A 144,179-nucleotide genomic window follows, 5' to 3' on the forward strand; every position below is an offset into this window, starting at 1 on the left:
GCTTCTGTGCACAGACGGCAAGGCCATCCTACCTGGGATGCCTTCTGGACGCGTCCAGACGCGTCCTAGACTCTTCTGGATGCTCCGGTCGCATCCCAGTCGCGTCTAGAAGCTTCCAGTCGCATCTGAGATGCTGCTGGTCGCTCCAGATGCATCCTGAATGCGTCCGGACACCCGTCCAGTGTCTCGGTCCTAGACCGAGACTCTAATAGGTTCTCTCGAGCGCGTCCCAGACGCGTCAGGGATGTCCGAGACGCTCCTGTCTCGGAATCCTATTCCGTCTCGGAATCCTATTCCGTCTCGGAATCCTATTCCGTCTCGGAATCCTATTCCGTCTCGGACTGGGATATCCCAGACGCGTCTTCCACGCGCTGGGACGTCCGAGACCCGAGAGTCTCGGACTCCTAGTCCGTGTTGGACTGGGATATCCCAGACGCGTCTTAGACGCTCTGGGACGTCCGAGACCCGAGAATCTCGGACTCCTAGTCCAGCTCGGACTAGGATTCCCGGTCCTTCACGGACTGGGATTTCCAGTCCGTGTCCCTGTCCGAGACGTGCTGGTCCGGCCCGGACGCGTCCTGTCCGGTCCGGCCATCTGGGTTTCCAAACTTTTTGGAAATCCAACCATTCCAACTGATTTTCTTTTTGTTTTTCTTTGTTCCAGCTGCTGTTAGGTACTGTTTTTGATCAATTCATCATCCAATCTTCATGGTTTTGATGATTTCTATCAAAATTCTAATACCCTAAAGCTTGTTTATGAAAACTCTTTTCATAAAACTATGTTTCTAGTGTTTCTAGGTCATGAATCTCATTCAAAACCCTAATTTGATCTAATCAAACTATGCTTGAATCTCTATTCAAACATCAAAAACACTAGTATCTAGTTGTTCAAGTATGAATCTAATTCGTCTAGTCAAAGATAGTTCATGCAAACGGCTCGTGATGCCACTGATGGGGATTGTACTAGGGTATCTCATACACCTAATTGTCTAGTGTTGGTAGCGGAACCTCAAACATCATATGTTTAACACTAGTTTCCAGGATCTATACATGAACATACCAATGAACTAGATTGAAAAGATGATTACCTCTTAATCGCTTTCCCACGAACTAAATCCCGACCAGTATTCGGAAGATAAGAGCTCCAAGTGTAGTTCCTCTACTTGAGATACCGAGTAATGACTTGAACTCCCTCCTTTCTGTCAGCTAAGACCTTCTTGAAGGTTGAGATGAAGAACTCCTCCTTCTTGACTAGATACTTGAGAAAACTCCTTTTCTCTCTCTCTCTCTCTGAGATGTATATTCTGAAACTCTTTCGGAGACTCAGAAAAGATCACACCAACTTGATCTGTCTTTAGGTTGTATAATTAGGTATATATATAGAAATCCCTAGAAGAGGTATTAGACTCAAACTAGGATTCCATAAACCTAATTATTAGGCAACACCCAAAATACCCTCCATTGGGTCACTTAAGGTGGCCGGCCAACATAGCCCTTTATGGGCTTCCTTGACCGGCCCACTTAGGGCCTAGCCGGCCATCACATGGCCGGCCCTATTGCCTAGGTCGGCCATCACATGGCCGGCCTCCCTAAAGCCATTCCAGGCCTCCCTTTTGGGTCCGGACATATTTATCTCTTCGGACTTCTCCGAATCTTTCAGGACTTACCAATAATGGATCCAATCCACTTATTTGCCATTATCCATCTAGTCAATTCTCTCCGTTCAAATCACTACTCTGTTGTGTAACCCTTGTAGGATCCGGTTTATGTTAGCCGCGAATCAACTCTTGATTCGACGATCGTAGTTGGCTTCTAGCTAAGCATTACGACCCCTAATTGGACCGGACTAATGATCTTCCGAGTAAGGTCATTAAGACCCTATTAGCCAAATTGTACGCATTGCATCCTTGGTCGAAGGACACTCCTTCGGAAGGATACCATTCCTTCAGACTTTAGGCATTATATCCTTCGTTAGGATCCTAAGTATTTAAGTAACTTGGACTTCAACAGTCTCGAAGGAGGAAACATCTCTTAGAGAATCTATCAACTCGGCAAGATATCTGTCGAGTATCCCAAAATAGAGGAACTCATTAATATCTAAGGTACGAGATAAACTCAGAAGGAAACACTAAATCTCCTAACTACCGAAGAGTAGTCTTAATCCTAAACAGTGGATCTCAACCGCTTCATCCACACCGTCTACCAAAAGTAGGTCCAAAATAACTTATAAAAGCTAACCAAATCACCTCGAAGAAGGTACATTCACTAAGAACTCCAAAGTTCAATCAATATTCAATCTTTTAACTACAAAGGGCAATCTGACTGTTTTGAACGTCAGAGAGGTTTTCAAACTCTTTGTAGGTTCTTCCCCCAGATTTTCAGGAACATGAATCAAAGTAGAAGATTCATCAATCGAACGAGATCCAGCATCACGATCTCACGATTCTGACTGATTTTGGGATTGACAAATTTTGGCATCAGTAAAGAGATTTTCGAAGGCCAGCGCTTTGGGGAAAGCTAAATAGTTTCCGGGGTGTGAAATTTTAAAGGGAATATGTAGAATTTTAGAAATTTTTCGGGAAAATAAATTTTAAGGGGAAATAAAAAAAACACTCCACCTCACCTCACTCTCTCTCCACCTCACCTCTGTCTTCTCCGATTGCCGGAAAATTTTCCGGCCGGCGACCATGAAAAAAAAAAAATTTTCATTTTCTCTCTCTCTCTCTAGAAACTCCGGCGAAGGGGTTTCCCTTCGCCGGAGTTCCGGTCTGTTCTTCAACAGACAGTCCGGTCTGTTGAAGAACAGGCCAGTTCCGGTCTGTTCTTCAACAGACCGGAACTCCGGCGAAGGGAAACCCCTTCGTCGGAGTTTCTAGAGAGAGAGAGTGAGTGAAATTTTTTTTTTTCATGGTTGCCGGCCGGAAAATTTTCTGGCAATCGAAGAAGACAGAGGTGAGGTGGAGAGAGAGTGAGGTGAGGTGGAGAGAGAGAGATGAGGTGGAGAAGTATTTTGCTTTCCCCCTAAATAAAATTGTCAAACAAAATTGACCAATTTTTGACCAAGTCTTCACACCCCGGAAACTATTTAGTTTTCCCCAAAGCGTTGGCCTTTTCGAAAAACAACTCAAGAATCTTAGATATCTAAAAATTTAGATAGTTTAATAGTTTCATGTTTTGGGTTAGTGGAGAACTAATATTTGAGTTATTTATTTTTTAGCCTCTACTTTGTGACCAGCTTCCTTTTTGACCCCATGTTTTTTGTAAATTCAAATTTGCCCTTCCTTTTGTTAACACCGTCAGTTAACTTTAATAGTTAATTTTTTGTTTTCATAATTTCCCTTCTTATAGAAGTAAGTTTATAAATTCAAAATTGACCCTCTTTTTTATTTGGATTAATTCCCGAAATTTTTTAACTTATTCAGAACAAAGTAGTGGGCCAAAATATAATTCACTTAAAAAAAATTAAACACACCTTCTCTCCATCTCTCTTCTATTTCATTACTTCTCTCTTCCTTACATTCTCTCGCCACCTCATCATCTTCTCTGGTGAAGGTCACCGACTGGCAAAATTTTCGGCGACCTTCAAAATCTCTCTCTTCTTTCTTCTTCTTCTTCTTCTTCTTATCTCTCCCTCTCTCTCTTTCTCTCTCTTTCTCTCTCTCTCTCTCTCTCTCTCTCTCTCTCTCTCTTTCCACTCTACTCTCTTTGTCTCTATACCTCCGGGGAAGGGGAAAAGCCCCTTCGCTGGAACAACCAGATCTTCAGACTGTGATCTGGTTTCAACAACCAGATCTTCAGACTGTGATCTGGTTTCAACAACCAGATCTCGGTATGGTTATAAAGCAGACCGCCATTGGGTTTAACCAATCAGATCACGGTGCTCTGAGAGAGTAACCAGTTGAATCTATACTAATGTTAAGTATTTGTCTCTCTAAATGCAATTTTTTTAGTGAGAGTAGAATCATTTGATGGAGAAGATGAAAGGTATTTAGGTATTAGAGGAATCCATTAAAATAGGGCCTTGATGATCATGATTCTGAAGATGACCCACCTTGTTGATTATGTGGTATTTGGGTATAAGTAGCATGATCTGATTGATAATTAACAATTGAGTTAGATCCAAATACTGAAACGGAAGATGATTGTTGATCACATAATAATCTTGTACTACTAGTATTGGACCAATTACTTGATCCATAATTTCCAACATCATCAGCAAAAGTAGTTGAACAAGGTGATGATGAAGATGACGATGTTGATAATCCGTTCATATTCCTTGATGAATTACACCGGAAATTCCACTCTTAAATTCTTCTGCCATGCCCACCACCACATAATTCTCTCTCTTATTTCAAAAACTTTCTTTCTCTTGTTCTTGATATATGCTTTCTCTCTCTAGTTCTGAGTCTGCCTATTAGTTAGATTACAATGGAACCGAAGGTGTTCCGACTTCGAAAGGATCTTGGCTGAAAGAAATGTACCTAAAATTGAATGTTTCTCGATTATTGGGCTAGGTCGCCGAAAAACAAATTTACAGGTCGCCGAAAATTTGGTCGACCGGCTCACCTTCGCTGAAGAAGATGAAGAGGTGGCAAGAAATGATGTGGATTTTAATATTTTATTTCTTGGAAGTTGTTATTTCGAATTTGATTAGGTTTAGGAAACCCTAATGCTATATAAAGGGAATCCAGTAGTTGTTTAACTCATACATTTTTTTATTCAGTTTATCGATAAAAATCCACATTTAGTTCAATCTTGTTTGTTTTGGTTCTATAAGTCATAAATGAAGATCTAAAGATTTTTTCTGATTTTTCCGCTGCGTCAGTTGGCATCAAGAGCAAGGTTTCTCCTGACTAAATAGCAGAAGGCAAGGCTAGAAACACAACCTTCGACGGTGATTGGGATATCAATGTTGAATGGTTAACAATTGACATAATGAATCAACAAATAGACCTACTCCAGGTGATGTTAAAAAACCATCTAAATATCAATGCAAATCTTAGAAAACCAACCATTAACAGGGAACGTGTTGAAAGTTTTGCCACATCCAACTTAGAGCATCTCCAATGCAACACTCAATCTTAGAAACTCTGAGTGCCACCTAGGATTTTTAGAGTTTTTTCTTAAAACTCATCTCCAATGCAACACTCTATTTGGATCTCTAAGATGACGTGTCGAGGGTGGAATAGAGATATCTCAAGAGGACACTCTATTTTTAGAGTGTCCTTTTGAGATATCTCTAATTGTCCAACTCATCAATATTTGATTTTCAACCAATAGAAATCGAGTCTTCTATATTTTCTGAAATAACTAATTATTTATTGACAAAAATAACTATGCCATATAAGTAAATAAGATAAGTTTAGAGTTTTGCATTGGAGACAAAAAAATAATTGAGGATCTCTATTAAGGCCACCTAGGAGTGAGAATCTCAATTGGAACTTGACACATATGATGAATGGAGATTTTTATGAGTTTTGCATTGGAGATGCTCTTATTAATGGATACATTACCAGAGAACGTGTTGATGGATTCACCCAAAAGACTACAACGCCATTATTTGGTGAATTTAATATATAAACATGAAATTCCATGTTCTGCCCTCACATGGCAGGTGTAATTGCACTATTGAAGGGGATACATCTAAAATGGAAATCAACAGTTATTCAGTCAACCACAATGACGACAATGGATACTTTAGAGTCTTAGATGACATTCTCAGGGGTGGCCCAATGTCGGGGCGTGCAGCGCCCCCACAAACCATAAGCTGAAACAAATTGAAGTTCAATTTATTTCAAATAGAGATAAAATTTAATTAAAAGATAAAGACTGCCAATAAATAGTCACAGAAGAAGTGTTAGTTTCGTGGAGTCCACCTAAAAGAAAAGGGTTCAATTTCCCACCATGAAATTAGTTTTTTTTTTTAATTCTATACAAGAAAATTCTTTTGTGCCACTTGCCGTTTAATTGCTTAAAGTTTGGTCATTTATTTTTCTCTTTTGATCCAAATTTTCAAATTAGTTCATCTTTATTTTATTTTATTTTATTTATAAACTTGATTTTGATTCAGTTTTACTAAAATTACATTTTAACTTTGTTCTAGCCATTTTTTCCTATATTATTTTTTTCGAATATTGATTACAAAAGTCATCAAAGGCATTGATACATCTAAGTGATGTGATAACTGTCGCATTACTAATGGTCTAAAACCCGATGAAATTAATGGCCTAAAGGCAACGTAAACTACTTTATATATACTAGATATAACCCGTGCCTCTGGCACGGGACAATTCCTTTAGCGAAAAAAGACTATCATTAAGGTTATGTTGTTGATGACAAATCACCACTATCAAGTTTGCCCCTTCTGCATAGAAATTCTGTCATGCACGTTACAGATAGTTGAAGATAAAACTAAACTTAAAAAACCTGAAATCAGAATTAGAATGACAATTAAATTTACAATCAAAGTCGTCCTGTATAGTCCTTTGTATTCTTTTTCCCTTTTATTAATTAAAAGTTTCAAAAAAAAAAACAAGTAAAATAAAAAATTGTTGGAGGACATGCAATTTAGAAAAAAAAAATAGATGGAGGAAGATGAGTTCTTGATTTTCTGACATTGAAAATAAAATTGACACCTGAATAGAAAAAAAAAAATCTTCTCTTTCTAATTCTCTATCATTGAAAAGACATAACTAAATGAAACTCTTGCAAAGCAAGCAATGGATGGATCATTACAAAAGAAGTTAGATTCGAATTACAAGTCTGAAAAGAAACTGGTTAGGGATTAGGATGGGAAGATAATTACGTTAATGGTGAAGTAACGGAAAAGTTAAGGTTAGAGACAACTTAGTTATAATTAGTAACGAGGGGTGAGGGTGTCTCCTGGTTTGGATTAGCCGGTGGGGTAAACTAAAAGGCTCAATTTAAAAATGTAGAATTAAGCTTTTAACTTTAACCTTATTTTTTTACTTAATTTGTTTTAAACTAATTTAACTTGTAATTTTACATTTCAAAAACAATAAAGTTAAAAACAATTCTACCCCTACAAAATGAACTATGATCATTCTCACATTATGGATGCAGATTTTGTTGAGAAAGGAAAATGGATATGTACTGCACTTGATCAGAAAATGGATATAAAATTAACAATTTTGAAGATAAATGTAGAAACAAATTTTTTTAACCTGAAGTATACATTCAATCTAGTCTTTCTTTAGTTCTTTCTTTTGTTACACTTTATAAGAAACACCATTTCTGCCCCTTAATGTTTTTTATAGAGATTAAACTCAAACAAAGCATGAGAAGGAAAGCAGAAGGAAACGTATAAAGCTCCACACGTAGATGAAATAGATAGCTGAAATCATTTTGAAAGAAACAATATTGAAATCAAATTTACGAGAAATATGGATGTTCAAAAATAAAATATGGTAATGTTAAAGTCAAATACATACCCAAGTCAGATATAAATGATTGTCTATAAGATCTGATCTTTATGCAAACAAAAAATGACTTCATCTTTAATTAAACAAAGTATCATAATGAAAACAACATTACACATGGTAGCTAATAGGGTACTGATAAGAACCTAAATCCTTCTCTAGGCCAGCCAAAGATAAATGTAATACTAATATTGAGTCCTAGTTGAAGTCTAATTAGGAATCCTAGTTAGAGTCTAATTTGTCTGGTTGTAGCCTATATATATGGCTGAGTTCATAGTAGTTATGAATATGAATATGAATATTGAAGTTATTAATAAAGTTTTCTATTAGTATTACGTTTATCTTTGGCTGGCCTAGAGAAGAACTTGAAGGTTCTTATCAGGTACCATGTCAGAAATATATGTCTAAGACATAAAAGAACATAGGACACAACTAAGAGGAGTAGTTCAACAAAATAAAAACTAAGAGGACTGTAAATGTGTAATGTATAAGTATCGATAGTTGTCTCAAAAAAAAAAAAGTATTGATAGCTGCTAAAGTTGTGCATGTATTGATAGTTGCTACAGTTGTGGAGATGTTGTTTGTTATTGGAACTTACAGAGTTTCTCCTTCCATGTACATTTAAGACCTATCTTTGATCACATTAGTTTGCAGGAAGATAGCAAATCGAGAGTAAATGCTATAACCCTGAGTCGGACATAGATTGAGAAGAAGCAATGTTTAATACTCCTATATATATTTAAGAAGATTTAATCGTATTACAGTGTATTGCTTCTTTTATTCCGAAAAAAAATTTGGATGTCTCCACATGTGATGCAATTCTACATATTGCTTCTCTCATTCTCAAACAAAATTTGGATATCTACACATGTGATACAATTTCACATCAAAATTGTACGTTTTGGGGGTTTTGGCAATGTTACTGAGAAAACCTGAATAAGGAAGATGAGGATCTTCAACTTCACCTGAGTTATCACCATCATCTACCACCAGCCACCACCTTTTCTTCCATCTTATTTTCCATCGCACGTGCTTCTTCCTTCCGACCACCATTCTCCTCTTTGCTACAGACAGGTGAAGAGAGACGCATGGCCACTTCTGAGTGAAAGAAGTTATAGTAGCTCCCGTATAGTTGATTTCGCACTTTCTACACCCAGTATGAAGCATTGTCAATCATGGTTGATATCAGGAGACAAAACATTTAGAATAACCAAGTGCCTATAACCCATTGGGAAAAACATAAAACATCAACTTACTGAAACGATAAAAAATAAAAAATAGCATAACGATTAAAATATATTTATTTGACCACATACATAAAATGATTTTGTCAATTATATAACACCAATGATCTTGAAGAAAAAGTGGAATAGGACAAAGACAGAAATTGAGAAACTCATGACTAGTTAGCTGGTGCCTCTCCTATGGAAACAACCTCATCTAGAACTTATGGAATTACCATCTCATGAGGATATGAGGAGTGATGCACTATTCGTGCTGCTACTCTAGGAGTGAACTTAACATGTGAATTGGGTTGTAGAAATACATATTGAAGCAACAAATAGAACAAATAAAAACTAAGTTAAACTCCTTAAACATGAGGTTGTAATTATGTAATAAGATTTTAAAGATTTAAGAATTTGTATGAACACCCATCTAGTGAGTGAAGGAGTTGAAGGAGATGTCCTTCGACCAAGGTGACAATGCGAACAATTTGTCGGATAGGATAATTGATGTGGAAGATCATCAAGTCCGATTGATTTAGGGATCGTAGAGTTGTAGCTAGAGACCAACTACGATCGTCGAATTACGAAGTAATTCGCGGCTAACTTCGATCGGATCCTACAACGGGTTACACATAAGAGTGACAAATTGATCTAGGATATGACTAGTGGGAGTGAGATATAATCATGGGAGTGTCCCATAAACATATCTCATAGGCCTAAAAAGGAATTAGGCAAAGATAGTACAAAAAGGCCAAAAACAGGGTTTTTGGGCCTAGACCGGTTCGGGTTCTTCTAGGACTCGGATTGGGCTGAATTTTGGAGGGTTAGTTGCTGATATAATCTGCCAATTTTCGTGGTGTTTTAACACCTCCTCCTTAGGGAATTGAGAAAATATCAATAATTGCTATTTTCGACTATTTCCCTAAATCTTATTCTAAAGGGTGTTTTGGGAAACCTAAAAGGAGGTGGATTCTTTTTAGGGTTCTATATAAACACTCTTAGGGCAGAGAATAAGGTGTGGAATTTCTCTCTAAGCTTTCTTACTCTACCACATCAAGTAGAGAGGAGAAAGTGAGCTAATTCCCATTAACTATCTATCTAGTCAAGAAGAAAGATGTTCTTCTTCCAACCACCATTGGTGTGCCAGCTATAAAACAAGGTGGGAGATCAAATTGATTGCTCGTGTCCCAAGTAGAGGAGCTACACTTGAAGCTCTTGATCTTCTCATAAGCAATTGGAAAGGTTCGAGGGAAAAGCGATTAAGGTAATCTACTATCTCCATTAGTTTAATTACTAGTTTTGCATGATGATCTTGGGGATACTAGTGTTAGACATTAGATGTCGTTATCCGCTATAAACACTAGTATAAGGGTTTAAATCCCTACAGTGGCGTCAGAGCCTCTTGCAATGAACTAGTTTTTGCTAAGAATCGAACTAGTTCATATTAGATATGATTGATAGTTTGATAAATTGAGTTTATAAAAGTATTTTAAAAGTGTTTTAAAATTATTTAAACTCACAATTTGATATTATTGAATGGGATTCAATGGATATCAAATTGAGAATCAAATTGATGATTAAAAGTGTTTTAAAAAACTCAATTTGATTGAATTTCAAACTAATCCATTCAAACTAATCCATGCTTGATTAAGTTGATAGTTATGTTTAAAAAGGTTTTAAACATAAAATTTGATTAATTTTGAATTGGATTCAAAGATTTTTCAAATTGATTTCAAAATTGTTATTTGAAAAGTTTCAAAAACCTAGATTTTGATCCAAAATTGGTTTGATTAAGAGTTGTTTTTAAGTTTTGAAAACTTTTGAAAAACAAAAATTTGGAATTTTAGAAGTGTTCTAAAGGGAGTTATTTTGAGTTTAGGAAACTCCCAAAACAAATTTGAAAATTTTTAAAAGTTTCTAAAAGTTTTGAAAAATTTTAGAAGTGTTCTAAAAAGAATTTCAAAATTTTAGAAAAGCTTTAAAATTGGAAAATAGCAACTTAGAGTTGCATAAGAAAAAAAAAAAAAAAAAAAGGTGGAAACTTGAAGTTTTAGAAACTTCAAGGTTGCTGTCCAGGTCAGGCCAGGACGCGTCCAAGGCCGCGACCAGGACGCGTCCCACTACTATGGTCGCGTCTTCCAGACGCGACCAGTAGCTATACCAGGACGCGTCTGGGACGCGTCCAGTAGCTACCACCAGACGCGTCTTGGAGACGCGTCTGAGGTTCTGGGTGTCTCGGACTAGTCCGAGACACCTAGTGTTGGTCCGGTCCAGCACCAAACGCGTCTAGGACGCGTCCGGTGCATGGACTAGCGTCCTGGCTCCGGCCAGGACGAGACTAGGCCTTAATAGGCCTCGGCCAGGACATGCTGGCCCTATGGGCCGTGCTATGTCCGGACCTTGTCCGAGCCCTTTTGTGGGCTTGGGCCGGGACTTGTCTAGGACTTGTCCCGGGCTTTTTCGAGGCTTTTCGGACCACAAAAAGGGACCATCAATCGAGTGTGAGTTTTTGCCAAAATTTCTTCCGATTTCAACCAAATAATTCCAAAATCGATCCGGGCCATCCAGAAGGCCAAAACGGATTTCTCTTTAAATTGATTTATGAAATCATTAAGAATCGAACCACTATTTTTTCCGAAATTGACCCGGGCTTTAAGAACCCGAAACGGAGTTTTTCTTAAAGATGATTTTAGAAATCATAAAAGATAAAACCGGAACGCACCATTAGTTGAATTTTTCGAATTTAGACTTAAGGTCCGTAATGTGACATGTGATGTCAACAAAAGTATCTCCCAAGATAATCATGCATATATAATTCTTAGCCTTGATATATTATATGATTGCATGTGATGTGAATGCGGGAAACTAGTATGGCCATAGATTTATTTCTTTATTCTTGTTTTAAGCACGGATGGGTGCATGCTTTGTAATTAATTTTAATTTCAAGTTTATACGATCTGCGAATCGTTAGAGTCTTGTAATTAGAGTTTAGGGTCTATGAGTCCATTGAAGAAACTCGAGGATGAAATCCAAAGGCGAGTGGGAGAAATCAATGGAGGTTCAAAGATGGCGATCTAAGACGAAACGAAAGGCGAAACAAGAAGAAAACCAAAGGAGATTAGATCTTCTAGGTTAGGGGCGATACTAGGATCCATGTCTGCTTGATTTACTTTCTCGCGCGCATTTACTTGCTTATTTACGCTTTATGTCGTGGACGTTAGTTAGGCTAAATAGTTCACTATAATAAACGCCAGACTAGCGTAAAAGTCCCCAAAACGTAATCTTGAGTAATCGCCTATCCAGATTAAGACACTCGTTGCGCCCTTGTTCGAGGAAGGTGGGTCGGCCTTCGCAGAGTACCTCCTCTACCTTGGGACAATACGGGTAGGTCTATAGAAGAGGCCTACACGTCTAAATGGTTCTACTCAACGAGATCAGCAAGAGAGTCTTGGATACTCGAGGCAAAAGGATAGATTAGTCATTCATTAATGAAATCTATCAACCAAGAATCATAAGGTATGATCAGTGAAGTAGTTCACTCACCCGGAACGACGAAGTCAAAGGGTAGGGCCTTCGTCTGCTTTACTCCGAAGAACTGGGGTTTTGGAATCACTTATTTAATAGGGGACGTTTTTTATTGAATAATGTGGGAAAACTAAGTTTTTCAAAAACGATAACGAGTTTTAAAACTTTGCCATTTCTTTTATGTAGTTCAAAGATGACAAAAGATATTTTCAACTTCCGCTCACTTCTCGACAAGGAGAAGCTAAATGAGCACAACTTCCTTGACTGGGAGAGGAACCTAGGAATAGTTCTCAGGATGGAAGGAAAGCAACATGTACTAGAAACTCCAATTCCTGTATTGGATGATAATTCGACTAAAGAAGAGATAGATGAAGGAAGGAGTGTGCGGAAAAAGGCAGAGCCTGTAACTTGCTTAATGCTAGCAACCATGGAACCGACTCTGCAAGAGCAGTTCATAGACATGGATGCTTACTCCATGATGCGACAACTTCGGGAAATGTTCCAGAAACAGTCGAGATTGGAGAGGTTTGAAACCTCTAAAGCAATTATGGACATGCGCCTTGAAAAGGGAAAACCAGTTGGGCCTCATGTTCGTCAAATGATCAGGCTCATGGGCAAGCTGGCTAAACTAGGTTTCCCTTATAGCCAACAGACGGCTACCGACACTATCCTTCACTCCCTCCATAGTGGTTTTAATCAGTTTAAGATGAACTACAACATGAATGGATGGGATAAAATGTTGGAGGAACTTCATTCTATGCTTCTAACAGCCGAAAAGGACGTCGCTATAGTGGAGACTAAGAAGGACGTTCTTATGGTACAAAAGGACAAAGGGTTCAAGAAAGGTGGAAAACAGAAGAAGAAAACCGCGTCAAAAGGAAAAGGCAAACGAGTTGCCAAACCTAAAGACAAAGGTCCTCCTCCTGACACCAAATGTTTCTACTGTGATGGCAAGGGCCACTGGAAAGGAAACTGCCCTAAGTTCTTGGAGGACAAAAAGAATGGAACAGTGGCTTCCAATTCAGGTATAAACAGTTAACTTATCAAATACTGTAAAATTCCCAAACTTTGGTATATGATACCTAAAATTGCCCTATCATTGTGAATGTGCAGGCGCAGTTGGGAACTGAGTATTTGGCTAAGGAAGACAAGATCCAAGAGGGAGCAGAAGCCTCGACTGCTAAGGATGCTGAAAGGGATCGAAGTCTACTTTAGGCACTATTCTAGATTAATAGTTTTTCTAGTTTATAACATCATCTCTGTACTAAGTATTACGGAGAATCAATAAAGAACTTTATTTCTAAATTGGGATGTTAATAAGTGCTAGATTTAGCAAACTATACCAAAAGATTCTAAACTTGGTCAAAAACCTATAAGATAGGTTCATCCCAATCAGAAAGGGATGAGGACAACAGGACCACTATAACCAAAACATGAATCAAACTGACAAGAAAGAAAGTCTTGAGTCAGAAACAGAGATTCATCTTCAAACGTACTTCTAACCTATCCATAAGGATTAAGATGAAGAACACGAATCAAACTCTATCCCCCAAAATCCATTAGTCTAGACATAGATTCTCACAAAACTACCAAAATTCCGTCTAAAGCTAAATTTGTAAAAAGAGTTACTAAACTAGCTAATATCTGACGCAATTTCTTTTTGAAAGAAATTTGGGCTTCTTCCACAACCAATCAAGAGAACAAAGTGTTTGTTGCTTATGATAGTATTCTTCTAATAATTAGCACACCTAGTAGTCTGGGAGAAAAACACTAATTTTTACAAGAATAAGTGGGAGAAAAGTACAAGTCAGTTTAATTTGGTCATGAGAAGAATCATGAAGAGTCATGAAGAACAATCATGAAACTTGTACAAGACGATTAAATTCGACCAAGAGCAACAAACTGCGGCTCCTCGGAAAAGGAAAGGTTAAAGATATGATCTTATAAACCCACCGCATAAAAGCGAATGTCATTCGCCGGAGAACTCTCAAAACAAGTGAAAGTGTCTCTAAAGGAATATCTCAAAGTAGTTGAGAAAATTCCAAATTGTTGTTCAAAAGCCCTGAAAGGTCAAATCTCAAAGACTCAGAAAATAAAGGTTATTTCTGAAAAGATAAAAGACCAGTGCAGAAACGGAAACTGACTCTAGTTTTCGCCAGAAGCCAAAATCATCATGAAATCCATATCTCGTCAAGACATGAAGCTTGATAATTTAAGTCAGCGGAAGACCTAAATTGGTTTTCCAAATTAGAAAACTGAGAAGGATGGAAACATTCATGTTTCCCGAAACTAGACAAGAAGAATAAGATTCTTCCAATCAAGTTATGTCCATAGGCATGCTTCAGAAATCCATCGACGGATTAAAAGCACGCAAGAGTTAGAATCTTCGATTCAAAAGGCAATCAGAGAAATTTGATTCCTGGAGAATGAAGAAAAATCTTGAATCGTGAGTTTCAAGAAGGTAAGTGGGAGAAACAAACCTTCCGGGTCTGTATGCTGAGTACATACAAAAGATTGAGTACGACATAAGATGTTGTGTAACAGTAAACACACTGACTCAATAAAAGGACCACACACAAGGATGAAATGCCATTTTGGGCATCTGAAGATCTATAAGCATAGATCAAAAGGATGATAGGATTAGAGAGACTCAGTACGCTGAGATGCTTGAGATCCGAAACAGAAAATCTAAGACTCGGAAAGTCTAAAAGAATTTCGACCCAAAACTCATGACTAAGAGCGTTGCTAAATCGGAGTTTTAAAAGACACCGATGTAGCAAACAAGCATTAGAGGGAGATTTATGTTCGAAAACATAAAGTCAATCATATTGGATATGATTAGCATTTGAATATCCAAATTCGGATTTGAAAACCGAAACACTACATAGAAACATCCTAGAAGGCTAAAGGATGAAGTAGTACAAAAGTTGAACGTGTCATCTTAGCAAACTTCCAGACATGGAAGGAAAGTAGGCTAAAAGTGTTTTAAGCCGGGAACTGTTGCAAATACTACATAAAGAATTAAAAGCCTTAACTCTAGTAAAAGTTACTAGGAATTATCAAGGTTGAAGATAACGGTCTTCAAATTAATTGATAATTAGCAAAGTTTAAACGGATTACATCCGTAGTCAAACTAAACTGTCACCTAAGACAAAGTATGAGAGTCATACACGAGTCTAAGGCATGAGGTATAATTTTAAACCTCGACAAGTAAAACTGAGTGGGTAAAAAGAGTTTTACGGAAGAGGCTCAGATTTACAACTCTCGTTATCAGAAATAATAGAGTTATTTCACAAGTCGTCTAAATTTGGTTTAGTGTTTAAACGACAGTCCATTGATGATAAAACATTCCGAATAGGTTTGTCAGATACGTGATCTGATGAATGAAACCCTATTAAGTGAACTTGGAATATTTATTATCGAATCCCTGGTCCAGGTCATTGCATGGACAACAATGACTCACGAAGACTAGCACGGGAGTCGATGGGATAGCGCAGTTTCATGGGCAATAGGAATAGTATATTCTATTCGACTACGTGGGTGTGTAAAAGGTTTATACACTGGATAACCCTCAAATGAGAAGTACATCACTCGTGATGAACGTCAATACTTCTCATAAAGACAATTGGAGAGATTCCTCAAAACATGAGTGCTCCACTCATCTTATGAAAGGAATGTCCGACTTTTGTTCCGTCAAACGCCGCGCCGTAAAAGGAGGTTATAAAGACGGATACTGGGAAGGACAGGATAGACATGAAGTTAAGTGGGAGCGCAAGAATGGATTGTGTCACCCTAATCACATTAGGTACAAAGTGTCTCAAGGCCACTTGATGAGTAGCAACTGAAAATGCGTGGCCGCGCTCAAACGAATTAAAAGTTAATCGTTTGTCTTTTACAGTTGTACTCGGATATCAAGAAAGTCTGAATGACGTGACGTATCAGATGGGATACTAAATTGACACGGGAATCGAGGCATTGCACTTGTTCTAAGTCCAAGTATGAGTCTGAAGGAGATGTCCTTCGACCAAGGTGACAATGCGAACAATTTGTCGGATAGGATAATTGATGTGGAAGATCATCAAGTCCGATTGATTTAGGGATCGTAGAGTTGTAGCTAGAGACCAACTACGATCGTCGAATTACGAAGTAATTCGCGGCTAACTTCGATCGGATCCTACAACGGGTTACACATAAGAGTGACAAATTGATCTAGGATATGACTAGTGGGAGTGAGATATAATCATGGGAGTGTCCCATAAACATATCTCATAGGCCTAAAAAGGAATTAGGCAAAGATAGTACAAAAAGGCCAAAAACAGGGTTTTTGGGCCTAGACCGGTTCGGGTACTTCTAGGACTCGGATTGGGCTGAATTTTGAGGGTTAGTTGCTGATATAATAAACATTATATCTGCCAATTTTCGTGGTGTTTGGACACCTCCTCCTTAGGGAATTGAGAAAATATCAATAGTTGCTATTTTCGACTATTTCCCTAAATCTTATTCTAAAGGGTGTTTTGGGAAACCTAAAAGGAGGTGGATTCTTATTAGGGTTCTATATAAACACTCTTAGGGCAGAGAATAAGGTGTGGAATTTCTCTCTAAGCTTTCTTACTCTACCACATCAAGTAGAGAGGAGAAAGTGAGCTAATTCCCATTAACTATCTATCTAGTCAAGAAGAAAGATGTTCTTCTTCCAACCACCATTGGTGTGCTAGCTATATGTTATAACTGAAAGTCGCGGAAGCTATCGAACCTATCCTAGAAATTGATCCGATTATGAAGATTAATTGAAAAGCTAAGCCAAAATCAAATATGCGAGCAGAATTTAACGAGGTTCGGCTTTAAAGCCTACGTCCTCGGGCGAACAAGAAATCTTTATTGAAGGATAGATGAAGACGACTCACACAACCCGCAAGTTCGTCCCAAGATGGTACCGTATAGTAATAACCTTCTATACTAAATCTTCGACGACCGAGAAATTTAACACCGTTCAAAACTATGAACAAAAAATTTCTCTCTCACTTGCTCTCTCTCTTTAGCTCTCTCTAAAGAAGAGTTGTTGTTGCTTGTGTTGGTGTGTTGATTACAAAGCACTCAACCCCTATTTATATATATTATAAGCCAAAAAATTGGAAACTGTCTGTTGAGCCAAAAAATTGGAAACCATCCCAATTTGGAAACTGCCTATTGCTGCCTCTTAAACCTCCTCTTCAATTTTTAGAAACTGCCTCTTACAATAACCGCTTACCTGACATGTGTCTCCACCAAAGCACAAACCCGTATCAACAGTACCCTTCAAGTATCTCAAGACCCACTTCACAGCTTCCCAATGTGTCTTCCCCGGGTTTGCCATAAACCTGCTAACCACACTGACCGCCTGTGAAATATCTGGACGAGTACACACCATAGCGTACATCAAACTGCCAACTGCACTAGCATACGGTACACGATCCATATGATCCTTCTCCACCGTAGTAGTGGGAGATTGTTTTCCCGAGAGCCTGAAGTGTGGTGCCAAAGGTGTTGACACCGCCTTCGCATTCTGCATCCCGAATCGAGAAACTACTCGTTCGATGTAACCTTTTTGATTCAAGTACAGTTTCTTACTTGACCGCTCTCTCTTAATCTCCATTCCCAGTATCTTCTTTGCAGCGCCCATGTCTTTCATCTCAAACTCTTGACTGAGTTGAGATTTCAACTTATTTATCTCCACCATGCTTCGAGAAGCAATAAGCATGTCATCCACATACAAAAGGAGATAAATAAAGTCACCTTCGCGAAGCTTCTTGATGTATACACAACAATCATAGTCACTTCTGCGAAAACCATGCTTTAGCATGAAAAAATCAAATCGTTTGTACCATTGGCGAGGGGATTGTTTCAATCCGTAAAGAGACTTCCTCAAACGACATACTTGATTTTCTTTACCCTCAACCTTGTATCCCTCAGGTTGAGCCATATAAATTTCTTCTTCCAAATCACCGTGCAAGAAGGCGGTTTTAACATCGAGTTGTTCCAGCTCAAGATCACTGTGAGCAACAATACTCAATAGCACCCGAATAGAAGTATGTTTCACGACCGGTGAGAAGATCTCATTGTAGTCGACCCCTTCTTTCTGTGCATAACCCTTGGCCACTAGTCTTGCCTTATACCTTGTACCCTTGATTTCGGAAGAATCCTCTTTCTTCTTGTACACCCATTTACAACCAATAACAGACTTACCTTCGGGCAATGGGACAACCTCCCATGTCTGGTTCTTGTGAAGAGACTCCATCTCTTCTTGCATAGCAACCAACCAACTCTCTCTTTCCTCCGCGGTAATAGCTTGTTTGAAGGTGACCGGCTCGTCGTCTTCCACCGAGAGTGCATATTCAACCAGATTTGCCTGCCCGTAATGCCTAAGAGGTTTGTCTGACCCTAACCTCTGTACCGGCTTATATAACCGTTTCGGCCTAGTGTGTACCGAAACATCCTGCTGTTGTTGTTGTAAAACTTGTGTACCTTCCCCTTGAACCTCCTCATGATCGGGTTCATCAATTTCCTCATCCTGAGTATTATCCTGATGCTCCACCTGATCATGATTCCTAGAAACCCGTTGGTCTTCGGCTTCTACTTCCACTACTTGAACTTTAGTAGACCCAACATCACCACAACTAGGCACCGTAGCTTTCGCCATAGCTACAATAGATGACTCATCAAACACCACATCTCTGCTGATTACAAACTTCTTGTCTTCCGTACACCATAGCCGATAACCCTTGACTCCTGTAGCATATCCTAAGAAAATTGCCTTCTTTGCTCTATTGTCAAGTTTGTTACCTTTACCATGGTAATAGGCCGTACAACCGAAAACCCTAAGTCTCCCGTAATCTGCATGTTCACCTGACCACACCTCGTAAGGTATACCGCCATCTAAAGAAGAATGTGGAGACCTGTTCACAATATAACAAGCTGTAGCAACAGATTCTGCCCACCATTCTACGCCTAATCCCGAATTGGAGCGCATACATCTAGCATTCTTAAGTAGTGTACGGTTCAATCTCTCTGCGACTCCATTCTGCTGAGGTGTGTTTACTACTGTCTAGTGCCTCACAATGCCTTCCTGATTACAAAACTCCTTGAATGCCCCATCCGTGTACTCGGTCCCATTATCCGACCTTAACGTCTTCAGCTTTCGACCAGTTTTGTTCTCAACCATTGCTTTCCACACCAGGAATGTTTTGAATACCTCATTCTTATGCTTCAGAAAATAAAGCCAGACAAATCTCGAATGATCATCAACGAATGTAACAAAATACCTGGAACCACCCTTGGAAGGTAACTTTGCCGGTCCCCATACATCGGTATGTACGTAGTCTAATACCTCTTTGCTCCTGTGCTTGCTTGAAGAGAACGTCACCCTGTGTGCCTTCCCGAACACACAATGCTCACAAAACTCCATGCAAGGCTTCTTCATGTCCTTCAACAAGCCTTTCCCGCACATCAGAGATAGACCCTTTTCTGACATATGCCCAAGGCGCATATGCCAAAGCCTCGTACTAGCCATTGGATCCCTTCCACTGATTCCTACTGCTACATCTCCAGTAATTGTTGTCCCCAAAAGTTTGTACAAATTACCGTAACGAGTACCTCTCATTACCACCAAAGAACCCTTAACGACTTTTATGAAACCATTCTCTATAATTATCTTACAGCCGTTCCGCTCCAACACACCAAGGGAAATTAGATTTTTCCGCAAATCGGGTATGTGTCTTACGTCCGTCAATGTTCTCACCATTCCATCGTGCATCTTGATACGTATTGTTCCGAGTCCCACAGTTTTACATATACTATCATCACCCAGTATAACTGTACCACCATCTATACTCCTATAGGTAGTAAACAACTCCCTATTTGGACACATATGGTGTGACGCCCCTGAATCAAGCATCCACTTATCGAAGATTTTCTCAGACACCTCTGTCACCGAGAAACATTCATCCGCCTCTTCTGACACATATCCCGCCTCTTGCATCTCTTGTTTCTCCTTGTAGCCTTCGTTCTTTTGCTTCAACTTTCTCTTTGGACAAGCCGCTTTAAAGTGGCCAAGCTCACCACAACTAAAGCACGTTTTCTTGAAAGAGCCTCTAGATTTCCCGCCCTTTCCCTTTCCCCTTTCATTACTCCTCCCCCTCGTTACAAACAACCCTTGTGCTTGTTCTTTGTCTACTCCACCCGACGCCATACTGCTAATAGCAACCTTACGAAGGTCATCCGCTAATAGCGAATTTCTCGTCTCTTCCATGCTTAGACTATCACCAACAAGCATCAAAGTTTGAACAAGGTTCTCATAGGATTTAGGCAATGAAAGTAACAATATGAGGGCTTGGTCCTCATCCTCAACCTTAACATCAATATCCTTCAAATCTGAGATAATCCTGTCAAACCTATTCACATATTCCTGAATAGAAGAACCCTCTTCCATTCTACATGTGAATAATTTGGATTTTAAGTAGACCCGATTCGTTAAAGTTTTCGTCATGAAACTGCTTTCTAGCTTTAACCACACACCCGCCGCCGTTGTTTCTCCGTCTACTAGGAACGCCACGTCCCTCTCAAGACACAACATAGTGGTAGCCCGTGCTTCGAGATCTAACTCCTCCCAATCCTCATCTGACATATCTCCTGGTTTCTTTCCCGTCAACGTCTTGTGTAATTTCTGCGAGATTAACAGATTCTTCATCTGCATCCGCCAATAAGAAAAATCGTTTTTCCCATTGAACTTCTCTATCTCATATTTCCCTGATTTGACCGTACCACTTCTCGATCCCATCTTCTCTTCGTTCAATCTCAACAAGGCTCTGGTACCAATTGTTCTAACTGAAAGTCGCGGAAGCTATCGAACCTATCCTAGAAATTGATCCGATTATGAAGATTAATTGAAAAGCTAAGCCAAAATCAAATATGCGAGCAGAATTTAACGAGGTTCGGCTTTAAAGCCTACGTCCTCGGGCGAACAAGAAATCTTTATTGAAGGATAGATGAAGACGACTCACACAACCCGCAAGTTCGTCCCAAGATGGTACCGTATAGTAATAACCTTCTATACTAAATCTTCGACGACCGAGAAATTTAACACCGCTCAAAACTATGAACAAAAAATTTCTCTCTCACTTGCTCTCTCTCTTTAGCTCTCTCTAAAGAAGAGTTGTTGTTGCTTGTGTTGGTGTGTTGATTACAAAGCACTCAACCCCTATTTATATATATTATAAGCCAAAAAATTGGAAACTGCCTATTGAGCCAAAAAATTGGAAACCATCCCAATTTGGAAACTGCCTATTGCTGCCTCTTAAACCTCCTCTTCAATTTTTAGAAACTGCCTCTTACACTATACAACAAGGTGGGAGATCAAATTGATTGCTCGTGTCCCAAGTAGAGGAGCTACACTTGAAGCTCTTGATCTTCTCATAAGCAATTGGAAAGGTTCGAGGAAAAAGCGATTAAGGTAATCTACTATCTCCATTAGTTTAATTACTAATTTTGCATGATGATCTTGGGGATACTAGTGTTAGACATTAGATGTCGTTATCCGCTATAAACACTAGTATAAGGGTTTAAATCCCTACAGTGAGAACACTGACATCGAGAGTCATCGTCTTCATTGCTGAAGTAGGAATAGTACTAAGATGGAAATATCTTATGTAGTTTTTTGGAGCACCCATCCATTGTCTCACATTCTTTTTCAGCGTAAGTTACGACATTAAACATTGATTTAATTTCTTTACATATTTCAGAAATAGAAACTAAATCATTAAACATTATAGCATAATAAATAGTTATTACACTTTCTACTTTTGATATCAATATCAATATAAACTCACACGGTTATATGCTTTCACTTTTTATTTCAATATAGTTATACTTTTGATATCAATATCAATATTATTACACTTTCTATTTCAGAGTGAAAGAAGTCGTTTGCACAAAGTACAAGAATAGATATCGGTTAATTCACATGGTTATAGCTGAGTCATAGCAGTCCATTGACATCAAGTTGAAGATTCAACTTTAAGAATTAGGACTTTCATATGAGGAAAAGACCATTTCAAGACCAAACAACGATAAATTTTTGACTTACTGAAATGAAGAAAGTCCTTTTCAAGACTTACAACCTCAAGAAGTTTAAATCCATTTGTGTCCCCCATGGACGTCACTGATAACTTTAACTCATTTGAATAACCTTGTCTAAGATGATAGAAACGATACCCGATGTAAGATAACCGGACAATAGTTAAAAATATAACTTAAAAGAGGAAAAAATCCATTTAAAGATATCGTGTTTGCTGAACTTACATCTTTTCCTTTCCCCCCGTTTCCCCTCTTTGTACATGGCTTTTTCGAAGGAGACAAAAAATCTGCTACAAAAAAATCCAATTTATGAACAAATTGGAACATTATTCAAGTCATTTCTCCCAACACAAAGGAAACAGATCTGTTCCTCACGAACAGAACGGAGGTCTTAAAAAAAAAAAAAAAAAAAAAATTTCTCAGAGAGAGAGAGAGAGGAGAGAGAAATTTTTTCTTTTTTTTAATGTTTGAAGGTCGCCGGCAGGAAAATTGACCGGCCGGCGACCTTCGCCGGTGAAGATGATGAGGTGAGGTGGAGATTTTTTATTTTTTCCCCTAACAATTTACAAAATAAAATTGTCAAACAAAATTACCAATTTTTGACCAAGTCTTCACACCCCGGAAACTATTTAGCTTTCCCCAAAGCGCTGGCCTTGTTTGTTATAACTAAAAGAGCCCCATTTATACACCACGCTACCCCACTTTCTATGGGTTCGGATCATGTTAATCCAAACAAGTCCATCAATCATATTTACAGCGCCGAAGATTATGTTAATTTTCTTTGTTCCTTTAGTTACACTGCCAAACAAATCCAAACGGTTAGAGTGTCTTACTGTTGCAATGTTTCAAACTCGTCTTCAGATCTCAACTATCCATCTTCCATTGCCTTCTTGATGTAGATTGTTGCGGAAGCGTAAAAGTAATGGAATCCACCATTGTTAATAAACTAAACTAACGAAATAAAACGGAATAAATAACGATAAGCGATAAACTTGATTAATAACTTGAATAATAATAAATTTGGTTGATAATATTCTCTGATCTGAATAACAAGGACAGACCTGACTTCCTTTTATAGGAACTTAGAAACTTCTAGATATACTCAAATTAGGATTCCTAAATATCAAAGATACTCAAACATAGAAACTTCTAAACATAGACTTAGTAGGAAATACTAAAACATGGAAACTCCTAAACTCTAACCCTAATGGGCTCGGCCACGAGGCCCTCTAACTAGTTCTGTCGTGAGGCCCGTCTTGATGGTCTCCATCATACTCCCTGACCGAGAACGAACTTGCCCTCAAGTGAGACTCAACAATGCAATCCTTAATTCCCACTTTGAGCGAACGGTGCATTGGGGTCGAAGGACACCCACTTGGACGAAATCACTAGCTTCAATCTCATAGTGCAAAGAATCTTGCAAAAATAAATGTAGGAAAGAAACTTCCAACAAATTGCAACATCTCCAGTCATCTTTTAATTTGATGAAGAAAACCACAAACACCACATAATACTTTATGGAAAAATCAACCTTGAATTTCTTCACTTGAACGATCTTCCCACGTTCATCTTCGTGTTGCTTATAAACCAAACTCGAATATGGCTTAATCAAATCTAAACTAGAATGAACTGACCTTTTCAAGCTAAAAGAGGATAATTCACTTTGTTCTTCTTTTTCCTCCGTCATTGAGAAAATTTTATTCTTTTTGTCAAGAACTTCTTCTTCAATACCATCGAACACGATGACCGAAATAACATTCGAGAACTGTCTACTGGATTCAATCTTTGTCTCCACATATGAAAAATATTCATCTAAAGGAAGAAAAACATACCTAAAGATGTTTTTCAATGTAGTCCAATCGTCGACGAATTTTTTCCCTTGATTAATGAGTCTCCATTGCATTGCATTGAATTGTTCATAGATTCTTTCGGACATATGTTGTTCAATGAGAAAAACCTTATCTTCATCATGGATATCTTGGTTTATGAACCAATCTTCCATATGTTGAATCCAAAAATTTATATGATATTGAGCGTCAAATAGAGGAATTTTAGAAACGGTATTAATTTTTTCTTCATATTTTCGATCAACATAAAATTGTTTTGAATCTCGAAAGGGATCCCAATCTAAACGTGGAAAAAATTTCCAGCATTCAAGGAGAGATGTATCCATGAAAAAAATTTCATCTTTTGTTCCCATATTTTTCAAGCTCTGAATACCAGCTGATGTAAGATTGTTGCGGAAGCGTAAAAGTAATGGAATCCACCATTGTAAATAAACTAAACTAACGAAATAAAATTGAATAAATAACGATAAGCGATAAACTTGGTTAATAACTTGAATAATAATAAACTTGGTTGATAATATTCTCTGATCTGAATAACAAGGACAGACCTGATTTCCTTTTATAGGAACTTAGAAACTTCTAGATAGACTCAAATTAGGATTCCTAAATATCAAAGATACTCAAACATAGAAACTTCTAAACATAGACTTAGTAGGAAATACTAAAACATGGAAACTCCTAAACTCTAACCCTAATGGGTTCGACCACGAGACCCTCTAACTAGTTCTGTCGTGAGGCCCGCCTTGATGGTCTCCATCACTTCTTCAATGTGAATGACTCTCCTTCTCATATTGAACTTACAAGAATTTCATAGGAAGGCGACTAATGTGGGGGATGGAATGTTCAACTTATACAGCTAAGTTGACATCCATAAACGGATTTTAGGTAACCGTGATTCCAAATATTCAAGGAGATGTTTGAAAAGAAATTTTTTTGAGTTGCAACGGAAGGACCATAGTTGATGAAACAAAAAAGTAGTTCATGGGTCACTTAGCTGGGTCGAAGACGGGAGAGTTACGTGAACAAAGGATTTTGATAAAATTCTTGACTTGCTGACTCACTTTCCCTCCAAGACAATATATTTCAAAATTTAACTACGATCTGGACGGATCTTTTATCTGATTGACTCAACAAGGATGCAAACATTTTCCAAAATCAATATGTACAAATAATGATATCCATAAACATTACCTTATCAAAAGATTCCTAAATATATGATTTTAGCTCAAAACCTTAATTTTGTTGTTCTTGAATTTCATATTATGGAAACCGGAAATCACAGTGATTCTTGTCATAAATTATAATCTGCTATTTCTTGTATTATAAAATTTTTTGCTTAAAATCTTATAATATGATCTTACAAATCTACAATTTATTAATGACGGTAGGCCAAATACCTGTATAAATAATGGCATATATCGACATTTGAGATTCCATCATTTCCCTACTAGAAAAACAGGTTCCAATTAAAAAAAAAATGTCCTCTTTCCGTTGCCTTGACCTCCCTCTTGAATGTGATGGAGGTACATATTATCTCTCTTCCTTTCTCTCTCTCTTTGTATGTATGTATGTATGTATGTTTGTATATATATATATATGTCCAATTCATATGTGAATCTGAACAAACTGAAATATGATTTTGCAGGAAAGTTAAATTGGCCAGAGCTGGTAGGGAAAAAACAAGATTATGCAATAGCTACAATTCGTAAAGACCATCCAAACATATTTGTGTTGATAGTGAGACCTGGAATGGGTGTGGAGACATATTACTGTTGCAACCGCGTCCAACTGGTAGTCGATGCAGCTGGAACTGTTATTCGCATCCCAATTGTCGGATGAGCTAACCTTGTAATACGCTTCTTTTTTTATTAAGTATAAAATAAATATTTTTCTCGAAGAAAAAAGTAAGTGATCGAGATGAACTAATCATGTGAACTGGCAAATTCATTGCCTGAGATAATTTTTCTTACAGTAGTAGTTTGTCTTTTGTTGAACTTGAGATTCACATGTTTATCTAATAGAAGTACAAATCTAGACATGAGACATCTAGTGATCTACTAGACATTCACATCCTTTCTTTTTTTTTTCAGCATTCCGGCATAAAGTTATTGTAGTTTTGAAAGAGGAAATTTTTTTCAACTTCTTGGATATATAATTATTTATCATATGGTAATAATGCTTGAAAGTATCCATTTATCGATACTTAAAATAATGTCCTTTTCAACAAAAAAAAAAAAGTAATACTTAAATGATATCCTCTAAAATTTGCTTAAAAATTGTACAATTTTTTGGCTTTGTTTCTTTAGAAATCTTTCACCGTCACAAAGCTGCAGTGGTGTAGCCAAGAATATGGAGATTTCATGCGAAATTTTAATCTTGGACCCTCCTCCATTTAACACACGTTATGACAAATTAACAATTAAACATAATTTTAGATGTAAATAAATAATGAATAAAATATATGAAGTCAAAAATTGTTAAGAGAAGAGTACCTCTTTGCGATGGAGAATTTGTAAATTGAGTAAGAAACTTGTCTATACCCAATTTCAATTTTTGATGATTAGAAGTAGAAATTTGGAGAGGAAAAAAATGAACAATTGAAACTAAGATGAGTCTCAAATGAAAATGAGACAATGAGTAGGATATATATATATATATATATATATATATATATATATATATATATATATTATATTCACTGTTATAAACCAATAAACAAATGGGGGTCCTGGGTAAAGTGGAGGTCCAGTGCGACAACACCAGATGCACCCCTTTACCCACACCCCTGCGGAGTTGTTCCCGGTTGTGACTGAAGATGATGTAGAATGCAGCGGAAATAAAGAAGACGATAAAATAAACGAAGAACGATAAAAGAAAGATTAAATAACTCTAAAACTGATAAACTTTATTAAATTCAAGGGGATTTTCTCTTCAACATAAAATAAAAGACAGACTGGACCTCCTTTTATAGGATAACATACTTTCCTAGATAGACTCAAACTAGACTTTCCTAAATAATTAAAAGACTGCAACTTCCTAAATAGATAAACTCAAATCTGGACTATTCCAATTATTGGAAATACTAAACCAATATAATTCCTAAACCTAGATTCTCTATGAATCATACTAAATTTGGGACTTCCTAAATCTACTTCTCATGGTCGGACGGCCTATGGGGCCGGTTTGGCCATGACACACGTATCCACGACGGGTGCCCCTGCATCAGCATCCCCTTCTCCCAAGAGGTTCGTCCCAAACCGTTTCTGAAGAGAAGCTAATTCTTCCGATCCTTCGTCAATAGGCAATAGCGTTACAATCATCTTGTTCCATAGAAATTCATAAACATTCAAACGACCCTGGTAAGTAGCGCCCACATCTGATTGCCATGGGCGACCTAAGATGATGTGGCAGAAATCCATATCCGTAACATCACAAGAAACTGCAGACAAGTAGGAAGAACCAATAGAAAGAGTAATGGTACACATGCGATCAACTCGTGTTGTAGAACCGAATTGTATCCATGCGGTTTTATATGGTTGAGGTTTAGGATGTGTCGGAATACCCAAGTAATTGACAAGTTTGGAAGAAATATGATTCTCTACACAACCATTGTCAATAACAATATTACACACTTTGTTCATTACCGTACCACGTGTAACGAACAAGTTCTTTCGTTGCGATTCTTCCTTTTTGAAAGGCGTAAAAAGAACTTTCCGATAACTAACATTGCTCTATCTCGATTGTCAGGAGTAAGGCGGACATGTTCGATTTGTTCCTCGTCGTCCAACAAATCCTCGATATTGATCGAACCATCATATGAGGGTACATCCATTCGAATTCGGTATGATGTATTAGGTTGTTGACAATCGTTGTTGGTGGAGGGATGATTGTCGAATTCGGGTTGCGGGTTGTGGTGTCCGATGGTGGACCGTGGGTGGCGAGAATTGGTTCGGTTATAGGGCAAGTGTTGCTCTCGGGTATGGGTAAGGGAAAGGTCGAATTCTCGGTTGGTTGGTCGGATGATTGGGTGGTCTGGTTCTTGGTGGCGTTTGGTAGGGTTGTATTCGGTTTGGTTGTTATAGTTGGGTTCGGCTTCTCGGATACGTGTTGGGTTTAGGTTTTCTTGGTTTCGTATGGGGTTTGGGTTTACGAATGAAGGTGTTACATTGGGTTGGGTGAACGGTAGGTTATCGGTGTGGTGGGTTTGATAGTTGGTAGGATGGTGGTTCTCGGTTTGGTGGTATGGGTGGTACGGGTATTGGGTACGAGGGTCTATGTACGGTGGAGTACGCCGTGAGGGACCGATATTCTGTGATTTGGGTTGTGGTGTACTGTTTCGAGTTAAAGGAACGGAGTGGCTGTTGGTTGGGTTATGTTGGTCGGGTGGTGTCGAGTGGTGGTGTTGTTCGGGTAAGAAATAGGGGTCGGGTTTTTATCGGTGTGTACCGACGGTTTGAGGGTCTGAATCGGTGAAGGAGAACGATGGTGGTGTTGGGGTGTAGGTAGTGATTGTTGGCTGGTTTGTCTAGGAGGGGTACGTTATTGGTTTTACCGAAGTATAGTTTGTGGTGAACGGTGGTGATGTAATGGAGCAAGCGTTACCTAGGGTTTGACTGAATGGAGGTGTGTGGGGTTCGGTGTGAGGACCGAGAGGGGAAAACCTGGTAGGGTTTGAAGTGGTGATGATAGTTGGTGGAGGGTTGGTTACGGTGGTCGGTTGGTATGAAGTCGTAGAAGGTGATTTATTCTTGCACATATCTTCGATTTGCTTTTAAAGGTTGTTGACGGAGTCAGTGATTTGATCAAAGCTTCGATCAATATGCTCAAATTTTTCGGCGTTTTCTTTTTTGTAGTCACCGAATTCTTCTTCTAACTTCTTTACCGACGACATTCCTTCCTTAATGTTGTCCCATTCGGACGAAAAAGTTGGAGGTTGCTCCTTTGTTGGTGTAGCGGGAATGGTAGTGTTAACCATTGTAACGAAAAAAAATTGGCTCTGAATACCACTTGATGTAGAACGCTGCGGAAATAAACAAGATGATAAAATAAATGAAGAATGATAAAAGAAAGATTAAAATAACTCTAAAACTGATAAAACTTTATTAAACTCAAGGGGATTTTCTCTTCAACATAAAATAAAAGACAGAATGGACCTCCTTTTATAGGATAACATACTTTCGTAGATAGACTCAAACTAGACTTTCCTAAATAATTAAAAGACTGCAACTTCCTAAATAGATAAACTCAAATCTGGACTATTCCAATTATTGGAAATACTAAAACAATATAATTCCTAAACCTAGATTCTCTATGAATCATACTAAATTTGGGACTTCCTAAATCTACTTCTCATGGCCGGACGGCCTATGCGGGCGGTTTGGCCATGACACACGTATCCACGCCGGGTGCCCCTGCATCAGAAAATGACATAACTTTCTTCCTAATTGATTGGGACTGAAAATGATGTCGGGCGTAACAGACGTCAAATACAATTAAACATGACAAGTGTTCCGCTGACAGCAACCCCTTCGTCTTAGGCGAAAGGAATGCCCACGTCTTTACTTAGAATTCGAAAACAGAAATCTCGACTCTAGAAATTGTAAAAGGAATGTTAACAATGATAAAGTTATGGAATCATATCTACACTTACGACAATGTTATTAATGGTTTTAGCGCAAATCTTTCTCCTTGGGAGTTGGAAGCACTTAAGAAGTCACCTGGTTTCATCTCTATGATTCCAGATCGATCTATCACCCTTCACACAACTCATACTGCAGAGTTTCTGCAGCTAAATCCCACATCTGGAGCATGGCCAGCTTCGAAATTTGGCAAAGATTTATAATTGGGATAATTGATACTGGAATTTGGCCTGAAAGTGAAAGCTTCCAAGATGATGGAATGGAAAAAGTTCCATCAAGGAAGAAAGTGAAATGCATCAGAGGAAAACAGTTCAATTCTTCTATGTACAATAAGAAACTCATTGGATCTCGATACTTTAACAAGCGTTTAATTAGCAATGTTCGCCCACGCCCGAGAATCCCTATTAATTCGACTCGTGATACCAATGGTCATGGAACTCATTTATCATCGGTAGCTGCTGGGGACTATGTTGAAGGTGCATCCTACATGGGCTATGGAAATGGGACGGCAGAAGGTATGGCTCCGTGGGCCCATTTAGCCATTTACAAGGTCTCTTAGGACCGAGCAGGAGCTTACACATCTGATATTATTGCTGCCATTGGCCAGGCAATTGAAGATGGTGTAGATATTTTTCATTATCTCTTGGTTATCTTTTTAGGGGAGTTCCTATTTATGAAGACCCAATTGCCATAGCCTCTTTCGCAGCAATGGAGAAAGGAGTTTTCTTTGCGACTTCTGCAGGAAATGTTGGTGGTGAGTATGAGAAAGGTAAGTTACATGATGGCGGTGAGTATTGGAGCGTTGAAAATTGTTATAACTAAAAGTCGCGGAAGCTATCGAACCTATCCTAGAAATTGATCCGACTACGAAAATTAATCGAAAAGCTAAGCCAAAATCTTAATATGCGAACAGAATTAACGAGGTTCAGCTTTAAAGCCTACGTCCTCGGGCGAACAAGAAATCTTTATTGAAGGATAGATGAAGACGACTCGCACAACCCGCAAGTTTGTCCCAAGATGGTATCGTAAAGAAATTAACCTTCTATACTAAATCTTCAACGACCGAAAAATTTAACACCCCTCAAAAACTATGAACAAAATTCCTCTCTCACTTGCTCTCTCTCTCTAGCTCTCTAAAGAAGAGTTGTTGTTGAGTAGTTGTGTTGATGATGGTTAGTGGTGGCACTCAAACCCCTATTTATAAATTATTAGAAACCATTACAAACCGCCAATGGTACAAACCGCCAATGGTACAAACCGCCTCCTTTCACAATTTGAAACCATTACAAACCGCCAATGTGAAACCGCCAATTTATGCCATCCTAAACTTTCAAACCGCCTACATGAAGTTTGGAAACTGTCTCTCACAATTCTCCACCTCGTACACAATTTGATACACTTCAAATTTTAGACGAACACCAGGATACTTCTTGTAAGATATATCTGTTTTTTGTAACTTCATCCGACTGCACCATATACCCATGGCTAGGGGTGGAAATCGGGCGGGCTCGGTCGGGCTCGGGCTACCAAGTGCCGGGCTCGGGAGGATCGGGCTCGGATAAGCCGAGCCCGAGGTAGTGAGTCGGGCGGATCGGGCCGGGCGAATCAATGACTTGAAGTGCCCGTAGCCCGTCCGAGCCCGGCTACCCGAACGGGTTTCAACGGGCTCGGGTCGGGCGGGCTCGGGTTTTAAAGAACTAAAAAATATAAAATAAATAAACAATAATTTAAATAAAAAACAATAATTTAATTAAAAAAACAATAATTAATTAAAATACCAAGCATTTTATATATGATTATAATATTATATCTTAAACAAAATTACATAATAAAAAACAATAATTTAATTAAAAAAACAATAATTAATTAAAATACCAAGCATTTTATATATGATTATAATATTATATCTTAAACAAAATTACATAATCATGAAGTTACATTTCCCTCCTTCATAAACAAAAAGTACAAAAGGTCCAAAATATAAATAAAAAGTTACATTTCCCTCCTTCATTAATCGAGCAATTGAACTTGAGACAAGCTAGGACTAGGAGTTGGTTCGGGAAACCCGTCGTTTAACGGATCAAACTCCTTCAAAGTAACATTAAGCTCATGTTTCCACCAATCCTTAAGACAAACACAACACTCCAACATTTCCGAAGTTAGGCTACTCCGATAATCCCCCAAAATTCTTTTACGTAAAGAGAAAGCCGACTCGGAAGCAACAGTCGAAACCGGGACAGCAAGAACATCACGTGCTATTCGAGACAAAATCGGATACCTCTTCTCGTTCTCACTCCACCAACCCAAAACATCGAACTTTTCAATATTATCGACCGCAGGATCTGGCTCAGACTCATATCTAGATATTTCTTCGGAAGCGGTAGCTATAGGGTCCTTTCGGACTCTCTTAATACTTCTCCAAAAAGCACCACGCCTAGACGATCCATCGGGCTCACTCTCGAGTTGATCAACAATAGACGACGAAGAAACGGATGTAGGCACACTCAAATCAGCCGTATACTCTTTAAATAATTCACGTAACTTGCCGATCATGGTGATAGATTGCTCAGTAGAACACTTGATAACATGAGATGAACTATCGAAACAGTTCTCAAGTTCGGTTAAAAGCATATCAAACTTTCATTTTGATCCTTGGATCTAAAATACATGCAATACCAAACAATACGGGAGTTCCAACGATGTTTTACATCCAACTGCAATTTTTTAGGAGAATAATTCTTTGATTCACAATGCGTTCGAAATTGTGCATTTCGAGTCTCCGATGCAGAGATATATTCAAGACAACCTTTCAGCCGTGTAAACATTTCTTTAAACTGGGGAACTTTAAAACCATCCTGAACAACTACGTTCAAGATATGACAGCAACATCGAACGTGAAATAATTCGCCTCTCAATGGTAAATGAGGCATTAACTCGATTAAACGAAAAGCAGACACAGTATTTGCACTAGCATTATCCATTGACAAGGAAAATACTTTGCCAGATATCATCCAATCATTAGTTAACTTATCATACAAAACATTGGCAATGTGTTCCCCAGTATGACACTTGTCCAACAGAATGTAAGAGATGATTCTCTTTTGGACACACCAAATTTCATCAATGTAATGCGTTGTTATGCACATGTAACTAAGCCTCTGGTTCGAAGACCAGATATCAGAAGTAAGAGCAGTTCGACCAGGAGCACTAAGTAAAGCATTTCTAAGTGCATCTTTTTCTTCCTTAAAGTATTTAAGGATATCATTTCTAACTGTGCCCCTGGAAAATGACTTGAACCCAGGATGGAAGGAATCAGTAATATAAAAATGAAAGAAAGGGTCCTCCACAAATTGCATCGGCAACTCGCGAAGGATTAAAAGCTTGATCGTGTTTTTGCGAGCTCTCGCTTGACTAAACTGAAATGAACCCATATTTCCATTATTTGGATCTTGTACCAACTTTGATTGAGATAAGTCGATTTTTAGTTTGGCAGCACACTTAAAGGTGTGTCTCTTGAAATGAGTTGTCCCATTAGAAGATTTTGAATTTCGAGAAACACCACAAAAGTTGCATTTGGCCATCTTAATGATCTTGCTTTCATTTTTAGGATCAGGAGCATCATGAAAGGAATAAAAGTCCCAAACCTTAGAAGTTCTATCTCTCGAACAGGTTGATTTTCCAGTCGGCACATCTACTTCGCCTGCGGGAGAACCATTAGGAGCAGATACACCAGGAACAGGAGGATCAGCAGTACCAGCAGGTTGATTTACCGCCCTTTCCCTTTCTTCTTTCTTCTTTCATTACTCTTCCCCCTCGTTGCAAACAACCCTTGTGCTTGATCCTTGTCTACTCCACCCGACGTCATACCGCTAGTAGCAACCTTACGATGATCATCCGCTAATAACGAATTTCTCGTCTCTTCCATGCTTAGACTATCACCAACAAGCATCAATGTTTGAACGAAATTGCTTTCTAGCTTTAACCACACACTCACCGCCGTTGTTTCTCCGTCTACTAGGAACGCCACGTCCCTCTCAAGACACAACATAATGGTTGCCCGTGCTTCGAGATCTAACTCTTCCCAATCCTCATCTAACATATCTCCTGGTTTCTTTTCCGTCAACGGTTTGTGTAATTTCTGCGAGATTAGTAGATTCTTCATCTGCATCCGCCAATAAGAAAAATTGTTTTTCCCATTGAACTTCTCTATCTCATATTTCTCTTATTTGACCGTACCACTTCTCGATCCCATCTTCTCTTCGTTCAATCTCAACAAGGCTCTGATACCAATTGTTGGTACTAAAAGTCGCAGAAGCTATCGAACCTATCCTAGAATTTGATCCGATTATGAAAATTAATAAAAAACTTAAGCCACAATCTAAATATGCGAACAGAATTAACGAGGTTCGGCCTAAAGCCTACGTCCTCGGGCGAACAAGAAATCTTTATTAAAGGATAGATGAAGACGACTCACATAACCCGCAAGTTCGTCCCAAGATGGTACCGTATAGGAATTAACCTTCTATACTAGATCTTCGACGACCGAGAAATTAAACACCGCTCAAAACTATGAACAAAATTTCTCTCTTACTTGCTCACTCTCTCTAGCTCTCTCTAAAAAAGAGTTGTTGTGTTTGTTGTTGATGTTGTTACAAAGAACTCAACCCCCTATTTATATATATTATAAGCCGACCTAAACCAACCAATTTAGAGACCAACCAATTTGAAACTCGCCAAATTGAAAAACCGCCCTTCTCAATTTGAATTTCCAAAACTGCCTCATCTTGATTTTCAAACCGCCTACAGCCTTGCCTTAAACCGCCAAAGTGAAACCATCCTAATCCGCCTCTTACAAAATTCTATTCATCCCTCCATTTTGGTCCCTCCCCCAGCCCTTCGCTGATGTGGCGACATATCACTTGATGTGGAGCAATTGGAGAGAGAATGGTGAGAAAATATACTCCAGTGATATGTCGCCACATCAGCGGAGGACTGGAGGAGAGACCAAAATGGAAGGATGAATAGAATTTTTGATTCCTTATATAGTTTACAACTAAAAGCTGATGTTACGTGATGCAGATTGTTGCGTCAATTTAGCAGTATAGTTTACACCACTTCGATCCTACAAAACAAGACTTAGATACCAAAAGCAACCAAGAAATATTAGAATTAAAAAATTTTCTGTTTTGCAAGCGATATGCTCTTACATTATCCAATAAGCTACTCTTCTCTTGACCCCTCCTATACCAATTAGTCTAAAGGGGTGATTGTTTTCTTCTGACTTTTCTATTTTGAAGTCTGTAAACTAATTAGTGGAACAGTCTACATCTTCTAAACCACCACCATGACCCCCGTTGTAACCGTCTTCTTCATTTTGTCTCTCATCTCCCTCTGTATTATTTACATCTTTTTCACAGTATTTTTTCTCCACTCTCTTCCTCTTGTCTCACACGAAAGACTTCAGACGACATAGTACTTCTATTATCATCGACAGAAAATGGAGGAGAGAGAGTGAGAAGAGAGAAAAAGAGTTAAAAAAAACGTATGTAAAAGTAAGAATAAACTTTAAAGGTAGGGAAATATTATTTTGCCTGACAGTAAATGCCCTGAATGGTGCGAGAAGATAAAATTGCTAGTGTCATGTGACAATTTTGTCTTCTTGGATTATTTCTGGACATGCATTGTCTGACGAAGTAGTGCTATTGTTAAAGATAATATGTAGATTAGTATGATTTCGATTGATCTAGGCATGTGGAAGGGTAAATATGCAGGTCTGAAAATGTTATTTGGTCTGAAAATGTTATTTGGTCTGAAAATATGCAGGTCTTCTTGGATTATTTCTGGATAATATGCAGGTGTCTAAATAAAATAAAATAAAATGTTATTTGGTCTGAAAATGAGACCAACCACAGTCCCAGAACTGATGTTGGCAGTTCCCATTGATCTAGGCATGTGGATGGGTAAATATCAGGACCAATAAGAGCCAACCACATCCGCTTTCGGGATGTGGTTGGACCCGTTTACGGAGCAAATAGCATTTCTCATTAGAAAAGAAAGTGACTGCCAGTTGTCCCTGTGACATAGAGCTCTATGCCATTATAGCAACGACCTCCTGTAATAACTCTATTTCCTTTTGTGGTAAAAAGTAGTTCACTCTCTACTATTTTCTGTTTGTTCTCTCTCGTCTCTTCTTGTTCTTCCTGTCTCTCTTGTTCTCCATGATGGAGGTCTTCCAATAGAATCACTCTTGTCGTCACGGAAACGGTTTTGTGTTAGCTTCTTGTTTCGCTGCTACACGAACTATTAGGGTAATCATTCGCACAATGGCGTGATTTTATATTTTCTTTATGTTAGCTCTTAAACCTCAGTTTCCCGTACCACAGTGAGAGTAAAGCTAGGGCTTCGAGAAAATGATGGAGGAACAAGGAGATTTTCTTGCATAATTTTACTTCTTTGTTGTCTGAGTTCATCTGATGTAGATTGTTGCGGAAGCGTAAAAGTAATGGAATCCACCATTGTTAATAAACTAAACTAACGAAATAAAACTGATAGAATAACGATAAACAATAAACTTGATTAATAATAAACTTGGTTGATAATATTCTCTGATCTGAATAACAAGGACAAACCTGACTTCCTTTTATAGGAACTTAGAAACTTCTAGATAGACTCAAATTAGGATTCCCAAATATCAAAGATACTCAAACATGGAAACTTCTAAACCTAGATTTAGTAGGAAATACTAAAACATGGAAACTCCTAAACTCTAACCCTAATGGACTCGGCCATGAGGCCCTCTAACTAGTTCAGCCGTGAGGCCCATCTTGATGGTCTCCATCATACTCCCCCTCTGTGGAACAACTTGTCCCCAAGTTGGTGTCGTCATATATTGGTTCATCCGGATAAAACGGGTAGTTATTAGCGATGTGGAAGGTAACTTTGGCGACGATTTTGAAGGCAATGTTCCCACTTTGCGCGAAATTTGCCAAAAATTCGGAGAAGACAAATATAGACCAATTCACTAACTAGAATCTGAAATCCCTGATGTGAAATATCCCGCAAAATCAATTGCAGGAAACAAACTTCTAACAAATTTCTACATCTCCCGTCATCTAGTAATTCAATGAAGAGGATCATAATACCCACATTATTCTCTCTCAAAAATTCAAGTATGTATTTTGTCATCCTATCGAGGCTTCGACCAACGAGTGAAGAATAAAGAATGTTGATCGTGCCATCTTCCCATTGTAAAATTTGCCACTTAACAATCTTCATGAAAGAGTGAAGTAACATGAACAAGTATGAAGAGAGGCTTATTGTAGCAATTCCCACAAGTTCTTCACCAAGAGACGAAATAACAAATAAAGGAACATAACCTTCAGGATCCTTTAGTATATGCTTCAATATGGTATGACTTGCAAATAAACTCATATCGCTGAATTGATGTTCCACCTGTTTGACTATCTCTAATTGAAGATCATCACTGAGTAAATTTTTCAATGAAATTGGAATTGTAAGAGTAGAATATGAAATCAATTGAACTGAATTTTGTTCCTTAGTGTTAAACCGATCAGACCCACTACTAGTACCAATATACTGTAAGTTTGGGTAACCTGAATTTGGAATTTGGATCCGTGTTCTTGGAACAAATTCAACGGAATTCACGTTTAATGTAGAAGAAAGATTGGTTTTACTATTACTACTGTTTATCTTCTTTTCTTCTACTAGTTCTGACATCTCACTTTCTCTCCCACTTTTATTCATTGTCATAATAACCTTCTCTGCTACAAGAGAAGAATAGTGAAACCCAACACCAAATTGACCAATCACACTAACATCTGCTCCTACCTCTAATGGCTCCATGAATTCCTTTGTTTCAGATCTCTCAATCTTTCTCAAATTGTTCATCAAATCGACTGTCGTCAATCCGATTCCATTATCAATACGGTTTGGTCGGTTTGTAGCTCTTATAACAATTACATGGGCATGAGACTTTAAACCCTCCGTAAGTGTCAAGAGTTGAGAAATAATTTCAAGAATAGAGATATTATAAGGAATTTGTCTAACAGATTTTGCATATGTAGAATCCAGTTTAGATCCAGGAGCAGCTGATCCGAAAGTAACTTTACCGCCTTTAATGTTGGCAATATTAACAAACCCTAGATGTCCTTGTTCATCACCAGTAGTTAGACAAAAAGTTGTTGATAAAGAAGTACCTTCATAGATAGCATGAAGTTGTTCACTGTCATAACAATCAAGAATAACATGAAGACTCAAAGCGTTTTTTATTACTGAAAGTGGATGATTTGATGCTAAACTTGATATAGCTGAGTGTGATAGCACCAAACACGTAATTGTTTTACTACTGTTGACTTCCTCTGCAAGTTTTGTTCTGCCAATGTCATCTGTACTGACAAAACCGAGACTCTTACCTTGAACCACATGAAAGTGACCAAGTTCTCGGAGAAATAGGAAGATGGAAGATGAACACATGGTTGTCATTCTTGGAGTGGAAGTGAGCAATTCGTCTTCCCCATTCATTGAATAACTTGTATTTTTGTTACCAAGGATCTCTTCTCCAACAATATTGTTCATGGTGGTCGAAGGAATTTTGTGATTCGAAACAACTAATTCTTCTCCCTGGATTATATACGGAGCAAATAATTTGTCTGAGCTTTTGTTATTCATCTCATTGAACTTTTCTTTCTCCGTCATTGAAAAACTAGTATTTGTTTTATCAAGAAAATCTCTTTCAACAGTATCGACCATAGTAGTCGAAAGAATTTCGGATAATTCACTTTGTTCTTCTTTTTCCTCAATCATTGAGAAAATTTTGTTTTTTTTTTGTCAAGAACTTCTTCTTCAATACCATCGAACACGATGACCGAAGTAACATTAGAGAACTGTCTACTTGATTCAATCTTTGTCTCCACATATGAAAAATATTCATCTAAAGGAAGAAAAACATACCTGAAGATGCTTTTCAATGTAGTCCAATCGTCTACGAATTTTTTTCCTTGATTAATGAGACTCCATTGCATTGCATTGAATTGTTCGTAGATTCTTTCGGACAAATGTTGTTCGATGAGAAAAACCTTATTTTCGTCATGGATATCTTGGTTTATGAACCAATCTTCCATATGTTGAATCCAAAAATTTATATGATATTGACCGTCGAATAGAGGAATTTTAGAAACGGTATTAATTTTTTCTGGATATTTTCGATCAACATAAAATTGTTTTGAATCTCGAAAGGGATCCCAATCTAAACGTGGAAAAATTTTCCAACACTCAAGGAGAGATGTATCCATGAAAAAAATTTCATCTTTTGTTCCCAGATTTTTAAAGCTCTGAATACCAGCTGATGTAGATTGTTGCGGAAGCGTAAAAGTAATGGAATCCACCATTGTTAATAAACTAAACTAACGAAATAAAACTGATAGAATAACGATAAACAATAAACTTGATTAATAATAAACTTGGTTGATAATATTCTCTGATCTGAATAACAAGGACAAACCTGACTTCCTTTTATAGGAACTTAGAAACTTCTAGATAGACTCAAATTAGGATTCCTAAATATAAAAGATACTCAAACATGGAAACTTCTAAACCTAGACTTAGTAGGAAATACTAAAACATGGAAACTCCTAAACTCTAACCCTAATGGACTCGGCCATGAGGCCCTCTAACTAGTTCAGCCGTGAGGCCCATCTTGATGGTCTCCATCACTGATCTCTGATATTTACTGGCTGAGTATGTATGTTTCTCATCATCTCTCTCTGAAATTCATTTTCTTCCTTGGTTCTGTTTCTTGTGATTAGTTGTCTACCATTTCCTTGCATCCCCTTCTTGGGTTTTCTACTTGCAAAACCCTTTACTATTTCATTGTTTCTCTGCTACTCTGTTTCTTATTCATCCATGGATTTTAGTAGTCAAACTATTCTGATGTTAATCTGTTTCTTGTTCATCACATTCTTACATTCAACCTCCACCTCAACCAACTTACAGACATATATCATTCACATGGACTTATCGGCCATGCCGAAAGCCTTTTCTAGTCATCATAGTTGGTATGCCTCAACATTATCTTCTGCTTCCCAACACTACTCTGAGACTAGGAGTAGTCTTATTTATACTTATATTAATGTTGTCCATGGCTTTAGTGCCAGTCTTTCTTCTTCTGAGTTAGAAACACTAAAGAAATCACATGGTTTTGTTTCTTCGTTTCCGGATAATCGTGTTATGACCCATACAACCCATTCTTCTCGATTCCTTCATCTTAACTCTGTGTCCGGTGCATGGCCGGCTTCAAATTATGGCAAAGATGTAATAATTGGTGTGGTTGATACGGGGGTTTGGCCTGAGAGTCGAAGTTATAGAGATGATGGGATGACTAAAGTTCCATCGAGATGGAAAGGAGAATGTGTTAATGGAGTGCAATTCAATTCTTCAATGTGCAACAAGAAACTAATCGGAGCTCGGTTCTTCAACAAAGGTCTAATTAGCAATGAACCAAATTTGACGATCTCAATGAATTCGCCACGTGATATTGAAGGACATGGGACCCATACTTCATCTACGGCTGCTGGAAATTATGTCAAAGGGGCATCGTACTTTGGCTACGCCAACGGAACAGCAAGAGGGATGGCTCCGCAGGCACGTTTGGCCATCTACAAGGCCATTTGGGAGGGTGCTGTTGGTGGTTATACATCTGATATCCTAGCTGCAATGGACCAAGCAATTGAGGATGGGGTTGATGTCCTTTCCCTATCAATTGGCTCGTCTGGGGTTCCTCTGTATGAGGATGGAATTGCAATAGGTTCCTTTGCAGCAATGGAGAATGGTATATTTGTAGCAACATGCGCAGGAAATCGTGGTCCTTCATATGGAACTGTAGCTAATGAAATACCTTGGGTTCTAACCGTTGCTGCGGGTACAATTGATCGTGAATTCATTGGACTTGTTAGTCTAAGCAATGGAGCCTCATTTTATGGTTCATCCCTTTCCCCTTTTAACAATTCATCCTTGACCCAAGTTCCTCTGGTGTTCATGAACACATGCAACAGTAGGAAAGTTCTCAGGAATGTTGTTGGCTTCAAGATAGTAGTTTGTTTAGGCACTGGTGATTCGATTGATTTACAAGTCAGTAATGTTCGGAGTGCAAATGTCACTGGAGGTATCTTTATATTGAACAGACCTCAAGACCTCTACTTCCGGACCTCGTTTCCAGCTGTTTTGGTAAGTCTGAGTGATGGCAAATCTATCTTGGACTTCATTAAGATGAGTTCTGATCCAAGAGCAAGTTTAAAATTCGGATTGACTCATGTTGGTAGAAGAAAAGGTAATCCCGCACCAAGAGTAGACTATTATAGTTCCAGAGGACCATCTTCAAGTTGTCCAAGTATCTTGAAGCCTGATATTATGGCTCCTGGAACCTTAATTCTAGCAGCATGGCCTAAAGCTACTCCAGTAAGCGGATCGGGTCCGCCATTATTTAGTGACTTTGAATTATCAATAGGAACTTCGATGTCTTGCCCTCACGTAGCAGGTGTAGCTGCACTATTGAAGGGGATACATCCAAAATGGAGTTCAGCAGCAATCCGGTCGGCCATAATGACGACAGCGGACACCTTAGATGACACTCTCAGCCCAATCAAAGATATCGGAGATAATAACCGACCTGCTACGCCACTTTTTATGGGTTCGGGTCATGTAAATCCAAACAAAGCCATCGATCCTGGGCTCATTTACGATGCAAATGCTGAGGATTATGTTAATTTTCTCTGTTCATTGAACTACACCGCCAAGCAAATCCAAACGATTACAAGGTCTTACAGTTGCAATGGTTTAAAACCGTCTACAGATCTCAACTACCCATCTTTCATTGTCTTCTTCAATGTGAATGACTCGTCTTCTCATACTAAACTTGTACAAGAATTTCACAGGACGGTGACTAATGTTGGGGATGGAATGTCAACTTATAGAGCTAAGTTGACAACCATGAACGGATTTGATGTAACCGTAATTCCAGACACACTAGTTTTCAAGGAGAAGTTTGAAAAGAAAAGTTTCAGAGTTGCTATTGGAGGACCAAAGTTGATGAAACAAGAAGTAGTTCGTGGTTCACTTAGTTGGGTTAAAAATGGTGGTAAATATGTTGTAACAAGTCCTATTGTAGCTACAAGACTCGTAGCACTTCCTGTGTCTGTTTAATTGGCTTTCTTCTTCCTTGTTGATGTAGCTCTGATGAATTGACATAAATATGAATTAATTGCAAATTGATTAGGAAAAGTTGAAGACGTAGCTCACATTTGGTCCCTTATATATATATAAGATTTCTCGTTGCAGTATCATGAATTCATACTGAAACTTTCTTTTCTATATATCAGAGTTTTTCGTCATCAGTTGATGATAGTGAAATTGAATGAACAGGTTCTGCAACATTTAAGGTTGATATGCCAAACCAGTATCCAAATAATGACATCCATAAACCTTACCTTACCAAAAGATTCCTAAATAATATGATTCTAGCTCAAAAACTTAGTTTGGTTGTTCTTGAATTTCGTAGTATGGAAACCCGAAAATTTCACTGATTCTACTTTCATAAGTGGTCATACTGTGGATATTCTCAAAGTATAGATTTTTTTTTGTTTAGAATCTGATTATATTATCTAATCTACAATTTATAGATGATGAAATTTGATTATATGTGAATATGAAAAGAATGAAATTTGATTTTGCAGGAAAGTTAAATTTCTCTCTAAGCTTTCTTACTCTACCACATCAAGTAGAGAGGAGAAAGTGGGCTAATTCCCAACTATCTATCTAATCAAAGGAGTTCTTCATCCAACCACCATTTGTGTGCTAGCTAACAACAAGGTGGGAGATCAAGTTGATTGCTCGTGTCCCAAGTAGAGGAGCTACGTTTGAAGCTCTTCGTCTTCTCAAAAGCGATTGGAAAGTGATGCAGGGGCACCCGGCGTGTGGAGACTTTTTCCATGACCGAACCCGGTCATAGGCATCCGGCCATAGAGAGTAGTTTTAGGAAGTCCAAATTTTAGTATGATTATTAGAAAATTTAGGTTTAGGAAATTATGTTATTTTAGTATTTCCAATAATTGGAAAGGTCCAAATTTGAGTCTAGTTATTTAGGCAGTTGCAGTATTTTAATTATTTAGAAAAGTCTAATTCAAGTCTATTTAGGAAAGTCCAGAATCCTATAAAAGGATATCTAGTTTGTCCATTATTCTCAGATTGAGAGAAAAACCCCTTTCAAGTTTTAATAAAGTTGAGTATTTAGAGTTATTTAATCTTTATTTTTATCATTCTTATTTAGTTTATTCATCTCTTTTAATTCCGCTGCGTTTCTACATCAAGTGGTATCCAGAGCCATAATTTTTTTTTTCTTCACTTTTATCACCATGGTTAATACTACTATCACCGCTACACCAACTAAGGAGAAAACACCAACCTTTTCATCCGAATGGGACAACATTAAAGAGGGGGTATCTGCAGGTAGAAAGTTGGAAGAAGGTTTCAATGAGTACAAGAAGGAAACAACAGAAAAATTCGATAAAATCGATCAACGATTCGATCAACTCAACGACTCCATCAACATCATCTCCAAACAAGTCGAAGGTATGTGTAAAAACCAAACTCCACCTCCCACCACTATCACACCTCAACAACCTTCACAACTACCGACTACCACCAACACCACCCGATTTCCACCTCTCAGTTTTCCTCCCGAGCCCACGACACCACTTTTCGGTCACACCATTAGCAACCCCCCTCCGGTTATCACACCACCCTTCATCACATCTTATTCACAAAACACACCTTTCCAAACACCTACGTACCCCTCCTATACCCACACGTCAACACCACCATCGTTCTCCTTCCCCGAGCCAATTACAACACCACATCGACCACCACACGAAACTCACTTCTCAGCCGACCACCATCTCCTCACCAACTCCCAAACCAACAACCGAAACATTACCAACCAACCCCAACCAATCGCCCCTTTAGGAACCATTACAACCTACCAAGACCCCCGTCTTCTTTACCCGTATACCCGATACACTCCAAACCCTATCAACCAAACCGAAACCCACTCACAATATCAACCTCATCACACCCACCATAACCTCCAAACCGAACCACGATTGTAGCGCCCCAAATCTCAAATCTCAAGCCGCCTTGAAATCGAAGATTTGAGACCTTCAAACTGGATCCACGAGCGACGCCTACCATGAATGCACAATCAATACCTGAAAAACGAAATAGCTGGGTTAAAACCCAACTGCAATAGATTTCCTCAAACCTAAGTCTCGGGTAGGCAAGCTCAATCCCCAATCAAGGAAGTATTTCATTCATATTCATTATTGGCGTTATCTGCAATTTAACGTGACAACTAACATAATACAACGAAATTTACCACACGCATGTAGAAATTAGTAATTTTTGTTCTTGGTTATTAGGCTTTCAACGTCCTCGTATTCTAATCCAATATTAACTCTCGTGATAATAATCTTTATCTTTTTTCAATAGGTATAAAAAGATCACACTATTCACCAAGATAGACCTTTATAGAACCCTAACTTGACGATTAAGTCAACAAAACATTATGCCAAAGACACAATCATCCAACTCTCGTCGAATGATATGACAAGTTGGTGTCCACATTGTATGAGAGTGTGGTCCACAAGGTCATCCATTGTGTTAGCGCCGACCCCATACGCTCCATACCTAGATCACATCCGGTAGAGAGGGCCGAACCAACCACATAAACTCATACAACCCTCCATCAACTCCATCATCACACACATAATAACATCATACAACAAACATAAGTCGAATGAGAGTGTGGCCCACAAGGTCATCCATTGTGTTAGCGCCGACCCCATACGCTCCATACCTACATCACCTTCGGTAGAGAGGGTCGAACCAACCACATAAACTCATTCAACCCTCCATCACATCCATCGCATCACACACATAATAGCATCACACCACAAACATTGACTCTAATAAAGAATTACAAACAAGTTTACCAAACCATTCAAGCCAACAACACATGGCAAGTCAAAATGGATGATGCTCATAATAGATCCTCACGTGGATCACCACCTCAAACAAACAAATAACAATAATAGTTAACGAATATAGACTCACCAATATAAGGTATCATATGCCTAGGAAGTACATTGCTTACAGAATAGAAACCATGTGAATTATCTTAATCAATTCGCTCATTAGAGATTATATCGACACCTAGTACAAAAACTATTATAACTTCTCACTCGGAACTTCAATTAACTCACCGTTTGAACCACTAGAAAGTAGACAAACAGACCTTTCCAACCATATAAGATACACACCGAGATTCATTACCAATCATAACCAGATCTAATTTTAATCTACACCGAAATACAGTAGAGACTGCTGTGACACCTCGTACGAAAACTATTATAACTCTTCGCTCGAAACTCCAATTAACTAACCGTTTGAACCAATAGAAAATAGACAAACAGACCTTTCCAACCATATAAAATGCACACCGAGATTCATTACCAATCAATGCCAGATCTAATTTTAATCTAGACCCGAAATACAATAGGGACTGCTGTGACACCTCGTACGAAAACTATTATAACTCCTCACTCGGAACTCCAATTAACTCACCGTTTGAACCACTAGAAAGTAGACAAACATACCTTTCCAACCATATAAGATAGACACCTAGATTCGTTACCAATCAATCCAGATCTAATTTTGAAGTTAGATCAAAACATTGTCCTATATAGATATTTGTTTGGAATTCAAGATAGAACTAATATCTAAATCATTTAATCATTCTTTATAGAACTTATGTGATTAACAATACTAAACCTATCATGGAATAAATTGAAAAAGCCTACAAAAGAATTAGGAGATACCTCTTTTTCCTTAGATGACATCAAGAACACAATCGTGCCTCTTTCTCTCTCTAGAGAACTCCATCTCTACCTCTTTTCTTCTTTATCCATTCTCCATTCACTAAGAGTGGCTTGTTGAAGATTAAGAAGATATACTAACCATAACATAAACAATACATAGATTTCTTCAATTTATTCTTCAAAATCTTCTCCAAAGAATACCATTTCTCTTTCTCTCTCTAAGTTTTGTTCTAGATCTACAAAAAGAGCTCTAGACCCCTTTTTATATAATCAACTCAAGCAGCCCTAGTTTTCCTTCTAACCCACTTCTATTTTATGATGCTCAAGCCCACAACTTACTCTTCATATTAGGCCCAACCCCAAATTGACCTAGAGTTTTGTTATTCCCACCTAATTTGATATATATAGAAATTAGGGGTGTTACAACGATACAACCCCACGGTTCATGATCCGGTTACACAACCTATACACCACCACCGTCCACATGAAACCGAGACGACCATCACCCTTCCTCTACAACCCGACCACACCACACACCCACGTCACCGAGAACATCTCCATCCATTAAACCGAAACCGAGAACCCAACTTCACCCATACCCAAACCCGAGAACCTACCACACCTATCAACCGCCCAATCAACCTACTCCAACGACCACCCTTGGTTGTCTAACCCACTCAAACCGAACGTGAACACCACACTCCACCAATCGAAACCGAATGTCCAAACCCTAGTTCATCGTACCGTATTCGAATGGAAGTATCATCATATGATGGTTCGATAAATATTGAAGATTTCTTGGATTACGTTTCACGACTCGAGATTTTTTTTGATGTTATGCAAGTGGAAGGTCCTGAACAGGTACGTTGTGTTACTGGTTATTTATCTAAAACTGCTCTTACTTGGTGGAAACAGGAATTCGAAAATCGTCGTTTATTACACGTACCCCCTATTTCTTCTTGGTTAGAATTGAAACCATTAATGTTGTCACGTTTCCTCCCTCCAGATTATGAGAACCAATTGTGTGTTGATTATTTACGTTGCCGTCAAGGAAGACGTTCAGTTGAGGAATATGCTTCGGAATTCCAACGACTAATTACAAGACTTAATCTCCCAGATTTAGAGTCAATGAAAGTAGAAAAATTCAAAGACGGACTTCGGAATGATATTAAAGATTTGGTTAATTTAAGGTCTTTTAATTCGGTCTCTCAATGTATCAGTATAGCTCGGTCTTTTGAATCAGATTCACGTTCCATCTTCTTGATGAAGTCAAGCAGTTCGAACTCTACCTTGATGAAGTAGATCAATCGAAACAATCAGAGGAGGGTACTAAATCAATAGCCGATAATCCTTATAAAAAACCTCCACCAGTTAAGTGTTATCGTTGTTTTGAAACAGGACACTATTCTAATGCTTGCCCCTCTCGCGGTAAAGCAAATATTGTAGAAAAGAAATCAGATTCAGATGAAGATCAATTGGAACGTATTAACACTATTCCAGACAACGGTGATCGGGTTATGTTACTCACTCGGAGAGTTCTTTTTACACCTTTCGAGAGGAATTTATCTCAACGAAAGAATTTGTTCGTTACACGGGGAACAGTACTGAATAAAGTGTGTACTATTGTGATTGACAATGGTTGTGTAGAGAATTTAATTTCTACAAAGCTTGTCAACTTCTTGAGTATTACTACAACGATTAAGTCAAACCCGTATAAAACCGCTTGGATTCAGTCGGGTACTACTACACGGGTTGATCACATGTGTACTATTAATCTTTCTATTGGTTCTTCTTATTTGTCTACAGTTAATTGTGATGTCACAGATATGTATTTATGCCACATCATATTGGGACGACCATGGCAATCTGATGTTGATGCCACTTACCGTGGTCTTGAATGTTTATGAATTTCCGTGGAAGACGAAGATCGTGACGTTGTTACCAATTGAAGATGGATCGGAGGAACTACATTCTCTTCAAAAACGGTTCGGGACGAACCTCTTGGGAGAAAGGGATTCTGATGCAGGGGCACCCGGCGTGGAGACTTTTTCCATGACCGAACCCGGTCATGGGCCAACCGGCCATAGAGAGTAGTTTTAGGAAGTCCCAATTTTAGTATGATTATTAGAGAATTTAGGTTTAGGAAATTATGTTATTTTAGTATTTTCAATAATTGGAAAGGTCCAGATTTGAGTCTAGTTATTTAGGCAGTTGCAGTATTTTAATTATTTAGGAAAGTTTAATTCAAGTCTATCTAGGAAAGTCCAGAATCCTATAAAAGGATATCTAGTTTGTCCATTATTCTCAGATTGAGAGAAAAACCTCTTTGAAGTTTTAATAAAGTTGAGTATTTAGAGTTATTTAATCTTTATTTTTATCATTCTTATTTAGTTTATTCATCTCTTTTAATTCCGCTGCGTTTCTACATCAGAAAGGTTCGAGGGAAAAACTAGCGATTAAGGTATTCATCGAACTAGTTTTATTTACTTGGCATTATTGGTTTATGCATGTGATCCTGGGGACACTAATGTTAGACATATGATGTCTTTATCCGCTATAAACATTAGTAGAAGAGTGTAAATCCCAACACTATCAAAATAATTTGTTATTGTTGATAAGAAAAACTTTCATAAGAGGTCTTAAATTTTTAAAACATGATAAACAATCAAACTTGTGTCAGTTGGCATCAAGAGCGAGGTTTCTCCTGGCTCAATAGCAGAAGGCAAGGCTAGAAACACAACCTTCGACGGTGATTGGGATATCAATGTTGTATGGTTAACAATTGACATAATGAATCAACAAATAGACCTACTCCTGGTGATGTTCAAAAACCATCTAAATATCAATGCAAATCTTAGACAACCAACCATTAACAGGGAACGTGTTGAAAGATTTGCCACATCCAACTTATTAATGGATACATTACCAAAGAACGTGTTGATTGATTCACCCAGAAGACCACAACGCCATTATCTGGTGAATTTAATATATAAACATGAAATTCGATGTTCTGCCCTCACATGGCAAGTGTAATTGCACTATTGAAGGGGACACATCTAAAATGGAAATCAACAGTTATCCGGTCAACCACAATGACGAAAATGGATACTTTAGAGTCTTAGATGACATTCTCAGGGGGTGGCCCAATGTCGGGGCGTGCAGCGCCCCCACAGACCGTAAGCTGAAAAAAATTGAAGTCCAATTTATTACAAATACAAATAAAATTTAATTAAAAGATAAAGACTGTCAATAAACAGTCACAGAAGAAGTGTTAGTTTCGTGGAGTCCAAATTAGTTTTCCACCGAAAAGAAAAGGGTTCAATTCCCCACCATGAAATTAGTTTTTTTTAGTTGTTTACAAGAAAATTCTTTTGTGCCCCTTGCCGTTTAATTGCCTATAGTTTGGTCATTTATTTTTCTCTTTTGATCCAAATTTTCATATTAGTTCATCTTTATTTTATTTTATTTTATTTTATTTGTTAATTTGATTTTGACTCAGTTTTACTAAAATTACATTCTAACTTTGTTCTAGCCATTTTTTTCTATATTATTTTTTTGGAATATTGATTACAAAAGTCATCAAAGGCATTCACACATCTAAGCGATGTGATAACTGCCGCATTACTAATGGTCTAAAGCCCGATGAAATTAATGGCCTAAAGGCAACATAAACTACTATATATATATATATATATATATATATATATATATATATACACACTAGTTATAACCCGTGCCCTTAGGGCACGGGCGTTTATGTCTGACAAATAACGAAAAGTTAATAGTTTCGGGCCGATGAACACGAAAACGAAGTATGTTACATTTACAAACAATAAAAAATAAAAAGAACATTAACGAACACGAAAATCTGAAACAAAAGATTTAATATAAGTTAATAGTTTTTAAACCAAAAAGGTCTAAAATCGATTATTGGTGTTAAAAACAACATAAAAATTTCACAGAAGTTTTCAAGTCATCTAGTGGAGGTAAAAAATAAGTTTACTTTTACAAGAGGTAATTCGAATTGTTCAAAGAATCAATAAAAATTTATATTTTAATGAAATTTAAAAATGAAAATCAAGAGAAAATTTACAACAAAGAAAATCCCATTAAAAAATCACTATAAAGATAGATGTGTACCTTCCGGTTTACACAATTTGTAAAGTCTAGTTAAAAGATCATAACACTACCAGCTACTTACTCATCTCAAAAAAATTGAGAACTAAAATAATAAATTCAAATAAAAAATCGGGAAAAGAATAACAATTAACTCTTCAAAAGAGATGCTCTTCAAATCTAGAAGAAACGATACATAAAGATTGAAAACAAAACTTCAAATAAATGATTTCCTCACTTGCGAAAGATTAACATAGAAAGCAAAAATATCATAGATTGATAGAGAAAGAGAACATATAGAAAGAGAGACAAAGATTTATCATTTATCATTGATTATATTTACAATTACACATTTCAGTAAACTTATAGAGAATACAGAATATCTATATAACAAATGACATAGATTTTGGTGTCATGTCATAACTTTCGTTTATAAATCTTGGTCGTCCAATTTTCTTTTCTACATCATGACATTTCATTTTAAAGAGTCTTTGAAAAGATAGATATTTAACAGTCAAAATAACTACCCACTCCCTAAAAACTCTCTAACTCTTTTTCTCTCTTTCCTTTTTTCTCCCTTGAAACAACTCAATATAATCTCGATTATTATTTTAAATATATTTTTATAACTTCAATATTTGTATAAGATAAAAATATTTGATAATTTTGTATAACATAATATAAAAATTTCCGTGCCCTACGGGCACGGGCTGTATCCTAATCAATAAAAAAGTTATATATACTGAACTTTATGTATTAATCATACAGTCAAAACTTCAAAAACAAATGATTTCTTCACTTGCGAAAGATTAACAAATAATACAAAAATAACATAGATTGATAGACAAACAAACAGATATAAGTAAATACAATTCACGAGTTATGATATGCTTTGTCTCTCCTAACTTCTTCAAGTCCGTGAATTGTATTTATTTATTTTTTGAGGCATAAATGACTCATTCTTTTGATATAAAATTTAATTTTTGAGTTTATAGACCAAAAATAGGGTCCTAATACGAGATATAGTCCTCTATAATCCTAAAAAGGATTTCAAAACCAAAATAATAATTTAAATGGATATCTAGTCCTTTTGGTCTCATCTAGAGAGAAAACACAAATCCATATAATACATATTAAAGATTTAATACCTATATTAACCTTCTTTAATATCAAAACGTGATTTACATTCTAAACTGTTAAAGATATTTTTTCCATTTTTATCTCAACTTTCTCTCTCCAATCACGTTTGAATTGTAACTAACTACTATGTTGATAATATTCCGTAACTGAAATCCGGTAACTTTCCATCTCTCTCTCTAAAAACGAAATTTTCATTAAACATAAATTAAACTCACCACCAGCTGTTAAAAATTCCATTGTTTAATATTCAATCAAGAGCTTTCATCAAAACCTCCATTGTTATTTAGGTTTTATACTGTTTATCTCTTTATTCTAGCCATTGTTATTCAGGTTTAAAATCTTATCTTTATTGCTTTATAGGTTAAAGATTCATATAGAATCGTTGAAAACATCAAATCTTGATTTAGGTCTTTCTTTTCTTGTTTTCCATTTCAATAACTTTGAATCGGTTTTGTTGTAATCTTAATTACCTTCGAATTGAAGATTTATATTTTCTCTCTCTAAAACTTTCATAACTCTTTAAGATCTTTGATGTTTATTTCTTGTTTAATGATTTGTTCAATGTTAGTATGTTATTTCTCCTTCCAATGTTCATTGTATATTTCTTCAGATCTACGTTAAATCCTCTTCTTTTTTTTGTTTTTTTTGCAAATCAGAATCATCTGTCCGTACAGTTCTTGATCTTTGTGATTATCCACACTTATTCCTATAACAGAATATAAAGTACAGGTACTTTACGATAACTTTTCATGTTTTCTGATAAAATTTGCTAATAATATCTTGATGTTTATCCTTTCTGATTCTTGTAACAGAATAAAAATTACAGTTACGTTACGATAAATTACCATACTTTCTGATACAATCTGCATACATTTCACCTTAGATGATAGTATTAATGATCAAAGGTTCGTAAAGTATGAAAATTTTATCCAACATTACACGTCCTTTTTTTACCAGATCAGTGGCCATGACAAGCATATAAAACTTCTCTTAACCTAATAAACAATTGTACTTTTCCATACATTATACATAATTTATTGATCTGTACCTGTTATTTATGATCCATCTCATTTGTTTTTTATTAAATGTTTCATTATTAATGTATGTAAATTTGATTATAATTTTTTTTAACTAATACATATGTTTTTTTTTTCTTGGAGTAAACCAGCACTGATGAAATTTCTTACAGAATCATCACATAAACTATAGAAGTATAAATTACGATGAAGAAGATTGTTTCTATGATCCTGTTTGGACAACGGAGTCTTACGTGAAGACTTACAAGGAACATATAAACCCTGCCCCTAACTTTGATGAACCATGTACATTTAATGAAGAGTCAAAAACACTACCATGTTTGATTCGCCGTAAACCTGGAAGACCAAAGACAGTAAGGATCGAGAGCTCGGGCAACATTCTGACGGAGTTTATTTTTAAGTTACCTAGTCTACTATGTTCTTTTCATTTACAATAAAACACAGATTACTGTTCAATAAAATTTCCTTTCAGTCGTACAAAGGTTGTGTTATTTACTATACAGTATACATAATTTATGATAAATCACATACTTTATAACAAAAAACATGATTTCAGATTTACATTTCCTAACAAGTTACTATAATTTATGGTACATAATGGATAATCTAAGTATTCAATGGTACATAATGGATTCAATGGTACATTTCCTAACATGACATAAAAAACAAGTAATTTATGTCAGAAAATAATCTAAGTATTCAATGGTACATAATGGATGACACACACGCATATGATAAATTACGTTGTATACATGACAAATGATGGTTTCCTCGTCATAAATAACACATAATTTACGAACTTGTTTCATAATTTGTATTCGATGTGCGTTTATGTATGAGTAAAAAATGAAAGTTAAGTGAGAGAAAGTTGATATATATGTGTTGAATATTAACCCCCAAATCACGCTAATTGATCTCAGAAAATATACTCTTTCCAAATCTGAAAATTAAGTGAGAGAAAGTGATATATAGATTTGGTTTCCAAATCTGAAAGGATGAGAGAGAAAATCTGTTTTGGAAAATATCCGTTTCCCAAATCTGTTTTGAAAAATCTGTTTTGGAAAATATCCTTGATCCGTTACTTCCTATTAAATCTTTTCAGTTTGTAACCTAAATATCTCCCCCCAAATCACGCCCCCTGGTTTGGGAAACTTTCCGGATTCATTCTGAAATTTAACAACCCCGAATTTTTTAGACGAGGGACATGGAGGGTATTTATCAATAAAGTATGAGTTATTTATGCCCTTATTGTAAAAGGACTAAATGTCCATATTTTGGGAAGATTGGTCTATATACCTATTATGAAAATGATTTTGGTCTATATACCCATGGACTCTATAAAATTTACATATATAATTTTAAATGATTCAACTATGTATAAAATCAGTTGTTTACATTGAAATTAAAGTCAACGCAATTCACAAGTTAGCGGTAATCATGTTGGTTGAGAATGTCACTATAAATGGTAGAAATCACTTCGTTTAAATGCCACATCAAGACTTTCAAACATTCTACAATAGTTTGTTATAACTAAAAGAGCCCCGTTTATCCACCACACTACCCCACTTTCTATGGGTTCGGATCATGTTAATCCAAACAAGTCTATCAATCATATTTACAGCGCCAAAGATTATGTTAATTTTCTTTGTTCCTTTAGTTACACTGCCAAACAAATCCAAACGGTTAGAGTGCCTTACTGTTGCAATGTTTCAAACTCGTCTTTAGATCTCAACTATCCATCTTCCATTGCCTTCTTCAATGTGAATGATTCTTCTCATATTGAACTTACAAGAATTTCATAGGAAGGCGACTAATGTCGGGGATGGAATGTTCAACTTATACAGCTAAGTTGACGTCCATAAACGGATTTTAGGTAACCGTGACTCCAAATATTCAAGGAGAAGTTTGAAAAGAAATTTTTTGAGTTGCAACGGAAGGACCATAGTTGATGAAACAAAAAAGTAGTTCATGGGTCACTTAGCTGGGTCAAGGACGGGAGTGTTACGTGCACAGAGGATTTTGATAAAATTCTTGACTTGCTGATTCACTTTCCCTCCAAGACAAAATATTTCAAAATTTGACTACGATCTCGACGGATCTTTTATCTGATTGACTTAACAAGGATGCAAACATTTTCCAAAATTAATATGTACAAATAATGATATCCATAAACATTACCTTCTCAAAAGATTCCTAAATATATGATTCCAGCTCAAAACCTTAAATTCGTTCTTCTTGAATTTCATATTACGGAAACCGGAAATCTCAGTGATTCTAGTAGTGAATAATCATAATCTGGTATTTCTCGAATTATAAATGTTTTTGCTTAAAATCTGATAATATGATCTTACAAATCTACAATTTATTATTGATGGTATGCCAAATACCTGTATAAATAATGACATCCATCAACTTTTGAGATTCCATCATTTCCCTACTAGAAAAACAGGTTCCAATTAAAAAAAAATGTCCTCTTTCCGTTGCCTTAACCTCCCCGCTGAATGTGATGGAGGTACATATTATCTCTCTTCCTTTCTCTCTCTCTCTATGTATGTATGTATATATATGTCTAATTGATATGTGAATCTGAACAAAATGAAATATGATTTTGCAGGAAAGTTAAATTGGCCAGAGCTGGTAAGGAAAAAACAAGATTATGCAATAGCTACAATTCGTAAAGACCATCCAAACATATTTGTGTTGATAGTGACGCCTGGAATGGTTGTGGAAGGATATTACTGTTGCAACCGCGTCCAACTGGTAGTCGATGCAGCTGGAACTGTTATTCGCATCCCAATTGTCGGATGAGCTAACCTTGTAGTTCGTTTTTACTTTTATTAAGTATAAAATAAATAATTTTCTCGAAGAAAAAAGTAAGTGATCGAGATGAACTAATCATGTGAGCTGGTAAATTTATTGCTTGAGATAATTTTTCTTACAGTAGTAGTTTGTCTTTTGTTGAACTTGAGATTCACTTGTTTATCTAATAGAAGTACAAATCTAGTGATCGACTAGACAGTCGCATCCTTCTTTTTTTTTGGGCATTCCCGCATAAGGTTAATGCAGTTTTGAAAGAGGAAAATTTTTTCAACTTCTTAGACATATAATTATATATCATATGCTCATAATGTTTGAAAGTATCCATTTATCAATACTTAAATGATATCCTCTAAAATTTGCTTAAAAATTGTACAATTTTTTTGGCTTTGTTTCTTTAGAAATCATTCTCCGTAACAAAGCTGCAGTGGCGTAGCCGAGAATATGAAGATCTCATGCGAAATTTTAATCTTGGGCCCTCCACAATATAACACTTGTTATGACAAATTAAGAATTAAACATAATTTTATATGTAAATAAATAATGAATAAAATATAAAGTCAAGGATTGTTAAGTGAAGAGTACCTCTTTGCGATGAAGAATTTGTAAATTGAGCAAGAAACTTGTTTATACCCAATTTCAAATTGAGATGATTAGAAGTTAAAAATTTTTTTGAAACGAATATGAATTAATATGAAAGGGAGCCAAAAGGTTACATAAAAAGGGAGAGTGCCTAGCAGCCTCTCAAGAGCCGGTTCCCTCCTTTGAGATCCGGCTATTTCCTATATCGAATCAAGGATGAGGAGCCAGCCCAAGGAAAAGACAATAGGAATTACAGAGAAGCCAAAAAACTATCCCATGTTTCCTCCTTTGGGACGGCAGAAGGTATGGCTCCGCGGGCCCATTTAGCCATTTACAAGGTCTCTTGGGGCCGAGCAGGAGCTTACACATCTGATATTATTGCTGCCATTGACCAGGCAATGGAAGCTGGTGTAGATATTCTTTCATTATCTCTTGGTTATCTTTTTAGGGGAGTTCCTATTTATGAAGACCCAATTTCCATAGCCTCGTTCGCAGCAATGGAGAAAGGAGTTTTCGTTGGGACTTCTGCAGGAAATGTTGGTGGTGAGTATGAGAAAGGTAAGTTAAATGATGGCGGTGAGTATTGGAGCGTTGAAAATGGATTACCATGGGTACTAACCGTCGGTGCGGGTTCTATTGATAGAGCATTTAACGGTATTGTAACCTTAAGTAATGGAGTTTCAATAATAGGTCAATCACTCTATCCACTTAAGTCACCACTAAGCAAAGTTCCTTTGATGTTTATGAAAACTTGCAGAACTATAGAGGAGATGAAAGAAGTTGGCTTCAAAATTGTAGTTTGTATTGACACAAAAAGCCCGAATGATCCCACATTCGACGAACATATCGATCATGTTAACAATGGAAATGTTGCTGGAGGTATCTTTATTTCTAATACGTCTCAACTCGATTCATTACAAGGCCTCACATTTCCTGCAATTTTTGCAAATCCGGAGGATGCCCAATTGATATTGGATTATATTAAAATGAGCTCTGATCCAAGAGCAAGTATAGAATTTCAACATACATATGTTGGTAAAAATAGACAAGCACCAAGACTAGCTGATTATAGTTCTAGAGGACCATCTCCAATCTGTCCTAGTATCTTGAAACCGGATATTATTGCTCCTGGCATATCCGTTATAGGAGCATATCCTAAAACAGAACCAGTTCACAATACCGGTTCACGTTTACTTTATAGCGACTTTAATATCTTATCAGGGACTTCAATATCTTCCGCTCGCACAGCAGGTGTAGCTGCACTTTTAAAGGGAATCCACCCAAAATGGAGTCCCTCTGCTATTCGATCTGCCATGATGACTACTGCAGAAAATTTGGATAACAATCTCAACGCCATTCAGGATAGCGGAAATTACTACCAACCTGCAAGCCCTCTTGCTATTAGAGCCGGTCATCTTAATCCGAACAAGGCTGCTGATCCTGGACTAGTCTATGACGCTAATGCAATGTTAATTTTCTTTGTTCTATTAACTACACTTCTAATCAAATTCAAAGTATTACAAGAAGGTCAAGGTTATAATTGTTCGAACCCCTCTTCAGATCTCAATTACCCATCTTTCATTGCCTTCTTCAATGCGAATGATACGTCTTCTGATGCTAAACTTGTACAAGAATTTCAGCGGACAGTGACTAATGTCGGGGATGGAATGTTAACTTATACGGCTAGATTGACAGGCATGAATGAATTTAAGGTGACTGTGAAGCCAGATAAATTGGTGTTTAAGTACAAGTATGAGAAGCAAAGTTATAGAGTTATACTAGAGGGAACAAAGCTGATAAAACAAATGGTTGTTCATGGTTATCTTAGTTGGATAGATGTTGGAGGTATGTATACGGTAAGAAGTCCTATTGTAGCTTCAAGACTTAGCTTAGCAACTCCAAACTAAGTAGATGATAATCAACAACAATACCCTGATCCTAGATCTTAGTATGAGATCATGATAAAATTCTTGACTTTCTATTCACTTTGTAAGAAAACACTAAGCAAAAAGTCAAATGCGATCACTTATTGAATATTTGGAAATAAAACTATTCCTTACGAGAAATTCTATTCATCCTCCATTTTGGTCCCTCACCCAGCCCTTCACTGATGTGACGACATATCACTTGATGAGGAGCAATTGGAGAGAGAATGGTGAGAAAATGTACTCTACTGATATGTCGCCACATCAGCGGAGGACCGGGGGAGGGACCAAAATGGAGGGATGAATAGAATTTTTGATTCCTTATATAGTTTACAACTAAAAGTTGATCTTACGTGATGTAGATTGTTGCGTCAATTTAGCAGTATAGTTTATACCACTTCGATCCTACAAAACAAGACTTAGGTGTCGTTTGGCAACACTAAAATAAGTTACTTTTTTGCTTATTTAAGTAGAAAAGTCAAAAAGTTAGTTTGGTACGCAAAAATTATCGACTTCATTTAAGTTAAAATTTGACTTTTTCTAGAAGTTAAAATTTTTAGCGTTTGACTTCAAAGTAAAGTAACTTTTTTTTGAGACATGCATGAATTTTACTTGACGAATTTTTTTTTGTCTATCTCGGCTCCACTACCACAACTAAACTTCTACTATACCATTCTACCCTCACCACCACCCTACCTCAACTAGCACAGCCACACCTTAACCACCACCTTCGTACCACCACCACCACCACCACTATACACCACCACACCTCGACAACAACCACCTCGTAGCTCCACCACCACCACCACCACCACTATCATTGTACCTTCACCACCACCGCCACCACCACCACCGCCACCGCCACCACGGTACCTCCATCAGTACCACCTACATATCTTATCCACCACCTTTACCACCATCACCATACCACCACCACCATAACTCCGCCACTATCACTCACATACCTTATCCACCACCACCAACGTATTTCCACTGTTACCACCAACGTACTTCCACCACCATCGCCACTATCTACCTCCACCACCACCATAACTCCGTCACTATCACTCACATACCTTATCCACCGCCACCACCGTATTTCCACCATCACCACCACCGTACTTCCACCATCACCACCACCACCGTACTTCCACCATCATACATCCTGTAGGGATTTACACCCTTCTACTAGTGTTTATAGCGGAAATAAGACATCTAATGTCTACACTAGTATTCCCAGGATCACATGCAAAAACTAGTAATTAAACTAACGGAGATAGTAGATTACCTTAATCGCTTTTCCCTCGAACTAGTTGAATTGATTGAAGAAGACCAAGAGCTTCAAGTGTAGCTCCTCTACTTGGGACACGAGCAATCAATTTGATCTCCCACCTTGTTGTATAGCTAGCACACCAATGGTGGTTGGATAGAAGAACACCTTCTTCTTTGACTAGATAGATAGTTAATGGGAATTAGCTCACTTTCTCCTCTCTACTTGATGTGGTAGAGTAAGAAAGCTTAGAGAGAAATTCCACACCTTATTCTCTGCCCTAAGAGTGTTTATATAGAACCCTAATGAGAATCCACCTCCTTTTAGGTTTCCTAAAACACCCTTTAGAATAAGATTTAGGGAAATAGTCAAAAATAGCAACTATTGGTATTTTCTCAATTCCCTAAGGAGATGACGTCCAAACCCAGCCAAAATTGGCAGATTTAATGTTCATAACATAAGGAAACGTCCCTCAAAAAATCAGTCCAATCCGATCCCTAAAAGTGCCCGAATCGGCCTAGGCCCAAAAACCCTGTTTTTGGCCTTTTTGTACTATCTTTGCCTAATTCCTTTTTAGGCCTATGAGATATGTTTATGGGACACTCCCGTGATTATATCTCACTCCCACTAGTCATATCCTAGATCAATTTGTCACTCTTATGTGTAACCCGTTGTAGGATCCGATCGAAGTTAGCCGCGAATTACTTCGTAATTCGACGATCGTAGTTGGTCTCTAGCTACAACTCTACGATCCCTAAATCAATCGGACTTGATGATCTTCCACATCAATTGTCCTATCCGACAATTTGTTCGCATTGTCACCTTGGTCGAAGGACATCTCCTTCAACTCCTTCAGACTCCCACTTGGACTTAGAACAAGTGCAATGCCTCGATTCCCGTGTCAATTTAGTATCCCATCTGATACGTCACGTCATTCAGACTTTCTTGATATCCGAGTACAACTGTAAAAGACAAACGATTAACTTTTAATCCGTTTGAGCGCGGCCACGCATTTTCAGTTGCTACTCATCAAGTGGCCTTGAGACACTTTGTACCTAATGTGATTAGGGTGACACAATCCATTCTTGCGCTCCCACTTAACTTCATGTCTATACTGTCCTTCCCAGTATCCGCCTTTATAACCTCCTTTTACGGCGCGGCGTTTAACGGAACCAAAGTCGGGCATTCCTTACATAAGATGAGTGGAGCACTCATGTTTTGAGGAATCTCTCCAATTGTCTTTATGAGAAGTATTGACGTTCATCACGAGTGATGTACTTCTCATTTGAGGGTTATCCAGTGTATAAACCTTTTACACACCCACGTAGTCGAATAGAATATACTATTCCTATAGCCCATGAAACTGCGCTATCCCATCGACTCCCGTGCTAGTCTTCGTGAGTCATTGTTGTCCATGCAATGACCTGGACCAGGTATTCGATAATAAATATTCCAAGTTCACTTAATAGGGTTTCATTCATCAGATCACGTATCTGACAAACCTATTCGGAATGTTTTATCATCAATGGACTGTCGTTTAAATACTAAACCAAATTTAGACGACTTGTGAAATAACTCTATTATTTCTGATAACGAGAGTTGTAAATCTGAGCCTCTTCCGTAAAACTCTTTTTACCCACTCAGTTTTACTCGTCGAGGTTTAAAATTATACCTCATGCCTTAGACTGTGTATGAATCTCATACTATGTCTTAGGTGACAGTTCAGTTTGACTACCGTGGTAGTCGGTTTTAAACTTTGCTAATTATCAATTAATTTGAAGACGGTTATCTTCAACCTTGATAATTTCTAGTAACTTTTACTAGAGTTAAGGCTTTTAATTCTTTATGTAGTATTTGCAACAGTTCCCGGCTTAAACACTTTTAGCCTACTTTCCTTCCATGTCTGAAAGTTTGCTACGATGACATGTTCAATTTTGTACTACTTCATCCTTTAGCCTTCTAGGATGTACTAAGTAGTGTTTCGGTTTTCCAATCCGAATTTGGATGTTTAAATGCTAATCATGTCCAACATGATTGACTTTATGTTTTCGAACATAAATGTCTCTCTCATGCGTGCTAGCTCATCGGTGTCTTTTCAGACTCCGAGTTTTGCAACGCCCTCTGTCATGAATTTTTGGGTCGAAATCTTTTAGACTTTCCGAGTCTTAGATTTTCTGTTTCGGATCTCAAGCATCTCAGCGTACTGAGTCTCTCTAATCCTATCATCCTTTTGATCTATGCTTATAGATCTTCAGATGCTCAAAATGGCATTTTATCCTTTTGTGTGTGGTCCTTTATTGAGTCAGTTCGTTACTGTTATACAACATCTTATGTCGTACTCAATCTTTTGTATGTACTCAGCATACGGACCCGGAAGGTTTGTTTCTCCCACTTACCTTATTGAAACTCGTGATTCAAGATTTTCTTCATTCCTCAGGAATCAAACTTCTTTGATTGCCTTTTTGAATCGAAGATTCTAACTCTTGCGTGCTTTTAATCCGTCGATAGATTTCTGAAGCATGCTTGTGGACATAACTTGATTGGAAGAATCTTATTCTTCTTGTCTAGTTTCGGGAAACATGAATGTTTCCATCCTTCTCAGTTTTCTACTTTGGAAAACCAATTTAGGTCTTCTGTTGACTTAAATTATCAAGCTTCATGTCTTGACGAGATATGGATTCCATGATGATTTTGGCTTCTAGCCAAAATCTAGAGTCAGTTTCCGTTTCTGCGCAGGTCTTTTATCTCTTCAGAAATAACCTTTATTTTCTGAGTCTTTGAGATTTGACTTTTTAGGGCTTTTGAACAACAATTTGGAATTTTCTCAACTACTTTGAGATATTCCTTTAGAGACACTTTCACTTGTTTTGAGAGTTCTCCGGCGAATGACATTTGCTTTTGTGCGATGGGTTTATAAGATCATATCTTTAACCTTTCCTTTTCCGAGGAGCCGCAGTTTGTTGCTCTTGGTCGAATTTAATCGTCTTGTACAAGTTGCATGATTGTTCTTCATGACTCTCCATGATTTTTCTCATGATCGAATTAAATCGACTTGTACTTTTCTCTCCCACTTATTCTTGTAATAATTAGTGCTAATTATTAGAAGAATACTATCATGAGCAACAAACACTTTGTTCTCTTGATTGGTTATGGAAGAAGCCCAAATTTCTTTCAAAAAGAAATTGCGTCAGATATTAGCTAGTTTTGTAACGCTTTTACAGATTTAGCTTTAGACGGAATTTTGGTAGTTTTGTGAGAAACTGTGTCTAGACTAATGGATTTGGAGGATAGAGTTTGATTCGTGTTCTTCATCTTAATCCATTTGGACACTCCAAATATGGATAGGTTAGAAGTACGTTTGAAGATCAATCTCTGTTTCTGACTCAAGACTTTCTTTCTTGTCAGTATGATTCATGTTTTGGTTATAGTGGACTTGTTGTCCTCATCCCTTTTGGATTGGGATGAACCTATCTTATAGGTTTTTGACCAAGTTTAGAATCTTTTGGTATAATTTGTTAAATTTAGCACTTATAAATATCTCAATTTAGAAATAAAGTTCTTTATTGATTCTCCGTAATACTTAGTACAGAGATGATGTTAAAAACTAGAAAAACTATTAATCTAGAATAGTGCCTAAAGTAGACTTCGATCCCTTTCAGCATCCTTAGCAGTCGAGGCTTCTGCTCCCTCTTGGATCTTGTCTTCCTTAGCCAAATACTCAGTTCCCAGCTGCACCTGTCCATTCACAATGATAGGGCAATTTTAGGTATCATATACCAAGGTTTGGGAATTTTACAGTATTTGATAAGTTAACTGTTTATACCTGAATTGGAAGCCACTGTTCCATTCTTCTTGTCCTCCAAGAACTTAGGGCAGTTTCTTTTCCAGTGGCCCTTGCCATCACAGTAGAAACATATGGTGTCAGGAGGAGGACCTTTGTCTTTAGATTTGGCAACTCGTTTGCCTTTACCTTTTGACGCGGTTTTCTTCTTCTGTTTTCCACCTTTCTTGAACCCTTTGTCCTTTTGTACCATAAGAACGTCCTTCTTAGTCTCCACTATAGCGACGTCCTTTTCGGCTGTTAGAAGCATAGAATGAAGTTCCTCCAACGTTTTATCCCATCCATTCATGTTGTAGTTCATCTTAAACTGATTAAAACCACTATGGAGGGAGTGAAGGATAGTGTCGGTAGCCGTCTGTTGGCTATAAGGGAAACCTAGTTTAGCCAGCTTGCCCATGAGCCTGATCATTTGACGAACATGAGGCCCAACTGGTTTTCCCTTTTCAAGGCGCATGTCCATAATTGCTTTGGAGGTTTCAAACCTCTCCAATCTCGACTGTTTCTGGAACATTTCCCGAAGTTGTCGCATCATGGAGTAAGCATCCATGTCTATGAACTGTTCTTGCAGAGTCGGTTCCATGGTTGCTAGCATTAAGCAAGTTACAGGCTCTGCCTTTTTCCGCACACTCCTTTCTTCATCTATCTCTTCTTTAGTCGAATCATCATCCAATACAGGAATTGGAGTTTCTAGTACATGTTGCTTTCCTTCCATCCTGAGAACTATTCCCAGGTTCCTCTCCCAGTCAAGGAAGTTGTGCTCATTTAGCTTCTCCTTGTCGAGAAGTGAGCGGAAGTTGAAAATATCTTTTGTCATCTTTGAACTACATAAAAGAAATGGCAAAGTTTTAAAACTCGTTATCGTTTTTGAAAAACTTAGTTTTCCCACATTATTCAATAAAAATCGTCCCCGATTGAATAAGTGATTCCAAGACCCCAGTTCTTCGGAGTAAAGCGGACGAAGGCCCTACCCTTTGACTCCGTCATTCCGGGTGAGTGAACTACTTCACTGATCATACCTTATGACTCTTGGTTGATAGATTTCATTAATGAATGACTAATCTATCCTTTTGCCTCGAGTATCCAAGACTCTCTTGCTGATCTCGTTGAGTAGAACCATTTAGACGTGTAGGCCTCTTCTATAGACCTACCCGCATTGTCCCAAGGTAGAGGAGGTACTCTGCGAAGGCCGACCCACCTTCCTCGAACAAGGGCGCAACGAGTGTCTTAATCTGGATAGGCGATTACTCAAGATTACGTTTTGGGGACTTTTACGCTAGTCTGGCGTTTGTTATAGTGAACTATTTAGCCTAACTAACATCCACGACATAAAGCGTAAATAAGTAAGTAAATGCGCGCGAGAAAGTAAATCAAGCAGACATGGATCCTAGTATGGCCCCTAACCTAGAAGATCTAATCTCCTTTGGTTTTCTTCTTGTTTCGCCTTTTGGTTCGTCTAGATCTCCATCTTTGAACCTCCATTGATTTCTCCCACTCGCCTTTGGATTCCATCCTCGAGTTTCTTCAATGGATTCATTGACCCTAAACTCTAATTACAAGACTCTAACGATTCGCAGATCGTATAAACTTAAAATTAAAATTAATTACAAAGCATGCACCCATCCGTGCTTAAAACAAGAATAAAGAAATAAATCTATGGCCATACTAGTTTCCCGCATTCACATCACATGCAATCATATAATATATCAAGGCTAAGAATTATATATGCATGATAATCTTGGGAGATACTTTTGTTGACATCACATGTCACATGACCTACCTTAAGTCTAAATTCAAAGAATTCGACTAATGGTGCGTTCTCGTTTTTATCTTTTATGATTTCTAAAATCATCTTTAAGAAAAACTCCGTTTTGGGCTCGAGAAAGCCCGGGTCAATTTCGGAAAAAATATTGGTTCGATTCTTAATGATTTCATAAATCAGTTTAAAGAGAAATCCGTTTTGGGCCCTTGGATGGCCCGGATTGATTTTGGAATTATTTGGTTGGAATCGGAAGAAATTTTGGCAAAAACTCCCACTCGAATGATGGTCCCTTTTCGTGGTCCGAAAAGCCTCGGAAAAGCCCAGGACAAGTCCTAGACAAGTCCCGGCCCAAGCCCACAAAAGGGCTCGGACAAGGTCCGGACATAGCACGGCCCATAGGGCCGGCATGTCCTGGCCGAGGCCTATCAAGGCCTGGTCTCGTCCTGGCCCGGAGCCAGGACGCTAGTCCATGCACAGGACGCGTCCTAGACGTGTCTGGTGCTGGACCGGACCAGCACTAGGTGTCTCGGACTAGTCCGAGACACCCAGAACCTCCCAGACGCGTCTGGTCGAGTGCTCTGGACGCGTCCTAGACGCGTCCAGGAAGCTCCCTCCGCAGCTGCTGGTCGCGTCTCCAAGACGCGTCCCAACAGCTGCTCTGGACGCGTCTTCAAGACGCGTCCAGAAGCTTCTGTCGCAGCTGCTGGTCGCGTCCTAAACGCGTCTCAGCAGCTGCTCTGGACGCGTCCAGAGGACGCATCCAGGAGCTTCTGGTCTGGCCAGGAAGCTTCCTGGCCGGACACTAGGGTTTTTCAAAACCCTAGTTTCCAAAAATTTTTTTTTTTTTTTTGTTGTGCAAATCTTATTTGCTAACTGCCAATTTTAAAACTTTTCTAAATTTTGAAATCTTTTAGAACACTTCTAAAATTTTTACAAAACTTGTAGAAACTTTTAAAATTTCCAAATTTTGTTTTGAGAGTTTCCTAAAACTCAAAACACTTCTTTTAGAACACTTCTAAAATTCCAAATTTTTGTTTTTCAAAAGTTTCCAAAACTTAAAACAACTCTTAATCAAACCAATTTTGGATCAAAATCTAGGTTTTTGAAATTTTCCAAAGAACAATTTTGAAATCAATTTGAAAAATCTTTGAATCCAATTCAAAATTAATCAAATTATATGTTTAAAATCTTTTTAAACATAACTATCAATTTAATCAAGCATGGATTAGTTTGAAATTCAATCAAATTGAGACTTTTAAAATACTTTTTAACAATTTGATTCTCAATTTGAAATTCATTGAATCCCATTCAATAATATCAAATTGTGAGTTTAAATAATTTTTAAAAACACTTTTTAAAATACTTTTATAAACTCAATTTATTGAACTATCAATCATATCCAATGTGAACTAGTTCGATTCTTAGCAAAAACTAGTTAATTGCAAGAGGCTCTGACGCCACTGTAGGGATTTACACCCTTCTACTAGTGTTTATAGCGGAAATAAGACATCTAATGTCTACACTAGTATTCCCAGGATCACATGCAAAAACTAGTAATTAAACTAACGGAGATAGTAGATTACCTTAATCGCTTTTCCCTCGAACTAGTTGAATTGATTGAAGAAGACCAAGAGCTTCAAGTGTAGCTCCTCTACTTGGGACACGAGCAATCAATTTGATCTCCCACCTTGTTGTATAGCTAGCACACCAATGGTGGTTGGATAGAAGAACACCTTCTTCTTTGACTAGATAGATAGTTAATGGGAATTAGCTCACTTTTTCCTCTCTACTTGATGTGGTAGAGTAAGAAAGCTTAGAGAGAAATTCCACACCTTATTATCTGCCCTAAGAGTGTTTATATAGAACCCTAATGAGAATCCACCTCCTTTTAGGTTTCCTAAAACACCCTTTAGAATAAGATTTAGGGAAATAGTCGAAAATAGCAACTATTGGTATTTTCTCAATTCCCTAAGGAGATGACGTCCAAACCCAGCCAAAATTGGCAGATTTAATGTTCATAACATAAGGAAACGTCCCTCAAAAAATCAGCCCAATCCGAGCCCTAAAAGTGCCCGAATCGGCCTAGGCTCAAAAACCCTGTTTTTGGCCTTTTTGTACCATCTTTGCCTAATTCCTTTTTAGGCCTATGAGATATGTTTATGGGACACTCCCATGATTATATCTCACTCCCACTAGTCATATCCTAGATCAATTTGTCACTCTTATGTGTAACCCGTTAAAGGATCCGATCGAAGTTAGCCGCGAATTACTTCGTAATTCGACGATCGTAGTTGGTCTCTAGCTACAACTCTACGATCCCTAAATCAATCGGACTTGATGATCTTCCACATCAATTGTCCTATCCGACAATTTGTTCGCATTGTCACCTTGGTCGAAGGACATCTCCTTCAACTCCTTCACCTCCACCACCACCGATGCCACCATCAAACCTCTCTACCACCACCACCATCAAACCTCAACCACCACCAAAACCCATAACCATACCTTCTAGCACCACCACTACTACCAAAATCACCACTACTTCGTATACAAGACTAATCGTGGAAATCTTGAACAAATCCTAATTAAAATCAAGTATCTCTATGAGAAAGAAAAATAAAATTATCAAAAGTAAATTGAGTTACCAAACTAACTTTTTGACTTTTTTAAAGTAAAAGAACTTCTACTACAAGCAAAAGTATTTCTACTTCTGGTTGCCAAACGACACCTTAGAATTGAAATTTTTCAATTTTGCAAGCGATATGCTCTTACATTATCCAATAAGCTACTCATCTCTTGACCCCTGGTATAGGGGCACCCATTTAGTCTAAAGAGGCGATTATTTTCTTCTGACTTTTCTATTTTGAAGTCTGTAAACTAATTAGTGGAAGAGTCTACATCTTCTACACCACCACCATGAGCCCCGTTGTAACCGTCTTCTTCATTTTGTCTCTCATCTCCCTATGTATTATTTACATCTTTTCCACAGTATTTTTTTCTCCACTCTCCTCCTCTTGTCTCATACGAAGGACTGCAGACGACATAGTACTTCTATTATCGTCGATAGAAAATGGAGGAGAGAGAGTGAGAAGAGAGAGAAAGAGTAAAAAAAAATAAGAATAAACTTTAAAGGTAGGGAAATGTTATTTTGCCTGACAGTAAATGCCCTGAATGGTCCGAGAAGATAAAATTGCTAGTGTCATGTGACAATTTTGTCTTCTTGGATTATTTCTGGACGTGCATTGTCGGACGAAATAGCCCTATTGTTAAAGATAATATGTAGGTTAGTATGATTTCAATTTACCTACAGACGTCTAAATAAAAAAAACAAAAATGTTATTTGGTCTGAAAATGAGACCAAGCACAGTCCGAGAACTGATGTAGGCGGTTCTCATTGATCTTGGCATGTGGAGGGGGAAATATCAAGACCAATAAGGGCCAACCGCATCAACTTTCGGGATGTGGTTGGACCCATTTCGCGACCAATTTCTCATAAAAAAAAAAGTGACTGCCAGTTGTTCCTATGACATAGGGCTCTATGCCATTATAGCAACGACCTCCTCTAATAACTCTATTTCCTTTTCTGATCAAAAGTAGTTCACTCTCTGCTATTTTCTGTTCAAAAATGATGCTATGCCCGACGGATTTCCCGACCCAATCCCGGCCATCCGAGTTGGCACGCCAACCGGGCATAGCATCATGAGTTGGCAGCTTGAAGGGAGGGATGTTTCAATATTTACATTTTGGTCCCTCAAATTTAATGCTTTCTGAGTTGAGTCCTTTTTAAAATAAGTGGAACCAAAACACGGGATTCTTTAACTTTCCCTCTTTTGCTTAGCTGCCAACAAAAAAAAAAAAAAACTAAAACCTAGGGTTTCACTTCACTTTCCCTCTTCCAACTCGATTCCAGCAAGGTTTGCTTCAAATCACTCGAGAAATTCTAGGGTTTTGCTTCAAATCACTCGAGAAATACAGCTCCTTCACTCGATTCAACTCCAGGCATCATCAGGTAATTTTTGAACTCAAAATCGAACAACATAACTAGTAAGATTTTGTTGAAATTCTAGGGTTTTTATGTGTTTAATGGAGTATAGGGTATCTTTCTTTCTGTTGTTTTGCAGTTCTCACCCTATCCAGGTATAACCCCATAACACAACAGCACTAATTTTACTCTTTTTCTTTTTTTATTGATCCTCTTCCACTAAATTTAACCCTTTATCTCTTCACCACCACCACCACCACCACTAGAACAATCACAAAATTTATCAAAATTAAGTTTAATTTCAATCTTTAAAATTATTTCCTTCTTTAATTATATATATTTGTTGTTGTTTCTTTGATTTTACAAATTGGTTTGTTGTATTTGGATTGAATTGAATTGAAACCCTAATTCTTTAATAAAGTTGAAGATATTCTAAGTTTCATGATTTCAAGATATTCAGTTTGAATTAGCTGATTTTATAATTTGGTTATTATCAATAGAAAAATCTAGGGAAGCAAATCAAATTTGTATATTATATGCAAGTTTAGGTAGTTCCATGTAAAATTGAAGTATGTATCTTGAGTTTATGGCATAGAGTGGTACTGGAGAAGTGGAGAAAATTTCGTGGTTTATGAACTTTTTTTGCATAACTATCCGATGTTATACAAGTTTGTATACTGAAGTTCGGTCTCCATGTACATTAAATCTGATTTGATCCTATATTTAATCTCCATAATTAGATATAATAAGCAATTATAGATGTAAAATCAATTTCACCTTAATTGCTGTTAATGAGTTATAGATGGAAATCACCTAGCGCGTCGTGTTCTCTCCTCGATTGGTACAGTTTCATTTTGGGTCATGTTCTTCTTAGATTTTCACTCTCTCTCTCTCTCTCTCTCTCTCTCTCTCTCTCTCTCTCTCTCTCTCTCTCTCTCTCTCTCTCTCTCTCTCGCTCTCTTTACGAAATACATCAATCGTATCAACGATTTGAAGAACCCGGTTGTTGCTCTTGCTAAAGTCGTTTTAGGGATGATTTAGCCCTTTATTTGTCACTCATTTTAACCTAATTTGTTATTCTTCAAGTTTGCTTTGTAACTGATTTTGTTAGTCAAAGAAACGATTTTGGCCTAGTTTTTAATGTGGTTGCTATTGATTTGATGAATGTTTTGTTATTGATTTTGTTATTCTACTCTTTACACTTTGCTTATGGTATCATACATAATCTAAGACTTCTGTTAAGAAATTTTGAAGTCCTAGCTAGAAGATGAGTTCAATAAATTATCCATTACATTTTTCTTAGTTATTACTGCATAATCTAAGATAGGAATCTAAATCTTGTATTTCATATTTCAAGCACAAACATAATTTTGTGTGACCTAATTTGCTGTTACTAATTTGTTGTGTTGCGTTGTTTGTTACTAATTGGGGTCTACTGTGTTGTTACTAATTTGGGTGTAATTCTTGTAGTTCCAAATCTAGTGATGTGAAGGAGGACTGTGTAGAGGTACATCATCTGCCATGGCTTTGGCATGAATACACTCGTTGTCGCGCATAATGTGATTCCCGTAAAACCCTGCAGAACCCAAAATAGTGTTTTCATCCCAGTTGAACAAAATCAGGAAGAGAACATTAACGTTGCTGAAGATAGATTGTTGTGAAGATCGCTACATATTACACGTTATGTGTTACATATTTCATCTTTTATTGTGCGGAGGAGCGAGGAAATCAAAATAAATAGCCAAAAGTACTTCTATAGGAGAAGAAGAGAACTCTGCGACTGTTATTCTATAACGAAGTTGTAATTATCAACAGAATTGATGCCTCAATTGACGCATGCAGAGGAAAGCGTAGTATCAAGCTTTTGACTATTTTCTACGAGTAGAAGAGTGATTTTGTGACTTGCTAAGTTTTAATTTTTTCGACTACGTCCAACTTCATCCAATTTGAAACCTATAAGCTTGTACTTGTTAGGAGAGATTAATGCAGTTTTTTGGTCATGTTTATGTTCGATCTTCGGCAGCCTAACTTTAGAATATCTATTTCATAATGTATAGTATTGTTACAGTGAAACAAGATGACGGTAAATCTCACTCAAATGTCAAGAAAGATTTTTTACTTTTATTCATGGTCAGAAACACTTCTACCCAACCAAAAGAGTACCCCATTAGGCTGAATCTCAACAAAGAGGGGGATATTCTTCATCAAAAGTTAACTTCAATTGCCAATAAATCCCTACCTTTTAACTTCACCCTATACAAAATTGCTAGCAGTTGGGGAGGGGGGAGTCACAATCTTGAAACTAAGTCACTCTTAGTATTGAATACTAATTTGAGATAGACAAGCAAAAGAACAATGGGATTTTTTTTATTTGATTCAGTTTAGATGGAGTTTGGCTCAATAATCTTCCTGCACTTTGAATGCCTGATACACAAAAGTTCTTAAAATGGTTTAATTAATCTACCAAATTTCTAATCTTTTATGTTGAGGTTTGAAGCATTCAACCTACAGTCCTACATCATTAAACTTATAATCATAAAAAAATTTCAAACATAAAATTTCTCAGAGTAAATACATCAAACACCTTATAAACATATCCAAACTAATGTATTATCACATCATATTCATCTCAAAATAAGAAAACAAGAAGACTCCATCTTCTCCACCATCACCATTACCAACCACAAATCACCCGTTGCTACCATCACCATATCTATGGCTACCACAGTGTCTCCATCGCCAAGGCGCCAAGAGAACCTAGTTTTGCCCTCGTTTATCTGTAATGGACATATTGTTTCAACCTACAGAATTGATGCCCTCGAAGATTGGGAATGTAGGGATTGAGTTATTTTCATCTAGATTGTCATGAAGAGGAATAAAAACCCCAACTTTCACCTGAAAATGTAACAATAATAACAGTAATAGACTAGAGTGATTACCCAGTTACCCATAAAAAATGGAATGAAATTAGGGCAAAGTAAGTAATACCCGAGATTCGTCCATGGATGAATAGTTAAGGGGTTGAAGAGATGAGGAAGGAAGAACTAAAGGTGGATGAGTGAATAATCTAAAAAAACCCATTAATGGACTTACCTGATGATGCAATGGATTGGAGAGTTCAAAATCTTGTTCTGCCCTAGCTTTTAGTTGGAAGAGGGAAAGTGAAAGTGAAATCCCGTGTTTTAGGTTATTAGTAGAAAAAGGACTCAACTTAAAAGGGTTCAAATTTGAGGGACCAAATTGTAAACTTTGTAAAACTAATCCCTTTCCTATGCCAACTCAGGATGCTATGCCCGGTTGGCCTGCCAACTCGGCTGGCCGGGATTGGGCCGGGAAAACCGCCGGGCATAGCATCATTTTTGTTTTCTGTTTGTTCTCACTCTCGTCACTTCTTGTTCTTCCTCTCTCTCTCTTGTTCTCCATGATGGAGGTCTTCCAAAAGAATCACACTGTTGTCGTCACGGAAAGGGTTTTGTGTTAGCTTCTTGTTTCGCTGCTACACCAACTATTAGGGCAATCATTCGCACAATGCCGTGATATAATTTCATTCTGTTAGATGTTAAACCTCAGTTTCCCGTACCACAGTGAGAGTAAAGTTAGGGCTTCGAGAAAATGATGGAGGAACAAGGAGATTTTCTTGCATAATTTTACTTCTTTTCTGTCTGAGTTCATCACTGATCTCTGATATTTACTGGCTGAGTATGTATGTTTCTCTCCATCTCTCTCTGAAATTCATTTTCTTCCTTGGTTCTGTTTCTTGTGATTAGTTGTCTACCCTTTCCTTGCATCCCCTTCTTGGGTTTTCTACTTGCAAAACCCTTTACTGTTTCATTGTTTCTCTGCTACTCTGTTTCTTATTCATCCATGGATTTTAGTAGTAGTCAAACTATTATGATGTTCATCTGTTTCTTGTTCATCACATTCTTACATTCAACCTCCACCTCAACCAACTTACAGACATATATCATTCACATGGACTTATCGGCCATGCCGAAAGCCTTTTCTAGTCATCATAGTTGGTATGCCTCAACATTATCTTCTGCTTCCCAACACTACTCTGAGACTAGGAGTAGTCTTATTTATACTTATATTAATGTTGTCCATGGCTTTAGTGCCAGTCTTTCTTCTTCTGAGTTAGAAACACTAAAGAAATCACATGGTTTTGTTTCTTCGTTTCCGGATAATCGTGTTATGACCCATACAACCCATTCTTCTCGATGCCTTCATCTTAACTCTGTGTCGGGTGCATGGCCGGCTTCAAATTATGGCAAAGATGTAATAATTGGTGTGGTTGATACGGGGGTTTGGCCTGAGAGTCGAAGTTATAGAGATGATGGGATGACTAAAGTTCCATCGAGATGGAAAGGAAAATGTGTTGATGGAGTTCAGTTCAATTCTTCAATGTGCAACAAGAAACTAATCGGAGCTCGGTTCTTCAACAAAGGTCTAATTAGCAATAAACCAAATTTGACGATCTCAATGAATTCGCCACGTGATATTGATGGACATGGGACCCATACTTCATCTACGGCTGCTGGAAATTATGTCAAAGGGGCATCGTACTTTGGCTATGCCAACGGAACAGCAAGAGGGATGGCTCCGCAGGCACGTTTGGCCATCTACAAGGCCATTTGGGAGGGTGCTGTTGGTGGTTATACATCTGATATCCTAGCTGCAATGGACCAAGCAATTGAGGATGGGGTTGATGTCCTTTCCCTATCAATTGGCTCGTCTGGGGTTCCTCTGTATGAGGATGGAATTGCAATAGGTTCCTTTGCAGCAATGGAGAATGGTATATTTGTAGCAACATGCGCAGGAAATCGTGGTCCTTCATATGGAACTGTAGCTAATGAAATACCTTGGGTTCTAACCGTTGCTGCGGGTACAATTGATCGTGAATTCATTGGACTTGTTAGTCTAAGCAATGGAGCCTCATTTTATGGTTCATCCCTTTCCCCTTTTAACAATTCATCCTTGACCCAAGTTCCTCTGGTGTTCATGAACAGGTGCAATAGTAGAAAAGTTCTCAGGAATATTGTTGGCTTCAAGATAGTAGTTTGTTTAGGCACTGATGATTCGATTCATTTACAAGTCAGTAATGTGCGGAGTGCAAATGTTGCTGGAGGTATCTTTATATTGAACAAACCTCAATACCTCAATTTCAAGACCTCGTTTCCAGCTGTTTTTGTAAGTTTGAGTGATGGCAAATCTATCTTGGACTTCATTAAGATGAGTTCTGATCCAAGAGCAAGTTTAAAATTCGGATTGACTCATGTTGGTAGAAGAAAAGGTAATCCAACACCAAGAGTAGACTATTATAGTTCCAGAGGACCATCTTCAAGTTGTCCAAGCATCTTGAAGCCTGATATCATGGCTCCTGGAACTTTAATTCTAGCAGCATGGCCTAAAGCTACTCCAGTAAGCGGATTGGGTCCGCCATTATTTAGTGACTTTGAATTATCAATAGGAACTTCGATGTCTTGCCCTCACATGGCAGGTGTAGCTGCACTATTGAAGGGGCTACATCCAAAATGGAGTTCAGCAGCAATCCGGTCGGCCATAATGACAACAGCGGACACCTTAGATGACACTCTCAGCCCAATCAAAGATATTGGAGATAATAACCGACCCGCTACCCCACTTTCTATGGGTTCGGGTCATGTTAATCCAAACAAAGCCATCGATCCTGGGCTCATTTACGATGCAAATGCTGAAGATTATGTTAATTTTCTCTGTTCATTGAACTACACCGCCGAGCAAATCCAAACGATTACAAGGTCTTACAGTTGCAATGGTTCAAACCCGTCTACAGATCTCAACTACCCATCTTTCATTGCCTTCTTCAATGTGAATGACTCGTCTTCTCATACTAAACTTGTACAAGAATTTCACAGGACGGTGACTAATGTTGGGGATGGAATATCAACTTATAGAGCTAAGTTGACATCCATGAACGGATTTGATGTAACCGTAATTCCAGACACACTAGTTTTCAAGGAGAAGTTTGAAAAGAAAAGTTTCAGAGTTGCTATTGGAGGACCAAAGTTGATGAAACAAGAAGTAGTTCATGGATCACTTAGTTGGGTTGAAAATGGTGGTAAATATGTTGTAACAAGTCCACTTGTAGCTACAAGAGTCGTAGCAGTTCCTGTGTCTGTTTAATTGCCTTTCTTCTTCCTTGTTGATGTAGCTCTGATGAATTGACATAAATATGAATTAATTGCAAATTGATTAGGAAAAGCAGCTCACATTTGGTCCATACATATATATATAAGAGAATACAGATCTTTTTCATCATCAGGTGATGGTCCTAAAATTGAATGAACAGATTTTGGAGATCAGAATATCAGATCTTTTTCATATATATATATATCTATATCATTATATGTGAATATGAAAAGAAAGAATTTTGATTTTGCAGGAAAGCTAAATTATCCAGAGCAGGGAGGAAAAAAGGATTATGCAATAGCTACCATCCGTAAAGACCATCCAGATGTATTTGTGTTGGTATTGGGACCTAGAAGGGTTGGAGATCCAAATTACTGTTGCAACCGCGTCCAACTGGCAGTTGATGCATCTGGAACCGTTGTTCTCATCCCAAATATCGGATGAGCTAACCTTGTAATTCGTTTCTACTTTAGTTAAATATAAAATAAATAATGTTCTTGAGGAGAAAAATAAGTAACATGAAACTGTAATCATGTGAATTAGGCAAGTTCACTGCTGAGATAATTTTTCTTACAGTAGTTTGTCTTTTGTTGAACTTCAGATTCACATGTTTATTTAATTAAACTTTACTCTCAATGGCGGGACATCTTTGTTTCGATCGTAAGCCTCACATAGTTTGGTTATTCACATAGTTCAGTTATTTGAATTTTGTATCTTCGATGAAAGTTAGACACTTAAATAAGATGAGAGAGACCATAAGTAGTAAATCTTTTAATCCGTCTTAATGAAGTTGATTGTGATAATACAGGGATTACTTACTGAAGATGTTGCAGCTGCCATGAAAGTGTTGTTGCCAGGGACTGGTGAAGGTGAGTTTGCTGCTTTGTGTTCCTGAGCTGATCAGGTTTGCTTCCATTACCATTGGAGCGGGCCTCTGCACTATGATGACATACCAGTATGCAATTTTGTCTAAGCCTTTGGGTCTGAATTGTTGGAATTGGTCGATCCACTCGAGTACCTCGAGGATTATCGGGGTGGCCCGAGTCAGTCCCATGTCGAACCACCAAGTTAGTTGTTATATGTGAAACTTTGTATCATTGGAGTTTATCATTACAGTGGAGTTTGTGGCATTTGCATAGAAAAGTGTCCCGAATACTTACGTAGTATATATATTTGTATATGTATATACGTGCGTATTTTATGTGTACATGTATATAAGAGTTAACAAAAATTGGCCAAGCTAATCGTTACTGATCGTTGGGATTGAAAATTGGGCATGTCTGATCCCCGACTGCTTAGCTTGGGGTAACATTTTGCACAAGCCTCTGATACAGTGAATTTACATTCTTTTCTAAAGAATATGAAAAACAATATTGTTATTCTTTTTCATGTAATGACTTTTCTCATATTATTTGTGCATTGAGACCTGATAAGGAACAAACTTATTTCTGTAAAACAAACAGTAGAAAAGAAAATTTTGTTCGATAGAACTATTATTTGGAAAACGCAATTTTTAATGTACTTACATTCAGTTAGCGAAATTAATCAACGAACATGTACCCTAATGTTTTTCTTCAAAGGCCAGTCGATAATTTAGAAAGATGAAACTTTTATTAACCCTATAATCCTTAATCTAATTTTGTCATTGTTAAGTTTGTGGTCATCCAACTCAAAACCAATTGGCAATGAGTGGATAGGATCTATACTTTATATTCTTGGTTGCTAGTTACCCATTCTCCCATGTGGGACTATTCTCACACGCCCCCTCACGTGTGGGGTTCTTTGAGCCTAACACGTGTATTTTTTTTTCTTTACGGGTGACGTGGAGCACGTGTGGCTTTTAAACCTATCACGTTTGGGCCTAGCTCTGATACCATGTTAAGTTTGTGGCCATCCAACTCAAAACCAATTGACAAAGAGTGGAGAGGACCTATACATTATATTCTTGGTTGCTAGTTACTCATTCTCCCATGTGGGACTATTCTCACAACCATCCTTATGATTCAATGGTTAATGTTGTACAACTTTATTTTACAAGAGGCCTATAGTTTTAGTTAAGACGTCAAAAAGTTAATGTAGCGAGAACAAATAAAGCCAATCTCTACGATAAAAAATGAAAGTACACAAAATTGATCTCCACACGTCTCTCTACGGAATTTACTACGACTTTTTATTAGTCTTGATAGATCTTAGTAAATCTTACAACTGTAAATATGTATGAGTAAATATCCGTTCAAAATTAAATAAGAGAAAACCTCAAAAAATATAGAACTAGTTCAAAGTTTAAGAAAAAAAAACAAATGAGTGTACTGCACGTATTGAGAAGGGGAAAGGGGAAAAATAACAAACATAAAGTGCTTTAAAGGAGTCTTGAAGCATGGACTTCATTTGTGTGAGGTAAATGTCTTACCACTAAGTTATCCCCTAGTTGATGCTTGTAATGTATGAGGCTTTAACCAATGGGTCGGTGGGTATATAGACCAAAATAATGTTCAAAAAAGGTTTATGATTCAATCTTCTCAAAATATGGATATTTAGTCCTTTTACATTATGGACATAAAAACCCTCACTTTCTAAACACATTACCGTTAATGTCCCACGCTCAAATTTGACGTGGAGATTTATTAGCAAAAATTGTGGAGATTTATTAGCAAAAAATATGGAGATTTATTAGAAAAAAATGGATAGAAACAAATCATAATTTCTCTCTCCTCTAAACAGATTTGGAAAGCAAATTTTCTCTTTCCTATTATCCGAATCAATCAGAAACAAAAATCCTAACCAAAACGAAACGTCATCACCACGGATATTTCAAATCAATTTTCTCTCTCTTCTTTACAGATTTAGAAATCAAATCAATTTTCTCTTTCCTATTATCCGAATCAATCAGAAACAAAAATTCTAACCAAAACTACTGTAAAGTATGTATAATTTATTCACAAGTTTTTTTTTCATGGTTATTTTTCATCATAAAGAAGTTTGTTTCAACGTTATGGTGAGATTTTGGGTTGATTTTTATGGTTTTTTCTGTTGTGACATAGTTTCTGATGTTCAAAGCTTCGTCATAAATCAATTTTTAGAGATCTATTTGATAAATTATGTCAATTTCTGTCTGGTACAACTTAAATTACTGTAAAGTATGTATAATTTATTCACAAGTATCCGTGATTTACCACAGGATTCGGTAATTTTTGATAAATAACTAATGATAACAACAAAAATTTAAAAGTTTTAATTGATCAAACCTTGTAATTTCTGATAGTGGTCACTTATATGAAGGAATTTATATTGTATACTGATATACAATAAGTATGTTTTACAATGGATTTAATGATGTACAACAAATTCTGATATACTAATGATAAAGTATAATTTTAAACGTTATATACCTAAATTGTAAATACGATATTATGTATAATTTACAATAAATTATGCAAACTTTATGAAAAATAATGACACATTTATCACAAATAATGAAATCATGTTTCCTTTCCATGTCTTTCAATATGAACATGAAATCGCATTTCAATGGTGCCCATCCATGCACTATCCATTTGCAATCTTTAACAGGACACACAACAGTAACACGCTTAGAATCATTCTTTATGAATTTGAAATCATGCCCGGTGTTGATGCTATATTGCCTAAGAGCATATCGAAAAGCTTTTGCACCCCCAGGAAATAACTGTCCTAGTTCTGTAAATATCTTATCCCAACCATCTGATTTCAGTTTGATTTCCTTATTTTGATTTGATGATTCTGCCTAGAACTCCATCTGTGATAACAAAGTGAGATAGATTAATTCAAATAAATTATATATACAAGTATATTATTTGCAGTAAATTATATGAACATTTGAATAAATTACATGTACTTTACAGAAAAGTACACAGGATTTACATATGTAAATCAAAGATGTTAGAATAATGAAACGAGAACTGTTTTGATATTAAATCATACATAATGTTCCATAAATTACGTATGATTTACACAAAATAATATAATGTTAATGTTATTCGTGAAAAATTTGCAGAACCAGAACATATATCATGTTCTCAATTTGATAAACATCGCAGGGAAAAGTTTATATAATTTACGTTACATTATGGTAATTTATTCTAAAGTATATATAATGTTAATTCTGTTATGAGTAACCGTGCGAAAGAATCACGTTTCATCAATCTGTACGGAAAAAAATCAGATCTGGAGAAAATTTGAATATCATACTTTGCATAAACTCCAAATCTATTGATAACTGATATGACGATTGATTGCAAACAATAAGTAAACTCGATTTGTAAGATTTAGAAATGAAGTATTAATCTCATGAAGATCGTGATCATTAATACAATCTTTAGAGAGAGAAAGACAATAATAACTTTCTTGATCTGAAACAGAATCATCAAATAAGAAAATTGTTTACCTGATTAACAATTAAGATGATGATTTTGAATAGCTCTAATGATAATAAAACAAGTTAATGAAAGATTTTCAATCGAAACATAATCAGAAAACATAAAATTTGGTTTGAGTTTTATCTGAACTTAGAAACTCAATTTTCTGTTTAATGGAGGATAGTTTCAGATGATGAAGATGTAGAGAGAGAGATAGATAGGACGAGAAGGTTTCGGTTACAAAGTTTTTTGTTTTAATGGAGGATAGTTTCAGAAGATGAAGATGTAGAGAGAGATAAAGATAGGACGAGAAGGTTTCGGTTACAAATTTAAGGAAGATAATGATTTCTTTCTTCCTTTAGAGTCGGTAATTGGAGAGAGAAACAGGGAGATAAAAAAGGGAAACGAATATTGGTTGATTTGAGCTTAAATTAGATCTTATATATATGGAAGGTTAGTTTAGGTATTATAAATTATTTGGTATTCTAGGGATTTGTATTTTCTCTCTAGATGACACCAAATGGACTAGATATCCATTTGTATTATTTCTTTGGTTTTGAAACCCTTTATAGGATTAGAGAGGACTAAAAGTCCTATTAGGGTCCGTTTTTTGGATTATAAGCCCAAAAATATTTAACCAAATCCCCTGGCTGCCTTAGTAGATGCCTATAATCCTATGAGATTCTTACAAATTTTATCCCGCTGCAGCTAGGGATAGCCCCCAAGTAGATCCGCCCTTGGTTGTTGATCCTTCTGTGAGAGGTTTCCGTGTTTCTTGAAACATAAAAGTGATACTATTATTTTATACAAGAGATTGCCATGATTCAGGTGGACATAAAGACTAGTGTGTGTTACTGTAGCAATTTACAACTATTCAATGCAGCTCGAGACGTATCATGTTCAGGATGAAATACAATGAATATTTTGTCACTGCCATTTATATTATTAGTATTCACCTGTCACAATTCTTGTACCTCTTCTGTTTGAAATGGTCTGATCTTCCTACTCTACATTTTACTATTTCAATAGATTATGTCATAATTTTTATAGATTGATGATTGTTGTGCAGGACTATAATGGTTGATCGACATGGATTAAATTAGCATTGGTCGAAAGCCAATAAAAGAAATCACAGGACCAATTTACTTGAAGTTTTATAGTGATGTTCGAGCAGTCAAGTGTTCTAAATTTATTTAAAGTTATTCTATCAGAAATTAGTTGACTTCAGTAATACCCAATCAATGCTTTACCAAGTTGGGCTAAAAACAAATACGTTCTTACTCTGAAAGCTTTTCTTATTCTGATCATCTTTTAGGTTGTTGCAAAACTACGCTTAATTTAAAGAGGTATTTCCTTTTTGGTCCCCTACCTTGGAAGGTTTGGTTCAACAGACCTCCGGCGAAGGGAAGCCCCTTCGCCGAAGTGTTTAGAGAGAGCGAGAGGAGAGAAAATTCTTTGAACACAGAAAATGGTCATCAGTTGACTATCGTCAATAAGTCAAGAAAAGATCAAAAGCCCAATGGATCAAACCGCCTCAAAGCAACAGGACCGTTGAGTCAAAAGAGATATGTCACTTAAGCACAGAATCGGGAGGCTGACACGATCGTCTTAGGTTCCTCAGTCATGTCCTGCCTCAAATACAACCAGGTATGTCCTGGGATTCACGAGAAGACTAGGGAAATCCATGTAAGCAAGGTCGATGTCGTAAGCCCTGAATATGGGAAGGCATAAGTGCGTTGAACGCTTACCGACTTAAACCCAAATCTGATCAAAGATCTCAGTCGGTTAGGATCCTAAGTATTTAAGTAACTTGGACTTCAATAGTCTCGAAGGAGGAAACATCTCCTAGAGAATCTATTAACTCGGCATGATATCTATCGAGGATCCTAAAACAGAGGAACTCATAAATATCTAAGATACGAGATAAACTCAAAAGAAAATCCTAAATCTCCTAACTACCGAAGAGTAGTCTTAATCCCGAAAAGTGAATCTCAACCGCTTCATCCACACCGTCTACCAACAGTCAGTCAAAAAATATCTATAAAAGCTAACCAAATCACCTCGAAGAAGGTAAGTTCACTAAGAACTCCAAGGTTCAATCAATATTCAATTTTTAACAGCAAAGGGCAATCTAACTGTCTTGAGAGTCAGAGAGGCTTCTGAACTCTTTATAGGTTTTCCCCCAGGCTTTCAGGAGTGGGAATCAAAGAAGCAGATTCATCAATCGAACGGGATCCAGCATCACGATCTCACGGTTTTGATTGATTCCAGGATTGACAAATTTTGACATCAATAGAGAGATTTTCAGAAAATAACTCAAGAATCTTAGATATCTAATAATCTAGTTATTTTAGTAGTTTCATATTTTGGGTTAGTGGAGAATTAATATTTTAGTAGTTTTACAATTTTGAATTCTAATATTTTATTTTTGAGAAGTTGTTATTTCGAATTTGATTAGGTTTAGAAAACCCTAATGCTATATAAAGGGAGTTTAGTAGTTGTTTAATTCATACAATTTTGATTCATTTTATCAATAAAAATTCACATTTAGTTTAATCTTGTTAATTTTAGTTCTGTAAGTCTTAAATGAAGATCTAAAGACTTATTCTGATTTTTCCGTGGTGTCAGTTGTGATGTAGATTGTTGCGGAAGTGTAAAAGTAATGGAATCCACCATTATAACAATGATAAAATACGTAAATAAACTGATAAAATACGTAAATAAACTGATAAAGTAAAGAACAAAACGATAAACTTGATTAACAATAAACTTGATTCATAATATTCTCGGATCTGAATAACAAGGACAGACCTGACTTCCTTTTATAGGAACTTAGAAACTTCTAGATAGACTCAAATTAGGATTCCTAAATATCAAAGATACTCAAACATAGAAACTTCTAAACCTAGACTTAGTAGGAAATACTAAAACATGGAAACTCCTAAACTCTAACCCTAATGGGCTCGGCCATGAGGCCCTTTAACTAGTTCGGCCGTGAGGCCCATCTTGATGGTCTCCATCATACTCCCCGACCGAGAACGAACTTGCCCTCAAGTGAGACTCAACAATGCAATCCTTAATTCCCACTTCGAGCGAACAGTGCATTAGGGTTGAAGGACACCCACTTGGACGAAGTCACAAGCTTCAATATCATAGTGCAAAGAATCTTGAAAAAATAAATGTAGGAAAGAAACTTCCAACAAATTGCAACATCTCCCGTCATCTTTTAATTTGATGAAGAAGACCACAAACACCACATAATACTTTATGGAAAAATCAACCTTGAATTTCTTCACTTGAACGATCTTCCCACGTTCATCTTCGTGTTGCTTATAAACCAAAATTGGAATATGGCTTAATCAAATCTAAACTAGAATGAACTGACCTTTTCAAACTAAAAGAGGATAATTCACTTTGTTCTTCTTTTTCCTCCGTCATTGGGAAAATTTTATTCTTTTTGTCAAGAACTTCTTCTTTAATACCATCGAACACGGTGACCGAAATAACATTCGAGAACTGTCTACTGGATTCAATCTTCGTCTCCACATATGAAAACTATTCATCTAAAGGAAGAAAAACATACCTAAAGATGTTTTTCAATGTAGTCCAATCGTCGACGAATTTTTTCCCTTGGTTAATGAGTCTCCATTGCATTGCATTGAATTGTTCATAGGACATATGTTGTTCAATGAGAAAAACCTTATCTTCATCATGGATATCTTGGTTTATGAACCAATCTTCCATATGCTGAATCCAAAAATTTATATGATATTGACCGTCAAATAGAGGAATTTTAGAAACGGTATTAATTTTTTCTTCATATTTTCGATCAACATAAAATTGTTTTGAATCTCGAAAGGGATCCCAATCTAAACGTGGAAAAATTTTCCAACACTCAAGGAGAGATGTATCCATGAAAAAAATTTCATCTTTTGTTCCCAGTTTTTTAAAGCTCTGAATACCAACTGATGTAGATTGTTGCGGAAGCGTAAAAGTTATGGAATCCACCATTATAACAATGATAAAATACGTAAATAAACTGATAAAATACGTAAATAAACTGATAAAGTAAAGAACAAAACGATAAACTTGATTAACAATAAACTTGATTCATAATATTCTCTGATCTGAATAACAAAGACAGACCTGACTTCTTTTTATAGGAACTTAGAAACTTCTAGATAGACTCAAATTAGGATTCCTAAATATCAAAGATACTCAAACATAGAAACTTCTAAACCTAGACTTAGTAGGAAATACTAAAACATGGAAACTCCTAAACTCTAACCCTAATGGGCTCGGCCATGAGGCCCTCTAACTAGTTCGGCCGTGAGGCCCATCTTGATGGTCTCCATCAAGTTGGCATCAAGAGTGAGGTTACTCCTCGCTCAATAGCAGAAGGCAAGGTTAGAAACACAACCTTCGACTGTAATCGGGGTATCAACGTTGTATGGTTAGTAATTTGACAAAATGAATCAACAAATAGACCTACTCAAGGTGATGTTAAAAAACCATCTAAATATCAATGCAAACCACTGCAGTCAACCATTAACAGGGAACATGTTGAGAGATTTGTCTACAACCAACCTATTAATGGATACATTAACAAAGAACTTGTTAATAGATACACCCACAACACCATTATTTTGCGACTTTAATATATAAACATGAACTTCGTTATTTTACCCTCACATGGCGGGTGTAGTTGCACTATTAAAAGGGATACACCCAAAATCGAAATCAACAATTACTCGGTCACTATAATGACGACAATGGAGACCTTAGATGACAATCTCAGGGGTGGCCCAAAGTTCGGGCATGTGAGTGCCCCCACAGACCGTAAGATGAAAAAAAATTCTAGATCCGATTTATTTCAAATAGAGATAAAATTTAATAAAAACATAAAGACTGTGGATAAACAATCACAGATGAAGTGTTAGTTTCGTGGAGTCTAAATTAGTTGTCCACCTAAAAGAAAAGGATTCAATTCCCCCACGACATTAGTTATTTTTTACCTGGAAATTTCTTTGTGCCCCTGCCCTTAGCTATAGTTTTGGCCATTTATATCTCTCTTTTGATCCGAATTTTCAAATTAGCTCATCTTTTATTTCTTTTTGTTTATTTGATTTTGATCCAGTTTTATTAAAATTACATCCCAGTTTCGTTCGAGCCATTTTTCTTCATATAATTTTTTTTTTAATATTGACTACAATGGTCATTACAAAGGCATTGATACATCGAAATGATGTGATAAGCATGATAGATGCCGCATTACTTCTGGCGTATCCGACAAAATTAATGACCTAAAGTCCGGAAAAATTAAATGTTCTAAAGCCCACAAAAACTACTTTTTCTAAAGTTAATATGCTCTCTCTCTCTCTCCTAACTTCTTTAAGTACGTGAGTTGTATTTATACATTTTCGAGAGATAAATGTCTCTTATTCTTTTGACATAAAATTTACATATATAATTTTATATGATTCAACTGTGTATAAAATCAGTTGTTTACATTGAAATTAAAGTCAACGTGATTCACAAGTTAGCGGTAATCATGTTGGTTGAGAATGTCACTATAAATTGTCGAAAACACTTCGTTTAAATGTCACATCAAGACTCCCAACATTCTACAATTGTTTGTTATAACTAAAAGAACCTTGTTTATCCGCCACTGACTCTCAACCCAACCGAAGATATTGGAGATAATAACCGACACGGAGCCCTGCTTTCTATGGGTTGCGGTCATGTTAATCCAAACAAGACCATCAATCATAGGCTCATTTACAATGCTTAAGATTATGTAAATTTTCTTTGTTCCTTTAATTACACTGCCAAACAAATCCAAACGATTATAATGTCCTACTGTTGCAATGGTTCAAACTCGTCTTCGGATCTCAACTACCCATCTTCCACTGCCTTCTTTAATGTGAACGACTCACCTTTTCATACTGAACTTGTACAAGAATCTCACAGAAAGATGACTAATGTCAGGGATGGAATGTTCAACTTATACAGCTAAATTGACATCCATGAACGGATTTTAGGTAACTGTGATATATGCCAGACACACTAGTTTTCAAGCAGAAGCTTGAAAAGAATTTTTTTTTGAGTTGCTACTGAAGGACCATAGTTGATCAAACAAAAAAGTAGTTCATGGGTCACTTAGCTGGGTCGGGAGTGCTACGTGCACAAAGGATTTTGATAAAATTCTGGACCGATATTTTCTCTGATTAACTCAACTGTTAAAATCACGATTATGTGATAATCGGAGATAGATGAACATAAATTAGACGACACATATTTAACGAGGTTCGGTCGGATATTCACGACCTACATCCTCGGATAAAGCCTGAGTGGCTACATACTTTATTAACCACAACTGTGGTGATTCGTTACAATAATCGAATAGTAATCGAATGATTTAACTCCTAGAATCCTCTCTTATTTATAGAGAAGGTTTAGGGTTTCCTAGTTTCCCTTAACTGAACTAGGAAACAATATAAATATTATCTAACAATAATATTAGATATATTACAAGAAATATTATAATATATGAAACTGAATATTCTAGATCTTCACATATCTTCAAATATCTTGCAATAGTCTTGATCGTCGGATCTTCTCATCTCGATCCGCCTCTTATATCACGTGTTTACACACGTATCTCAATACCCTCCCGCAAGTTGGAGCACGGAAGATGTGAAGTGTCCAACTTGAAAAAAAATAGTGAAATCACATCCAAAATTGTGACTTGAATCACCTTGATTAGACGGAACAACCTACGTAATCGACGACTTCAGTAGGCTGAAAAAAACTCACTTGATGATGGGTCTTGAACATGACTTGAAGATTGATATCCCAATTATGATATGAACAAAGAAGATGATCACTTAATGTAGCAACAAATTCTGGTTCTCCACTGAAAAGGAAAATGGCTCGGCTGGATTGGATAGACGGGCCTTTCTTCTTATTTTGCTAATAATAGTGTGACCATGGGAGGGAGTACTTCTTTGCTAGTGTTGTTTCTTGTGGTGCTCTATTTGGACAGAGAAAATGCATTCTTCTTGTGTCAACTCAGGTGGTTTCTGTTGCTCAATGAAGCTTGAAAAAAAAGAAGTCACAAGACACAAACTCGGTGTTGAAAAAAGTCGACCAAGAGATTGATCGATTATATAATCACAACATTTAAAAAAAATTATTGGAAAATTGCGGAAGCTTGAATCAGGATTGAACTACCTGCTCAGATACCATGTTAAAATCACGATTATGTGATAATCGGAGATAGATGAACATAAATTAGACGACACATATTTAACGAGGTTCGGTCGGATATTCACGACCTACATCCTCGGATAAAGCCTGAATGGCTACATACTTTATTAACCACAACTGTGGTGATTCGTTACAATAATCGAATAGTAATCGAATGATTTAACTCCTAGAATCATCTCTTATTTATAGAGAAGGTTTAGGGTTTCCTAGTTTCCCTTAACTGAACTAGGAAACAATATAAATATTATCTAACAATAATATTAGATATATTACAAGAAATATTATAATATATGAAACTGAATATTCTAGATCTTCACATATCTTCAAATATCTTGCAATAGTCTTGATCGTCGGATCTTCTCATCTCGATCCGCCTCTTATATCACGTGTTTACACACGTATCTCAATATCAACAACAACAAGTATGCAATTATTTAAGGTCGATATGCCAATATGTACGAATAATGATATCCAAAAAAACTACCTTACCAAAAGAATCCTTAATATATGATTGTAGCTCACAAACTTAAGTTTGTTGGAATTTCATATCATGGAACTGGAAATCTCAGTGATTCTAGTCATAAATGGTCATAATCGGGTATTTCTCGAATTATAAATTTTTTTGCTTAAAATCTGATAATATGATCTTACGAATCTACAATTTATTAATGATGTTATGCCAAATACCTGTATAAATAATGGCATCCATCAACATTTGAGATTCCATCATTTCATACTAGAAAAACAGGTTCCAATCAAAAAATGTCTTCTTTCAGTTGTGTTAGCCTCCCTGACTGTGAAGGTACATACATATTCTCTCTGTTCCTGTCTCTCTATGTAATACATATATGTCTATATTCATAAGTGAATGTGAATAAAATGAAATATGATTTTGCAGGGAAGTTACATTGGCCAGAGCTGGTAGGGAAGAAACAAGATTATGCAATAGCTGCAATTCGTAAAGACCATCCAAATATATTTGTGTTGGTATTGGGACCTGGAAGGGTTGGAGATCCAACTTACTGTTGCAACCGCGTCCAACTGGTGGTTGATGCAGCTGGAATTGTTGTTCTCGTCCCAAATATTGGATGAGCTAACCTTGTAATTCGCTTCTACTTTTATGAAGTATAAAATAAAAAGCAAGTGATGGAGATGAACTAATCATGTGATTTAGACAAATTCACTGCCCATGAGATAATTTTTCTTATAGTAGTAGTTTGTCTTTTGTTGAACTTGAGATTCACATGCTTATTTAATAAAAGTATAAATCTAGTCATCTTTTTTTTAAAGGAATCTGCGATATCATTAAACATCGCTAAAGTTACATATGATATGAGATTGTTGCAGCTGAAAGAGACTTGCTTGAACAACCATGATCTAGATGTTTTATGTGTTCTCGGCCACTTAGCAAGTGTCCGCTTTTATATTAACGGAACAATTAACACACATAAACTTTACATTAACAAAAGTAGTAGTAAGACTCCTAATATCATCCAAAACATGAACAGCTGTCCAGTGTAAGTGATGTGTTCTTCGATCCTTTTGGTTCAACATGCTAATAACATTCTTGGAGTCTCCACAAGAAAAGCACCCTTCGCTGTCCCTTATCGATGGCCCATCGAACTGCCCACAAAAGTGACATCGACTCTCCTTCGTCTATTGATCGACATCGGATGGCCTTTGATTCTCCGGCAATGCTTTTACCTGTATTATCAAATACAACGAAGACAGTTCCAGCATCTTCAGTAGGCCGTTTAAAAGATGCATCAAACTTTATACATATATCGAACAACTGATATTCTAAAGGATGTGAATTCAAAGTTGAACTATCTATAGTTTTTTTTTTTATCATTTGTGCTACCATCCATTTCGGTCTCCTTTCTTCTAGAGGAATTGAGTCGTTCATTTCGGTCTAACTTCTTTACTGTACCCCGTTCTATCAAATGGCTTGGTTGAGAACTCTTTCAATTGAGGGGTTAGTATTTTGAAATACCTTTGACCATCTTTCCTTCCAACAATACCATATGGCAATCATTAATTTCGACGTGAGAGATATATATAAGTTGGTGAAACATCGCTTTTTATCACTCCTAGCTGCGAAATCCAGTCTTCGAAAGAGCTTCCTTCCATTCTATCTGTATGAAGTCCATTGCTTATCTCAGATATGATACCTCTAGTAAAAGTGCATCCTAATACAAAATGTCGCCATGTTTCGTTCGTTTCATTGCACAAAGGGCATAATATAGATGGCAAATTCATAAAAGGACTCAAAATATCATAAAACTGGACAATTTAAGACTTAATTTCTACATAAAAATGTTAATTCTAGGGGTTACCTCAAGTTTCCATAAATCATTCCAATAATTTTTATCGTTAAGTTCGACTGTTTGGTAACAAGTGAGGAGTTTGTAAAGTGATGAAGCCGAAAAAGTGTCATTTTGTGTGAGAGCCCATTTAAGTGAATCATGTGTGTGTTGACCGTTCAGAGGGATAGAAAGGATTGAATCACAGGTATGCTCATCAAACAATTCATGCAACAATTCTACGTTCCGATGATTTTGATCATTCCTAAGTTGATCGACGTAATAAAATGAGTATGCTCAGGAATTACATTCAAAGCTAACTTTCCTGCACTCCAATTATCATGCCAAATATGAATGTGACTACCGTCTCCCACTTCCTACATACACAAGTCTTTGACCAGAGGAATGCACCTATGAATACCTTTCCAGAGCCAGGATGAGTTTGTCACTCTAGCTCTTTGAATGGTAGTTGTAGGGTAATATTTATGCTTGACAAAATTACACCAGAGAGACTCGGTATGTGTTTGAAGCCTCCAAACTATCTTCGAAATCAAAGCAGTATTAAAATGAGTCAAGTTTTTGAAGCCTAATCCTCCTAGACTTTTTGGTTTCTCTAAGGTCGACCACACCTTAAGATGAAGAGTTTTTTTGTTAACCTTTTTGCCCCACCAGAAATCCCTTTGTAGAGATACAATGTTATTTTTAATCTTTTTAGAGATATTGAATATTGACATCTGGTAAACCGGAGCAGCACTAATAGTTGAATCAATTAATTCAACTTTTCCCGCCTGACAAAGTAGCAGACTTTTCCATTTTGCTGAGTTTATGGCCTATGGCGTCCACTATGAAAGAGAAGCCCTCTATCTTTGATTTGGCCAAAAAAAGACTAGCGCCCAGGTATTTTTCCGTCTCAGTCATTCGTTTGACTTTGAGAATGTTTGAAATGATTTTACTGTGTCTATGATGAGCATTAGCACTGAAAAAAACACTGGACTTTTGAAAATTAAGCATCTGACCTGAAGCATTTCCAAAATTTCTAAGTATCATGTAATAACACCATCAACATGAGCTTTGTCCAAAAGTCTGCCAAGGGCCTCCGTACAAATAATGAAGAGATACGGAGAAAGCGGGTCTCCTTGTCTAAGGCCCCTAGTCGGTTTAAAGTAGGGTTCGGGAGTACCATTCAATAATATAGACAGACTGGATCTTGAAATGCATTGGTGTATTAATTTACAAAAGTTATCTGAGAACCCCATATTAGATAATATGTCAAGAAGGAAATTCCATTCTACCCTATCAAAGGCCTTTAACATGTTAAGTTTTAGGCCCATATATTTGTGTTTTCCTTTCTTAGCATGCATTGAATGAACGATCTCCTGAGCAATGACAATATTATCAGAAATATGCCGTTTGGGAACAAAAGCTGACTGATACGGAGAAATGCACAATTCCAACAAGTTCTTTAGTCTATTTGCTAATATCTTGGATATAATTTTGTACGTGGTATTGCAAAGTCCAATTGGCCTATAGTCTGAAGGGGTTTGTGGTATTTTGGTCTTTTTTGTTAAAAGTGTGATGGTATTTTGGTCTTGGGTATCAAATCTAAAAATGTCTCATTTATCATGGGGTGCATAGTCTATGTTCTAAAAAAAAAAGTTGTACCATATTATTCATGTCCGGACCCACAATATCCCAAGCATTTTGAAAAAAAGTGGCTGAATACACGTCGGGTCCGGGAGCTTTGTCCGCTTTCCAATAGAAAATAATATCATAAATTTCCTCCACAGTAGGGATTGCAACTAAAGTTTCATTTTCATATTAGAAACAACAGGGAAAAACATACCAGTTGTATTCACGTTCGGAGTAGTGGACATGGCTATCTGAGCAAAGTGAGATTTAAGCATATGAGCCATACTATCATGAGACGTCAGCCAAGTATCATCTTATCCTTAAGTTCTTTTATATGGTTGGTTCATTTACGAGCCGAAACCACCGCATGAAAAAATTTGGTGTTTTGATCTCCTAGTGTCACATGTTGTTCCCTAGACTTGGTCTTCCAATATTCCTCTTTGGCTTTGTAAAGTTTGTCTAACTGAGTTATCAAGTTTTGCCTCAAATAATGAGTGGTTGTAGTTTCGATGGCCTTTGAAGTGTTATCTATTTGTGTGTTCAAGTTATTGTAGTAATACTTATTGTTAGGAAAAATAACCTAATTAACTTGTTCAGGAATATGAAGATAAACGATGCGAAAGTAAAAGTAGAGACGCCAAGATTATTTAACGTGGCAAAAAACCCCTCCAAACTAGAAGGTAAAAAAACCACGGGACCTAGTCCAGAAATCTTCCACTTTAATTAAATAATGGGTTACACAACTCTTCACCAAAACTATGGTGGATAAACTGAACAAAGAAACAAAGAAATAAAATCTCTTACTCCTTAGGATTTGAACAAATCCTAGATTACTAAAGGTTGAAGAAGATAACCACAAACTAAATTGCTTCACAAGATTAATAATCTTCTTTTCTTCAAACCAATATTCTGCTCTTTCAATCTCTCTTGAAAGAACCACTTCAGAAATCTCTCTTTCTCTGACTTCTCTTTGTTCTGGAAGTTGTTGTTTCATCTCTCTTATCTCGCTCTCTAACCTGAGAAGATATATCTGAGAGGATTCTCTACTAACTCTCCCAACTGGGAGCTCCCAACTGGGAGGATACTCTCTAACCTGAAAGTATGAATAATTTCTTCCCTTTCATTCCCTATTTATAATGATAAATAAGGAGGTATTCTACTAGAAATAGGATTCCTTTTTAGGCTAGAAATAGAAACTTCTATTTCTCCCTAAATAAGGAATAAGGGAAATCCTATTCTAACTAGGAATCCTTTTTATATAAGGAGGGACCCGAACAAACTCCCCCTCCCGACTTATGAAAAGGACCCACCAATCCAAAGACAACAATACTACTATGTAGCTCATGCTTCCCGTTGAACAATCTTTTTGCCATCATATCTGAAGTATTGTCTTCTATATAGATTTTCTTGATATTCAACACTTTTTTCTTCAATACGTCTTGAATCCGCTGATATCTCACATTCCAATTGCATTCGACTTCCATTCATGAATTCACTTGAATTATGTGTAAAGTACACTACTGTTTCCCTTCCATATTTCTGAACGATAAATCTAACCATAGCTCTGATACCACTTGTTAGGAAAAATAACCTAATTAACTTGTTCAGGAATATGAAGATAAACGATGCGAAAGTAAAAGTAGAGACACCAAGATTATTTAACGTGGAAAAAAACCCCTCCAAACTAGAAGGTAAAAAAAAAACCACGGGACCTAGTCCAGAAATCTTCCACTATAATTAAATAATGGGTTACACAACTCTTCACCAAAACTATGGTGGATAAACTGAACAAAGAAACAAAGAAATAAAATCTCTTACTCCTTAGGATTTGAACAAATCCTAGATTACTAAAGGTTGAAGAAGATAACCACAAACTCAATTGCTTCACAAGATTAATAATCTTCTTTTCTTCAAACCAATATTCTACTCTTTCAATCTCTCTTGAAAGAACCACTTCAGAAATCTCTCTTTCTCTGACTTCTCTTTGTTCTGGAAGTTGTTGTTTCATCTCTCTTATCTCGCTCTCTAACCTGAGAAGATATATCTGAGAGGATTCTCTACTAACTCTCCCAACTGGGAGGATACTCTCTAACCTGAAAGTATGAATAATTTCTTCCCTTTCATTCCCTATTTATAATGATAAATAAGGAGGTATTCTACTAGAAATAGGATTCCTTTTTAGGCTAGAAATAGAAACTTCTATTTCTCCCTAAATAAGGAATAAGGGAAATCCTATTCTAACTAGGAATCCTTTTTATATAAGGAGGGACCCCAACACTTATGCCAATAAGTTAGTTGAGTTTGCAAACATAATAATTTAGTTTGGACAATATTTGGCTGGCTATCTCTAATCCCTTGACCCCAACTATTTTCAATTGTGATCAAGAAATTCAGATCATCCAGCCAGCCTCTGAAAAATTTAAAGGTCCCTTTACGCCTATTTTTGTGAGGATCAGTCGAGAAAAGAATGGGAGAGTGATCGGATCCTATCTTTTCTAAGTAACTCAATTGGGAATTAGGGAATATGTCAAGCCAATTTTGATTTAGAAGAGCTCTATCCAGTCTCTCTAAGATACTACCGATCCCAGTTTGGCCATTAGTCCAAGTGTAAGGGGTTCCATCTATCAATGATAATACAGGTCTGACTTCGGCTAACTTGAAAGGTCTACCTCCTATTTTTTCATCTTTATTAAACACACAATTCAGATCACGAATTAACATCCATGGCAAATTATGCAAAGATAAATAAGAAACAGTGTCAACTAAATGCGACCAAACAGGCAATAGCATATTCCTATCAGGATGACGATAAAAAACAGTGAGAGACCCTCTAAACCTTGTGATATTATAAGTGAATGTGACATGTATGAAATGCTTATTAGCCTCGTGAGTTTGGACGGTAAGATGATCACCCCAAGCCAACTTTAGTCCCCTGAATGGCCAATCGGATCCACTATCACCATGTTATTAAAAGGTTTTTCTTGAGAATGTTTTGTAAAAAAGTTTGGTTTTGTTTGGTCTCTGATAGAAAAACTAGGTCTGGATTATGGTGAGATAAAAGTTTATTCAAATGATTTTAGTTAAAGGAACCCTAAACCATGATAATTCCAAGATAAGCATTTTTTTCATTTTTTTCGGCATTTTGGCATAAAGTTATTGTAGTTTTGAAAGAGGAAAAATGTTTCAACTTCGTAGATATATAATTATATATCATATGGTAATATTGTTTTGAAAGTATCCTGTTATCAATACTTAAATGATATCCTCTAAAATTTGCTTAAAAATTGTACACATATTTCGGCTTTGTTTGTTTAGAAATCTTTGCCCGGGATAAAAATAATGACAACAGAAATATTAATTAATGTTTAAATTATTTCATTTCTTGAATAATGAAAAATCATTTTTTCACTTTGTTCCAAACAACCATGTTGCTAGATGTAAAAATAAAGTTCTTGTAAGACCTATGATTATAACATTATTTCATTCAAATCAAACGTATTCATAAATGTGTGATGTAAACATTGAAGAGCCATTGCACGAGTCATTTGAAGATTTTAAAATATCCCAAATAAAGCTGCAGCGGCGTGGCCGAGAATTTGAAGATCTCATGCGAAGTTTTAGTCTTGGGCCCTCCACAGTCTAACACGTTATGACAAATTAACAATTAAAAATACTTTTAGATGTAAAATATATAAATGAATACAATATATAGTCAAAGATTGCTTAGAGAAGAGTACCTCTTTGTGATGGAGAATTTGTAAATTGTAAAGGAGTAAGAAATTTGTCTATATCGAATTTGAGATGATTAGAAATAGAAATTTAGAGAGGAAAATGCTGAACAATTGAAACTGAGAGGATTCTGAGATGAAAATGAGACAATGAGCAGGAGAAGTATAACATTATATTCACTATTATAAACCAATAAACAAATGGGGGTCCTGGGTAAAGTGGGGGGCCAGTGCGACCTTACCGGCTGCACCCCTTTACCCACGCTCCTGCAAAGTTGTTCCCAGTGGTATTTTGATGTAGAAACGCAACGGAATTGAAGGAGATGAATAAACTAAATAATAATGCTAAAATAAAGATTAAATAACTCTAAATACTCAACTTTATTAAAACTTCAAAGGGGTTTTTCTCTCAATCTGAGAATAATGGACAAACTAGATATCCTTTTATAGGATTCTGGACTTTCCTAGATAGACTTGAATTAGACTTTCTTAAATAATTAAAATACTGCAACTGCCTAAATAACTAGACTCAAATCTGGACCTTTCCAATTATTGGAAATACTAAAATAACATAATTTCCTAAACCTAAATTCTCTAATAATCATACTAAAATTGGGACTTCCTAAAACTACTCTCCATGGCCGGTTGGACCATGACCCGGTTTGGTCATGGAAAAAGTCTCCACGCCGGGTGCCCCTGCATCAGCATCCCTTTCTCCCAAGAGGTTCGTCCCGAACCGTTTTTGAAGAGAATGTAGTTCCTCCGATCCATCTTCAATTGGTAATAACGTCACGATCTTCTTCTTCCACGGAAATTCATAAACATTCAAACGACCACGGTAAGTGGCATCAACATCAGATTGTCATGGTCGTCCCAATATGATGTGGCATAAATCAATATCTGTGGCATCACAATTAACTGTAGACAAATAAGAAGAACCAATAGAAAGATTAATAGTACACATGTGATCAACCCGTGTAGTAGTACCCGACTGAATCCAAGCGGTTTTATACGGGTTTGACTTAATCATTGTAGAAATACCCAAGAAGTTGACAAGCTTTGTAGAAATTAAATTCTCTACACAACCATTCTCAATCACAATAGTACATACTTTATTCAGTACTGTTCCCCGTGTAACGAACAAATTCTTTCGTTGAGATAAATTCCTCTCGAAAGGTGTAAAAAGAACTCTCCGAGTGAGTAACATAACTCGATCACCGTTGTCTGGTAATACGTTCCAATTGATCTTCATCTGAATCTGAATCTGATTTCTTTTCCACAATATTTGCTTTACCGCGAGAGGGGCAAGCATTAGAATAGTGTCCTGTTTCAAAACAACGATAACACTTAACTGGTGGAGGTTTTTTATAAGGATTATCGGCTACCGATTTAGCACCCTCGTCCGATTGTTTTGATTGATCTAATTCATCCAGTAGAGGTCGAACTGCTTGACTTCTCGTACTGTGTCCCCGGAAGATGGAACGTGAATCTGATTCAAAAGACCGAGCTACACTGATACATTCAGAGACCGAATTAAAAGACCTTAAATTAACCAAATCCTTAATATCATTCCGAAGTCCGTCTTTGAATTTTTCTACTTTCATTGACTCTGATTCTGGGAGATTAAGTCTTGTAATTAGTCGTTGGAATTCCGAAGCTTATTCCTCAACTGAACGTCTTCCTTGACGGCAACGTAAATAATCAACACACAATTGGTTCTCATAATCCGGAGGGAGGAAACGTGAGAACATTAATGGTTTCAATTCTAACCAAGAAGAAATAGGAGGTAGGTGTAATAAACGACGATTTTCGGATTCCTGTTTCCACCAAGTAAGAGCAGTTTTAGATAAATAACCAGTAACACAACGTACCTGTTCAGGACCTTCCACTTGCATAACATCAAAAAAAATCTCGAGTCGTGAGAAGTAATCCAAGAAATCTTCAATATTTATTGAACCATCATATGATGGTACTTCCATTCGAATACGGTACGATGAACAAGGGTTTGGACATTCGGATTCGGTTGGTGGAATGTGGTGTTCATGTTCGGTTTGAGTGGGTTGGAAAACCAAGGGTGGTCGGTGGAGTAGGTTGATTGGGCGGTTGATAGGTGTTGTAGGTTCTCGGGTTTGGGTATGGGTGAAGATGGGTTCTCGGTTTCGGGTTAATGGAGGGAGTTGTTCTCGGTGATGTGGGTGTGTGGTGTGGTCGGGTTGTTGAGGAAGGGTGATGGTCGTCTCGGTTTCATGTGGACGGCTGATGGGCCTAGAAAGTTACCCTAAATAGGTCTACACCCGCAAGTGCACGGGTGTCAAGTTGTAATTTTCCGGTAAGACCGGTTCGTTCCTCAGAGACTAGCTAAACTTATTCTAAAATTAGGAAGTAATAAGATTTTTCAAATGTTTTGATTTTGGGTTTAGTTTTGAAATAAAATATATAAAATATTAAAATAAATAAAAAGATGAACTCAAATGGGGAGATGATCTAAGGGTTCAAAATCTATCCACGAAACAACTCTAAAGGTGAACTTATGAGTCAACAAGTTATTTTTATGACTCGGGCTTTAAACACATGAATGGTCTAAAGTCCGGAAGATGTCATCATTAAAACCAATAAAAAAAACTTAAAACATATAATTATTCGATCTAGGAATTTGTTGACTCACATACAGAACATACCGATATCATAGTTATCATGGAATTCAAGATTGAATGATGAAAATAAAGTAAGAGATAAAGAGGGAAGAAAACAGAACTATTTTCCCTTCCTGGAAATGGTTTCCTTCTGATTTTTCCATCTGGCAGCCAAACGCACCCTTCAGGAAAATGATTTTCTCATCTTCTCGGAAACAATTTCTCTGTGGGAAAATCATTTTCCCACGGATTTTCTCATCTTCTCCATTGTTTTTTTTTCTCTCTCTCTACTGTTTCTCTCTTTTCTTTTCTCTCCTATTCTAACTCTCTGTTTCTCACTCCCTCTCACAAACAGTAAAGAAACAAACAGAAGAAGAAGAAGAAGAAGAAAAAAATAGATGATAAAGATAATGAGTTATATTCAATGTTTGTATCTCTCTCTCTCTCTACAAATTATGACATAGAAAACTCAACAAGAAAGAAGAAGAAACTCAGCTATTCTCTCTCTCTGATTTTTTTATGTTTGGGTTGAGCTAAAGAGAAGATGATCTCTCCAAAACCGAGATGTCTGAACCTCTCTGTTTTCTCTTCTTTTATAAGAGAATAAAATCAATAGCCTTCTCTGTTATCCTCTTCAAAATCCTTCAATCAAAACTTCCCTTCTCTGTCTTTATTTTGTTTCTATTCCTCTCTAAATTTCCAGTTCTCTCCCTCTCTTTGATTTCCTTTCTAAATCAGTTCTTCATGTCCAACTCTCTGTCTTGTTTGATTTCTACTCGGTTTTTATTCTGTTTGGAGAAAGAAATAAAGGTTCATGATCTCTTTCCATCTCTAACTTTCAATCTTGCTTTATCCTCTTCCAATCTCTTCGAATCGAAATCTCTCTTTCCTTCCCTGTCTCTAGAAGAAATATCTTCTCTTTTTCTTTTCCTTTTCTGATTTGTCTTCTAAGATTCAAATCTCTCTCAATCTCTCAATCTTTATCTATTTTATCCAATAACTCTTTCTCTCTCTACCGGTTAAGTAGAGGAGATATGTATGAGATAGAGAAAGAGAGAAAATGGCGTTAGAGTATACAGCTAGTGGTTTCCAATTGGGTCCCAATTCCCCAAAGTACTCCACGTGAGATTTCCAAGTTTGACTGGAGTAATGTAAGATTAAGTGGAGGTGGTCTTACCAATTTAAAATGAATCTCAGCAGCTGACCGTCAGATTTAACGTATACGAGATTGGACGCTAAGTGGCAAGCGGGAGTACCAGAAGTATGACTAACGCAATGCACGGACAACCTTAGAAATCCCGTCATTCATAGCTGGCAAGAGGGACGCTATACTGTTTCGCGGAGCAGTTTAGTACGGTACGAAGTGATCTTAAATGAAGCCACGTACGCGGGAGTATTAACAGCCGCTAGATTTGTGAGGGCTACTTACTTATCTTGCTTCGCGTTGCAGGAACTTAACAACTCAAACAAATGCCAGAGGCACCCCGATTTGACACAACACTGTACCGAAATATTACTCCCACCGTCGGATTGCAAGCCACGTGTCTTTAAAAGCTCTAAAGTTGACTTGATTTTAACCTAAGCTTTGACTTGCTCTAATTAGCTCGTCCGGACTCCGATTTGACTTCCGTCTTCGCCGTTGGACTCGTCTTGGACTCTACTTTCACATGAGCACTAATATTGACCAGAATACCCTTGTCATTAAAATGACCAAAATGCCCCTCAAGTATGTCTATATCACGATGTTTTCGCATCGAACTCCGTAAATGAGACCTGAGAAAGAAAATCAAACAAAACATCAGAGTAACAGCTCGAAATAGACTAACTAGTCTAAATTAAGATATTCACATGAGGCATTTTCACGACTCATCAACGGCGGTGGTGTATAGGTGGTGTAACCGGATCATGAACCGTGGGGGTGTATCGTGGTTCGGTTTGGAGGTTGTGGTGGGTGTGATGAGGTTGATAGTGTGAGTGGGTTTCGGTTTGGTTGATAGGGTTTGGAGTGTATTAGGTGTACGGGTAAATTACGGGGGTCTTGGTAGTTTGTAATGGTTCCTAAAGGGGCGATTGGTTGGGGTTGGTTGGCACTGTTTCGGTTGTTGGTTTGGGAGTTGGTGTGGTCGGCTGAGAAGTGGGTTTCGTGTGGTGGTCGATGTGGTGTTGTAGTTGGCTCGGGGAAGGAGAACGATGGTGGTGTTGACGTGTGGGTATAGGAGGGGTACGTAGGTGTTTGGAAAGGTGTGTTTTGTGAATAAGATATGATGAAGGGTGGTGTAATAACCGGAGGGGGGTTGCTAATGGTGTGACCGAAGAGTGGTGTCGTGGGCTCGGGAGGAAAACCGAGAGGTGGAAATCGGGTGGTGTTTGTGGTAGTCGGTAGTTGTGAGGGTTGTTGAGTTGTGATAGTGGTGGGAGGTGGAGTTTGATTTTTACACATACCTTCGAGTTGTTTGGAGATGATGTTGATGGAGTCGTTGAGTTGATCGAATCGTTGATCGATTTTATCGAATTTTTCTGTTGTTTCCTTTTTGTACTCATTGAAACCTACTTCCAACTTCTTACCTGTAGATAGTCCTTCCTTAATGTTGTCCCATTCAGATGCAAAGGTTGGTGTTTTCTCCCTAACTGGTGTAGCGGTGATAGTAGTGTTAACCATTGTGATAAAAGTGAAGAAGAGGGAAAAAAAATTATGGCTCTGAATACCACTTGATGTAGAAACGCAGCGGAATTAAAGGAGATGAATAAACTAAATAATAATTCTAAAATAAAGATTAAATAACTCTAAATACTCAACTTTATTAAAACTTCAAAGGGGTTTTTCTCTCAATCTGAGAATAATGGACAAACTAGATATCCTTTTATAGGATTCTGGACTTTCCTAGATAGACTTGAATTAGACTTTCTTAAATAATTAAAATACTGCAACTGCCTAAATAACTAGACTCAAATCTGGATCTTTCCAATTATTGGAAATACTAAAATAACATAATTTCCTAAACCTAAATTCTCTAATAATCATACTAAAATTGGGACTTCCTAAAACTACTCTCCATGGCCGGTTGGACCATGACCCGGTTTGGTCATGGAAAAAGTCTCCACGCCAGGTGCCCCTGCATCATATTTGTTTACCCTCTTGAATGGACATAATTTTCTTCGTATTTATTTGACTGAAAATGATGCTGGGCGTAACAGACGTTAAACATGCAAATCGAGTTCTCCACAAGTCGGAGAAGATAATCGGTGTTTCGCTGGTGATGGAGAAAGAGAAGGTAGAAATTTTGCTGGAGAAGAAACCGGAGAAGATAAACCGCGCTAGTGGAGAATATCAAGTTCACTTTAAAATTAGGGGTTTGGAGAGGATATTAGCAATGCCATAAAATGAAGACCTTTACTAGTAAATTATTAATTGTTCATGAGTTGTATTTACAAAATCTCTCTGAATATCAAAAAGATGATCTCTAAATAACCAGCTCTGTAAATTGTACCAAGCAGCTCGGTAAATACTAGTCACCGTCTTTTTTTGCTGTCATGACTAGGGGTGGGAAAACGGTCCGGGAACCCGAGATCCGGCCCGATCCGCCCGGACCGTTTGCATCCGAAACCGATTGCTATCCGAGCCGGGCTTACCCGGCCCGATGGCTCGGGCTATAGGGGGCGGGCCTCGGACAAGCACTCGTATCCGAGTCCCGGCCCGAAATACCCGCCCGGTACCCGTCCGCGAGGATCCGCCCACTAGCTGCCCGACTAATACTACCCGAGCAAACACCCCTTTCATCCCCATATCACCTAATGAAATTTATATGATTCAAAGGTGTGGGACTAAAGAATTGGAGCTACTAAAAATTTTGGCTTTTGTCAAGCCTTGTTTTGTGAAGCAAAGGAAGAGGTTGATATAACCTCTCTTCTTGCTTCTTTACCTTTATCCCAACAATGTAGGTTTAATAGATGGAGCTTACTTAAAGTTTGTGCCTAAATAAAGCATATTTTCAAATCCAAAGGGAGAGGTTACATATAACCTTTCCCTTTGCTTCTTTTATCTCTAACTCAAAGGTGTGGGATTAAAATTTGAAGCTTCCTTGAAGTTTGTTGTGTGATTTTGGCCTTCTTGTGACCTTCACTAACTATGAGACATGGTCAATGGTGATTGACTATATCAAATGGTCTCTATGACCATGTCTTTTTTTTCTCTTAATTTTGATGTGTTTTATTTTTCAAACACAAAAAATATTTGGATAGATTTTTCTAAACAAAGTTTTGTAAGACATTATAAATACTTAATACATTTTAATAGGCATGATCAACGTGCCTACTCCTAATTTTAATGTGCATACTCCATCATTCAAATCATAAACCATGCTTATTTGGGAGGACCTAAGTCTAAGCAGTCATTCTAACCTTTTTCTTTGGAAGTGCAATAAAGAGATACATAGAACAGAAGTAACTATACTTATTGTAGGGGACCTAAGTCAAGTGGTCATCCCAATCTTTTTCTTTTGAAATACAATGAATCATACACATGAAATACAAGCCCATGTTCTAATTACATGACGGACGGAAGAACTATCTTCCTCTGGAGACATGCTCTTATGTGAGGTACTAACTAGTGTTCTTCTATTAACACTTTTGCAATTTATTAAGATTTTTTTTTTCTCTAAGCACTTTAGATGAAATTTGACTACTTGTTAATTGTGATGATTTGATCCCAAGAAGAGGGTTTGTTTTGATGGATCATTCCTTTTCTTGATCATCTAATACTGTTCTTGTCATCTTCATTGATTAAATAAAAAGTACCCACTTTTGATGATGAAGTTGTGGTTTGGGTCTAATAGTGAAAATCTTGTGTGCAGACTCATAAGATATATGGTAATAGATGGACGGATAATGCAGGGAAGAATCGGTTTACTACCCTTCGCAAGAAATGAGCTAAGCATTAGATACAATATTAAAAGAGAACAAAAGTTTTCGCATCAATCAAAACAATAAGAGAGTTATATTTCAGAATGGATCCATTAAAGATGGATCATCTGAATCCATTAAAGATGAATCCCTTTGCAAGAAAAGAGCTAAGCATTAGATACAACATGAAGAAAAGATGATAATCAGTCTACAAAGTTTCCTGGGTAACAAGTATGATCATAATCTCAAAAACCCTAGCGACAAAAAGAAAAAATAGAAGACTACATATGAAATGGCTCAAAGCCTAATCATGACATCCCAATTACTAACAAAAACCCTAGCTAGCTAGCTACTTCATTTTTTGACCTAATTTTCTTCATTTTCTATATGAAAGTAAATTCTGATGATATTTTGACTGCAGATGGGCAGCGATAGCTGCTTACTTGCCTCCGAGAACAGATAACGATATAAAGAACTACTGGAACACTCATTTGAAGAAAAAACTTAAGAAGCTCCAATTAGGGTTTCATAACCCTAATTTGACATCTTATAATTTATCATCAGCTGTCTTTCAGTTTCTAAACAAAAGTAGAAGAAAGAACTTTGATATGATGCAATATAAGATTAGTACTGCTTCAAGTATGAGTATTTTACCTAAGTGAAATAAGAGCTTTTCAAGTACTAGTACATATGCTTCAAGCACTGAGAACATTTCAAGACTCTTACAAGGTTGGATTAAATCTTCTCCAAAAGCTAGTAGTACTAATCATGAGATTAGGTCAGAGCAAAAGGCGCATGACGTCGGTGAAGATGACGGTGATGATGAGAAAATGAACCACAATGAGAATAGTTGTAGTAACAGCATTAGTAGTAACATTAGCTTTGGTGAGAAAAAAGATGAAGATTTCTTAAACACAACTCCAAGCAAGAGATATCATCAAGTTCTTAACAAAGTTGAAGATGTAGAAGAGAGTTGTGATCATTTCATGTCACAAGAAGAGCTTGAATCACTCTTAACACTTGAGAACAACACAAGTAACATAGCTTGGGAGAAGACTTCCTCAGATTCAAATGGGTCTGAATTTAATCAAACTACTAATATTACTACCTCATTCAACGAAGAGACCGATTCGATCTTGGATGGGCTTGATCATGATCACCAAGAATTAATGGAATTAGTCCAGCAACCAACAACCTTTTCTTTTCTTGAGAAATGGCTCTTTGATGAAATAACAGGAGAACCATTGTTTTGAGGATCTCACTTCTTCTTGTAACTCTTCATCTCTGTTTCGATCCAATAACCCACAATTCAGTTTGCTTTATAAGGCATTTGAAAGTATCAGTCAAGAAAAGAGGGAAACACCATTAGTCCCACATTGTCTATTTAGACTTAAAAGGTGATTGGAGACTTATATTTAAAGGAAGGGAAGGATGCAAAGTAATCTAAAATTTAAAACTATTAGTCCCACATTGTGTATTTATAATTACAAAGTGTTTGGAGTCTTTTACTTAAAGAAAGGTTTGCTAACTAAAATTGTTAGCCCCACATTTGTTAGTTAGAAGTAGAGAGGGTTGATAGTTTTTATATAAGGATGGGAGGCTTCTTAAAGATATAAGTTAAATATTTTTTCCTACAAACACCCGAGCCCGTCCGGCCCGAGCCCGCTCGGGCAGGCGGGCTCGGACGGGTTACGGGCCTTCAATTTGTTGTTTATGTCCGGCCCGATCCGCCCGCCAATTAGTCGCGGGCTAGACAATGTAGTGCCCGATCCGCCCGAGCCCGGTTATATTATGTCCGAACCCGCCCGATTCCCACCCCTAATGACAATCTTTTTTGTGGCGCTTTTTTAAAATTCTCCTGCTACCTATTGGTACATTCTTTTGTGACGTTTCCATGACATTATATTCCGTTTTGCGATATATTTGTAATGATTTTGTGATGTTCTTGGCTTCTTGCGACATTGTTTATGTCGTTTTTTGTTATATTTTTCGCTACAATATTGAGGTCTCAATATTTGAAACTTTCGATGATGCTTTTGCAACACTTTTTTTTATTACCGTTATCTTATTTTCACAGCGTCTTACCAAGTTTTTATGATGTTTTCATGACACAGTTATTGATGTTTTTTGTCGTTTTTGGGACATTATTTTTGACGATTTTGCTACACTTCTTGTGACCATTGTCTGACTTCTAGTGACATTTTTACCATGCCTTTGGTGACACTTAATTTGGGTATTAACACTTCCTCTAGACTCCTTTATAACCAACTGGGCAGAACTGCATATTGATGCAATCGTCCAATTAGCATCTTCATATAGAATGAACGGTCCTGATTGATAGATGTGCCCACCACTAGCTATCAACTAAGAGCCAAGAAAGGAGGAGTATAATTAAGCATGTTGTATGGATGGGTCCCAAATTGCCTTGACAGAGATATCCAATAACATTAATCCAAAAGAATCTGAATATTGTTTGGACTTTGGACCTCAACCACATAACCTATATTTACTTGACTTATCGTATACACAAGGGCAAGCTGCTGCTGGAAATTGAATTAGAGATCACACAAGAAGCTCTCTCTCATTTCCTTATATAAACAGCTACTACCATTCTTTTTTTTCTACTTACAACAACCCCTTTACATTCTTCTTCCATGGCTCTTACTACTTCAACTCTCTCCTTGTTTTTGTTTTTCTTCTTTACTACATTCTTACACTTCACTTCCACCTCGTCGGAGTCTGACACGTATATCATCCATATGGATTTATCGGCTATGCCGGAAGTGTTTTCAAGTCACCGTAGTTGGTATGCTTCAACACTTTCTTCGGTTCGAGAAAAATTTCCAACTATTACTAGTACCACCACCACTTCTACCAATTCTTTTGTCTATATTTATACCCATGTTGTACATGGCTTTAGTGCAAGTCTATCTCCAACAGAGTTAGAAGCGTTAAGTAAATCACGTGGTTTTGTTTCTTCGATTCGAGACAAACTTGTTACTATTGATACAACCCGTTCTTCAGAATTCCTTCATCTAAACTCCATGTCGGGTGCATGGCCGCTTTCGAATTATGGCAAAGATGTCATAATTGGGGTGGTTGATACAGGAGTTTGGCCTGAAAGTGAAAGTTATAGAGATGATGGGATGAGTGAGGTTCCATCTAGATGGAAAGGAGAATGTGTAAATGGAACTCAATTCAATTCTTCTATGTGTAACAAGAAACTCATAGGAGCAAAATTTTTCAATAAAGGTCTTATTAGCAAGCTACCAAATGTGACCATCTCAATGAATTCGACACGTGATACCGATGGACATGGGACTCATACTTCATCTACGGCTGCAGGGAATTATGTAGAAGGTGTATCGTACTTTGGCTACGCTAAGGGAACAGCGAAAGGCATGGCTCCACAAGCACATATAGCTATGTATAAGGCCCTGTGGGAAAATGGTGCTTATGCATCTGACATTATAGCTGCAATAGACGAAGCAATTGAGGATGGGGTTGATGTCATTTCCTTATCTCTTGGTTTGGATGGGGTTCCCTTGTATGAAGATCCAATTGCTATAGCTTCTTTTGCAGCAATGGAGAAGGGTATTTTTGTCTCAACTTCGGCCGGAAATGAAGGTCCTTACTATGGAACTCTACACAATGGAATACCTTGGGTACTAACTGTAGCTGCAGGTACAATGGATCGAGAATTTAGTGGTGTTATAACTCTAAGTAATGGAGCCTCATATTATGGTTCATCTCTTTACCCCTTCAACAATTCATCATTGACCCAAGTTCCCCTAGTGTTCATGAACACATGTAATAGTACTAAAGATCTCAACAGTGTCGGCTTTAAGATCGTTGTTTGTTTAGACAGAGGAGATTCGGTCGGTATACAAGTCAACAATGTTGAGAATTCAACAGTTGCTGGAGGTATCTTTCTATCGAATAGCTCGCTCATAGAATTCTACCTCCAAAGCTCATTTCCGGCAGTTTTTATAAGTCCTGAGGATGGCAAACCCATATTAGACTTCATTAAGATGAATTCAAATCCAAAAGCAAGTTTAGAGTTTCAAAAGAGTTATGTTGGTAGAAGAAAGCATAATCCAGCACCAAAAGTAGCTGATTATAGCTCTAGAGGACCATCTCCAAGTTGTCCAAGTATCTTGAAGCCTGATATCATGGCTCCCGGCACCTTAGTTTTAGCAGCATGGCCTAAAGCTACTCCTGTACTCGAATCTGGTCCGCCATTATTCAGTGACTTCAATCTCTTATCAGGAACTTCAATGTCTTGCCCTCACATGGCAGGTATAGCTGCACTTTTGAAAGGAATACATCCAAGATGGAGTTCAGCAGCTATTCGGTCGGCCATAATGACGACAGCTGATCATTTGGATAATACTCTCAGCCCAGTCGAAGATCTCGGGGATAAATCCCGACCCGCTAGCCCTCTCGCTATGGGTTCAGGTCATGTTAATCCAAACAAGGCCATTGATCCTGGGCTAATTTACGACGCAAATGCTGAAGATTATGTTAATCTTTTGTGTTCACTGAACTACACTTCTAAACAAATTCAAACCATTACAAGGAAAACGTCTACTAGTTATAATTGTTTAACCCCATCTTCAGATATCAACTACCCATCTTTCATTGCCTTCTTTAACGTAAATGATTCGTCTTCTAATACTAAAATCGTTCAAGAATTTCATAGGACAGTGACCTCGGTCGGGAAGGGAATGTCAACCTATACAGCTAAGTTGACACCCATGAAAGGATTTCAAGTCAATGTCATTCCTGACACATTAGTTTTCAAAGATAAGTATGAGAAACAAAGATTTAGGGTCACTATAGAGGGACCACAATTGATGAAACAAGTTGTTGTTCATGGTTCACTTAGTTGGGTAGAAGATGGTGGTAAATATGTGGTAACAAGTCCAATTGTAGCTACAAGACTTAGCTCAGATCCTGTGACTGATTAGATATGTTCTTGTAAGTACAAGAAGGGTTGATGTTGATCTTACTTCATCTCTCTCCGACCTTGTTCTTGAATAATTGATAATGTAACTTTGATGAATTGAAGAAAATCTGATCTATATTCAAAGAATTTTAGATTGTTGCTCATGACAAACTTGTTTGGCAATAATTATGTTCATGTATTTGTTTTATCTATAACTTAGTTATCAATCAAACCAATACGAGCAATATTGAACAACAACAATCAAACATCGAATAATAATACTGATTGTATTAGGATTCTTCTAGTCTAATTTGTGCTCTAGGGCATACCGGCATATAATAAACGGTATTTCTTATAAAGGGGGCCATATGGGCATTTCTTATAAAGTAGGGGGCCAGGCGGGAAGCTGGTCACAAAGTTAGGGGCCATTAGGGAAATAACCCTATAATAAATTATAAATTCTTTTCACTTTTAACAAGTCAAAATTCAACTTCTGTCAATGATCTACTCTTTCCAGGAATACACTCTTCACAAACTGACCTCAAACATCACATATTTCATGAATTTGAATTTTAGAATACTATAATCCACCAAGTACGAAGCAGAGTCGAACTATTAGTAAAAAACTACAATAATTCCAATAATTAGATGAATTTCAAAATATTCTAATACAAGAACTTTAAGACATCAGAATATAGATTTCAGACTACCTAATTGTGAACTTCAGTGACAAATACAGGTGTGAATTAAAATAAGGTTTTGTGGCTTTCAGTGCATTAATTTTAATTTCACTTCACTTTGTTTGCAAATGTGATTGAAAGTTTTGAATTTTAGCAATATTTTGTGCTATCTAGTTTGTGGCGTAATGTCATTGTCGTTGTATGTTCACATCGGTTACTCAGTTTTCCTCCCATTCAGATTTTAAGTGAGTTTTTGATCGCGATGCTTTTTTTATACTTTTGTCTTACTATTGTAGTTATCTGTCATATATGGTGCTTAAGTTCGGGAGTCGGTTTGTAAGGTTCTGCATGTATACCGTCTAACAGACTGAGATTGATTCTCTCAAATTCGATAAGCCACTATATTGCAACGTTTTAAAAAAATGAAAAAGTTGTCCACGAAATCTTGCTACATTAAATATAATCGAAGTTTTCAAATATTTCTCCCACTTTGTTGCAGATAAGGTCTATGGATTACCTAGTTTTAGGGTTCAATCAATCTCTTCCTTATTTCTTTCTTCCTTTCTATTTCTTATCTTCCAAATTCAGAGCTCAAGTTGCCAAAGATAAAATAAAGAAATAGGTCATCAACAAGCCATTGCTAAGCATTGTTGTCCTAGACTAGCAAAATTCTAGAGGGTCTTAGGGCTAGGACCCGTATGAGCCCATACCTTATATATATGGATGATATGGACCATATGTTTAGACCTATTTTCAGCAATTTGAAGGACATATCATGTAGGAGGATGACATTATTTATCTTTTTTTAGAATTCTCTTCTTTTTCTTTGCTTCAACATAAAAATGTTATCTCAATTTCTAATCATTAATGCTACCCATCCTTCTCATCAAAAAATTCAACTTGATGAGATATTCCGATTCATTTGATCCACATACTTGGTTTCATGGTATTATATTTATTTAGTTGTACTTATGGTAGTTCAGATTACCACAATGTCAACGACTAAAATCAAAAATTCTACTTGATGAGATAATCCATGGCCTTGTCGTCATTCTACTGAGGAAAAGTTGAACGTGCATTATTAAAACACATGCAAACGTGGCGTGTATCACTCTTTATTTTACAAGAACTTTGGTTTTAAAACGTGAACATTTAGAAAAGAAACTAAAACTTTATCGTAATTCAATGCACAAAAAAAAGGTAGTCGTATCCGAAAAGTTGTGAATATTCTTAGATGAAGCCAAAGAGTGATTGTTTTTCTTTTCAACGGGATAAGTCGGCCACGACTTTAATGATTAAACCACCCTAATCGGATTGATTCTCTATTTTTCTTTTTAGAAAGTTCAAATTTTATGGACCATTATGCAACTATGTCTTTTATCCAATACCCAAGATAAGGAGAAAAGAAAGAAAAAAAAATTCCTTTAACAAGAGGTAAGTTGAGAAAGATCCTTTTAGGCCTTTACAATTGACCCACTTTCAAGAGGTTGTAGGTTGACCCAAGATTCATTGTGTCCCTGAGACAATAGATTTCTTCCTTATTGTTAAAATGGATCTAAGCAGAAGGGGATGTATCACATGGTTTGTCTCGGAGTGGTGGAGCCCAAAATGTGTTTCTCTAAATTACCTTGAATATAATCAAGCAAATACAACTCTCATGAGCCCATGATCACCTATAATAAGCAATATTTTCCTTTAATTAGTTCCAAAATCAAAAGGCCCAATACTTCATGGGGTAACTATGGAGATAGGGATCCCTCTCAGCTCAGAACCCATGGGTCTCAGACAACCACCAATCCAAACCTTGGTATATTCCTCCACTTAAATCTATCCCTATGTCTGAGACTTTAACAAGAGACCTATTTGTGGAATCTATTATCATCCCTCCTGAATCTTCTGAGGAGGGGGTGGAGAATCCAGATCAGTCTAAGGAAGTTGATACTCCAACTTCTGTTTAATCAAGCTGCTAGTCTAATTTCAAGTTATGTTATGTTCTTTGCTTGTTAAGTGTCTTAATTGTCAGGTGGTTAGTTAATTATGTTGATAGTCTAGTACAGACATGTTGTTTTTTTGTTGAAAGTGGATCGAGTAAATAAGTAAACTCTCCACGTAAGTTTGTTAGTTTTCTCAAGCTGCATGCTCTCATCTATGTAAGAAGTTCACATTATCTATGCAGTAATATTTTGCCATCTTAGTATCTCTAGTTAAGTAGTTCAACAATTATTTATCTAGTTGATATATCCTTATTAGCATTAACTATATTGATAGTCTCAGTCCCTTCTGGTTTTCTTTTTAGATTTTTCCTCTCATTTTATGCTCCTTAGTTAGGACTTGTCCTGCTACTAGTACTACTTAATTTTAACTAGTTCCCGGATAATAATATACTAGGAGTGCCTCTAGTCCTTTTTTAGCTATAATATTGCTGGTCACTCTGGACCTTTAATCGCGGGGTTCTCTTTTCAGAGCCCAATCTTTCACTGCGTAGTCTTTAGGCCATTCAACTAATTCCATTATTAGCGGGCCTAAGGGCTTGCCTTAGTGAATATTAGTTAGACCAGCCATCCCACATCTAATTATCAGATTTTATCCACCCCCCCCCCCCCCCCCTTAGTACTGGGCCTGCTTGGCCTGGGTTCTTCTTCTCAGTCCTCTTCCCCATCCCCACTTTCGACTTGTCGGACTTCTGATTCTTCATTGGGTCTCTCTCCCTTCCATTCTATAGGTATGCCTATAGTGATTTTAACAACAATAGCTTTAGCTAATTTGGGCCTAGACCCTAGATATGGCAACGGTTAGCACATCCATCCCTAACCCATCCATAAATAAACAAATATTAAACATTCGGATCTTATCTTCCTCTCTGAAACTAAAAACAAATCGTTCAACATAAATAAAAAAATCCCCATTGCTAAATCCTATGCTAGCCATTATGTTGACTCAAACAACACAGCTGGAGGTCTAGCTCTCTATTGGAAACATCACATTAATCTATCCATCACAACCTCTAGTGCAAATATTATTCATGCCTCTATACAGGATCCCAACAACACCACTCCGACTATAGTCTCCGCTTTTTATGGTTGCCCTTATCAGAAAAAACTAAATGACTCCTTGGAAAGCTCTCATTAAACTGAAACCCTCACATAACCTTTCATGGATTTTTATAGGAGATCTCAATAGTATCCTCCATCCCCCAGGATAAAAATGGAGGTAATGACAACTCTAGCTCTCATCTCCCTAAAATCCTGGCCATCATCCAACAGCTAGGTCTTATAGACCTTGGCTTCCAGGGAAACCCCTACACTTGGGCAATAGGCAATTTGCAGGCAATCTCATCCAAGAGCGGTTTGACAGAGCTCTAGCTAACGATTGTTGGCTCCAGAATTTCCCGAACTCCTGTATCACCCACTTGGAAACAGTAGGGTCGGACCATAACCCTATTATACTCAACTACAAAACCCAACACCAAACAAAGCCCAAACCATTCAAGTTTATTCGTAGTTGGATGACTCATCCAGATTGTCATGATTTTATCGCTAACAAATGGACTACCCAAAACTCTAATCACACTCCACACAACATTCAGAATAATCTTTCTTCTTTGAGTAAACACTTATCTAAGTGGAACAAAGAGGTTTTGGTAACATTGAACTAGACATCAACAACACCATCTCCGCTCTCCAGAATTCCCAACGCTAGACTTGAGGACCTTTACAGAAACCAAGAAAACCTATGGAAAGAAAAATCGCGCTACAATTTCATCTCTCTGGGAGATAAAAACACAAAATTCTTCCACTCCCAGGACATTCAACGTAATAGGAATAATCAAATCTTAGCTATCAAAGATAACAATGGTGAGTGGCAAGACAATAAAAATGACATTTTTTCTATCTTCACTACTCACCTTTTAAACATCAATTCCACATTCAATACTACCACTCATCCTACCATCACCAACCTCTTCAATCCCATTATCTCCCAAGCTCAAAACAATGATATGATAGCAATCCCCGACAATTTCGAGATTGATCAAGCCATAAAATGGCTTAAAAAAGAGGTTGCCCCTGGCCCCGACGGCTACCCCCCGTTCTTCTTCCAATCCAATTGGGATACTGTTAGCCAGGATATTTACTCTCTGGTACAAAACTTTTTTACATCAGCCAACCTTCCACCGGATACCAACCACACTCACATCTGTCTTATCCCAAAGACAGCTACCCCCCAGACTCCAGCAGATTACCGCCCCATTAGCCTGCTTAATACTACTTATAAAATTATCACTAAAATCCTAGCGGAGAGACTTAAATATAACCTCAACCCCATTATCTCCCCTTTTCAAACAGCTTACGTTCCTGGTCGTCAAATTTTCGATAACATTATTATAGGGCAGGAATTAATTCACTCATATAAAAAGATGAAAGGTCAAACTGGCTACTTTGGACTCAAGCAAGATATGTCTAAAGCCTTCGATAGAATCGAGTGGTCTTTCTTAATGGATATTATGAAATACCTTGGCTTTTCAACCCATTGGATTAATATGATCCGCAACTGCATCTCCACCTCTACCATGTCTGTACTCATTAATAGTCGTTCTGGTCCAGTCTTCTCTTTTTCCAGGGGTATTCGACAAGGAGATCCGCTTTCTCCTTTCCTTTTCACCCTTGCTATGGAGGGCCTGAGTAGACTTCTCTCCTCCCTACTGAGTTGGGCCATTTCCTTGGATTTCCTCCTAACGATCCTGCGCTTACCATCTCACATCTTCTGTTTGCAGATGACTGCATCATCTTCGGGAAAAATTCCATAGATAACATTCATAATCTCAAAAACATTTTAAATCAGTTATGTTCGGCATCTGGCCAAACTATTAACTTCACTAAGTCTAATATTTTCTTCTCTAAGAATTCTCACCCAAAATTCAAACGTATGATTATGCGTACCCTTATATGCCTCTACTTCAGAGAAATACTTGGGAGCTCAACTTTTCATCGGAGCTCAAAAAATTAAAGTCTTTAGCAATATTCGCGATCAGATCAAAGCTAAGCTTTCCAAATAGAACCTCACATTTCTTTCCCAAGTTGGTCGCACGGTTGTCATTTCAACTGTAGCTGCGACCGTTCCCCGATACCAGATGCATTGCTTCGCAATTCCAAAGGACATAAGCAAGAGTATAGCGACTTTGCAAAAGTCCTTCTGGTGGGGAAAGTTTAAAGGTATATGCACCAAGTCCTGGTCATATATATGTCTTCCTAAAAAGCACGGTGGGCTTGGTATCCATCACCCCCACCTCGACAATATAGCCTTACTGAGTAAGCCTGAAATCTGAACCAAACACCCTTTGGGTTCGTTTTCTGAAAGTCAAATATTACCCAAACTCTGACTCCCCGGGTCCAGCCAAACCTCATCATTCTTGGAACTGGAAAACTATTAGAAAACACCTAAATCAGGTCAACGAATTTACCACATGGGAAGTTCACAATGGTAATGATATCAATATATGGACTGATAACTGGATTCCAGGCACCCGCAATCCGGTAGCTAACCCTAATGCCTCGAATCTTGTCAAAGTATCCCCACTAATCATTAATAATCAATGAAATGAAGATACCCTTGGAATCACCTTCGACGACCAGACTCAAAATATCATCAAAGCTATTCCTCTTCACAATGATGGTAATGACCAAATGAAATGGACGCTCACTGAATACGGTATTTTCTCGGTCAAATCGATGTATCAACACCTTATTAATTCGTATCACCCCCTGCCTAGCCCCCAAATCAACTGGAACTTTATTTGGTCCCTTCCCTCCATTCCGCGTATTAAACTCTTTATTTGGAAAATATGCTCTAAAGCTCTTCCGGTTAGGGATAAAATAGGTAAATACACTGGAAACATATATAATTGCCCTAATTGTACGGATACAAAAACGATTGAACACTATATTGTCCTTTAGCAAGAAACATTTGGTTTATTTTAACATTATCTCTACTAACATTATTTCTATCATAGATTGGATTATGTCATGGCAGAATCAAAATCAAAACAGTTATACAGTTAACGATATCCACTTTGCAACTATTCTCTGGCATATATGGAAAACCAGATGTGATCATTGTTTTCAACATTCTATAGATAATACTAATACTGTAATAAACATGATTCTAGCTTTCCCAAGAACTACTAACTCAGCAGTTATACATACCTCGACAGCACAGGAACAGTGGAAACCTCCACCTGCACCTTACGTGAAAATTAACGTTGATGCGTCTTTTACTAATATTGTTGAAAATATAGGTATTAGTTTAATTGTTCACAATGACCTTTCGAATTTTGTGGCAGCCAAAGTTACGGTTACTCGAGCTCGAAATAGTGAAGAGAGCGAAGCAATAGTATTACTCCAGGGACTGTCATGGGCAGAGGAAAATAATCAAAAGCTGATCGTAATTGAAAGTGACAGTAAGAATATTATCCTAAACTTGAAGAACTCGAGACACAAGATACAGTGGCAAACTATGTTTCATATATAGAAAATCAAAGAGATGAAAATTTGTTTCGACAACGTCAAATTCGTGCATATCAACAAAAGATTCAATGTACCAGCCAATAAATTAGCGAAGTGGGCTCGTAAGAAGAATAGATCTAAGTCTTGGAAGAATGTTCCTTGTGTGTTAGTCAATCTATATTGTAATAATACGCTTAAGTATTAATGATAGTGATAGTTCAACAAAAAAAAGTTCACCTGGTTCCATCATATTTTTGGAGAATTACGTATACAATGTAAGAGGCCGTTAGCTTAGGGTGAATTTCGGGCAAAAATGTGGGCCTTCCGTCCACCAAAGAGTAGGCGGAAGGTCCAAAGTGACAAAAAGACCGTTTTGCCCCTGCAGCCAAAACTGATAACTCTTTTCATTTCTTCTTTCAAACTTAAACTCATTACCATTGAAAACATGAATTTGTTAAGAATTTTGATTGTGATAGACTTAAAACATGATTATCCTTAACTTTTAATCCTAGGTGCTCTCTCTAAAAGTTGTGAAAATCTAGTTTTTCTCTCTAAATGTTTTGAATCTATTGGTTACCGAGTCCATTAGATTACCAAACCTATTAAATCTATATACCTATTGCTCAAGAATAGGTTGTTTTTGGTGTTTCCGGATAAAGTTTGATCCAAATCAATTTCAAACATTTCATGTTCAGGTTTAGAAACTTTCATAACAGATTAAAAATGGTCGATGTTTCGGGGAAATAAGGATATTTTTCGGGGAAGACAGTTTTGGGTGGAAACAAAATTTTTCAGTTTCCTTCAAACACTATCAACTTCTTATGTTTTGATTTTCTTCTTCCACCATCTTCCTTCTCACCAACATCAACTCCGGCGGCCATTATTTCTGGCGACAACTCCGGTCATCTAATTCCCTCTCTCTCTCTCTTCACCTTCGCTTTTATCTTATCTCTCTTTGTTCTCTCTCTCTCTTTCCTTTGTCTTTCCTCTCTCTTATCTCTTTTTCCTCTCTTTTTTTCATCAAATACATTTATCTACCATAACTAGCTTTAAAGCTCATTGATCAGAATTCTCAATTTGAGCGAACTAGCAAATCAAAATTAAACCAAAACCAAACCTTATTTATTACCCAAGTTCGATAACAAAAAGGAAACCCTAGAATAAAGTAATAAAAAACTTAATGAGAAAGAAAGTGATAGTACCTGATTGAGTAGAAAGCTCCTGCCTTGACAAGCACGACCACAAACAGAAACAACACCAATAGGTCCTTTAACAAGATGAAGAACAGAAACAACTTCAGGAGGCCATCTTAAACTTTCCTTTCTCATCACAATAAACAAGACGTAATGGTCTAGCAGGTCCTGTACCAGTTTCAAATACAGTAGAAGAAGAAGGTAAGGGAGATAAATTTAGGGTTTGATTGTTAGAGAAAGATTGAGGAGATGTATCCATATTGGTATCGTCATCTTTAGATGAAGAGCCTCTACCAAAAAGCTTTCCGATCATTAGTCTACTTCTGTTTCTCTCTCTAGAATGTACAAATTGGTTCTGGTTGCCTAAATTGACGGAGTCCTTCCTTCGTCTGGTTTTCCAGACGAAGGGTTCCGGCGAAGGGACCATTCCCTTCCCCGGAACTTAGAGAGTGAGAGAATGAGATGAGAGATACAGATAAGAGAGACAGGGAGACTTGAGAAGAGAGAGGAGAGAGATAGAAAGAGGACAGAGAGAGATAGCCGACCGGCGGTGGCCGGAGAAGAGAGAGAGGAGAGGGAGATAAGGTGCGTTTGGTTTGAATTTTTTTTTGTTTTCCACCGTCTTCTCCGGAAACTTTTCTACTTTTCCCAAAACGGTGGCCTTAAAAATACATTGTGAAGGTGCATATTACCAAACATAAAAATCAAATTTTAGACAAAATGTGAGAATAGTCTCACATGGAAGAAGAATCTAGCAATCAAGAATAAAATGTCTAGGTCTTCTCTGCTCATTACCAATTGGTTTTGAGTTCGACGGCTACAAACTTAACATAGTATCCAGGGGCGATTGGGCCCCCAATTTTAAAGGCCCCCTATTGAGTTTCTAAGCCTCCAGTGGGTTGTTACAAGCTATTTTATAACTTCTTCGTAATAATAAGCATTAAAGTGGAGTTAGTAGATTGGTTCATACCATTACTAGTGACCCAATTGGCCAAAGTTCAAGTCACCACATCTTCACTTTCTTCATAATGTTTTATAAACGTGTTGAATGAAGTTATATTAAGGCCATGACTATGGGCCTCAAAGGTGGTAGGGCCGGCCCTGATCGAAGGGCACCTTCACAACAAATGATTGGAAGACACCTTAATGACCTTTTTCATCAGGTTCAGAATAATAGGAATCAAGAAAAAGATGAAGATCAAGTCTGAAATCAATGAAGATGGATCAATGCAACAAACAAAAGAAAGATTTCGTCAAAATATTCAGAGAAATAAACACTCAAATTCATGTTTCTGAATTTATTGATTTCAAGTAAAAACGCAGACTCAATGTGTTGAAAAATTGATCAAATTATTTCAATTTATCTGTTCATAAACTATTTGGAATCCTCTAGAAAATGGATTTGGGGTCATTAAGTGACATGAATACATTAATCAATAATCACCCAGTTAGGATGTCACTAATGGACTTTTAACCCGCAACATAATAGGCAATTATCTCCTGCCATGCCCTAGCAGAAATATGCTGAAAAAGTTGGAACCTAGCCTAATGGCTAAAGCTTTTGGACTAAAAAGAATTCCTCAACTTGGGAGAAAAAACTATGAAGTATAAAGAGTGCCCAATAGTGCTATTAAGGCCCAATTTGAAAAAGAAAGTGGTATGTGCATAATAATAGGGAAATGATAGAGTGCCCAGCAATTTTGCCCATTAAAATGTCCAACTTTCCTTATTTAGAAATAAAAGCGGTCCCCACCGTAGTCAAACTTTGAAAAACCCTTGTCTTTTAGTGATTCCACATCAGCTGGGCAATTTAATGGGCTAAAAACTGGGCACTCTAGCATCTCCCATAATAATAAGGGTTTTGGTGTGTCTATATTAGTAACAATTTTCATGTCGGTTGTGGTTAGGTAATTGTGAGAGGAAGTGATTGCCTTGTCACTAGGAGAACCTTCCTGTCTACAGCCAATCAAGCAAATTCTTATGTCAAAAATCCTAATTTGATAATCTCACTCCAAAACACCTAATTATTATTTGACTATAATTAACTAGAGCAAGTAACCCAAGTTACCATAAGAGCTCAAAATTCTTAACACTAATTTTAGAGAGAGAAAGTAAGTAATTTTGTCAAATCTATCTCTCCCATTGTTTTGTGGTCTCTGTGGACTGTGGAGGAGGTTGAGATAACAATACTTTTAGAGAGAGAAAGTGATCAAAATGCATGCCAAAACAGATTCAGAAGTAACAAGTCTAGCAGCTTCATCACCAACAAGATCTCCACCTAGAAGACCAGTTTACTATGTTCAATCTCCATCTAGAGATTCTCACGATGGAGAAAAAACCACAAATTCATTTCACTCAACACCAGTTCTTAGTCCAATGGGATCTCCTCCTCATTCTAACTCATCAGTTGGTCATCACTCTCGTGAATCATCTTCAACTAGATTTTCTGGATCTTTAAAACCTGGGTCTCGTAAAATTAACCCTAATCATCATAACTCTAGAGGTCGAAAAGGAGGTCATAAAGAATTTGATGCCATTGAAGAAGAAGGCTTAATTGAAGATGAAGGAACTGAGAAAGGTTTTCCTAGAAGATGTTATTTTCTTGCTTTTGTTGTTGGTTTTTTCCTTCTTTTCTCTTTCTTCTCTTTGATTTTGTGGGGAGCTAGTCGTCCTCAAAAACCAGTTATCACCATGAAGGTATCTCTCTTTCTCTCTCTAGAATTTGGTCAATTTAGAATACAAATTTGAGATTTTTCTGAAATGGGTATTTGTTGAATCAATTTTACAGAGCATCAAATTCGAGAAACTTATAATTCAAGCCGGTACAGATGGAACAGGAGTAGCAACTGATATGGTATCCATGAATTCAACTGTAAAACTTACATTTCGTAATACTGCAACATTTTTCGGAGTTCATGTGACTTCATCTCCATTAGATCTTTCCTTCTCTGGTCTCACTCTTGGCACTGGAACTGTAAGTAATCAAAATCAATCATACCCACTTAAAAATTTCCATCAATTCTCCATTTTTTCCCTAATTACAGTTCAATTTCAATCTGTTCTGTTCTAATTTCAGTTAAATTAATGAATTGGGGATATGGGTATTTATTATTTTTTCAGATTAAGAAATTCTATCAATCAAGAAAGAGTCAAAGAACAATTTCAGTATTGGTAGAAGGAAACAAGATTCCATTATATGGTGGTGGAGCAACTTTGAGCAGTTCAACTGGAACAACAACTCTACCAATGGTTATGAAATTGAACTTCAAAATCAGATCAAGAGCTTACGTTTTGGGGAAAGTGGTGAAACCTAAATTCTATAAAACAATCGATTGTTTAACTATTTACGATCCAAAGAAACTTAATGTCGCAATCTCTCTCAAGAATTGCACTTACACTTGATTTTGACATTAAAATTTTAGAGAGAGAAACAGAAAAAAGAAACAGAGTAGGAAAATGAAATAGTTTATTATTTTAATTATTATTTTATGTTTTGATATCTTTTTATTATTAAATTATATGTATTTGGACTATTAAACGGGCAGCTATTTAGTTGGATCGGGCAGGGGAGTTGCTAAGGCACCGACACAATTAAAATTGCCCCTAGTGCCCGAGGTACAACTACTTACAAGTAGAATGGGTGACTTTTGTGGTGAAATTGTGCAAAGTCTAGATTATTGTATTTTTTTGTTGCAATAGATTATTTTATTTGCAATAATATAATAAAATGTGAGAAGTACTTTTTATTTTAGCTATGCATTGTTTTGTTTTAAACCCAGTATATGAACTAGGATCTTTCAAGTGTAGAGACAACATGTTTATTATGTACATGAAGCAAGATCGAACTTGAATACAGAATTCCGTACACAACCAGATCAAATTAGTACTTCTTTTTCAGAAGAACTTCTCTAAAAAATTAGTTTCTTCAAACATTTAAAAATGTCTTAGGTATCTTTAATATAGAGGGCTTGGGCAAAACGCCCAAAATGAGACCCACAATAAGATGCAGGCCCACGTCAGAGATCAATTTAGGGGCAGGTCCTTTTGGTCAGACAGGGTATTTAAATGGCGAAAAGGGCATTGCTTTTTCGAGAAATTACGAAAAAACCGACCCCAAAAAACGCACCAAAACTCTGACTCCCCTCCCTACTTTGACACACAACCGTCCCATCCAATTAATTCAAGAGGTGTCTCAATTCAATCCCACCTCTTTTTCTTCCTTTTTTTTTTTCTTTCTCTCTCTAAAACTTTCTTCTTCCTGGATATTTATTTTCTGCCATTATTGTAAAAGTGAAACCTTCCCAAAAAATTCAAAAAATCTTGCTTCTTCCCAGATCTCCTTCAATCCTTCCTGGATTTGAAGTAAAATAGACTTCACTTGGAAGCTAAAAATCGAACCTTGCTTCTTCCCGAATCTGTTTTTCAACATCCTCTTCACTTGGAAATTTGAGTATCCATTAGATCTTCAACACCATCTTCTTGTTTTTTTTTCCTAATCTCTTCTTGTTTTTTTTCAACATCCTCTTCACTTGTTTTTTTCAACAAACTCTTTTGCTGATAGGGTTTTTGAATGGGTCCGAGTTTGTTAACAAGATCGGGCTTCTAATAAGGTTTTTGAGTTTCTCCTTTCCTTGAGTTTGTTTTTTGTAGTTTCTATTTTTAGATAGAGTTACTGAATTTATGTTTCGATTAGGGTTTTCGAGTTTCTTAAAAATGGGTTTATGTTTTTTCCTTTGCTTGATGGAGATGGTAAACCCGAAGACACCACAAAAGACGACTAAACGTGTGACGAATGTCGATACATTCATCCAAAAATGGAAGCTAATTTACTGAAAGTATCTCGGGAACTATAAGATTTACTGGACATTTGTAAATGTACTATAAATAAAGTAACTTTACAAATTTTAAAATTTACTGGACATTTGTGAATGTACTATAAATAAATTAATTTACTCGACATTTGCAAATGCACTATAAATGTAACAAATTTGCTTTCACACTATAATCTAAATGAGGGAATATAATCTAAATGAGGGAATATATTCAATGGACGGTAAATTTTTTAACGTACAGACAAATATTTGTACAAAGAGAAACTGTTTTGGTAACAATTTTGTTTTGTTAACAATTTTGTTTTGGTAACAATTTTGTTTTGGTAAAAAACTCTAGAAGGAGAAACTTGAACACTAGGTTCTTGTTCAAAATTAAAATATTCTCTCTCCAATCTTAACTACTTTCCTCGTTTTTGGTAGTTTTCATTGATTTGTTTCCATATATTTTTTGGTAGTTTCCCATTGATTAGATTCTCTCTGTATTTTCTCTTCTTTTTAAACAAGTTTTCTCTCTCCAATCTTAACTTCTTTCCTTCTCTTAAACATTCTCTCCTTATATGATGGACAATTATAGGACATTCTTTCTAAAACGTAAATTATTTTCAAGAAAAATTTATAGAATATTTTTTTTATACTGTAAATTTTTTTATTTACTGGACACTTTTGTACTGGGAATTATCTTGTGTACGGGGAATTATTTTATTATGTACTAGCTATTTGGTTATTTACTAGACACTTTTGTACCGGGAATTTACTTGTGTACAGGGAATTTGCTTGTGTACCGGGAATTATTTTATGTACTGGCCATTTGGTTAGGTACTAAACAATTTTGTGTTGGGGATTTTCTTGTGTACCGGGAGTTGTTTTATGTACTAGCCTTTTGGTTATGTACGAGACACTTTTGTACAGGAAATTTTCTTGTGTGCCGGGAATTGTTTCATGTACCAGTCATTTGATTATGTGCTAGACACTTTTTGTACTGGAAATTTTCTTGTGTACCGGGAATTTTTTTATGTACTTGTCATTTGGTTATGTACCGGGAAGTAACTCTAAATCTGATTTCTTCACTATTACATGTTTATCAAATCTTCATTCTTCACTATAAGCTCTGTTTATAAACCTAAATTTGAAATTTCTCCAAAATCCATGAATCTCTGTTCAAGAAAAAGATTTCACGTTGCAACCTTCACAAAATAAAGAAAAAGATAGAAATATAAGACGAAGGAAACTAAAAAATGTACACTAAACTTCCACATAACAAGGGAACGTGGGAACTGATCGGGAACGATAAAATGTAGTGGGAATTGAGGAATGTACATTACATTTCCTCATAAACTTGGTAATGAATCTCCTCTAAAACTAACATTTATCATCATCATCTTCAACAAAAAAAAACAACTTTGTACGTAAAAAAACATTCTCAATATCATAATCAAATGTATCAGAAAATTTCATTTACATATATGAAACAATTTTGATTCACACATGTAAAGAATTTCAATCCTACAAATCAATTAATAAGAATGAAATTAGGGTCTTGAATTTAGATCTAAACCTCTTTGATCTAAACCTCTTTGGTCTTCACCCAAAAGAAAAATACCAGATCTAAACTTGGTAATGAATCTTCTCTAAAACTAACGAAACCCTCTCCAAGATCATAATCTAAATTGGTTGGTGATCAATCTTTATAAAAAAAATGAAACGAATCTCTCTTCAATAGAAGCTCTGTTTCTGAATCCAAATCTGATATTTCTCCAAAACCCATGAATCTATGTTTAATAAAAAAGTTTTCTTCCCCATTAAACTTTCACTAAATCATCATTCTTCACCATATTCACTATATTAAAAATCATTGTTAAAGAAAAAAGTTGGTACCAAAGAGATAAAGAGGAAGATCTCAACTAAAAATTTAGAGAGAGAAAGTAAGATTTCTGCAAAAAAAAATTACAGAGAGGGAAATAAGAAATTGATAAAGATGGTGATGAAAATATAGTAAGAAATATAGGAAATGAAATTTAAAGTAAGAAAGAAATCTCTCCATAGATTTCTTTCCAGAAGAAAAAGGAAGGAAAGATCTATGATGTACGGCACAAGGGTATTCCAGGAAGGAAAGAAGAAAAAGGAAAATGAAAGTTGTCACTGACCGTCCTTTTCTGGCTTTAGGACCTGCGACTAATTGACACGCTGCAGTGGGGCTTGGTCTTATTGGGAGGGCTTTTTTTGGTCCTCTCCCTCAAAAATCCTTTAATATATCACTTAGAAAATGGAGTCATCTCGAAATTGTTTTGATATGCTCCTTATATGTTTCTCAAAAAAAAATTACTAATTTCTTTTGTTTTGATGGTTTGCCAAAAAGAAAACACCTCGTGCGAGTTGGATCACAACAACATATTAGGACAGGTAAGAAAATTTTGGTTGTACCAGGCGCATCCAAACTTGTCGCACCTTTTGGGAGGGTTAGATGGGAGAAAATGGAAGAGGGTCAATAAAATCTCCAATTGAAATTTATACACCACTATTGCAACGAAAAAAATTATATACCACCACTAAAGAGAATGCCCTATTTCTCAAAGAAATTTACTAGGATAGTTTTTACAATGGCATTAATATCTCAAAAATGTGATAAATACGATAACTGCCTAATTCAAATTCTTACAAGAACAGATTATAACCCAACTAAACTGGCCTAAAGTCGAACAACATCATTTGTACCTTAATAACTCAACTTCAATAAACCATGGAATCCACCTCCTCTGAGTGACCTCCAGGATTTTGGAGCTTATGTCAATATACAGCACGTGGGCTACCAAAGGTTGACAAAAGAAGGGCCTTTAACCAAACATGGTCAATCCGAACTGGCCAAGTCAACAGTGTTGGGAGGCGCCAATATTCCCAATTTTATATAAGCACCGTGTTTACCCACACCTGACATGGACTAAAAAACCTTACGAGTGTGTGAAAATAACAAAATTAGTGGACGGCAATTTCTATCTTGTAGATGTAGAAATTGTAATGATATGGTTGAAACATCTAAAAGGCAGACAAGTTTCGATCCGAAAGTTCATTTTACTGGTAAATACTGAGTAAGTGAAAAATAGAGAAGACCAAGAACAAGTGGAAGTTTATTGATTTCCCAAAAAGAAAAAAGGGGAAGTGTATTGCCCTCCATAGAGAAACTTCATGCAGGGTTTCAAAGTATTCATGGTATTCGACAAACTTCAAAAAGATTGACTTCATCTCCACCATCATCACCTGCATCACCAATCGCCACGCTACCACCACATCATTTTATCGATCTCTTAGGTTCATAAGAAGGAGTTTATCAAGTAGCTGGATCTTGATCACTAGTCCATAGCTGGTGATCGGAGATAAGGGACTCCTGGCCCAATAGCAAGAACTTCGACAGTTTTTGGTTTGAATCTCATGTTTCTTGGTTGATCCAACATACGTTTGCCTGACTGGTTATCATTTCCCTTGAGTTTCTTCTTACTCTGTTCATATTGTCCCAGTTCCTTCTCTTTCTTCTTTCTATCCTGAGTGTTTTAGTCACCCTAACGTTTTCTTAACTCAGTTTCTTTTCAGGTGGGGTGCCGGCTAACCGGCTGTGGAAGACGATGACGAGTCACAGTAACAAGTGGCATTCACTCCCTCTTCATCAAACAGGACAAGTGGCACACTTGCTGACATCAGAAAGCATTAACGATTGGGTATTGGGTTTACACCATAATCTGGTTTACTATCCCCATGGTCTCGAAACCACGGATAGGAAGGTTCCTATACCAGCTGTTTTCATAGTCTGGTTTCTCGAAACCAGAACCATTATACCCACATTCCATTCTCGCTGCAGCCCAATTCCCTATGACGAACACGTAGAGCATCCTAAATGGATTGCATGCAATCCTGATTTAACACCCCAACCATACTTAATTAAACCACACGCATATTATCTCATCTTCCCTAACCTTTCACCTTCTCTCTACAACACCTTAAGCCTTCTAATGGAGAACCAGACTCAAAACCAAAGCTCTACAGAGATTACTCAACTCGCGACCAACATGGAAAAACAACTGAACATTCCTGCATCCTCTGAAACAACAGTATTCTTGGCCAAAAAGCTCACCCAAAACAAACCCATTACAAACTTGGATAGAAAGCTTATAGGCAGGTTATGTAGTCATCACTTCATCCCCCTCTACAAGATACAAAACCAGCTTAAACGTAAATGGGAAGTCTCCTTCCCATACACTGTAGAGGTGGTCCCAAATAGACAAAACTGTTTTATCTTTACTTTCAAAGTAACAAAGGATAGAGACAGGGTCTTGATTAATAAACCATATGTCATATTGGATTATCTGTTAATTCTGCATGTGATGGAAGTAGACACTGATCCGGAAACAATCCCTCTAAAGCATGAGATATTCTCTGTCCAATTGTCCCCTCTTCCTCAATGTGTGCAATATGAGTCAGATCTCAGGGTTATCTCAAGTCCTCTTGGACATGTACTTCGCTTCTTTCCGGCTCAATGGGGATCACTACCGGGAGATAAGATCAAAGCAGATGTGGTTTGGGATGTTACCAAACCTTGTCCGACAGGTACTTTTGTGCAATTAGATGATGATAAAATTAGGATCGAGTATAGATTCTTCCCCTTCCCTAAGTCAACATGTCTATATTGCAGAATCATAGATCACTCCCCTTTTCCTTGTCAAGAAATTGTTGAACCAAATCAGCAACCTATAGCTAGGAAGTCTTCTCGGCTCCTCACAACATTAGAATCCCTCATCTATGCAAACCCTTCACTCATCTCTAGCATCATCCCCACATCTTGCCCTGATAAGGGCGCCTCCATTAATCCTATAGAAATTAATGAGTCAGAACCTCAAACATCTACAGGCACCACCATTACCACCCCTCCTATTATACACACCACCAGAAGTCAGGAGCCCACAAGGAAGGTCATTTCTCCTAATTGGACAAAAGCCTATCTCAAGGAACCTTCACCTAGACCAGGTATCACCATAAGAGAACCAACTGATCAAACTCCCCGGCTTTCAGCCAATAAACAGAATTATTCTAGAAAAGGGAAGGAACCAATGCAATCGGTAGACTTTACAAAAATGGACAGCAGGGAAAAAAGGAAACTATTGAGTAATGAAAGTCTTGTTAAGGGCACCATCTATGAGGATACGGACTCCTTCCTTGTAGGATTGGAGCAGTTGTGGAAGAAGCACAAGGATAACTCATCTTTTGATCACCTGAATAACCCATGGACTTCTGAATTCAGCACTGGCTCTATTACTTCAATCGGTATTGATAAACCCTTCTCTTGTGCTCCTTTCTCCCCAACAGACATCCCTCATATCCCAACTACCTTCCCGGATATAAACTTTGATAACCTTTTTGGAACCACTACACAATCAACAGCCAAACAACAAGCACAAGCCAAGACTAGGAAGAATCGTACTCCCAAGCCAAAGATGATGATACATCTGAACTTCACATCTGCCCAACCTCAGCAAACAGTTACTATTCAATCCCACAATCATCAAAGCAATTGCAATGTCAACTCGCAGGATCAAAGTAATACTGTGACTCAGAATCAACAACCCACAAATGGTCAAAGCAGCACCCCACCTTCTACAACAAATCAGGTATACTTGACTTCTTATAGTGGCTATTTAGATACTTCACAGTACAATAATATTATCTATAATATCCTGTTTGCTATCTTAAGCATAATAGTTCTTGCCATGAATGAATCATACCATATCTCCATACTTAGCTGGAATTGTCAGGGTTTGGGAGGAAAGATAACTAGGCATCATCTGCATAAGCTGGTCAGACTTCATGATCCTGACTTCCTTTTCCTCTCAGAAACAAAGAAAAATGACTCTTATGTTACTAATCTTTTATCTTCCTACCATCTTGACAACCACATTACTCAGCCCCCTGTTGGCCTAAGTGGAGGCTTGGCCATTGGTTTCAAAAGCCAATTCAAGATTCAAATTCTGCACCAGAGTAAAAATTGGATCCACATTACTACAAATACTCTCCATGAAAACAGCAAACTTTCCCTTGTTTTCATATATGGAGAACCAAATAGTATGAATAGAAGGGACTTTTGGAACAGCATGGGTGATTACTTTAAACAGACAGATACCAAGAATTTGCCTCAACTTATGATAGGGGATCTTAACATCATTTTTCACCCTCATGAGAAAAGAGGAGGTATTACACCTTCTAGTCAGCAAATTAGTCTCCTAACAGCTCCTGTCCTTGAGAATGGCTTCTTAGAGGTTCCTTATATTGGTTCACCCTACACTTGGACCAATAACCAGAACAATAATATCTTAATGGAACAACTACTAGACAGAGCTTTAGCCAATCAAAACTGGCTCAACCTATTTCCTCACACTAAAACTTCTCATCTGCACAGGATAGGCTCAGATCACCACCCTATACTCCTTCACACTACTACTGAACCAACTAATAGAAACAAGCCTTTCAGATACAATCCTATATGGTTCAAAGACCCAGAATTTGAGTCCCTAATAAGCTCTCATTGGTCTCATTTTGACATCTCCCAAACAGCTGTAAAAGTTCACAATAAACTGATAGGACTTCAACCTATTCTTCAAGAATGGAATAAGCATCACTACAATGCCCTACTGAATCAAATCAATGATACCTCTGCTCAATTACAAGTATGTAGGGACAAAAGCAGATACTCAGCTCTACTAAAAAGTTTGAACTCTTTGTTGGATAATCAGGAGAGGTTCTGGAAACTTAAATCTAGAGACAAGATTATCACATTGGGAGATAGAAACACAAAGTTTTTCCATGCTTTAGCTTCCTTTAGAGCTAGAAACAACAGAATCAGAGGTCTTAGAAATGAGGCAGGAACATGGGTCGTAAATAACCATGAAATGGAATCATTGCTCAAATCTCATTTTCACTCTATCCTTTCTTCTCAAACCACCACTCCTCTCACTAATCTGGAGAACCTCTTCCACCAAAGCTTAACTGAGGATAACAACCTTATGTTAACTACCATTCCCTCTACTGAGGAAATTGAGCAAACTGTCCACAGCCTTAAGGCTGATAAATCCCCTGGGCCAGATGGTTACTCTGCCTCTTTCTTCCATCAAAATTGGGATGTTATATCCACTGATGTTATTGACATGGTGCAATTATTCTTCCAATCTGGAAATATTGCTGTTGATATAAACCAAACCCATATAGCCCTCATTCCAAAAACTACTAATCCCTCACAACCAACTGATTTTAGACCCATAAGTCTTTGCAACACTACATATAAAATCATTTCAAAGATCTTAGCAAATAAACTTAAACCATTGTTAGACTCCTTCATTAGTCCCCATCAATCAGCCTTTGTCCCTGGGAGACATGGGACAGACAACATCATTCTTGCTACAGAGATTGTTCATTCTATGAAATACCAAAAGGGAAATCAAAAATATCTTTGTTTGAAACTAGACATGAGCAAGGCTTTTGATAGAGTAGAGTGGAATTTCCTCCTAGAAATTCTCTCCAAGCTGGGCTTTTCAACAAAATTTTGTAACCTTATTCATCAATGTATCAGTACCAGCAAAACCTCTGTTCTCCTGAATGGCATCCCTGGACCTTTCTTCAGACCTTCTAGGGGACTGAGACAGGGAGATCCCCTCTCTCCTTATCTCTTCATCATTTGTATGGAAGCTCTTAGTAGAATGCTTCACAATGCTCAATCCATGGGTCATATACAAGGGTTCAAACATCCATCTACATCTCCTATTATCTCACACCTCCTGTTTGCTGATGATTGTCTTTTGTTTATCAAAATGGATATACCCTCTGTCCATAATCTGCTTGATCTTCTTCAAAAGTTTGAAAACTCTTCAGGACAAATGATAAACTTCAACAAAAGTGGTCTGTTTTTCAGTTCCAATGCACACAGGAAGCACTGTCGAATTGTGTCCAGAATTCTCAGAGTAAAACATATCAACCATCAAGATCCTTATCTTGGGACAAATATTTTTATTTCTAGATCAAAAACTACCCCTTTTCTTCCAATCCTTGAGAAACTTCAAAAGAAGCTTAGTATTTGGAAAAAAAATCTCCTTTCACAGACAGGTAGAGGTGAGATGATTAAGTCCTCCTTATCTGCTGCCCCTAGGTACCAGATGGCATTGTTTAATCTTCCTAAAAAGGTTACAAATGCTATTTCATCTCTGCAGAGAGATTTCTGGTGGGGAACTAAGAATAATAACAAAACTCTTTACTTGAAAAACTGGAATTCTATATGCAAACCAAAAGTGCTGGGAGGTCTGGGATTTAGAGATGTTAGTATGGATAACAAATCTTTAAGGAGCAAGCTCAACTGGGATATTAAGACCAACTCAAACTCTCTTTGGGTTAAATTCATGGCTGACAAATATCAGTTTGATCCTCACTCTGTGTTACCTACTCCTTCAAGAGCTTCTTGGTTATGGAAGAACATTGCAAAAAACCAACATTTAGTGGATCAACACATCTTCTGGGAGGTTGGAAATGGTCAAAATATCAGAATATGGGACAGTTTTTGGATTCCAGGAACACCTCCTTTAGGTCACTCAAACTCCAACAGAGATTATACTTGGGTCTCTCAACTTATCACTTCCTCATCATCTTGGAATATTCCACTTCTTCAATCTCTCTTCCAACCTCATATTATTGAAAGAATCCTATCCATACCTATTTCATCTACTCAGGACACTATTAGATGGAATATCACCCAGGATGGTAAATTCTCAGTCTCCTCAATGTATAAGCACTTGATTTTCAACAGCCCAGCTCAAACACCTGTGATTACTCCATCCTGGAAACAATTATGGGCTCTTAGAGTTCATCCGAGAATCTTACTGTTTCTTTGGAAAATGGCTAATAGCATTCTTCCTGTTAATCTACTTCTCAACAGATATATGGATAGGATTTCCACTTTATGTCCTCTTTGCAAAGAAGGTGAGGAATCAATCATTCATCTTCTCCAAAATTGCAAAGTCACACAGGAAGTAATTAATCATTGCATGCCTTCTCATCAACATTATCCTGAGATAACAACTTTTGAGGAATGGTTTCATAAGCACTGTGATAAGGATCCAAACAGTAATTACAACAATTCCCTTACCCCCTTAGAAACCTTAGCAACTATTATTTGGCATTTATGGAAACAGAGATGTGACATAGTTTTTAAGGATAGAGGTCTGGATCTTCAAACTCTTTACTCCTCAATTGATAGTTTTGTCTCTGTCCAAACAATGAATCTGATCACATTCCAACCTAATCAACCACCTTCTACCACGAAATGGTCTCCACCACCTCAGGGTTTTTTCAAAATTAACTATGATGCGGCTTGGGACAGATCAACTTTACTTACTTTCATTGCCATTTCTATAACAGACTGCACAGGTAGACAGCTTGCCAAAGGATCATCAAAGCTCTTGAGCCGATCGGTGGATGAAGGGGAGAGCAAAGCATGCTATTTTGGTTTAGATTGGGCAAGACGACATAATATTAATCGACTTGTTTTGGAGGGAGACTCAACTAACGTTTCCAACTTTTTGAATGATCGTCGAAGCACCATACATTGGACTGCAAAGAAGGTTTTGAAACAAGTTAAGAACATGGCTTCTTCTCTTGATCAAGTGAATTTTGTGTTTATAAATAGGCAGTTCAATAACTTAGCTCATAATATTGCTACTAGCTCTAGGAAGGCAAAGACTTGTTTTTTCAATTGTCTTTCTACTTGCTCCCTTTCTCAAATGTAATATCCTGGATTTTAATCAATAGATATTACTTTGTCTCAAAAAAAAAAAGTATTCATGGTATTCTCACAGGTCAGTTGTTGATTTTCTTGCCAAGAAAGAATAACTAAAGATATAGTTATGGCATGGGTATAGTCTTTTGCTTATGTCTTATCTCTCTTCCTAATACATCTCTCTCTTCTTAATACATCTCTCGCTTCATCCTGTTTTTTTCGAGGTCATAAAAGATTTTTGTCCAAAGTCTGGTTAGTTTTTTTTTTTTTTTTTTTCTTCGTAACATTTTTCATTTTTTCGCTCTTCCAAACAAACTCCTCTCCAACACCCAAAATTCAAAAGTATACTAAGACGATGATAGGTCTTACATTTTTTATTTTTATTTTCTCTCGATTTTCTACAAATATCATTCTATAGTTATTAATATAATATAAGAAGAAACTAGATTTAAGATAAGTGAAATGTCATTCCTAATAGGATTTATGTGACCAGAAACAAGTATCATTCTATGCAGTATATAACAGGCATTTCAAAAACACAATCCCAATCTTAACATAAAAAGGAAGCAATTTTATATGGTTCTTCAACCAACCTCTAACCACTTAAAGAACAATTCCAATTGATTGATCTCAACTACCCACATTCAATTTGGATGTCAGATATTCAAGCTATCTCATGGAAAGATCTAATAGCACCTCTCTCTCTCTCTCTCTCTCTTCATGAAAGTTGAAACTTTACTCCATTTTTTTTTTTTTTTTACCAAATCTTTACTCCATAAGTACTATGAAAAGAATCAATAAATAGTTCATATACATAATACATTTAACATCAATTGATCCATAAATAAAATACTACTAGTATAATTTACCAAATGAAAAGCTCATAAACAACATAAAATGAAATTAATATTAACTTAACTCCATATAATCACATTATATTGAACTCAAAACTCATAGATAAATCTAAAGGAATAAAAGCAAATTCCCTCCCTAAATAGTCATAGTTTTCTCAATGCTTCTCTCTCACATGACAAATACCAACCTACAAAAATCTCATAAGATCCATAACAACAAGAAAAGCTCTTAAACCCCTAACAAACCATAAAACTAGAAATAACATACATAGTCTATATGTAACAACAACACATTGAAGATAGATAGATAGATAGATAGAGAGAGAGAGAGAGAATAAAGATAGAGAGAGAGAGAGAGTAAATCTATCGCCTGCAACGTGTGATTCTAGAACAACCTCTAGTATAAGGATGAGCAGGGGCACTAGATCTATAACAGTTATGGGTATAGTAAGATCTACCAGAACGAGGTGGGCATGGTACTCTGTTTGCAGAAAGAGCTCCATAAGATATGTAATAATGCATTGTTCTCCAAAACAGAGATCTTCTATCATTCAACCCACTAGATTCATCTTCATCATATAGATCTGACATTATTGATGTTGGCCATTCAAGGGTAGCTCCAGTTATGAGACTACCCAAACTTGATTCAGATACATGAGCAGCTTCAACACTACTTGAGCTGCTGATTGTGTAGATGATGAAAGATAAACAGATTAGAAGAAGCTTTGAGATAGAGGAAGAACAAGAAGCCATTGATTTGTAGAGGAAAAAATCCCTCTGTTTTCCAAGGTTGGGTAGTGATGACTGATGAGAGTGAGAACAAAGAGGGATTGGAGATGTGGGTTTTGATTTTAGAGAGAGAGAGAAAAGCAGTAGTGAGAGAGGGACATGAGACAGAGAAATCACATGCCAAATTGAATGGGAGGTGTTTGGGGTAATAGGTTACAGCTGTTCGCAATAGTTGGTCCATTCAATCCCTGAATTATCGCTGCTTTGGGTATCGTGCATTTCTTTCTCCCACTCCCCACTGAATAATGTGACCCGGGAGCCTCTAAAGGTGTCACATCTTTACTGTCCCACTTCGCAATTGTTGGCCCATTCCTTTCTTGCCAGTTTCTGTGGGTTCTAGACTAGGCCTAATACGTATTGAGCCGTTGAACAGTAAAGATTGGAAGTGGTCCCAGACCCAGAGCCCTCGGTTCTAGACTGGGCCTGATACGTATAGGGTTGAATAATAAAGATTGGACACGGTCCGAGAGCTTTCGGACTAGCTCAATCTGTAGGCCGCGAAGAGAGAAGGAAGCCGTTGAACAGTAAAGATTGGAAGTGGTCCCAGACCCAGAGCCCTCGGTTCTAGACTGGGCCTGATACGTATAGGGTTGAATGGGGCTAATAGACACACCCTTGTAAAACCCAATCGTCTTAGCAACTTAAATACAGTAATTTCTTTGTTTGTTCTTATTTCTTCTTTTTATCCAGCAGGAAGAACTCATTTGTCGGTCATAGGTCTACAAAACCAGACTACGGGGGTTTTGGAAACACAATGACACGTTTCCATAATATAATTGTACATTGTTATTTCTCGCTCTCTTTCTCTCGACCTAATACGCCTACAAAGAGAATGACACGTTTTGATACTATGTAATATTACTTTTATGAAGTATACATTTTTCTCCACCTAAGTTGCATTTTGTAGTGTTTTTTATCAATCACTTCAAAGTATATAATGTACGTCAATTATACGACCACGACATTCGATCTTTATATTATTTCATTGAATTTTTTTAGGTCAAATATATAATGATGAAAATAACATAAGAAATCGAATGAAAACATTATGTGAAAATGGAAGCTAAGACCACATCTTAGACGAATTGAACATCCCAAGCTAATGAAATATGCAAATGGAATTAGAAAAATACTTATTCGAGTGTGAATCTGGTTTTGAAGACTCACAAAAAGTTTGGGTTTGATGTGGATTTCTTGTTATGAATAACATGAGTCATCATTAAAAGAAATTGATACATCATGAAGAGATAATACAAAATACACCAAGATTCATGAATCCGATGATCATTATAAGTGTCTGATTATCTATTATATAAAATAGATGGAAGAGTGCTGACTAGGACAAAGTCTTGGACACAGCCAAGGACAAACAGAGATGAATCTGGTCGTCCATCTAAAATGTAACTGTTACAAAAATCTAGTCGTTAAAAAAAACCCACCATCTCCCGTTAAATCACAGCGTTAAAAGTATCCTCAAGTATTACTTCTCAGAACTTTAGTCGTCCAGATATGCCCGTTACTAACCCGCCATCTCCCGTCCAAATATTCTCAAATCAAACTACAGATATGTCTGTTACTGATCTTTGGGAAAAATCAATTATCTTCGTCGACCCACCATCTTCCGCCCAAATATTCTCAAATCTGTTCTCTTCGTCGATTTGAGTCGAGAACCCCAGAATCTTCCACTTCCAGTCAAAATTTCTTAACTCCAAAAATAATTATTCCTAAAGCCAAAAATAGTGGTTAATCCCATGATTGAAGATGGTGAAATCCACTATAAAACTCTAGAAAGCTGAGGATTTCATCAGTCTGTAGTTTTCTATTGAGTCTATTCATACGGTTAGTTTCTGAATGTTCAATTTTTTCCCATTGAGTTCCTCTTATATTTAGTTCTTAGTTTTCTGAGTTTTGTAGTTTTCTGAATTTCTGTAGTTTTCTGAAATTTTAATTTTTTTTCCTTATCGTACAGAGATAAGGTGGTCATTTCTGAGTACGGCGTCTCACTGATCATCCCACCGGTAAGTTTTTGTTATTGATTGTAATACCCCGAATCCAGATTTCCACGTCGGCCGCCATGAAAACCTAAATTTAAGGCATTTCTCCGCATAACAGTAAACATATACGATATACTCATCAAGGAGACAAATAATATCGAACATGAAGCTCAAAAAGTAACAATAATTCATCTAATAAAACTTTACCAAGTTTCTCAAAACTCACAGGATGCCTCTAAATCATCGACACAAATGTCGGACAAGATAAAACATAAATAACACCAAGTGTTTAGGAGATACAACTCCAAATAACTACCTAAAGAAAGAAAGAAAAACCACTAAAGAAACTCCTCCAAGGCTAACTATGACTCAAGCAGGTGGCACTTCCCGATTTCCTTGCCCTGAAAAATAAACCGTTGGGTCAGACCCCAACAAGTAGATTTCGAAACCTCTAAAGCCTCAATAGACAGTTTCAAGAGCTACCAAAACAAATAGACAACCACATATCATGTAAAGATGTCCAAGTATAGTATCCGAGTTGTGACCATTAGAAATAAGGTGTACCACATATGTAACAAACAACAAAAAGCGACATGACGAGTTGGTGTCCACCTTATGTAAGAGTGTGGTCCACAAGGTCATCCATTGTGTTAGCGCCGACCCCATACGCTCCATACCTATATCACATCCGGTAGAGAGGGTCGAACCAACCACATAACTCTTACAACCCTTCACCAACTCCATCACGTCACACATACATAATATCACACCATTTGTAATAAACAACCAAAAGCAATATGACAAGTTGGTATCTACGTTGTATGAGAGTGTGGTCCACAAGGTCATCCATTGTGTTAGCGCCGACCCCATACGCTCCATACCTATATCACATCCGGTAGAGAGGGTCGAACCAACCACAAAACTCTCACAACCCTCCACCAACTCCATCACATCACACACATACAATAACATCACACCACAACATACATAAATGAAAATCATATTCGTTAGTATATTACGACATACGAGTTTCATATTTATAATGTTTGCAAGTAATGAATCAATGATGATAATAGCCCAAAATTCTCATATCATGTTGAGTTTAGCACATGTTCATGTATCTATATAAAGAGTATTGTCCAATAGTGAGAGACATCTAATTATAAGAGTTATATACTAAAATCATGGCAAATAAAGAGGTCTAGCCCTAAATATCATTGTAATACATGAATCTAGCATGGAAATGTAAATGAAGATTGTATGGTTCATCAAGTATGTCATTATAGCAAATATCTTCAAAATCTAACAGATAGATGAGATTCAAAGTGATCCAAAAGAATAAGTTTGTAAGAATATAAATCTATTACTTCTAGTATATATATTTGTGTCAAGAACCCTAGTCTATGTTCAAGTAATACTAAGATCTAGGGTTTGTAGTTTCATCGAATTTGTCTAGGTTTATCTATAAAAATGGCTATTCAAGCCCTAGAGAGATAGAAATCTACCTTAGATCCCAAGCAAAATAAGCCCTAAGTGAAGAACAAGAAAGATAAATCACCAAGCTCCAAACCCTTCTTCTTCCTCTAACTTTCTCTCACTAGAAAATCCCAAAATCTTTCTTTCTCTCTCTCTAACCCAAATGAGGCTGCTAAAGTTTCAAAAGAAGCAAAGGAAAAGGAGGGGACAAAGTGGGCGTAGGGTTTCTATGAAGTGGGGTATTAAATGGGTGTTACTATAGGCACCCTAAATATTAGTATGAGCACTACAATCTCCCCTCCTAAAAGAAAATTTCGTCCTCGAAATTGAACGTACCTGGTGAGAGAAAGAGATGAGGATAACGGAGTTGCATATCATCCTCACGCTCCCAAGTAATCTCTTTATCATTGTGATGATTCCAGTTCCACTGAACCTTGACCATGGGAATCGTCTTTCGGCGAAGCACATGCTCTCTTCGATCAACGATGCGAACTGGTTCCTCCTCATATGATGCATTTGGTTGGAGCTCTAAATCATGGTAGTTAACCACCAAATGTTGATCCTCATCTCTCACATGCTTCCGAAGCATCGATATGTGAAATACGTTGTGCACTCTTGCCAAACTTGCAGGCAAGTCAAGACGATAAGCTACTTTGCCACCTTTGCCACTATCCTAAAAGGTCCAATGTATCTGGGAGCCAACTTTCCTTTCTTACCGAACCGTAAAACACCCTTCATAGGTGACACCTTCAATAACACCTCCTCTCCAACGATAAACTCCAAATCTCTACGTCGTTTGTCAGCATAATTCTTCTGACGACTCTGAGCTGCTTTGAGCCCACTCCGAATTAACGCAATCTTTTCAGAAGTATCCCGAATCGCCTCTAGTCCTTCTAGTTTAGCATCTCCTGCCTCTGTCCAACACAATGGTGATCGACAAGGCCTCCCATATAATGCCTCGAAAGGAGCCATGCCAATGCTAGATTGGTAACTATTATTATATGCGAACTCTACCAAGGGCAAGTGATCTTGCCAACTACCACCAAGATCTAGTATCGAGCACCGTAACATATCCTCGAGTACTTTGTTGACTCTCTCTGTCTGCCCATCCGTCTGAGGGTGAAAGGCGGTGCTAAAGTGTAATGATGTTCCCATAGAAGCTTGGAAACTCTTCCAGAATCGAGAAGTAAAGGATGAATCTCTATCTGACACAATAGACACTGGAACTCCGTGCAACCTGACAATGTCCTTAATGCAAAATTGTGTCAGTCGATCTCCACTATCTGTCGTCTTCACTGGTAAGAAGTGAGCCGACTTAGTCAGCCTATCAACTATCACCCAAATGGCATCAAAGCCTCGACTCGAACGCGGTAAACCTGTGATGAAGTCCATCGATATGTTCTCCCATTTCCACTCTGGAATAAGCAACGGTTCTAGAAGTCCCAACGGATGTCGATTTTCTGCTTTCACCATCTGACACACCTCACACTTCCTTACATGTTCAGCAACGTCTTTCTTCATTCCGGACCACCAATATTGTCTCTTCAAGTCTTTGTACATCTTGTTACCACCAGGATGAACAGTGTACTCCGATGTGCCTCGTCTAATATATCCCGTCTCAAGATCGGATCTGCCGGTACAATTAACCTCCCTCAGAATCTCAATCCTCCGTCCTGTCCTGTACTGAACTCAGTTTCATTTTCTTGCATTAACGAAACCTGTTTCTGGCACCACTCATCGTTAACTTGTGCATCCACAATACGGTTCAGTAAGGATGGTCTAACAACCATACTACCTAGAAATGACGAGTCAACTCCTGACCCAACCATATCAATGTCATATGTTGCCACATCCTCCAACATCTTCTACTGATTCATCATCAATGCGGCTATGATACCCCTCGACTGTCGACTTAATGCATCAGCTACTACATTAGCCTTACCCGGGTGGTATTGTAGCGAGAAGTCATAGTCTTTCATCAACTCTAACCATCGGCGTTGGCGCATGTTCAACTCCTTTTGCGAGAATAGATACTTGAGGCTCTTATGGTCGGTAAAGAGATCAAACTTTTCACCGTACAAATAATGTCTCCAAATCTTCAAAGCAAACACTATAGCTGCCAACTCTAAGTCATGAGTTGGATAATTCCGCGCATGCGGTCTCAACTGCCTCGAAGCATAGGCAACCACCTTATCACTCTGCATAAGAACACAACCCAAACCCTGAATTGAAGCATCAGTGTAAATCACTAACCGAACACCACCCTCAGGAATGGTTAAAACTGGTGCTGTAGTCAATCTTGTCTTTAGTTCTTGAAGTGCCAAGTCACACTCTGTAGACCATCGAAACAGAACTTCCTTCTTAGTTAGGTTCGTCAAAGGACCTGCAATACTCGAGAACCCCTTGATAAACCGTCTATAATATCCAGCCAAACCCAGAAAACTACGAACCTCCGTTGCAGATGTGGGTTGCTTCCAATTAAGCACTGCCTCGACCTTTGAAGGGTCGACTGATACTCCAATGTTAGATATAACATGACCCAAGAACTTCACTTCTTCTTGCCAAAATTCACACTTCTCGAACTTAGCATACAATTGATGTTCCATCAGTCTCTTTAGAACTTGTCGTAAGTGATCATCGTGATCTTCCTTAGTTTTGGAGTAGATAAGGATATCATCGATAAATACGATGACAAACTTATCCAAGAAATCCCGAAATACCCGATCCATCAAATCCATAAAAACTGCTGGAGCATTAGTCAAACCAAAAGGCATAACCAAAAACTCATAAGAACCATAACGTGCCACAAATGCTGTCTTAGGAATGTCTTCCTCTCTGACCCGTAACTGGTGATACCCTGATCTCAAGTCAATCTTCGAAAACCACTTGGATCCTTTCAGTTGATCGAATAAGTCATCGATCCTCGGTAAAGGGTACTTATTCCTCACAGTAACCTTATTCAACTCCCTATAATCGATACACAACCTCATCGACCCGTCTTTCTTTTTAACAAAAAGAACAGGCGCACCCCACGGGGAGGCGGGGAGCTACTCTGGCGTATGAAACCCAAGTCAAGTAACTGTTGAATTTGGTCCTTGAGCTCACGTAGTTCAACTGGAGCCATTCGGTAATGAGTTCTAGCTATCGGTGCAGTACCCGGTTCCAACTCTATGAAGAAGTCAACCTCTCTGCGTGGTGGCAACCCTGGTATATCGCTGAACACCCCATGGTACTCACATACCACATCAATCATCTCTAGCGTCTTACCCATCACCGGATGCTCTATCAGTTCCACGTTACCCAAGTGCATCTCCCTCATTTGTCTCGTAAGTCCAGACACAACCAACACCTCTTCACTCGGAAGAGAAAATGTGACCGTCTTGGCAAAACAGTCCACAAGTGCATGATATGAAGCAAGCCAATCCATGCCTAGGATGACATCATAGTAAACTAACTGAAGTACAAAGAGGTCTGAAGCAAACTCTCGTTCACCTAACTTAATAATGCACCCCCGACAAATGTGGTCTATCAGTATAGACCCACCCCAAGGTGACGATACAACAAAAGGGCTCACACATCGATCTAACACAATAGGCAAAGTGCGTACAAAAGAAGTAGAAATAAATGTACCCATGGCACCAGGATCAAATAATACTCTTCCCAGATTACTATGAATAAGAAATGTACCTTCAACCACCTCAGCCGGTGCTCCAACATCCCTAGGAACTACGGCATTCAACTGCAGCTGCTGACCCCGTCCCTGCAACCTCCCTTGTTGTGAATGATCATGTTGTCGCCCTTGATTACCAGTTCGAGTCTCATTCTTCTTAGGACAATCAACTGCTTTATGATCCTGCCCATGACGAGTGTAGCAAGTTCCCTGGAAAGCTCTTTGTCTTCCCCAGTTGCCATTCAGTGGTTCTGGTTGTCCACCAGTTGCTACCACTGCTCTATCATCCCGATCTGTACGAGGCCTCTTGCCATCACGCTGTCCATGATAGCGGTCACTTCGATTCTTACCACCGCTCTTGTTGTTATTACCACTCCATTTCTGGTTATGTCCCATCTCTCCCTTGACACTCCATTGCTTCCTCATCTCTTGACTATAGCCATCTTGTGCCTTAGCACATGTCACCACTTTCTGATAAGTGTCAAAACTAGGTTGCCCAATGATTTGTCTCGAAATGTTAGGGAGCAACCCATTCACAAACCTCTCAATCTTATACTGTTCATTAGGGATCAAGTGAGTTGCAAACAATGACAGTCGATGAAACTCCTGCTCATACTCTAAGACTGTCTGATTCTCTCCCTGCTTCAAATTTTGAAATTATCTTGATACTTTCTGTTGTGTTGAATATGGAAAGTAATTTTCCTTGAATACATCCTTAAACTGTGTCTATGGCATAGCCATAAGATCTACTAACTGAGCCTTTGTATCCCACCAAGAAGTGACATTTCCTTCCAACTGAAACACTGCCATTCTCTGCTTATACATATCTGAGCACTCGAGATTCTGCAAAATCTTATCCATCTTATGGCACCATGCATGTGCTCCTAAAGGTCTCGCGGTTCCATCAAATACAGGTGGCCCCATCTTCGTGAAATGGTGATAATGTTGCACCCAAGTCATCTCAGTCGGTGGTCTCTGATTCACCACCGGTACCACAAGACCTCCTGTTTCCCGTGTTGGAACCTGAACCCGATCTCGCTCCCGCATTTTAGCCTCCGCTGCAATGTTAATCAAATCTTGCAATGCAGTTGCATCAATGGTCACTGTTGCCCCTCCATTCGGATTTTGAACTGGAGTTGCACTGCTCTCAGCCTGCGCCGTTGTACCCACAGTTCTTGTTGATCCTCTTTCCTCGGCAAGGACTCCTCGACCTATCGCCTTGCCTGCACCTCGGCCTGTCCCCCTGCCTACACCTCGGCCTGTACCTCGGCCTCGGATGCGAGCACTACGACGTCCACTACCAATAACTCCATCTCCGTCCATGAATCTAATGAAGAGAAGAATAAGGAGATAAACAAAATTAATGTCACACACAACAACCAAGAAAAGATTAAAGTGCCACTACTGCTTTTAACTGTCTAATAGCCCTAGACACAACCCCTATGATTTATGAACCTAAAGCTCTGATACCACTTTGTAACACCCCGAATCCAGATTTCCACGTCGGCCGCCATGAAAACCAAAACTTAAGGCATTTCTCCGCATAACAGTAAACATATACGATATACTCATCAAGGAGACAAATAGTATCGAACATGAAGCTCAAAAAGTAACAATAAATCATCTAATAAAACTTTACCAAGTTTCTCAAAACTCACAGGATGTCTCTAAATCATCGACACAAATGTCGGACAAGATAAAACATAAATAACACCAAGTGTTTAGGAGATACAACTCCAAATAACTACCTAAAGAAAGAAAGAAAAACCACTAAAGAAACTCCTCCAAGGCTAACTATGACTCAAGCAGGTGGCACTTCCCGATTTCCTTGCCTTGAAAAATAAATGGTTGGGTCAGACCCCAACAAGTAGATTTCGAAACCTCTAAAGCCTCAATAGACAGTTTCAAGAGCTACCAAAACAAATAGACAACCACATATCATGTAAAGATGTCCAAGTATAGTATCCGAGTTGTGACCATTAGAAATAAGGTGTACCACATATGTAACAAACAACAAAAAGCGACATGACGAGTTGGTGTCCACCTTATGTAAGAGTGTGGTCCACAAGGTCATCCATTGTGTTAGCGCCGACCCCATACGCTCCATACCTATATCACATCCGGTAGAGAGGGTCGAACCAACCATATAACTCTTACAACCCTTCACCAACTCCATCACGTCACACATACATAATATCACACCATTTGTAATAAACAACCAAAAGCAATATGACAAGTTGGTATCTACGTTGTATGAGAGTGTGGTCCACAAGGTCATCCATTGTGTTAGCGCCAACTCCATACGCTCCATACCTATATCACATCCGGTAGAGAGGGTCGAACCAACCACAAAACTCTCACAACCCTCCACCAACTCCATCACATCACACACATACAATAGCATCACACCACAACATACATAAATCAAAATCATATTCGTTAGTGTATTACGACATACAAGTTTCATATTTATAATGTTTGCAAGTAATGAATCAATGATGATAATAGCCTAAAATTCTCATATCATGTTGAGTTTTAGCACATGTTCATGTATCTATATAAAGAGTATTGTCCAATAGTGAGAGGCATCTAATTATAAGAGTTATATACTAAAATCATGGCAAATAAAGAGGTCTAGCCCTAAATATCATTGTAATACATGAATGTAGCATGGAAATGTAAATGAAGATTGTATGGTTCATCAAGTATGTCATTATAGCAAATATCCTCAAAATCTAACACATAGATGAGATTCCAAGTGACCTAAAAAAATAAGTTTGTAGGAATATAAATCTACTACTTCTAGTATATATATTTGTGTCAAGAACCCTAGTCTATGTTCAAGTAATACTAAAATCTAGGGTTTGTAGTTTCATCTAATTTGTCTAGGTTTATCTATAAAAATGGCTATTCAATCCCTAGAGAGATAGAAATCTACCTTAGATCCCAAGCAAAATAAGCCCCAAGTGAAGAACAAGAATGATAAATCACCAAGCTCCAAACCCTTCTTCTTCCTCTAACTTTCTCTCACTAGAAAATCCCAAAATCTTTCTTTCTCTCTCTCTAACCCAAATGAGGCTGCTAAAGTTTCAAAAGAAGCAAAGGAAAAGGGGGGGACAAAGTGGGCGTAGGATTTCTATGAAGTGGGGTATTAAATGGGTGTTACTATAAGCACCCTAAATATTAGTAGGAGCACTACATTGATTATTGAGTAGCAGCACAATGATGCCCAAATTGATTATTATTTTCTAGAAAATTTTCAATTCCTAACGTCAAAACTCCAAAAATAATTAACGCTGGAAATAATGGTTAATCCCATGATTGAAATGGTGAAATCCACTATAAAACTCTAGAAAGCTGAGGATTTCATCATTTTGTAGTTTTCTATTGAGTTCTCTTCGTACGGTAAGTTTCTGAATTTTCATTTTTTTCTTCTATTGAGTTCCTCTTATATTGAGTTCTTAATTTTCTAAGTTATGTAGTTTTCTGAATTTTAAATTTTTTTTCTTTACCATACAGAGATAAGATGGTGATTTCTTCGTCGACGTCTCACTGATCATCCAACCGGTAAGTTTCTGTTATTGATTATTGGGTAGCAACATGATGATGCTCAAATTCATTATTGTTTTCTAGAAATTTTCCAATTCCTAACGTCAAAATCTCTTAACCCCAAAAATGATTATTCCTAACGCTAAAAATATTGGTTAATCCCATAATTGAAGATGGTGAAATCCACTATAAAACGCTAGAAAGTTGAGGATTTCATCATTTTGTAGTTTTTTATTGAGTTCTCTTTGTACGATAAGTTTCTGAATTTTCAATTTTTTCTATTGAGTTCCTCTTATATTGAGTTGTTAGTTTTCTGAGTTCTGTAGTTTTCTAAATTTCTGTACTTTCTAAATTTTCAATGTTTTTCTTTATTGTGCCGAGATAAGGTGGTGATTTCTTAGTTCAGCGTCTCACTGATCATCCAACCGGTAAGTTCTGTTATTGATTATTGAGTAGCAACACAATGATGCTCAAATTGATTATTGATTATTGATTATTGATTATTGATTATCGATTTCTAAAAAAATTTCAATTCCTAACGTTAAAATCTCTTAACTCCAGAAATAATTAATCGTAACGCCAAAAATAATGGTTAATCCTGTGATTAAAGATGGTGAAATCTACTATAAAACTCTGGAAAGCTGAGGATTTCATCATTCTGTAGTATTCTATTGAGTTCTCTACGTACGATAAGTTTATGAATTTTCAATTTTTTTCTATTGAGTTCCTCTTATATCGAGTTCTTAATTTTCAGAGTTCTGTAGTTTTCTGAATTTTCAATTTTTCTTTATCGTACAAAATAAGGTGGTGATTTCTGAGTCCAGCGTCTCACTGATCATCCAGCCGGTAAGTTTCTGTTATTGATGATTGAGTAGCAACACAGTGATGCTCAAATTGATTATTAATTTCTAGAATTTTCAAATTTTGTTCGAATTGAGTGTTCTTCATACAGTAAGTTTCTAAATTTTCAAATTTTTTTTCTATCGAGTTCTGTAGTTCTCTGAAATTTCAATTTTTTTCCTTTATCGTACAGAGATAAGGTGGTGATTTTTGAGTTTAGCGTCTCACTGATCATCCAATCGGTAGGTTTCTGTTATTGATTAGTGATTTGCAACACAGTGATGCTCAAATTGATTAATTATTTCTAGAAATTGCAACATAGTGATGAACCTGTTAAATGCACACAACCTGTTTGTTATAAATCTTGAAAGAATTGATGATTGAGTAGTGTGTTTGAGAAACAACATTTGCTTTAGATATGGTTCAGTGATTAGATACTATGGATGTTATATATTTTTTTATTTTTGAGAAATAATAGATGTTATATAATTTTGTTTCTTTTCTTTAGTTTTTTTTAGAAGTATTGATTACTGAGTAGTGTTTTTGAGAAAAAAACATTTGCTTTAGATATGGTTCAGTGATTAGATACTATGGATGTTATATAATAAATATTATATAGTTTTGTTGCTTTAGTTTTTTTGAGAATAATAGATGTTATCTAGTTTTGAGAAACAATAGATGTTATATAGCATTTACTTTAGAGTTTGGTCAGATATGGTTTCCCTGTGATTTTGTTGCTTTAGTTCATGTTTTTGCAATGCAATCAAATCGTTCAGAAGTATCATTTGAATAGACCCTCAACTATCAATACTCATGAATAAAATTAAGCCTCTAGATCTCTACCAAGAGTAAATTTTTATTCATGGCATAAGGCAATGAGCAACGGTGGTTAGAGTCACTAGAAATGACCAAAAACAAGTCAAACATCTATGTTTGAAAATGATGATGTTTCAAAAAAAATGTTTGAAAATGATGTATATAGTCGACAACGTCAGTACAAAGAAGGTGATTGCCGTATCATAACCTACAAAAGCTTTAACAGTGCACGTTTGAGTGTTTTTGAGAAATAGCATTTGCCTTAGATATGGTTGAGTGATTTTGTTGCTTTACTGGTTCACTTCTTATTGATTAGATATGGTCGAGTGACTTGTCTATATTAATAACTTGATATGGGAGGATGTCAACTTTTTTATGTTTATTTGGCTTTAGTAGAAAACTGAAAAGAAACTCATTCGTCGAAGGTATAGATTAACTTGACATGGGATGATATGAAATTTATGAATTATCTCTGAACTAGAGTCCTAGAGACTAAATTCATGATGATTGGAAGATACGTAACCCAGTTTTTTCATGTCTTAAAACATGCAGTTATGTTGGCGGACCCAGAAAATTTTCTTTCTGGAGGCACATTTGATTATATTGAACAATTAAAAATACAAATACCATCAGCAATGACGAATTGCCGAACTTCGTTAAACACCTTAATCAAAATTAGCTATAAATAAATTATTGAATAAAAAATATGTATCATGTTTGTCATAACAACACTCTTAACTAATTAGGCTACCAAATCTAAGTATAAATAATTAGTGTTAAATTATATAAAATCAAATGTATATGAAATTTTTTTTAAACAGTTATTTCGATTAAAAAGATAGATATGACAGTTGAGTCCCAATTTGACAAAACGTTACAAAGAGGGGAAATAGTAATAAATTCACAACAACTTAAAGAGTTAAAGAAGCTGCCCCAAAAAGTGCTATGAATTATTTGTTAATGAGAAGACCAAACAAGGAGGGGAAAAACAAACAAGTAATTTTAAAGAACCAGCCTGTTGTA

General features: G+C 37.2%; 2 protein-coding genes, 2 long non-coding RNA genes and 5 pseudogenes across 8 annotated transcripts; 8 read left to right on the forward strand and 1 right to left on the reverse strand.

Annotated features, from left to right (window-relative positions):
* Positions 1–26,733: 26,733 nt before the first annotated feature.
* On the forward strand, positions 26,734–57,326 carry LOC147565920 (subtilisin-like protease SBT3 pseudogene; annotated as a pseudogene). The gene is made up of 4 exons (XR_015230315.1): positions 26,734–26,964; positions 29,565–30,298; positions 55,723–56,427; positions 56,482–57,326. The product of XR_015230315.1 is annotated as a subtilisin-like protease SBT3 pseudogene (transcript).
* Positions 39,516–42,077, forward strand: LOC147565921 (subtilisin-like protease SBT3 pseudogene; annotated as a pseudogene). The gene has a single exon (XR_015230314.1). The product of XR_015230314.1 is annotated as a subtilisin-like protease SBT3 pseudogene (transcript).
* Positions 57,327–68,031: 10,705 nt separating the features above from the next.
* Positions 68,032–70,196, forward strand: LOC147565922 (uncharacterized). The gene is made up of 2 exons (XR_015230317.1): positions 68,032–68,223; positions 69,667–70,196. It is a non-coding gene; the product is annotated as an uncharacterized LOC147565922 (long non-coding RNA).
* A 527-nt stretch (positions 70,197–70,723) lies between these two features.
* On the reverse strand, positions 70,724–71,384 carry LOC147565923 (uncharacterized). Its single transcript, XR_015237377.1, has 2 exons — positions 71,290–71,384; positions 70,724–71,091 (listed from the first exon to the last, which is right to left on the reverse strand). It is a non-coding gene; the product is annotated as an uncharacterized LOC147565923 (long non-coding RNA).
* Positions 71,385–71,564: 180 nt separating this feature from the next.
* Positions 71,565–74,436, forward strand: LOC147565924 (subtilisin-like protease SBT3 pseudogene; annotated as a pseudogene). Its single transcript, XR_015230316.1, has one exon. The product of XR_015230316.1 is annotated as a subtilisin-like protease SBT3 pseudogene (transcript).
* Positions 74,437–99,496: 25,060 nt separating this feature from the next.
* LOC147565925 (transcription factor MYB60-like) lies at positions 99,497–102,472 on the forward strand (annotated as a pseudogene).
* Positions 102,473–103,480: 1,008 nt separating this feature from the next.
* LOC147565926 (subtilisin-like protease SBT3 pseudogene) lies at positions 103,481–106,319 on the forward strand (annotated as a pseudogene). The gene has a single exon (XR_015230318.1). The product of XR_015230318.1 is annotated as a subtilisin-like protease SBT3 pseudogene (transcript).
* An 8,155-nt stretch (positions 106,320–114,474) lies between these two features.
* Positions 114,475–118,291, forward strand: LOC147565927 (uncharacterized). The gene is made up of 4 exons (XM_086652377.1): positions 114,475–116,201; positions 116,379–117,237; positions 117,329–117,514; positions 117,661–118,291. Exons 2-4 carry the CDS (start codon positions 116,755–116,757, stop codon positions 117,940–117,942), a joined length of 951 nt encoding a protein of 316 aa, XP_086508503.1. The 5' UTR covers positions 114,475–116,201; positions 116,379–116,754; the 3' UTR covers positions 117,943–118,291.
* A 4,636-nt stretch (positions 118,292–122,927) lies between these two features.
* On the forward strand, positions 122,928–129,226 carry LOC147565928 (uncharacterized). The gene is made up of 2 exons (XM_086652378.1): positions 122,928–125,023; positions 128,811–129,226. Exons 1-2 carry the CDS (start codon positions 122,987–122,989, stop codon positions 128,853–128,855), a joined length of 2,082 nt encoding a protein of 693 aa, XP_086508504.1. The 5' UTR covers positions 122,928–122,986; the 3' UTR covers positions 128,856–129,226.
* The last annotated feature ends 14,953 nt before the right edge of the window (positions 129,227–144,179 follow it).

This window comes from Eschscholzia californica, unplaced genomic scaffold (genome assembly GCF_041429995.1).
Source record: "Eschscholzia californica isolate CP2 unplaced genomic scaffold, dmEscCali1.0.p SCAF_1, whole genome shotgun sequence".
NCBI classification, from domain to species: domain Eukaryota; kingdom Viridiplantae; phylum Streptophyta; class Magnoliopsida; order Ranunculales; family Papaveraceae; genus Eschscholzia; species Eschscholzia californica.

Coding starts and splice junctions, on each gene's coding strand:
- LOC147565927 (XM_086652377.1), top strand. CDS start 116,755: ATGCATGCCAAAACAGATTCAGAAGTAACAAGTCTAGCAGCTTCATCA. Junction 117,238..117,328: donor AACCAGTTATCACCATGAAG/GTATCTCTCTTT, acceptor TCAATTTTACAG/AGCATCAAATTCGAGAAACT. Junction 117,515..117,660: donor TCACTCTTGGCACTGGAACT/GTAAGTAATCAA, acceptor TTATTTTTTCAG/ATTAAGAAATTCTATCAATC.
- LOC147565928 (XM_086652378.1), top strand. CDS start 122,987: ATGACGAGTCACAGTAACAAGTGGCATTCACTCCCTCTTCATCAAACA. Junction 125,024..128,810: donor CACCTTCTACAACAAATCAG/GTATACTTGACT, acceptor TTTCTATAACAG/ACTGCACAGGTAGACAGCTT.